The 144,179-nt window shown below is 33.3% G+C and overlaps 3 protein-coding genes and 1 pseudogene across 4 annotated transcripts; 3 read left to right on the top strand and 1 right to left on the bottom strand.

Moving 5' to 3' along the window:
- Positions 1-40,014: 40,014 nt before the first annotated feature.
- Positions 40,015-53,428, top strand: LOC128218091 (galactoside alpha-(1,2)-fucosyltransferase 2-like). Of its 2 annotated transcripts, XR_008258312.1 has the most exons (3): positions 40,015-40,861; positions 52,619-52,741; positions 53,168-53,428. XR_008258312.1 is itself a non-coding variant. In XM_052925631.1 (2 exons), the coding sequence occupies exons 1-2, from the start codon at positions 40,063-40,065 to the stop codon at positions 44,805-44,807; spliced, it is 1,218 nt and encodes a 405-aa protein (XP_052781591.1). In that variant the 5' UTR covers positions 40,015-40,062; the 3' UTR covers positions 44,808-45,715. The 2 variants fall into 2 exon arrangements, 1 of the variants encoding a protein (XP_052781591.1); XM_052925631.1 differs by lacking the exons at positions 52,619-52,741; positions 53,168-53,428 and adding an exon at positions 44,389-45,715.
- An 8,684-nt stretch (positions 53,429-62,112) lies between these two features.
- On the bottom strand, positions 62,113-64,979 carry LOC128218321 (uncharacterized). The gene is made up of 2 exons (XM_052925972.1): positions 63,973-64,979; positions 62,113-63,521 (listed from the first exon to the last, which is right to left on the bottom strand). Exons 1-2 carry the CDS (start codon positions 64,634-64,636, stop codon positions 63,181-63,183), a joined length of 1,005 nt encoding a protein of 334 aa, XP_052781932.1. The 5' UTR covers positions 64,637-64,979; the 3' UTR covers positions 62,113-63,180.
- Positions 64,980-74,305: 9,326 nt separating this feature from the next.
- LOC128218083 (carbohydrate sulfotransferase 11-like) lies at positions 74,306-87,873 on the top strand. The gene is made up of 3 exons (XM_052925619.1): positions 74,306-74,495; positions 85,062-85,153; positions 85,889-87,873. Exons 1-3 carry the CDS (start codon positions 74,375-74,377, stop codon positions 86,987-86,989), a joined length of 1,314 nt encoding a protein of 437 aa, XP_052781579.1. The 5' UTR covers positions 74,306-74,374; the 3' UTR covers positions 86,990-87,873.
- Positions 87,874-130,559: 42,686 nt separating this feature from the next.
- Positions 130,560-135,041, top strand: LOC128216691 (uncharacterized; annotated as a pseudogene).
- The last annotated feature ends 9,138 nt before the right edge of the window (positions 135,042-144,179 follow it).

The following is a 144,179-nucleotide window of genomic DNA, read 5'->3' as shown; positions in this document are numbered from 1 at the left end:
TAAGACCTAAGTTTGCGTAACTATACACTTCACAGTTTTTTTTAACATCGAAATCTTAACGTCTGCAATACATTGAGACCAACCATTATTTAGAGACGTTTCAACGTTGAAGAATGCCTAGCCAACGGTGGTGTGCTTTCTTAGATCAATTATAAAAGTATGAATATGGCCTATGTAATTTATTTTTGTTCGATTCCTATTACCGTGTTTTTTTTACCCGAGACCTCATATATTGCACAAGTTACAGGTTTGAAAACTAAATGCTTTGCAACGTTATCTTTAAATATTTTTTCATAACAGCTTTTAATTTATATTACATTGTTTTATTACAAAATGATTTATGTGATTTATGTGAAGCGGATAAGAAGCCGCCAAAACCACTCAGAGCACCAATATGACATGTACGATCCGGTGCGCCTTGGGACATTGTTGCCCTTGACTTCATGGGCCTATTTTCAGAGACAAGTCGCGGTAATCGCCACATCCTAGTCTTAACCGACGTATTTACCAAATACATAGTGGTCATCCCTGTTCCAACCCAGACCACCAATATCTGTGCATGGCTAGTCGTCGACTACATCGTTAGCTGTTGGGGCACACCACTTGTACTACCCAGGGATCATGGAACAACTTTTAAAAGTCGGCTTTTTAAGGAATTATGTACATTGCTTGAGGTCAGAAAATCTAGGACAAGTGCGCAAAACCCAAGAGGGAATGGTCAGGTGGAAAGAGCTAACCAAACCCTACTTAAAATGATCAAGGCTTACCTCAGCGACAAAAACAAGACGATTGGGATTTGCATCTCCGCACGACGAAGCTGACGCCTAACATACTCGCACTTGGTCGGGAAGTTAGACTACCGGCAGACTTGCAATTTTCGAACGCACGAGAACATGAAGCTGACGAGGGGGGATATGCTACAGGCCTGAGCAGAAAGATGTTATACGCTCATGAGGTTGCAAGGAAACACAAAGAAAAAGAGGAAAAGCGAAGCAAAGAAGTCTATGATGGAAAGCTGAGTTTTAACAATTTTCAGGTAGGAGATGTAGTCTGGTGTCTGCATGACACTCGCAAGGTAGGTGTGGCACCAACACTACAGAGGACGTACGACGGGCCGTTCCTGGTGAAGGAAAAACGGTCATCAATATTTTTTTCATTGCAGCTAGACAAGAGTGGCACCGAGCTTTTGGTTCATCATAATAAGATTAAACGGTAACGTGGTCACTCTATTCCGAAGTGGGTAAAAATCGTACGAACGTAATGCCTAAAACAACAACAACAAAAAAATTGCTGGCCGAAAAGAGCGGTTAAACAAAACGGGCGCAAGTTTGTCGCGGATCGGTCGCGTATATAGGGGAAAAGGCACTGGCACGATGAGCGATAAGTACGTTTTAGAACACCATGACTTATTTCTTTATTACCATTTATATTACAGATGAACAGTAGCGAAGCAGAGAAACAGCAAAAGACGTAGCAATGCGTACGAAGTGGGAAACAGGACAGGAAGGAGCGGGTAGTGGGACATATCCTACAGGACCATGTGCCTTTGGAACGGGTGCCCTTCAGATTCACACTTTGCAAATTTCGATGCCAGGATGGTGTTACACTGAAGAAGCACAATGAGAGGTATGCTCGCCACAAGGAGGCCTAGGAGCGTTCCAGGACAGTGGTCGTCTACTGAAGTATACTTATCCGAGTGGAATGCCCACTCCATGTAACTGAGGACGACTTAGTTCAGGTGAATGAGGTAGCTAAGCCTAGGATGGTTTCGGATGCTGGTCTCCTTGAGGACTTTCAAGACGAGTCGCCATTCCCGGCTTGGCTCGATCAGCCTGGACCGTCCTCAACAGTGAGCAGGCCGCCCACCAACATTTGACCAGTATACATACCAACCAACAAGGCGCTTTTGAGTGATCCGTTTGGTCTGTTCAACTCACTTTCGTGCGAGAATGTGAGTAACTCCAGTAATGGGTCCATAATGCCGGTATTTACCATTAGCAACAACTCGAGCGTGCCAGTCAACCCTGTAGGAAGTCCAGAGGATAGAGAGGAAGGTTCATAACATTTTCGGGGTTTTGGACGAACGCAGACATGCCGATTGCGAGAGTCGGGAGCCACGCGTGAGAAGCGTTGCTGTGAGTAGAAGCGAATCTTTGAGGGACCGAAATGCGAAGAGGAGCAGGAACAACGAAAGTTAGAGAAAAACAAAAACATATCATTATAAAGTTAATTATTCGTAATATGACATGTTTAAGGGATACAGTTTTAATAGAACAATTTTAATTAATTGGCTTTTATTGTTAATGTTCATGTCTTTTAAAATTAATGTATGCAGTTGTTGTATTGTTAAGGCAGCATGAGCTTTGCCTCCTCTACCCGAGGGTAATGATATGCCCCGGCATTTGTCATATTTATTAATGTTCAAGTTTAAAAAAAGTTTATCTTACCCGTTGAAGTCCGATATATGTATATATCCATATTTTAACGTGATTTGTTTTAGTCGGTAGCAAAAACAAAACTGATCTATCTCCGCCCCGAAATTACAGGTGTGCTAGCCCTGATTTAGTTTCGCCCCGACTGTGTACATATTCATTGAAGGCATTTAATGTAATTACTTTGCCTATTTCTAATATAAGTATCTGATTATAGTGAGATTTTATTGTTAATGTTATTGTTTTTGTCATGAATAAGACACGAACTAACACAGTTATAGATCCATGTGTTTCAACCTGTTGTTATAGCGTTATTTCACAGCAAAACAGCGTCTTGTATCCTTAAATATTCACAAATGTTCACTTTAACACTGGTATTTCCTTGTTTTGGAAGCAATTTTTACACAAATTCGTTAGGGGTTCCGGTCTTGCTGATGACCTTTATGCGCTAGTTAACGCACTTTCATTTTTAGAATCATCCTTGAATAGCTATGTTTTCACGCCAGGTTTTCATTTTTCTAAAAGTAATTCCTCATAACTGGAGAAAGATCTCGCCTTTATACTGTTTCACGTGGAAGATATCCAAATACTATATTTTCCAAAGTCATTGGTTCAAAACGCCGCCATCTTGGATTTTTTCATGCCTGACTGCCAATTTCGCCCAACATTTTGGGTCATCCTTGCCCAACATATTGGGCAGACGCCTAACATTGCCCAATATTGTTCATCTTCGCCCAAATACCCAATAATTTGGGCGTGCCCATTTTGGAATCAGTATATAAGAGCCTGATTTTTCTGGTTAAAATAAAAAAAGTCGATTTCCAGAATTTTAACTGTAAGGATTAACCAACTTTCTAAACATCAATTATCCAAACTAAATGATGATTCATAACAGATGATAACAGGTTTCGAAAACGATCGGGGGAAAGCCAACTTATTTGGTGAAACTGACCGTAATAGAGCTTCCGCACGCATTCGTTTTTTTTCCAATTTCATCTTTAACAATTCATGAATAATATCGTCTGAAGTATCAAAATAACGCAATGATTGTAAATAGCCTGTAATGGCCTAGTTCATATTCTCGTCGATATCTTCAATTTCCTTAATATACTTCCCGAAATTGTCTTCCTTTACGTAAGTTTGGAGAATAGGTTTCGAAACCTCAGTTAAAGTTGGCAGGTTAAACCATTCATTTAGTGAAATTGTAGATGGTATAATCGGGATAAAGAGTCAACACCAATGACATATAATAGAGAAGAAAACAGAAACACGGAACAGCAACACACACTCCTCAAATTAAACCCTACATACATACTACGTAAGTCTAGGGTTGTTTATCAGCATAACCAATATTTATATAAAAAAAACTACAGACAATTGCTCAGAAGCCGTAAGTTTAAACATAAACCCCATTTAATGGCACAGAGTAAACGCCAAAGACATAGCACACAAAAGCAGAAAAATCATAAACAAGAAACATGCAACAACAGCACAGAACTCCACAAAGAACACAGTACATATATAATAGAGTCATAAACTAGGTGTGTTTATCAAGGATTGCAAGGAACCGCCTTTGAACGGTCATTAACATGTACATTTACCAAGCCTAACATATCTTATAGTTTGCGTCAGTTATAATTAACACGCCTAACACAATTCATTTTGCTTTGTGTCAGTTCTAAAAATCATACCTTACATATCTAGTTTTGCTTTGTGTCAGATTCAATTAATAGTAAAACAATGAGAACTATACGGACAATCCCAGTAGTCGAACATTTAAAATTAAACCCTGAGACACGCGGCAAGGGCCAAAAACGACAATGAACTAAATACACAGACATATTATCACTACAATCTCTATTTCAAACACAACAGACAGACTAATCAAAAAAGCTTTTCCAAGAATGATGGAATTACCACCATCGAAAGGTCAATTAAATACGAGTTGATTGAAACTCGAGTGTACTCTTGTCCAACCATACATCAATAATTTCTAAACAACAACATACAAGCCAATCGAAGCACGTAACGACTTTAGAAAAAACAATTCAAGAAAATGTTTGTATAATTTGAGCATAATTTTCATTTAAGATTCAGGAATAATAATGAATAGTTTTCAAATACATATACACGTATTTTATTTAAGCCATCCAACTTCTTTTAACGCCGGTAATAACGATGTTTTGGTCCATTTGACAGCACATTAACAGCTTTTAACTAAATAACTATGTTATAAACTGCTATTAGCAATATAGGCATTCGTTTTGGAAACAAAGTCTGAAAATTTGTTGTATTGGTAGGTGCAGCAGGTTATCCAAACAGGTTGTTTATATAATATTATAGTGATTTGTCACCTTGTTAACCGAGAATTTCTTTCGACATACACCTTGGCTTTAACTAAAGTTGTCAATGGTCATGACAGTCTTTGAGTTGCCTTGACTAGAGGTGTAGTGAAGCGTCGAAGAAAATTCAATATGAAAAATGAGCAAGAATTTAAACTAAGGTGTGGCTGACAGTAAATCTTATATATTGTTATTAGTCGGGAACTCAACTTGCCTGATCGAAAACCTTCAACACAACTTTCTTTATTTTTTGTCCATTTGTTTTGTAATTTGAACTGATTTGGTTTAATTTTCAGCATTATTTATTTTCCCAGCATACTCATCAGGCCATTAGTCAATAATTATCATTATTAAGTCAGATTTCAGAGGCATTACATCGATCTGAACAGAATTGGTGATTTGGTTCTTGATATACATATGTGGCGGACTTTACTTTCATTTCATTAAATTTATTCTCGTCGATAATACTTTGAGCTTTTTGTATTAGACTGAAGGTCTTGCCACATTGAGAAACCTAACTTTTTGCAGCAATAAAGAACACATTATACCTTTCTCACTTTTACTATTCAGCATATTGTTAACATTATCTAAATACATACAATAATAATTATCATCAATTCTTAACATCAACATTTAACTAATAGTCCGTTTCGCAATATTATGAAATGTTTATGTAGCCTTACTAACAACTGAACTGAAAACAATCTGAAACACACACTCACGCTTATTGCTAACTCTCATTTATATATACTGCAGCAGACGATGACAAATCGTAAAGCACGGAATATTGTGGGAAAAATATCAGGAGAAAATCAGGAGTCAAAATCAGGCGTCCAAAAATAACTTTTAAGTATAGTTATTAAATAATGAAACTGATAAAATATGACAAAACATTAAGATACCTAAACTTTCGCGACAACATATATCCCTTTATACAGTTGTTTGGATTGTGAAAGTAAACTAACGGGGAAGCGAAGGAGGTGTACATGTATAAGATAATTAGTTTGAGTTCCTGTTCAAAATAAAGAAAAGGCAGTTTTCGTTTCAAGCAGTATCTAGCAAACTGTACACATATTATCAAATGTTGAGCACTTAAATCTTGGTCGGGCCGATTTCTTCGGATAAATTGGGGGCGGGATCGTTATATTGAGGGCTGATCATAAGTTCGATCATCAACTTTGTGCCAGACGAGCCGCACCGAAGCCACGTCTCTTGTTTTGTTAATTTATACATGTATATCAATAGTCTGCTTAAAACGAGATGCATTGGTTAAAGGTTTTGCAGAACAGACTTTGCCATAAATTGAAAGTATAGAACATAATCTACCTGTGTAAACGGGGCAGTCATTTAAAGCTAACACATGTTCCCATTAACCGTGCGATGGAAACATGGACTATACGAATTGTTGTTCCGTGTTTCTGGTTTGTAGATAATTATTTTTCTGTTCTGTGTCATTGGCGTTTACCCTTTATCATCGAACGGAGTTTATAGTTAGATGTTCGACTACTTGAGTTGTTGCATTAGTTTACCCAAATAATAAGTTTTATAAACGTTTCGATTAAGAGGAACTTTTATTTTATTTTAAAAGGCTTCAATCATTCAAAGCATGGTAGCATTCTCTCGTGAAAGCTTACATCTTGATTTAATTCTAAAATAAATAGCTAAATCAATTTAATTTAATTTATTTTGATGAATTATATATTTAAACATCATGATCAACCATACTATAAAAACATATTCCTAATGCAACATAATGGCATGCAAGCACATACGTTTAGGTAGAATGTCGAGATTACTTGATTGTTAATGAAGGAAAACAATAGTTCGACAAACTGAAAAACGTTCATTGTACATTCTTAGAATTAAAATAAATTACTGTTTGCGCTTTACTCAAAACGAATAATTCAATTTAAATGCTGTACATATTATGTTGCTCAGTTTCAAAACATTACTTCAGTTGAACATAAGGTTCACATTCAACGCCTTTAAAAAAGGAACAGGCAAGCTTGTAGTGCCTTGAGATTTCCAGATATCCACTTCTGACACCAGGAATACATTTATTCAAAGATCACTTAATTCAAATACTACTTCATAAACAGTGTTAAAATTTCAAATGATATTAAATTTCAACTTTCATTTATTTATATATTCCAATTAATTTCCAAATTCAATATATGTAAACACGAATGTTTTCAATCAATCCGTGTTGTTGTTTCAAAATGAAAATCAGTTTCTGTAGCAATCTAAATGTAATACGTCCTTTTTGTCTATTCTTCTTTATAGATATCGTTAAAAGGCGCTAATTGAGGGTTCGTTTCATTCTTTTATTAAACAGCCTTTCGCTGTTTCACACGAAAACTCGTGCATTGAAATAACAAGTTAAAAAAATATATTTAGAATCGCAATATAAATCAAAAGCCAATCGCAATAATTGCATAAGGTACACTGCAAAGCGATCGCTCGTTAATAATACATAATCAATCTCATATAACTTAAAACAATACAATCATGTTACAATGGAATATATTACATGACAAACAGTAAACATGACATGACAATTATTAAATTACTCCTGGTACTCCGGTTTCCCCACAACAAATGACTACACTCTCGCGCAACATCGTTCCAACGAGAGTGGTCAGTTGCAATAGCTTGTTGCATAATCGTTGTAAAATAAATAAGTTTATACTAATTTCTTTTTGCATATTTAACAAAATAAATATATTTCTGTTGTGCCTCGCTTACTGTTAGATCGTTATTTGCGTTATCCATTGCATTTGCGAAATCTTTCCTATATTTTAAATGGACAGGAATCAAACTGTGTGGAAAAAAGCAACATATTCTAAGGCATTCAGTTATGATCAACCCATATTTTTTACTACCGTTCTGCATCAATAAATATTCTAATATTTACACATTCCTATCTATGCATTCAAAGAAAATATTATGTTCATGGTAATGATTTCAATTCGATTAATAAGTTTTAACAATGGTCGTACCTTAGCTTAAACACCTACTTATACACAAATATCGTTTTAGTATCGAAAATAACTGATGACTCTAAACCATTCAATGCAATAAAGCTTCATCAGACAAATAGTTAACGTCTAACGGGTAATATATGTTCTTCAAATGCAGCTTTTATCTGTAATATTGAATAACTTGACCGTTATAAGAAAACAATATATATATAAAATAATATACCTTATCTTATCTATACAGACACATGTTAATATGCAGGACTATTACCATAAAAATAATGGTTATATTTATTGTAACGGTATGCACAGGTCAGGTGTTTCCCATCGTATACAAGAATAATTCTTCTTCGGTTCCAACCTGCTTCATAAAAAAACACATGAAGTGTCGGTCCAAACGATAATGACTTAGCAATACTCTATGCTATTGAAATGCTCACAAAAAAAGAAACAGTTCAGAGTGTGTGTTTTTTTCTTGAAATAAACTGTAGTATTTTGAAAGATATTTCACACCAAATTATAAATCAATATACATGTAGCAATATAATTCTAGAATGAAACAAAAATGAATTTATTGTGATAAATTTAAATACATAAGGCTGTTTATGGTGTAGTTAAGGAGGAATTCATGCTTTTATTCCATTATAGATAATATCTGTTTAACAATGTTTTTCATGTTTTATTGAACAGAACATTGTTAAACTTATATATTTTACAACGATTGTGAAACAAGTTATTACAACATTATATTAATCACTCTTCTAGGGCCGATGTCACAAGAGCGTGTTGTCTTTTAAGGGAAACTGGAGTACTTGAATAAAAAGCACAAGTCAGGATTTGTGACAATAAACCAAACTTTCATGTGCCGAAATCGGGAATCAAACCCTGGTCGCCTAGGTGAGAAACGGTGGCGCTAACCACTGTGCTTGCCGCACAACCGGAGATTATAGTTTAAACAGTAAGCATACACAATTCAAGACATATGCATTCGAACGTTCGCGTTGGTATTGTTAACATTAAACATGATTCTTTAAAATCTGTGATCTCAGTCTAACTTCAATTCACCATTTATTTCCTTGCGTTCAAGCTACTAACTTACAAATGACTTTTCACAAGAGGCTCTAATTCTAAGAATGCAAATATTACTTCAGATCGATATATTGCTTAATTCTGAGTAATGCACAATATTTATAGTTGGTAAACTTATAATCATTACATGTACTCAGAGAAAATAACTTCATTAATACCGATTATCTACAGCATAGCAGCGACGTCCATTATGAAGCCACGGCCACCGCCTCGCATTAACTTGGGATGGAACAAGTGTACACATGAACATTTAATGTGCTATGAACAAATCCTAGACAATTAATTGAATTGTATACTTTTATGTGACAGTTCGAAATGATGCCTTGATTTCCTTAACAGGATAAAATACACGCAGTTCAATAAGCAAGTAGTGTACTCCCTGTAAGTCGCTTCAATAAGGAGGCTAAATTCTATTTGTGCGATACAATAAAGGTGGCTCATACCATAAAGCGACACTTACGCCGGAATTGGATAGACGAGAGTCGTCCTAGGGGTAATTTTCATGACTCCTTCTTAACATATTAAGAGGCCAAACGCACATTCCGACGATTCCATCGGACAAAACAATGCGAACAAGAAGAAAAGACAAAAGGATTATAAACTATTCTTGAAACTCCTTTGAAAATCAAAGTGCAATGTAATCATTATTGAAAAGTGAACGTGTGTTAACGAGCATGTTATACAAGGCGTAGGGGCTTTTTCACATGTATTTGCCGATCCCCTTACACAGAACGACAAATATGTAAATGCAGAATTAAAGCAATAATGAATTGAAAGATAATGGCCTAACAAAAGATATAACTACTTAAATACAGCCCAATGAAGTTGAAAGTGCAATAAAGTGTCTTAAACTGAGGAAAAGCCTCGGAATCGATGATATTCGGTACAAACATGTAAAACATAGCTGGAAAGTTATACTTATAACTCTGACTGTTCTATTCAACTCTATATTGTGCAATGAGAGGACGCTAAGCGAATGGAACACTAGTTTGCTAATTTCAATCTACAAAGAAAAGGGAAAGTGAAGACCGATCCTTGCAGTTACAGACCATTATCTCTAAGCCCATGTTTCAACGAAATTTTTGAACAGACTCAATAACTCGATAAAAATAAGCACATCGCTTTTCCATGCGAACAAAAGCAAGGATTTCGCAAAAAACTTAGTTGTGTAACGACGGTTTTTAACCTACAGTAAACTATTTATCAACAAATAGAACATAACAGCAGCGTATTCGTAGGCATGCTCGATGAAAATGCTGCGTTTGACTCTGTATGTCACGAAGGACCTTTTCTCAAGATGGGACGATTAAGCTTAGTTGGAAAAGCATGACGAACACTAATGTCTTCATATCGTGAATTAAGATGTAAATTGAACATGAATGGTAGTACCTCAAAGAACTTTACTATATGGAAATCATTTCGCCAAGGGGACGTTCTTTCCTCGTTTTATTATTTAATATACGTGGACCAACTACTAAATGATCTAGAAAACAGTTACCATGGCTGCACCGTACAATCAACAAACGCCGGCAACCCTTTATACGCAGACGAAATAGCTCTGATAGCGTTGTCACCTCTCAACCTACAGCGAATAATGAATATCGCCAGTCATGGAGAATCGATATCAACGTGAATAATAGGAATAATAGTTTACAACAAGAAACGTGAACCTCCTAATGTTGCGATTATGTTTGGACACAACATTATCACATAGACTAATTTGGCAAATCACCTAGGTGTTAAGCAAACTTCCAACATGAAATGTAAACCTACAAAAGAAACGAGATGTGAGAAAGCTTAAAATGCAATTTACGTAATGACCGTTCAAGGTGTCCACCCATATGGTTTAAATCCACTAGTGTCTGTTGAACTGTATATGAAAAGAATATGCCATTATATAGTTCTATATTGTAGCAAATTGGGGAATATTACAGCTAGTGACATTACTAAAATTAATCGACTCCATCACTTGATTTTTACAAACATCCAAGGATTTCACTTTCCAACTAGATCTGATATGTGTGAGTCCATGCTAGGACTTAACAAGCTATATTTGTCGGTAATATTCAGGAAATTGTTGTTTTTACATTTGCTTCTATGTCTCGACTCTAAATGAACTAGTTAAAATATATTTTAAGACAATACTTCCAGTACGTCAAAGATGAGAACGTTCCTCTGGTTTTAAACCAGACATCTGTAAAATTGTATGTGCCTTTGGACTAACTAACTTTTTTAACTATGCTTAAATACATCCTGAACAAATACCATCAAGACACCAATGGAAAACTACTATGAACTCTCTCGTGCGTTCACAATTAGACAATTAGCCGTGGGCAGATAGACTTTTCAAAAGGTTACACCAAAATGTTTCAAACACAACAGTGTATTATATTTTTGATACGAACTATTTTAAACACATCCGAATGTTAATTTCTAATCTCTGGTACAAAATACAAACGAATTGTCTTCAACGAAGTTACAACTGTGGTTATGATGTTAATAACGTAGAAAAAACACAGCGTTTATGAATGCAGTGTACATGAACGGGATAGGTTGTGTTTCATCGATGACGTCACAGAACTTGACCTCAACCTTGCCCATGAACTAGCAACAATGGGCGGAGAAACATTTTTCCTCTCAATTCTTGGCGCAGACGCATAGTTAAAGACATCCAGCTCACTCGCAAACAGTTCCTGAGGCGGTCGAATATGTTTATATATAAGTGTCTGAATATCTAAGACATAAAGCTATGCTTAAAACCGTTTTTTTGCATAAATATATGATATAAAGCTTTTTGCATGGCAGAATTGTATACATTACCAAAGTGAAACGCTAATCTGCTAATCTTTTACAGTATTGTCTTTTCTATGATTAATTACTAATTGTATATAATATGAATATCCCCATGTGTGATCGAAATAAAGATAAAGTAATTACGTTGAGTAGGGCTGAGTTGAGGATGCCCTCTCTAAATGAGTGATGCACATAATTTATAGTTGTTATACTTATAATCCAATATTGCACTCCGAGAAAATAATTTCATAAATGTATCAGAGATATTATAAAAGATGAATATTTCCTGCTAGACTAAAACATTGCTGTCATCCGGACTGATGCAACATGGAATCCTTGCAAATGTTCGGTGCTTAACTTAAGTGAGTGAAATGTTTTAGGAGAAACGTGACATACCTTCATTGTTAAAATCATCTGGGTTTGAATTTTAAAAATTGAATGGTTGTCATATATATGAAACGCTAGATATGGCATTGTTTTCCAATACTAATTGTTGCCTGTTTGCATTGAAATATATAGGGATTGTAATTAGTAGTGTAGTGTATAACCTAAATGGGCCCAACTGATTTGGTTAAAAAGTATCATTTTTTTGCATGAAACGTATTGTATTCCATTTTTTTCTGGCATACTATCACTATTTAATGCATTTGTCTAGTCCGCTTAATCAAAATATGCCAATGCATGATTTTTTCGACTTCAATATATATGCAAAAAGCTACAGAAACATGCTCAGTAGCAAAAGGTTTAAACATAAACCCGGTATAGACAATTTGTATATTTTTTGTTTTATACTTTAATTTGCTTTTTTTTTTTGATAATTTAGTACTGAAATGGTCATTTATTATGTGTACAAGATTTGGGCTTCTTAAATTAATTAACAAAAATTATACGTAATTTGCGGTCTCCTTAATAATTTGTAAGTATGTTGCAGGTTTTAAGGGGACCGGTATATATGTCGAAGGGTTTATGGAGACCAGTGTATAAATTATATTATTTTTGAGGCATTAAGGGGATCATCCTTATTTTATAGCATTAGGGGGACAAATTATATATATCTTACTTTTGACAGTATAGGATCCAGTAACCTTAAGAGACAACTTTGTAATAGTATTTTTTTATAGAATTGTGTGTAATAAATCCACAAACAATGACCAGTCCAAACGGGAGGACTGCAAATTTCTTAGGATATTCAGCGGAAATCTTTTACAGACCATCTCATTCATTAAATGCAAGTCAGCTTCAGTCACTTGGTATGTGTACGGTTTGATAAACAAAATATATAATGACCAGGGGCTGATGAAGAATTGTCGTTAGAAGGGTGCGTTACTTAGGGGCGTTTGCAGGAGGATTGTGGGTTACTCAATCAAGACCATCCATGTTTTAACAATTTATAGTCGGAAATGATGCATTTTGTGCGTATTTTATTATTTTTTTCTCATATATTGACACAAAAAGTAAACTTGGACGATTTTAAAGGGAGCGCACGCCGACTGCGCCCCCTTCTCAATCCGCTAGTGAATGGTGACATAATATTTGATATATTATTTTAAAATACAACTTTCAGTTGAATAATATAGAAACTGTAAATGCTAAATACAAGTTATGTGCTTGTAAAAACAACAAATGTTTCGTCTGCACACGAATGTATCTGTTAACGCTTGAACAGTTACCTCATGATAAAAAAAACATTGTTCATTGGGTTCATTGTGACCCATAGAAGTTTTTTTTATTAAAATCCCAACTTCCCATTAATTTTACTTGCCTAAAACTTTAACATAAGTCAATCAGGGGCCATAACTTGTATTAAGGATATGGGGTTATGTAACCTCATTGGGTGATGGGTCTGAACAATTCTGTGAAGTATTAAGTCAATTGAATGAAGTGTATAGAACGCCTTAACCAATAGACTACGAAGACGGTTTTAATGCGTGTACTCAATTGCAGATTCAGTGGGGGGTGGGGGGGGATCAGTCCCAGCGCGCGCACCGTCCCCATCCCCTTTGAATCGTCCGTTAATAATACGTTCTCGGTCAATATCGGGAAAAAAAGATACAATATTAAGATTAAAAATGCACTATTTCGGTTATAAATTAGGGGAGTCTAACCCCCACCTCGGTCCAACATTTTAAGCCATTCAATTTCTGTTCTGAGGGAGGGGCGGATGTGGAAAGATTAAGCCCACGAGTTTCACGTACCCCTCCTTAAGTCAATTCCTGGGTCTGCCACTGATATCTGTAATCAGATTTGTTGTTTCATAATGTTATAGTTACTTTAAACAGTTTAAACCTTTTATGACATCGAAATAAACAGACGCATGTTCAGTAAAAACATACTCTGTATACAACGTTCTCGTACTCCAGAGCGATGATGCTATGCATTACATTTATCATCATCTGACTGACTGAGTTACTGTCAAAACTTTTCCGTTTAAAGAGACTCTCTCATGTTTTGGCACCAAATATATTTATTCTCGTAATGCATCTGAAAACACTTACATGTATATTCATTTTACTCCTTGGTACTGAAATTGCAGAAATAATAGTAACCAGGTTGATTTTCTTTTATACTTCAATTGCATTTTTAAAAAACGATTAAAGTATTAAAATTAATCTTGTTAAAGTTGGGAGCAAACACTTGGGGTGCAGATAACACATAGAATAAAAAACGGATCGCTTATCCACTCGCCCACAGGGACTCATACTAAGGTGTTGAATATTTTAACCTTAATGGAATGTATTGGTTTATCACGTGATTATGTCAATCAACTGATTGTGCAACAGCCTTTTGTTGAATCGGGTTAGTAACGCATTTCAATATTTTGGACTTCAAAGACTATATTTTAGCTCATATCAACATTTATTGAAGGCTTTCCGCCATCAATTGCTTAGCTTTAACATTTCGTTTGATTCCCCATTCTTTATTTCGTAATAACAATCTATAAAATCCAAGTAAAAGATACATTTTCAAAACCCTTCGCTTATATTCACTCAAAAACTCATGTTCGAAATATTTATAAAAAGTATGTCATAATCATATCCTCTTTAGCAGCTGAGTTTCTTAATATATAAATCTCTTATAAATTTGCCAAATAAAATTCAACATGGGTAAACAATTATAAAAAATAACGTATTTTATGTATTGCAACATATTTATAAAAAAGATAAAGTCAATTGAATCAAATGAACATTTTCAATATACTTTCTTTCTCGCGGAAAGTGGACATTTCATCTTACTCCAACAAGTGTGGGGCATGGTTGATTCTCATCGTGACTAAAATCAACTGTTTTAAACACTTGGTGCATTTCAAATCTAGACCATATAAACAGCCCCTTCAGATTCTTTGACGATTGCATTTCCATGGGAGATCACTGCGTAGGATAAATATACAAGTGTTGTTTAGCCACACTTTGGTTTCAATGATGTCAGGGGCGTAGCTACTCCTCTATTCATGTGGATTCATAAATGTGCTGGAGGGTTCGGGGGCATGCCCCCTCAGAAATTTTTGAAAACCATGGTGCAATCTAGTGCATTCTGGGCGTTCCGATGTGCATTATTTAGTACTGGAAAATAACCAGTTTTAGATTCATCTAGTCAAGTTCGCATACTGCAACTTTGGTTGATTTTTTTGTCAGAATCATGTGGATTCAGCCGCGTATTCACGTATAGGCGGCTACACGCATGTATGATGTGCATATGAATGTATAATTTGGTTTAAATGATGCATCCTTAATGTAACACCAATGCTTCTACACCAATAGAAACTTCATGGGATGTTAATAGTAAAAGAACTAGCACTGACGTTCCCATTTTTGTCTGGGTCATTTAAATAAAAGAAAACAAATTACAAAATAAATGAATTTGTTTTGACTTCTTTAATGAATTATATAAAAACATTGTACAAAGATATCATGACACTTTAAACAATAAGTATGGTTGTCAATTAAACAGTATGCTAGCTTTAAAGATTTAGGCAAACCATTGGAATTTTACAGCGGCCTTAAAAGGTGTGTTTAAAGCTGCAATCTCACCTATTGATCGTTTTGACTACCGGTACTCTTTTATTGTTTGTCTATATATGGAGTATTTTTTTTGCAGAAATGTCTAGACCCAATTTTAAGTGATATAAGACTGCTGAAAAAAGATCTGATTGCAGTTTATCATATTTATGTTAAAAAATGTTTAATGGCTAAAAGCATTACGAACAATTTAATCTAAATGAAAATGTAAATGAAATTTTCGGCAGTTTTACCAAACATTTTTGATTGGTTTTATTGTGAATTATCAAATATGACTGAATTAAAGGAATGATAACCAAATCAGCCGATTTTGAGACAATTTTGTGTCAAAGCTGACAATCTGTAAGAGTGCAGCTTTAAGTGCTGATCTAAAGCTTCATATACACATTGTTATATTGTCAATAACTGTTTAAAAGGTATCATGTACTAAACAAGATAATATTTTTCATACAATATCTAAAATTGATTAAAATAAATGAAGAACCATTATATATATTTCTTAATAGTGCCGTTTCTCATCCGACAATACCATTCAAAGTCATCATTTCAACTATGAATTTATTTTTAACTTTCAACTTTTCTATAGCATATGCAACAAAATATACCAAAAATACAAGCCATGAACAATATGATTGTTCAACTTGCATTATCTTTGACCTTTTGATATGACCATTTTCCAGTTTTGTCAATTTGTAAGTTGTGCCCTGAGAAATAAAGTATGACTGTATGAATCACAAAAAAAAGCAATAAAAACACTAAAAATATGCCCCAACCCCTGTAATTTCTAATACAGTAGTAAAATCAAGCAATTAAACATTAAGAGTTGGACTCTCACAGATATACCATTTTCACAACTCTGTCTTGGAATGAGCAAGTTTTTGCGTAATTATCTTCAAACCAATGATAAAAGATTGCTGACAAAAGATATGATCGCAGATTTCATATTTCCGTTCGAAAATTAATGTTACTAACGGTTTAAGAAAAGTGCATAAAACATCAATGTTTTAACTTTAATAGAAAAATCTGCGATTTAATTTTTCGCAAAAATTGGATGGTTCCAATCCAAGACATAAAATGAAAAAAAGTTTTCAAAACGTCCAAAGTGTGAGAGTGCAGCTTTAACGTTTGAAAGTAACTCTGTTTGCCTCGTGCCCCTAAACAAGGTTTAATTATATTATTTGCCCAGTGGGCTTTTCCCTGTATATTTGATTGTATGATTGCAGTAATGGATACTGGTCTAATTATCTTCTGACAATTTTTTCAACAATTTTAAAGAAACAGAAAACACATATTAAGCTCATATAACGCTGTACAATTTAATCTAATTCATTAGGTTCAGAAAAATTCCCTAAAAATATTAAATGTGGAAACATATTATACTACTTACAGGATTATCATACCTCTTTTCAACCAAAAACCCAAGGATATTTCATGGATTTGAAACAGTAAAAATCATTTTATTACACTATAAGTATCTTCTATGGCCAAGAGTGCAAGATAGGGTCATCCCGACCCGAGCGTAGGGTGTTTTGCGGAAACGAGGTTTACCGAGTTTCCGCAAAACACCCTGCGCGAGGGTCGGGATGAAACTCGGGATGAACCTATCTTACACGAGCGGCTATGGTAGATGCTTTTTCTCCCACCTGGTGTGAGACCACAGTTATTTTTACTATTTGTTTCATATAGACACTAACCTGGCTTTTCACCTTAAAACTGTCCCAATTGAAACAAAACAAGTAACTGGCTGCTGTAGAACAGTCCAAGACACAAACTTTAATTACAAGAAAACATAGGGTTGACCATTGCGTTGTCTCACAAAATTGAGTAGTCATACATGACCCTGAGGTCAAGACGGACTAAGGCTACAAACAACCAATTTATATAGTTCCACAAGCAATGATTTTTCCTATTTTTACACTGAAAACTATCAGTTTTTGTAATACAGTGTCCAATTATGTTAAGCTCTATGCAAAAAGGCCACCTGTTTTTTCTCTTTTATTCAACTTTAATAAAGTATTGATACTTGAACACAAGCACTTTTTTTCTGTATTCACATCCGGATCTTAAACACTAAATGAATAAGACAAGTATTAGCACCTGTGGTATTTTCACAAAAAGCAGAAACAGCCATTTCCCTCAAATGGTAAGCCGCAAACCTTTGAAGAGCCATTATTTCCTTATGCACTGGAATTATTTGACCAAGTAAAGTTTTCCTTGTAGCTTTCAATGGTGTCTATAGAACAGCATAACAAAATGGCATGCCTACTCTTTTAAGATTTTTTTCTAAGCAAAATAAGGTTTTTCCACTTCATCGGCTTAGTGTTTTATATAAACAAGAGCTGTCACAGAGACAGCGCGCTCGACTATTCCGCCGTTTTTCAGTGTAAGTATTGAAAAGTTTTGGCGAAACATGCATGGATCACTGTTAGGTAAGATTTCAATGCAATACATGGTAAGCTGAGATATTAACATAAATGTGGTAAATTTTACCCACAATTTTTAAGTGAAATGATAAAGGGCCATTATTTGCAAAACACAGTTATCTAACTTGATTATTCAATTAGATTGGGTGGTTGAATACCATTGTATAAAGCTCAATGCAATACATCAAGTAGTTGCTAAGATATTATCCTATGTGTGCTAACATGCAAGACCTTAACCAGAATTTCTAAGTCGCATAATAAAGGGGCAAAAATTATATAATATGAAAGATAGAGTTATCTTACTTGATTAAATAAGAAGGTTAAATGGTTGGGAGCCTGTGTGTAAAGTTTCGATGCAATACATGATGTATTTGCTGAAGAGTTGACTTTAAAGTGGTTACATGCAAAACCTTAACCAGAATTGCTATGTTGAATAAAAAAGGGGCCATTTTTTGAATTTTATGCAAACTAGAGTTATTTTACTTGGTTATTTAAGTAGTTTGGATGGTTGAGTACCATTTTATAAAGTCTCAGTGAAATTCATCCAGTAGTTGCTGAGATATTCATCTATGTGTGTTTACACTCAAAACCTTAACCAGAATTTCTAAGTCAAATAATAAAGGCCTATTATTTGCATTTAATGCAAACTAGAGCTATCTAACTTGGTTAATTAAGTAGGTTGGCTGGTTCAGTACCATTGTATCAAGTCTCAATGCAATACCTCAAGTTGTTGCTGAGATATTAACCTATGTGTGCTTGCATGCAAAACCTTAACCAGAATTTCTAAGTCAAATAATAAAGGCCTATTTTTGGCATTAAATGCAAAGTAGAGTTATCAAACTTGGTTAATTAAGTAGGTTGGATGGTTGAGTACTATTGTATCAAGTCTCAATGCAATACCTCAAGTAGTTGCTGAGATATTAACCTATGTGTACTTGCACGCAAAACCTTGACCAGAATTTCTAAGTCAAATAATAAAGACCTATTATTGGCATTAAATGCAGTAGAGTTATCAAACTTGGTTAATTAAGTAGGTTGGATGGTTCAGTACCATTGTATCAAGTCTCAATGCAATACCTCAAGTAGTTGCTGAGATATTAACCTATGTGTGCTTGCACGCAAAACCTTAACCAGAATTTCTAAGTCAAATAATAAAGGCCTATTTTTGGCATTAAATGCAAAGTAGAGTTATCAAACTTGGTTAATTAAGTAGGTTGGATGGTTGAGTACCATTGTATGAAGTCTCAATGCATTACCTCTAGTAGTTGCTGAGATATTAACCTATCTGTGCTTGCACGCAAAACCTTAACCAAGGGGTGACGCCGACGCTGACGCCGACGCTTGGGTGAGTAGTATAGCTCTCCTTATTCTTCAAATAGTCGAGCTAAAAATGACATAGAGCCAAACTGGAATGCTTCAACTTGTCAAAATTTTGATTTTCTGGTCCACTTATATACAAAGAAAACAGAACTGTTCAGTTTTACAAAATAAATTTAGTGAGCATGTGTTTATAGACAGTCTAAACACCACTATATGCCAAATTGTTTGCTTCCGGGACAAATTGCGCAACAAAGAAAATGGCAAAAAAACACCAAAACTGAAAGATTCATGACAACTGCTAGTGTTTTCATGTATGAGGTGGCTACATGATGTAAAACATGCAGAGATAGTACTTAATGCCCATTTTTTTATTTAAAGTATCTGATTTGAAGGCTAGATTTGGCATTAAATTCAGAGTACAGCACTTCACCATTGTCTATAAGACGCTTATTTACACCTGAAATGCAATAAATCTCACTCTTTGGAATAATTTACACACAAACAAGTACTCCAGAGTTGACTAACGTCTTCATTCTTCTGAAATATTGGATTCAGAGCTGCATCTCCTGGATTCAGATTGCAGGACTACCGCCGGGGGAAAAAGCCGCAGCTAACTTGAGCTTATTAAGACATCATGATATGCAAGCAAGACACAAAAGCAATGTTTTACACTAATAAAACTATCTGCCACTACTGTTGAAGTTTGAAAAAGGCCTGTAAACACTCATTTGAGGCATACACAACCTTTTATGTAGTCATAAATGTGATAAATATGCAGAAAAGTTCATGAATTAACAGATTTTCTGGACAGATTTTATGAAATATATAGTCTTTTGGACATTTTGCAATCAGTTTTTAACAATTCAAAGGTTAATCTAATCTTATTGAGTACCCAGATGCATTTTGAATGCATTAAAACTAGACATGCTTAGAATTTCATCTTACTTGGAGACGGTATTCCTTTCTCGGAAATCCTTGCCGAGAGCCGGTATGGAAAACCACACGAGACCACATTTTGACCAGCCCTGGTTCTTGTCCTTGAAAATTCCTCTGTGGCTACAGCAACCAGGCTGGCTATTGAAATAAGCAATAAATTAGGGTTTTAAAGACATTTATAGTGTATTAAGGTTGTTTTTTTAATACATGAAGGGAAAAGGCTCAAATCTTTTACGAAAGCGGCTCACTTTTTATTTCTTTTGTCTTGAGAAATGTCAAGTTTTTCAATGTATAAACTGAATAAATGAATGAATTAATGAATATATATGAATGATTGATAGAATGAATTAATGAATAAATGAAAGGTGGCATTATTTTTTTAAAATAGGGATCTCATTGTGTTGTTGTGATTGTTGAATTAGATGTTTTCTAGTCCATAAGCTGAAAATCATATGCACACTAAATAAAGCATCATTAGAAGCTTATAGAATCTGCAACTAATGTAATGTTTGCTTAAAAGAGCAAACAAAATCTTACAGTAGTTGAAAATGTAAAGTGATAGTTGGAAATATTGTCCTGGAGTTTTTACTATATGATGAATAAATATCAGGTATAATAATTTTAATTATCTCAATGTGTGCACACAAAATTTTGTTTGCAATCAAAAATGCAAACAAGTTTTTTACCTTTTACTGAACGAGCTGTTATGTTGGCAGGACTGTCTTCCTCAGCAATGTAAAGAACAGCAATGACTGGCTGGCACTCTGTAAAATGGCAATTAAAACATTATGTCAAATTAAAACTGTCCCATTCTAAACAATCCACCTACAAAATATATAAATGAGCTGCGCCATGTGGAAATATGTCTTGGGAAGTTGACATCATTCCATGTAATGATGTCATAAAGATGAGCAGAAGACATTACTTACTATGCAGTAAAAAATTCTTTAACAGTAAAGATATCTTTTTTTTGAGAAAATTAATTAAAGTGAGCTCTTTAATTTCATGTTTATAAAGTAAGTCTTATACACATCTATGTTCCATGTATATATAATAAACAGGAATTATCTGTTCATAAAGTCCGCAATTAACATATGAAAAAAATCAGGAGTTGTCACACTATTTCCTCCTTATGTACTGTGTAACTCAAGAAAAACAATCCATAATTCTCGTAAATTTCTAGAATTCCCTTACTTTTCTCGCTGTACAAAATTGAATGAGGAGTTGCAAACAAGCAGGGCCATAACACTTTTGCTATTTAAAATGTACCGCAAAAGCAATTTAAAGACAGTGATACTCATTGATGGAATAGGCACTTAGACAGTTACATTTTCTGAGAAATGGAGACTAAATTCTCCAGAGACAATTTATAGATTTGTTTGAAATAAAGAAAATGTTACAGTGTTTGTGTTAAACTTGTTACTTATAAATCCCTGATTTAACACAATCATTACCTTCACTGTTTACTATCACATCTGTACCCACCCCCCTTCTTACATACTTAAGCAGCTCTTACCAAAGTAAAGAATGAAAGGTCCACAAGGCCACTTATAAACCTTGAACCATGGGAATCGTGTTTACTTATTTGATTTTAAATCACCCAAAAGGCTTTCTACACATAATGATTCCTTAATTTAAATCAAGTCTCCAAAGGTGTCACAGTTGTGATTTCGTTGAAAGACTTGAGATAAGTATTTAAAAAATGACGAAAAGAAAGCTTAAACGCAAAAGTCTGGCCGGGTATACAAGCCTGGAAATAAATACGCAAAAGCTCACTATGCTGCTAAGGAGTTTTATATAATTCCCGGCCCCAGATCAGCTTGAGATGTTGATTCCACACGGCTGGGAAACCGGCCCGGTGCACCCAAGCTTCACCATCGGCAGTATCTGCAAGAGGAGGGTGTAAATCTGGGAAAACGCATTTATAATCAATTTGCGATAGTTCTTATCCGTCATAAGTAGTGAACATGTATGTGGCTTATAGAACATCTGAAATTAAGTTTAATGAAGGAGACACAGTTCGGTCTGGAGTATAATGCTGGATTTTGATGCTGAAACTTTAAGTTTTGTTCAAATGAAGTATAAACTTAAAGTGAGTACAGAGATATCTTTAAGTCCAGATTTATCGCTTACCTGAAGTTCGTAGGGCTACAAATGAGAGCTTTGCTGTAAATTGCAGGAACTGTCCCCATGAGCCTTTTGTCTGTTAGGGAAATGGTGGCTTAGGTGATTGGTGGTACCACTCTGCATTTCCTATCCACACACAACACAGTGTATCTGAAAATGACAGAGAATGGCCATGCACTTATGAAAGCTATGCTAAAAATACGCCGTTATGAGTGTATCAGATGACATTTCCACACATAAATTGTGAGGCCTCCAATACAGCAGTACTGACATCAATTAAGAAAACATATATATCTGTCATGGAGCTATGCTGGTTCTGTGGCGTCAAAACCACTGCAACTGGGCAATTCACTAGAAACATCTTTTCCGAAAAAAGAAACAACCAATACTGGGTAGCCTTTGTCACCCAGTGAACACCCAGAGCATCTAGTTACTTTGAGCATCTATTTACTTAGAAGTAGCTTCATTATGATCTCAAATTAACAAAAAAGTGTATCCGAAAGCTTTCAAATACTGAACGAAGTGCAACTTTGAGGCGGGCTGCGAGCAAATATTTTCAAACATCAATCTAGTTACACAGGAAAATAAGAAATAGCTTTAAACTCTCTCACATTCATGGCAGAGTGTCTGATGACGGTCCAGTATGCCAACCATGCACATACTCACACACCTTTACAGCCCAACATTTGGTTATGGTTTCACAGTTATTCATTTACACAAACTCACAATCAATCAATCAATCGATCAATCGATGCACACCCAGCTGGTACGACATCCTTTGGAAGAGATGAATCTTGCAGTCTGGCAGACGATTGCAGACTTAACTTTATTGTCCCAAGCAGCAACTGCAATTAGATAATGATGTTGATGTTCGCACTAAAACAAAGCTTAGTATTGAGTAAAATTAAACATTTAGCCTGTTGGCTGGGGTAACATATATAAATCCCCAAATCCCCAAATGGATGATCAGCGAAACACGAATTGTATTGCGTGTCCAGGGGGGGGGGGGGGGGGGGGGGGTCCCAAGGATATTTTGACGCGACTTACCATAGCCGCCTTGCGTTTTTGTTCACAAAGCCGGCACACACAGTTCATTCTCAGTTTGCATGTTGTGTACTGAAAAGTTCCAGCTTTCCATGACACTCGCAATAAACCTATCCATGAATTAAAACAAATTAACAAATAACTACCAGGTAATTATGGAAATATAAATGCCATTTTTTACTTAATTTATTGATAAATACAAAATATATTGCAGTCAAACTGGATAAAATATCAGGAAAATGAGTTCTGTTCCAAAAAGTGTGTTTTGAAGTTGCAGACAATAGTCCAAAGACTAAGAATTTAAGTGTTCAGACAGGGGCAGGCAAATCTTAAAAAAATGTCAAAATTTTAAAACTTCAATAAAACTAAAATTATACAAACCTTGAAAATACAAACAAGAATACAATGTACACATAATCAAATGCTACCTGAGAGAATCATTTTTTTTTCAAGAACTACTTGAAGGGGTACTGCAACCCGCAAGCCTTTCTTTGTGGGCCAACACCTTTAAACCTCTTTCCCGCACATTAATTAAACACGTCTTATGTTTTGTCAGTGACGGTTTTGATGACCAGTATAAATCCAAAAGCAGTTTTTCTGCCAAAATTTACCCAAATGATTTGGATGAATGCTTAACAAGAAAGTGCAGTGTAGACAATCAAATAAAGTATTTAGTGTTCCAGAAATAATGAGCAATCTGAAATCTGACCCCTTACATTCCTTAAATATTCACAAAGTGTTAAGTTATTGTGTTTGTTATCTTTTTATGATTCAAATGGTAAAGAAATTGTGCAAATGTGAGAAGCCCTGAAGAAGAAAACTGATATTTTAATAGAAATAGTGATGAAATCACTGACATTATGTTTACTTAGCAACTAAAGCAACAGACCAACCAGACCTACCAATATGCTAATCTATATTTAACTGCTAAATTTTAAAAACCCAAAACATACAGATAAGATCTGTGGCCCTGTTGTTTACATTCAATGTAAAATGGCACTGCGAAGTTTGTAGAGGTGCTAAGTTGGACAACGCCTACGCCCGTGGACATGACCAACCAGCAAAAACAACCAATCATCAGAGACATGGCTTGTGTAAGTATTTATTAAAACAATAGAAGCATTGCTTAGTCCGCAGATAAATCAATTCAAAGTGGTATTAATTTTAAGGTGTCTGGTTTTATATATTTTAAAACATGTTGTAATACATGCCCAAAATATTTTAAATGACAGCTGAAAATGATGAGATACTGTGAAATATTTTTTTTGAAGAAATATTTTGTGTATTTTCAGCAAATCAGCACAAGGCCGCCTTGGAGAAGATAGTTCTGCGTTCCCAGGAACCCATGAAGAAAATCGTACTGGCCAAACTGTCCAAGGATGACGAGCTTGCGGTCAAGCTCCTTAAGACTGCCTACCACCTCGCCAAGCGGGAGCTCCCCAAGGAGGAATTTCAGTACCACCTCCAGCTTGCCGGGGCCATAGGTGCTGATCTTGGCCATCTCACGAATGGGCCCTCACCCTCTTACACATCAAACAAGAGTGTAACTGAGTTACAAGATGCCATCAGTGATATCATACTTGAGGACAAAATTAAGTGCATTAAGAACTCTGGAGTATTTTCATTGGTGCTTGATGAAAGTACTGACAATAGCAATCGAAATAGACTGATTGTGTATGCACAGTCTATCAGTGATAACGGATTAGATTATACTTTCATTGCAAACAAGCAAATTTCATCTGGCAGTGCGAATGCAATTAACATTGTTAAATTGGTTGTTGAAGAACTCATTTTCAAAGGCATCGACATCAAGAACATGGTTGGAACTAGAGATTGCTTTTTTGAAAAAGCGCTTGTCTCCCCTATTGTGTGGTCGTAGCTGAGAAAAAATAAATGATGGACATGAAATTTGTAACTTTGGACTGGAGACAAACCAACAGTGAAGTTTGGTTTATTCGATTATATTAAATAGTGAAGAGAAGAAAGTGTTGTTGATTAATCATGGAAAATGTAAACGAAGTTTGCATTGTATGAAGTTCCTGGGCGCAAGCGTTATTCAATTATTGATCGGAAACCATTTTTCAGCTCACAGTCATCGTGACCATGACCTTTTACCTACTGATCACAACATCAATAGGGATCATCTACATAACCAACTTGCATACCAAGTATTAAGTTCTTGGGTGCAAGTGTTCTTTAGTTACTGAGCGGTAACCATTTCTTCAACTCAAGGTCATGGCAACCTTGACCTTTGACCTACTGATCTCAAAATCAATAGGGGTCATCTACTAGTCATGACCGACTAGCGTACCAAGAATGAAGTTCCTGGGTACAAGCGTTCTTAAGTTATTGAGCAGAAACAATTTTTAAGCTTAACGTCACCGCCAACGTATCATTTTTTACCTGAATGTAACCTTGACCTTTGACCTTTTGATCTGAAAATCAATAGGGGTCATCTTCTAGTCATGAACAACTAGCTTACCAAGTATGAAGTTCCTGAAACCAAAGGATCTTTAGTTATTGAGCGGAAACTTTTTCTTCAATTCAAGGTCATGGCAACCTTGACCTTTGACCTAGTGATCTGAAAATCAATATGGGTCATCTTCTAGTCATGACCAACTAGCATACCAAGTATGAAATTCCTGGTTGCAAGCGTTCTCTAGTTATTGAGCGGAAACAGTTTCTTCACCTCAAGGTCACGGTGACCTTGACCATTGACCTACTGATCTCAAAATCAATAGGAGTCATCTACTAGTCATGAACAACTATGAAGTTCCTGGGTACAAGCTTTCTTTAGTTATTGAGCAGAAACCATTTTTAAGCTTAAGGTCACTGCCAACATAACATTTTTTACCTGAAGGTAACCTTGACCTTTGACCTTTTGATCTCAAAATCAATAGGAGTCATCTAATAGTCATGAACAACTAGCATACCAAGTATGAAGTTCCTGGACCCAAAGGATCTTTAGTTATTGAGTGGAAACCGTTTCTTCACCTCAAGGTCATGTTGACCCTGATCTTTGACCTAGTGACCCCAAATTCAATAGGGGTCATCTACTAGTCATGATCAACTAGCATACCAAGTATGAAGTTCCTGGGTCTAAGAGTTCTATAGTTATTGGGCGGAAACGAAGTGTGACGTACTGACTGACTGACTGACAGACTGATGGACTGACTGACGGACAGGGCAAAAACAATATGTCTCCCCATGAATGGGGGAGACATAAAGATATTACACGCAAATGATTTTTACATGGAAGGTCACCACGACCTTGACTATTGACCTTGTTACCCCCAAAACAATTGGGATCATCTAGACATCATGACCAACCTCACTTCAAAGTTTGGTGAACCTAGATCAAAGCATTCTCCTGATATTGCACGGAAATATTTTTTTACATTAGAGGTCACAGCGACGTTGACCTTTGACCTTGTGACCCCCCAAAATATAGGAGTTTTCTAAACCTCATGATCAACCTCCCTACCAAGTTTGGTGAACCTAGGTCAAACCATTCTCAAGATATTGAGCGGAAATGTTTTTTACATTGGGGGTCGCCGCGACCTTGACCTTTGACCTAGTGACCCCAAAAACAATAGGGATCTTCTAGACCTCATGACCAACCTCCCTACCAAGTTTGGTGAACCTAGGTCAAACCGTTCTCAAGATTTTGAGCAGAAATGTTTTTTATATTGGGGGTCGCCGCGACCTTGACCTTTGACCTAGTGACCCCAAAAACAATAGGGATCCTCTACACCTCACGACCAACCTCCCTACCAAGTTTGGTGATCCTAGGTCATGCGGTTTTCCAGTTATCGATCGGAAACGAAGTGTGACGTACGGACGGACTGACGGACTACCGGACTGACGGACAGGGCAAAAACAATATGTCTCCCCCAGAGAGGGGGAGACTTATGAGCACTGATGGTGCAAGTGTGATGACGGGGAAAAAGGGTGGTGTCGTTAAACTTCTGAGAGACTATTCACCAGTCCATGTAGGTGTCCACTGTGCTGCCCATAGAGTTGCTCTCGCCACCAGTCAGGCTGCGAAACTCATCCCAGAGATGAATGACTTCTCAAGGACGGTCACCAATGTCTTCAGGTACTTTCACAACTCTGCCCTGCGCTCGAACCGTCTCCGAGACATACAGACAGTACTGAACCTCCCCCAGTTGAAGTTTGCTGAAGTCCACTCGGTTCGCTGGCTGAGTCTTGAGGCAGCTGTGAGGGCAATCTACAGGACCTACCCTGCTCTAGTCATGTGCCTAGAGGCAGATGCCACTACAGAACCTGCAGCGAAAGGCCTTCTTCATGGGGTGTCTCAGTTTAGATTCATCACACTTACTCATCTACTTATGGATGTCCTTCCAGTCCTAACCCGACTGTCATTGAAATTTTAATCAAAGTCCCTAGACTTCGGCACTGTGAACACTGAAGTGAGTTCCACATGTGAAAGCCTAGAGGACTTAATTGAGTGTGATGGTGCTTTCACTGATAAACCTGCAGGCTTTGTGAAGGAAGTCGATGGGAAGACCTTTTACGACAGACCAGTGTGTGAGTCAGAGAGCGGGAATGTGCTGGACACTATACAGTGCAACGTCATCTTTGATGGATTTGATCCTGTCGAGGAGCCTGAGGAGGAACCGGAGGAGAAACTGGAGGGCCAGGATGAGGCAGGATTCAAGCCGGAGCTAAGATACTTCACACAACAGAAAGGACTGGGACCACAGTATATATCCAGGGTTGTCGAGAATGTGCGGGACCGTTTCCAGGACATACCGATTGTGGATAGTATGAGTGTTTTGGTGCAAAGCAATATTGCCAGTTCAGTGTCAATCGCCAAGTATGGATTAGTCCAGTTTAAGCGCCTTGTTGAACACTTTAAACCGTTCATAGGTAGTCCTGAGATGTGCTTGACTGAGTTCTCTGAGTACAAGAGACTAGTGGCCATGGCCTACACTACACTTGGACTGCTGGATATTACGCAAGTGTGTATGTGTAAGTTTGCCAGCAAACTACCTAACATTGTAATCATCCTGAAGTGCTGTGCAGTTGTCCCCATGAGTAGTGTGCAGTGTGAGCGAGGGTTCTCCACGCAGAATTGCATAATGACAAGACCTCGAACCTCGCTCAATAACAAGAACCTGGACACTGATGAGAATCAGGGAGGATGGACCACCCCTAAATCAGGTCGATTTCAATAGAGCCCTACTGAAGTGGAAGAGTGCTAAACAAAGAAAACTATATCATATGTAGACTGTTAGTATATCAAATGGTGCTTCTCTGATGAATCTCACATTGAGACCTACATTGTGTAGACTGATCGCGTGTATAGTGCTTCTTGTTTTGAGAACTATGATTTTTTTTCTTTTCTTCTTTACAATTGATGTCATGTTGTTTGATTTCAGCTAGTTTTGTTTATATTTATAAGCTTATTTTATTTATTCATCATGTATTTAAATTCTGATATATATGTATGTGTGCATGATAGGTTTGCATGTAATAAAATGTTTGAAACTTGACTTTTTTTAAAGGTATTTTTTATATATATACAACAAATTAAATCCAACTAAAAACAACCAGTATGACTATTTAAAAACATTTTAAACACCTATTTATTTTACACCTATTTAAATGCATAGAAAAGTTGTCCAGGACACACCAGAACCCACCATTTGACTTTTAAAATCTCAAAATTTTCCGACCTTCACGAGGGGAACCCCCCTCCCGCACCCTCCACCGTTCTCACTTCTCCCTAAAATTTCTGTCTTGGATGAGCCCTGCATTGTGTGATTTAAATGCTTATATTTTTGTTGGTGATTAGTTTAAATCCAATTGAAGCAATCTCTTATCAATATAAACCTTAGTTCATCCAACAAATTAAATATTTGAATGTTAAAAGATTAGTTTTCAGAAGATCAGCAATAATGTTTTTTCTTTAATTGTCTCAATGAAAAATGTAATGTTCAAGTTTATAGGCGCTGTTTTATCTGAGAATTTCCCTGGGTGTGAACCGCTTACTGTGTCCAAGTTATCCAAGCTGGATCTAAGACATTACTACAATATGGGCAATTTGCTCTGCCATTTTTATAGATAATTGTGTATTCCAAAGGTATTTTTTTGGTACATTGAACTCACAACAAACCGCTGTCAGATTATCTAATCCAACCACTATGGCATTGCATGCTCTTTACTGAACGAAAGATAAATGAATACTCACAATTTTGAACAGTATTTTTTTGGTCACAGATAGCAACCTTTTAACCCCACTTAAACCTGTCTTCCCTATTTGGCAAACAGAGAATTTTTAGAAAATTTGTTATCTGATGAACCTGTAAATTTTGTGTGGATAGACTAAATACTGTTCGAATTTAGCAAATCAAAACTAACATTTTGGGTTTATTCAGTGTAGACCCTAAAATATCAATTTTGATTTTATAAGTATGTAGGTTTGTTCAAAAGCTCAGTACAGTTTACTTTACTTGTTAAGTTATCCAATTTCTGTAAATAAATATTACTAAACTTGACTATAAAATACTGTAGGGGGGCGTGTCGTAAAGTTAAAAAAAAATCAAATAATGCAACAGTCAATTGCAGCATGGGCCCCCAAGGTCCTGCTAATAGCGGCGACTTTGACTTTCGGTCCAGCCAATCCCAGGTAAAATTCCCGCTCTGCACAGACAAACAGCTGGTAAAAGCCCTGTCTAATGAATCATGGTCATTTCGTAACCGCTCATTGTTGGTCATTTCGTGACCATTGTGTTAGTCAATTCGTAACAGTTAAGAAATAGAATGGTCATATCTTAACCGTTGACTCCTATCATTATGAGAAAATAATTTAATACCATTTGAATTTACAAAATAAGTTTACTCTAAGTATAAAACATAAAAATAACAACATAAACAAAGTTAAATCTAGTAGTTGTATCCGTTCTTTATTCATAATAGTGTAGTGCGATTTGCCAATAAACTCTGAAACTATGATAAATAGAAACATTCACACTAGCTATTTTTTATGTTGCGAAGGAAATATTATAAGTAGGCTGAATATTAAATGTTATAATTTTTTGATTCATAGATGTTCTACCATTGAGACCTTAAGCCAATATTTTTTAAATATATAGACCATATGATTTTAGAATTTCATTTTTTTTTTAAATTGCATAGAAGTATTGTAAAATGTAGTGAGTTTACCGAATGAGAGTATGCGCTTTTTATATTCTTATTGTATTACAAATGTGCCGATATGTTTATTTTGCATCTTGTTATTGGAAATTAATACCATAAATAATAATTTTAAGCTGTTTTCTGTCGGTTTCGGATATAAAGTATACAGAATATGGATCAATTGAGAAAAGAACAGAACAAAATTTTGTTTGTTTTAAACAATTCAAACAAATATAGTCAATGAAATAGGTCAAGAATGATCATTTATGTAGACGTAATTTTACTCAAAAATGCATCGCGATCAGTCTTAAATTATTGTTTATAAGTAAGAAAAATGTAAGAAAATAATTAACATATTTTGGTAGTATAACAAATCATTTCTAATTTAGCATGATATATATATATATATATATATATATATAGCAATTGATTTCTTGACGGTTGCGAATTGACTAACAGAATGGCTACGAAATAACCAAGATTCAGCAGTTACGAAATAGTAAGGTTACGAAATGACCAGATCCCCGTCAAATGCCCCCGGGGACATCCTAGGTTAGGCCCATTCCCTGTTTTCAGCGCAAAAACAATAACACCGCATTCACTCAGCACTGCCAGTCCACCTGGAAGGTAAAAACATGGCCCATTTCCCCTGCTATCCCCGGTTTAAACAAGACCTAAGGCCCATGGTTACAATTGACTGGTGAATAACTGTGGCAGAATAAGGGAAATATTTTATTGTTGCATTTATTATCAAATATGAGAATTTAAGACACATGCAAAAAGCCACAATACGAATTGGTGATAGTGTTCGTTCTGTTCTGCTATTCAAAGGTGAGGAGAATGACTAATGACATGACATTGACAAACAAAATGTAAGGCATTTGTATCCTTTCGTTTATTAAAATCTGAGATGTTAAGGGAGCAAATCCCTTTTTAGATTGGAACATACCAAACAATAATAAGTGACGATGTAGTGGTAAACCAAGTTTGCTAGAAATCAATCGAGTTTCTCCAAAATACAAGCAAAAATTACACCAGATGTTGATACTAGTGATTAAGTTTCGGATGAACAAAATCTGGATAAATCATTTGCTTTTCATCCAAAGGGTGGACGATTTATACTACTGTACAAAAGTCATAAAAATAAACAAAAGAAAACGTTGAATATGTATTTTAAACACTTACCAAGTTACCATTTTCTTTCCGTAAGAGATGAACGCCATACTGCATAATTGCACGGAGATGGTACCACGAAGATACCCGAAAATTTCCGTTATATTCTGGAAAGTTAAATTTCTGTATACTTGAAAATTTGGATGCTGATGGTACACGAAATATCGAATTTCCTTATTTCTTTTTTTTATGGAATGAAACTTCGGGATAATAAACAATAGGCTTTAAATAAAGTAAAACAAATAAAAAATGCTTAGTATATAGCTATTTATGACCAAAATTATGATGTTTTCCCTGGTCGCCTTAATAGCTATTTTTATGGATACACAAATATACTCACACAAAAGTTTAAGAATATTTTTTTTTAATATTAAGAGAATAAGATTTAAAACAATGAAATGATCTCGTAAATAAACACTCAAGCTTATCAACTTACTGTCAATGGACATTTTTATTGACATTTGATACATCAAATCTGGACTGAAAATATTAAGGAGACCAATTTTTGTCGCCTTAATCCAGCGGTCCCCATAATGCCTAGATTAATATATATATGGTCACCTTAATATATGTAGTAGATATATATATATATATTTACATAATTGGTATGTTTATCAAGAATTGTTAGGTACCGCCTTGGAACGGTCAGTAAAACGTAAATTTACTGGGGTTTGAATCAGTTTATGTGCACAAACCTCACTCTTATCCAAACAGTTCTTAATAAAGATAAAACGCAAAAGATAATCTTATCAAAGTATGCATTAACTTGAGGAAACTTATCAATAAAACAAATAATAATAAAAAAACGAAAAGGTACTTCAATGATTAGAGATCCCAACTCTATCTGCAGACGGAGGGAAATAATTCAGAGCACCAAATGCAAATACTTTTCAAAGATACGATGCAGTTATCGTTAGAAACCAAAAGCTTCACACACAGTCTGCCGTAAAAGGTTTAAACTGTGTGATCATAGAGTTTCATAATAAAAAGCATCATTGTACTAAAACTTAGAACAAATAAAGAAAAACATTATTAAAAACAAAAGCGACTTGTATATGCTATTCTCTCCTTCCAAATGATTTGAAAACGTAAAATATTTGAAGAAATTTGAGTCACAGCCAAAACACTCGGACTCAGTCAACACGTGTCCGCCAAAAACGGTTTTAAAGATAACATGAATTAGCAAATTCTTCATAAAAATCAGCACTGAAAGTTTATTTATGAAAGGATGCTATATTCAACCCAATATTTTGTTTCATGTATTCATCTTCAAATACAAGAAGACAAGTGCTCTTCAAAATATTGCCTCTATATCCACGGTTTAAATAAAAAACAAGTAATTCATTAAGTCTATCTGCCCAACTACCTGCTGGAAACATTTTAATTTTACGAATTTTCGTTAAAACATCACCATAAAAATCGGGATGAGCAATACTATCAGCAATGAGCGATTAAAGACTACTATTGTACTTTGATATGAGATTATAATGACCATTAACAAATTTAGAGAAAGTTTTCCTTAATTTAAAATATCGGAAACCCTGTTTTAGAAGTTTTTGCGTCATAAAGTCAAACCTTTCAGAAAATATGAGGCGTCTTTATTTCTTCGAGCTCGCAAATGACTGCAAAACTTTCAATTTGTGCAAAGACGTGTAGATCCGCACCATTTGATATTTAAAATTATATTTAAGTCCAGCTTCAGTTGAAAAACCTTGAAGATTAGCATTTTTGGCCAACTCGCCGTAAAATAACAAACACACACGCCCCTGGGTGACAGACATTGAAACTGTTACACCTGTCACAGACTATTTGAGCTTTTTGGGGGTATATTTATGTATTGATAAAAGTGTATTTTATACAATATGCAGGCACTGGTTTTATTCGGAGGTTTTCTTATAATGTCAATATTAAAATAATCACTCGAGCCTGTTTCCACTGAATATACTTCTTTTTCTGAGTTGTTTTGATGTTCAAGGCCAATTCTTTCGTATATTTCTTTGCAAAGTTGTCTTTACGAAAGTTTTCACGGTACTTTCATATGCCGTTCAATTTATCAACTCGTGATTTAGTTCCAATTGATGGTATTTCATTCTCGCTTTGCTTTCTCTCTGTTTGTTGACACACTTCTTTGACTTAACAAATTTAAAAGACATGTCCTACAAAGTTTCTTTCATTGTTTTCACATTACTGTCAGATAATTCCGATACTTTTTAAATACCAAGAGCTTTCTCTAATGTGATGTTTTTTCTTAATAAGTGCATTGGCACCTTTGACGCCGCAGTGCTGAAGCTTTACCAAATCAACTTGAACTGGCTAAAATCCAGTTTGATTAAGAAATCAGAACGATCTAAAACATCACAAGCAGGTCAAACATGTAACATTATTTGATAGTTTTCGTATTTTAGTGAATATCAAAAGTTAATACAAGTTGAATAAGTTAACTGGGCAAATACAGCTTGTTAAACCACAACAATCGGTATCGAAACAACCAGGGCTTTTAATGCAACACGAAAAATGTGAAAAAGCACAAACATAATAAAATTGTCAGCAGATCAAGAATCAACTCAATAATATTAGAATATGAAGTAAAAAACAAATTTTGTTCGTATTATTTATTAGTTAAAGCCATTTTCAAGAACTAAACGAGGAGACATTTAATATATTCAGCCCTGACAACTGCTCTTACTCATCAAAATCACACTTGATATTGCTAAATTAAATCTGTTTCATTGTAGACCTTTATGTAACTTGAAATTATACTACATATTTTCAATATCAAAGTAAAAACTTAAGTTACATGTAATTTGATACTGTATGCAAAACGATTATAATGTGATCTGTGGATTTCTATTATTTTTGTTATATAGAAATGCAACCAGCGAGACGAAGAATGCTTTGAATACTGAATCTGATTTAGCATTACGCTACACAAATATATATGCTTATTAGAAATACTATTGTGTGTTATTTTTAGGCTTATGATATAGAAAGTACTTGTTGGTTTTAGTGTAAGATCGTATTTTTGGGGCTTTATACATTGTTACTTTAATGCAACTGTTTGTTTTTATTCTTATTGTTTATTTAAACGTATCTTCAGGCATAAATTTGGCATATTCCATATATAAGTCAAATATTCTTAGATATGTCATTATGTGTTTTGAAATATTAATGTTATTTTGACCTTTGTGCAAAATGTACAAACATTGTTAATATAATTACTACTTTTTAACTTTTGATTCATGTCGGTTGTTTGACCGATAGAATTGGTAGTCTTTGTCCAATTCATGGTATAATCGAAATTTTAAGAGAATGGAATTAATTTTCAAGTGCATTATCTTATTTTGTAGTGAAATATATATTCCTAATGAAATATTTTAGCTCAGTAAGGGTTAAACAAATTTTACATAAGAAGATTTTATCAGATTTTGGATAAAAAAGCATTCGCATTATTTCGGAAAAGTCTATTTTATTTTGTTTTTTATGTCAAAATGCCCCAGACTACCTATTCAACAATATCTTGAGAGTTCTTGATGATATATTGACAAAAAAGAAAGTTATTCAGAAAAATAATGAAAAATAGTGGATGAAATTTATTTCCGGGTTAAAAAAATGCATTTTTTTTAAAACATAGCTGCAATCAACACAAAGTCCCAAGACATTGTTTATTGGGCTGTTCCGATAAATTTTACTCATAAATATGTTCCTTTTGTATTAAGACATTTCCGGGAAACGTAAATGTCTTTTAATTGGAAATGTGATAAAATATTATTTCGTAAACTCCTAATTACAACTTTTTATGTTACAACTGATATATGAATCATGCTTGTAAAATATTGAACCATAAAGCTAAATTTAAATTGATTTTTTGGAGATTTTAAATTTTGGTCCTTCAATCGACTTTTGCATCACTGCCGGCCCTTATTACAAGCTTATTGATAAATCCGGGTGACCGCGACTTTGCAAAGTTGCTTGTTGATAAGATACATATAAAAACAACAAGTTATGCCATGAACACTAGTTAAATGAAATAAAGAAATAAAGGATGCAAAGTTTTATAACACTTATTACACATTTTATTACCAATCCAACAATAATGATAATATCATATTTAAAGAATGAAAGAAGATCACTAGCACAAAGCATCTACCTGAATGATATTGAAATACACTAATATTATGTGAAAAGACAACTGATTAATAAACAACATAGTAGTATTATATATCTAGAAATATTGAAAACAGTTCGTACTAAAATATATAGTATTTTTTTTACTGATTCAAGGTAAAGTGCGTACGTATAAAAATAAATATAGATTATTAATGTTATGTTTGAAAAGGTTAAAGACTGCAATCGTTATGAACACGTACATAACACTGTTGATTAACTTTTTTTCAGAGGCTAAATTAGATGAATCATTTTATAGGCGCCACGGTACAGGTTGATAATTATCATTTTTGGAGGGCTTACAGAACATCAAGAGCCGGATCTTAGGATTGACATTTTTGGTGACAGGACCACAGATTCAGAAATTAAAGATGATATAATTTTTGATGTGGAATTGCAAATTGACTGTTTAAGGCTTTTCATATGTGAATTGTATAGACCGCCATCGTTATCAAACCAAGAATCTTAAGAAGGTTTACGTAAGTTTATTGACCAATGGACTGTAAAGTATGATCACATTGTGTTACTTAGTGATATAAACTACAACTGTTTTGACAAAGAAAAATGTAAAACATGGATACAATTGTGTGATATAATTGATCTCAGGTATGGTGTAGAAACAGCTACATGCTTTCCAAACATAACTGAACTTAGCCTTGTTGATGTTACTGTTAAGTTTTTTTTAATGATATTTGACTATTAAATTATTTAATGATATTTAACTCCTGTTGTCGCTAATATTGTAGGTTTTCAAATGAAAATGGATGTTCCAGTTAACAAAAATGAATGGGTAAAATACAGGAGTTTTAAGAATTTTAATCATGAACATTTTCTAAGTGATGTCCTTGAATCAGATAGACTTACACTGATTAAGTGGTTTCCGGAGAATCTTATGCAGGCAAACCCGGATAAATTTCAGGCAATATCATTCAGAAAGAAAAAAACAACAACATGATTTAGATTTTCACTTTAGTTTCAATGCTCTTTTTGTTAATTGTAATAATGAATATATATATGCAAAAGGCTACAGAAACATGCGCAGTAGCAAAAAGTTTAAACATAAACCCGGTTTAGTGGCAATGGGCAAACGCCAAAGACATAGACTTGGGGTCACCTTCGACTTTCTTCTAAGTTTTAAAACGTCATGTGGATAAAATCTGTAAGAAGGCCCCAAGACAGCTTAATGTTATGAAGAGAATTGGTGGCAACCTTACTATACTTGGTACACTGACAATGTATCACTCTTTCATACTCTCGAATTTTAGTTGTTGTCCCTTAACTTCGAACGAAATCCTACTTGAAAATTCTGGCTTACCATCACTTGAAGTTCGGAGAATGAGAACTGCTATTATTGCAGTTTTTAAGATTTTGAATACACAAGGACCTATATACCTACATGATATTGTAAATCTAAACATTTCCACTATGAGTTTAGATATACAAAAGTGACTGAACTGCCAAAAGTCTATAGTATTAGGTAAAGTTTGAACTCCTTTTGGTATTCAGCAGCCAGGTTATGGCACACTTTTCCAAATTACATCAACACTCTCTCAATTCAAATCAATGATAAGTCTCTGTGACGGTTAAACATGTTCTTATCCATCTTGTAAAACATAGTCTGGATGCTGAATCATATGTTGGCTAACTGCTTTTGCTGTGAATGTTGGTTATCATATGCATGCTTATACTTTTAATATGCACTATTATATTAACTTTTTACGCATTAATTTTTCATTCATGATTTTTTAACAAAAATCCCTTTTATTAACAAATAACGTTTACTAAGACTGCTTTTATTGATTTATTTATTCTTGCCATGCGCTTCATTTTAAACGCCTTGTGTAATAATGTCTTAACGAATAGTGCGTTATGTACTGTTTTTTTTTTAAATGAATTTGAGAAACAAGGGATATCAAATATTCATGTATTACTTGTCATTGTAATATATGTTTGTGGAGTTTTGTTCTGTTCTTCTATGTTTCTTGTTCTGATTTTGTTTTCTATGTCTTTGGCGTTTGCCCAGTGCCACGAAACCGGGTTTATGTTTAAACTTTTTGCTACTGAGCTTGTGTCTGTAGCTTTTTGCATAAATATTATAAACTATATAACAATTTACTAGAAACGTCACTCACCGACCAGTAGATGGAGCAAGACAAACAACGAGCGGTTATAATTTTACCATGATTGAAAGAAGCTTAAGGTTTAATAGATATAATCGCTACTCAAGTAATCTTTAAAGTAAAATAAATCAGCGGATGGTTCTGGATATAGTGCCGGTGATAATATTCGATTAACTTATGGCAAGGCTACTCTAATTCGTAGATAAAAGTTTAAAAAAAAAATGGAAAACATGATTAGGCAGCCAGCGAAAAGAGTCACAACAAAGGCTTAAAGTACCTAGAATGACCATTCAAGACGACAGTGATGTTTTATACAATTTAACCACCAAACAGATCATTCTTGAAGGACAGGAAACTAAAATGCTACAACCAATTCAATCGCAATTAAGTTTACAGATTACACTGATGATAATTTTATTTTCAGAGATTGTGCTGATACCAGTTGCATTGTTGTGAATATGCTGGAACTGTGGATTTCCAGACTGCTAAATAATATTTCATATGTTATGACAAATATGTTATGACTGTTACAGTGAACATAACTACTCGAAATGTTGCTAGAAGCACAAAGAAGCAGGCAAGTAGAATCATCATTCAGCATTACAGCAGATATTGAAAGTTCTACACAAAGTTTTATTAATCTACAAAGAACAGATAAAAGCTACAACCAAAAGCCAATTATTCAACGATAAATACTAATAAGTCAACCTGGAGCAGACTACAAGGTATTTACACTTATAATATACGAAGAAAAGGTTAGCAATGATACAGTTTGAATTGAACTTGTCATTTGAAAAAAAACAACAAAAAAAACAAACTAATACAACACCTTTTACGGATGACAAAAAGTAATTTTTGACAAAAGAATAAAACACAAAAAAACAATAACTCTTAGATTAAACTTGACAGGAAACGTTCCACTTACATTAAAGTGACACTCTTATTTAAATTTAATACATACACATGTGTAACAAACATCAATTTTGACTGATAAACCTATATAACCGTGTATTTAATTGCAGAAATCGCGATTTTTTTTAATGATTGGTGTATGCCCAAAGACTTACTGTGCTTTACTATAGTTTCATAAGGTAGAAATATTGTGTTTTATGCGCATTTCTTTCAAATTAAACTCGTTTTTCTTCATCAGAATCATTGTTTTTAACATCTATTCATCCTGTGTTTTTTTTTTTTATATTAGAACAATTACATTAATTATGGATAATCTGATTTGGGAGTAAGAGTACATCTTTAACGGATACCAAAATTAATAAACTAAACAAATTTAAGAGGAATCTAACTGTGGTAGGCTTGAAACCTATTTAAAGTCACATAGAAGTGTTTGTTTTGTTCGTAACATATCAACCACGTTACAAGTGCATGTTAAAGATACCTTTTCTCAAAGATGCACTCTTACTCCCAAATTTACCACAGCTAATTTATTTGTTTAAATGTACTGAAAAGGATAAAGATATTGAAAACAGTGGTTCTAATGAAGGATTCTGTGCTAAATTTGAAAAAAGGTGCGTAAGACACGATATGTCAACCTTATGAGACGATAGTTGAACACTATAAATCTTTTAGCACTAACCAGTTAATTAATATTTTCAGCTATTAAAGATGGTAACGATATTGTTATTAGTTAATAATATTTTCTATAAAAGCTTTATATAGTAAGTACATTAGTATGTTTTGATTTTGATAAGAGTGTAAGATTAATGCTTATCGCTAAAGCGCAATTTCTTGTCAATATGTCTAGTTTCTAAAATCGGCGTTCGAGAATGGATAAATGTAATGTAAACTAGTATGTATACTATACAACACTGCGTCATATTCGACTAAACAGGATCTTAATGGAAAGTAATACGATACTTTTCATCGGGTCATCAAATACCTTACTCATGTATGCACTAATTTGAATACATATATAATGCGTTTAACATGAATAACCGAATTTTCTATATGTTTATGGTATTTTGTGCAGCATTTATTGTTGCATACATCTGTTTGAAAGACAGCGCAATAGCGCAATGGGATGTGAGAGGTTTTATGAACACCCAAAGGGACTTGATATTTGGAAAAGTAAGGAATGATACGTCACAAGCTTGCAATCGCGAGTATCAGAACGGTGTCTGTAATATGACATGTTTTGAAATATTCTGGCTGAAGTACGAACAGCAGAGGGAACGGAAATTTACTGAAAAACCACGTAAATCAGTCAATAACGAATCGGACAGTAACGTTGCGTTTCAAAACAGATCTTGCGACACAACCATTCCATTCACTAAACGGAAGAAAGAGAACATAAGTTGTGAATCGCATGCAGTGTGTAACGTTGCTTCTATAAACAGTGCTTGTAACACCTATATTTCCTCAAAAGGCCCTCAAGGTAGAGCTGGAAACATCATGTTTGAAATAGCGGCCTTGATCGGAGTTGCCAAAAGACGAGGTTTCACGCCACAGTCGCGATACAATCATTACATATTTAAATGGTTCGAAATGCCGCGGATTTACGTAAACGTGCCTGCAGTTAACGAAAAGAACGTCGGTGAAGTAAAGTATGGTACTTATCAAAAAGAAGTGGAGTCTTTAGATTGTGGTCAGAATTGGACGCTAGGTGGTTATCGTTGTAGCTGGAAATATTTCGACAATGCGAAGGATGAAGTGCGAAAAGTATTTACTTTGAAAGCGGAGTTCACCGACAAAGCAAACGCATTTCTGCAAAACCTATCATCAACAGGTACAAATTGTTGTATTAAATTAGACTTTTAAAGGGCTTAGACGCCAGATGATACCATTGTAAGAATAAAAATAGACAACGCATTTAATCTTGCTAACTGATGTATCACATTCACGACACATGTATCTTTTGCAGTTTTGCATATTTTACAATGTGAAATTAATTGCGTTAGTCCACAACGTATATCCCAGTAATTTAAAAAAAGCTTTGCTACATATATCTGCACTTATCTCGGGACCTTCACACGCGAAGTATACACATTATAAACTGAGAAACTATTTTGCGCTTTTTGACGTGTAAACTCCGCTGAGCCCGCGATTATTAATTATTTGAATTATGTAAAATAACTTATTATCGGCGTCCTACTACTTCGTATTGATAATTCTAGTGTTGTTCTGAAAACAATTCTGAACATCTGCAGCCTGTTGTATAAACAGGTTTACCCAGGGTAATATTTTACCGGCGGTAATTTTTCTGGTAAATAGTATATAACAAAATTAAGGTTTTGCCAAGCTATTTACCGCGGTAATATTTACCCTTCTCCAAGAGGTGGGTAAATTGATTAACCGTCTCAGTTACCAGAATCAAGATGGCCGACCAGACATAAACAAACGCTCGATTTACAACTCATTTTGTCGATTTTAACGACAAAATGAAACTTCGTGAATAGAAAACTGTTCCATTACATCCATATCAATAGAAGACAGGAATACTGAGGTAAGAAATCGCCAATAACCACTATGTGAATGTATTAAAAATATTCCAACGAACAAATTTCATGAACAAAAACAGTGATAACTTTACAAGAAATATGAAGTTAAAGAATGAATTTACCTTGTTTTGCGTTTAAATAATTCCAAAATCTTTCAAAAACCAATGCAATGATTCGAGACCAACACTTGATTGCAGGTCTCGACCTTACTTTATTGAAATGTATCCCACTCTGCACATATTTTGAATATTTTGCACCTAAATAGTTACAATAAATGACAGGTATGACGTCATTTTCTACGAAAAATACCTCAGTCTATAGTATATTTCTACAGTTTTCTTTTATATAGAGGCACACAATGGGTTGATTGCTAATCAAATACTGTGCCTTGATAGTATAAAAGTTTATTTGATAGAAACAACAGCAGTGGTATGACAACATACCCAAGTATGATTTTTTGAGTTTGTTAAAATGTATATAAATTATACAGTTACATATACAGTTCTGTAATTAACACGTTTATGTTCAATTGTACACAACCATTTCATAATTGTGATAATGAATAGTAATAATCATTTTAGGCTTTTCATCAGCGAAAGCTAGAAGATCCAGTGTGATGTTAGAACATATAACAGGCACATGATTAAAGACACCAAGAGCAGGGAGGTAATAATAAGATGGTTTTTCTTCTTCTATAAATTATCAGTATACTGTCATTTGAGTGAAAGCAAAATATTAATTACTGGTTTGTTTATTGTGAAAGCCATCATCTCTTACCAACGCTCCTGTTAACTTAACATCCCCCAACAAGGCATATTTCCATATCCGCGCCCAATATTCATTATTCAGCCATTTAAGATATGAAGCTGATTTTCACAGACAACATTATAATTTAAATGATTACAAAATAATTTGACTTTTCTTTAGATTGCTACCAGTGGAGGACCAAGGTTCTGAGGTTATATAACTAATGTGCCGTCAAGAAAACATCACAAAATGAACTTCATGGAGCCGCTAGTGTATTATATGGTGTTTAACATTGCTGATTCTGGTTATTGGTATCTACATAAGAATTGATTTTGATTTTGAATTTAAGACCATTTATAGTTTAATGAAAATAGAAAATAAATGTTACACTCCTTGTATATTGACTTTATGCTCATGTAAAATGGAAATATGGTGACCATATGAGTAAGTACTTCTAACACTTAAATTTGACATCCACAATGGGACAGCCTAGTTTTTAAATAGTTAAAAATATTATTAAAAAGTGCTGACAATAACTGAAGAGATCATGTTACATTCTATTTTGAACAGAAACAATAATGACACAAATAAGCAGACACTAAAAATAATTTCATTAAGTTAATTATAATACATGATTGCACTTTTAGTGCCAAGTTGAGGTTACTGCAAGCCTAGGGGTAGGAACATAATTATACAAACATATACATATATATTTGTTACAAACAAGATCAAAGAAAAAGATTCAAGATTGTTTGGTCATTAATATATTTTACAAATGTCGCATGTAGTTTAATAATCTTATGAATTTGCAAAGTGGTTGGATGCAGCATTAAATAAATGGAATTCTTCATGAAATGACATTCCACATAGGAGATATAAAATCAAGTACACTTATAATATGTGTCTGTATTGAATCAGTGGTGTTTGCTTACATATATTCTAAATTTCAGCAATAATTCAGTTTAAAATATAACAATGATCCCCCAGCTTTAATCAACAAATACATGGAATACTGAAACAATGGTACATATTAGATTAAAGATATGAATTATTGATCACTTTAATGAAAATCGATTCTATGAAACTCAGTGCATCATTTCTATGATTCGGGATCATAATGCACCAGTCGATTGTAATCACTGCCCCTAACCCCTCGTCCCGTACCGGGGGTATACCAAGGACAGCGGGTGCAATGAGCCGTGTTTTAACTTCCAGGTTGGCCCCGAAGTGCCTGCAGTGGTTTTGTTATCACTCCGAAAATAGTGGGACATGGGCCTTACATAGGTATCCCGGTGTGCTGGGGCATTTGGCATGGATTTTACCAGCAGTTTTTCCCTGAATGTCCTGTATTTTACACAGGAATGGATGGAATGTAAGTTAAAGTCCCCGCTATTCCGGACTAAGGGGGGAGAGGCATATACAATTGGCTGGTGCATTAAATCACTGACCATAAAAGTTCTCTGCACACACCCTTGTTCTTTTTGTTTTGATAAGCACATGCCATTGCATTTCCTGTGATAAAACAAAACAAAACTTAGTCTAGAAATTCAAAATTAATGTATATGGAGTTTACTGTTTGATGATGCCTGTGTGAAACATAATTTTATACACATCAAAAATCAATAAGTACGTCTACATACAGTTGCAAATGATGTTAAAGTGATTCGGGTAGATTTATAGAAGTCGTTTCTAACTTTTTCCTAAAAAGAGGGTTATTTTTTATTATAAACGATCGTCATATTAAAAGTATTTTTCGCTCTTCGCTCGCTTCGGGTTTAATGAAAACTGGCAATTTTTTTTTCGGTGGCACGCTCGCTCCACTTATTTTGGGCAAAGATCCGTGTAACGAAACATTAATTGGGTGTGGCCTTAAGGTCGACATTGACTAGAAAACAATAACACCTCCTCGGCGAAACAAAATGACATTTCATCTTTATAACGATATTCGTTTTTCCCGATCTCACAAAAGGCATACCATTTCATTGATGCATCCAATTTTGTGTTAACTTCCTAATCATAGCTAATACAACTGTCTAAACTATTTTGAAAACTATTTGCAATATTATAGGCGCAGTTAATGTGTGTGTGCACGTTCGAAGAGGCGATATGGCAAAAGATGCTAACATCAAACTAGGTTATGTTCCGTCGGACGCAACTTACCTAAATAGATCTATGGAATACTTCAGAAATATGTTCCGAAAGAAGACAGTCCACTTTGTTGTCATCAGCAATGGTATGGAATGGTGCCAGAACAATACGTTAGGGCCTGACGTGTTTTACTCTCCTTTTAAAGAAGCTGTCCTAGACTTTGCACTCATGGTTTGTTGTGATCACGTGATTATAACCATCGGGACATTTGGTTGGTGGGGGGCTTGGCTTTCTGGTAGAATAACCGTGTATGACTCCTCGTGGCCATCAAAAGATACATTTGTTGGTAAAGGCTTAAACAGAAGTGATTATTATCCAAAACACTGGATAGGTCTATAAATTTGTAAAAACATCTTTGAGTGCGTTGAATGTGAAGCATAGCAATATAAAGATAATATCTTATGATCGTAAATAAATTACGATCGATAATTCTTTTTGGTACTAAAGGGGACTCAACAACTAGGAAGTGATATTGTTTCAATAGAAAATGTTTTTGAGTGCACTCAACGGGGCGGCCTTGAAATTTTATTCATAACGCCGACACTTGGCTTAAACAATGTGTTGACACAAGTACAGCAATTGCTATTGCATTCCATTGACCAATAGCGTTAATGCATTCACTACGATTTGATCACTTTGATTAATAAGTAAAACCAATTTTACTTAGCGGATGTAAAACGTAGGGATAAGGAAATACTGAAGTCCCAGAAAGGGACTAAATTAATTCATTGAAATAAATGTTCAACCTAAATAAAGATAACATCAAAATACATAGTCTACGGTGGAAAAAAAATCAATCAGTCGACATTAAACAATAATTTTATCTTAATGGGTGATCGATAACAAGGTCAACAGTTAAGTACGGAAGCTGAACTTAAAATTACATTTTATCAAATTAAATTATTTCAGTAATGCGTGTTTTTTTCCTTGGTTCTAAACCGTTAAAATGATTCTTCGCACTAACGGTGATTTTTGTACAGCCGTAGTTATGGCTTTTTAAATTAATTAACCAAAAGCTAATCGAATAATTATTTCAACAAAGGCACTCTGACAATGACAGGAATTAAGCATCAAACCTCGACCTAAATGTAACAATAAAATGTTCACAAAGTTGTAATTTAAAATAGCTATAGGCACATTTATCTATTTAAATCATGTTTGTCTTTAAATATTACCTGGAATAACAAAAATAATTATAAACAAAACGATTTTAAAAAACTCTGCAATTGAAAGAAATAACTTATAGCCAAAACAACTTTTTCCACTTACAACGTATTATTATATTTTAGCATAAAATATCATTACCATATTTCACTGAACAATGGTAATTAGAAACATTTTTCTTATTTACATTTTATTAAATTATCCCAATTTATTCTATGTTCTTAGTTGCATCGCATAATGACCAGGATAAAATTATTTTAAAGCATCCTTAAATAAGTTTGTTTCGTTTTCAACATATTATTACGCCATTTAGTAATAAGTTGATCTTCCTATTTGAAATCATGTATTTCTGATTCGACTTATATAAATTTCTTCCTGCTGAATGATTTACTTTTCAAAATACCAATATACATGTAAACAAATAACTTGCGATGCGTGTATTCAAGGATTTAAGAATAGCATATATAGATAGACTCTCAGCACGCATGTCATGAATTTAATCATATTACTTAATACTCATTCTTGCTAAAATTTGCACTTACAAATATATACATATCTACTTGACTCAACAGTCAGACCGATAACATATATAGATATGCATTAGGCAGGCACGAAACTTAGGCAGACAAAATCGGGTCTGCCTATGTTTTGGCCTTATTTATTCTGAACACGCGGAAAAGATTACTCATTTGTATATCTGATTCATTTCTTTGAATGAGTTGCTTTGTAAACATTTTATTGACATTTTTGTATTTTTTTTACACTTTTTGCCTTTTGAAAACCAGGTAGTATATATCGCTGGAATAATGCGACACCCGCCATAGGCAGATCATTTTAAGGAGTGAATTAAACATACAGGAATGCAGCATGATTATGTTCGTAATGAGTTTTATTATCATATTATTTAATATCTTTAAAAATTTCTGCTTTTATCGGTAAAAATGCAGTAAGTAAAAGTCGATATTTTCTTCCCATGTCGCGATTTAAGTTGGATATATATTTTGTTTGTACCGGAAGTACATAGACGGGAAAAATCAAGATGACGACAGTTGCTTTTGGAAAACACTGTGTAAGTATAAAGAGAAACTCATTCAGTTTAATGGGGGGGGGGGGTTCCAAAACATGTTCTTACGTTATCGTCGATGAGTTTCGACGATAAGATAAACATGATTGATTGGACATTGATCAGTATAGCTTAGAACTAAATTATCATAACAAATGAAGACACGGTACACAATGTAAAAGAATATGCATTTGGAAATATTACACAGTATCTGTGTATAATTTGTATAGCCGGGTCATAAATCAAACTTATTCAGATTTGAGTTTTGCATTATTGGACAATTTGTAATGTTAATTATATTCTACACATATTAAATTGAAAATATTCATTAAGGTTCAAACGTTTTAAACGTCAACATAATTGCATACTGTTGGGTATAAAAACTATTAAAAGGGCCGTATAAAAGACCGGTCGGATGGGATCAATTTTGTACCAACGGAAATCTCCATACTGATCTGATAAAGAAGTGGAGCATAAAACACAGGCGGATCTAGAAGGCGTATTTAAATATGAAAACACGTACTTTTTTGTGAAGTGCATTTAAAATTTACTGTTTGTTTAAACGTTGTGCAGCAATTCAATGTCGTCTGTTTCATGTTCACTCATTTCAAATGATCAAACATCGGTTTCAGATAATAATTACAAATATTTTATAATGTTTTTTTCTCTTTAATTCTCTTTATTTCCTCTGAAGGATGATTTCAACATATACAATATTTGAAACAATCACAATTTAACAATTTAGCTTGGTATACATCAATGCAAATAAGTCATGAGAAGCTATGTTCAAAACTATATACATGCAATTCATTTATAATGAAAATATATTCATATATGGTGGCGTAAGCAAGAACATAGTAAAATATGATAATAAGGAATTTAAAGTACAATTTAACCAGGAAGAAGATATCATTAGCATTACCTTATTTCTCGGACTATAAGGAGCTCTGCTTATATGACGACCCCTAACTTTGCCCATGAAATATGGTGTTTTGTATACACTCGTTTATAACACGGGGTCGACTTTTAGAGCTTATCCAGCACTTCAATTTCTCCAAGTCTGTGCTAAACAGTCACTTATCAACTAAATTTGGTCTTATGCTTGAAGAAAATCGCCGATGTCTTCATGTCGTCAACTGTGAACTCTCTAATGTGGAAGTAAGTTAATAAAGTAACAAAGTTAAGGATTATTCAACGTAGTTTTCGTAAAGCCAAAGGTTCATTTATATTTGTAGTAAACTCAAATATATCGGCCATGAATTCAAAGTTTTGAGACGAGGATTACTGATTATTATTATGTTTCCGGCCGTATGGTTTGTTCTTACCAGCCTAGATGTAATCTCGGGAGTAAAATGGGATCGTATCATAAAGACTAACCGATTTAAATCCAAACCATTGCCACGGCCTTTGATCACGCTCGTACTGTGACGGTACAAATTGTACCGTTTAATCTGCAGCCGACAAACAAAACACATTTCAATACATGTGTAATAAGTGAAATGTTTGTCTAAATAGTTTGTAGTGATTCGTTACGGACAGTGGCAATATATGTCAATGTTATATGAGTTGTACCAGTAAGTGTTTGTGAAACAGTAATCTGCATGTATTATTTGTTCTTATATCCAACGCATCCTTGCCAAAATCGAATATGAGACGACATTTGTTTGGTTTTACTATCAGATTCAATTCCACATTAGGGTTCTTCCAACTAATCCAATATATTCAAAGTTCTTATTGCCAATATCACTACATAGTTCCTTAATATAAAAAAGTAAAGCAAACAAAGTGTTATTTAAAAGAACTTAACTGTAGATTAACCATGATTTAAGTCAAATAGTTTTCCTTTCACTTTCATTAAAATTGACAAAAAGTAAACGTTTTCAACTGTTTACCCCGCTTTTTGGATAGTGTGCATGTTACAAAAAATGTTTATTTTTCTGTCATGCATTTAAAAGTTCCAAGATTACCATTTATGTTTAGCTTATACATAAAATAGAATCGAACTAAATATCATTTCAGTTTTTTGGTATCAAAGCATTGTTGTTCGTACGTATAGGTTAGAGTTTATTAAGTAATTTCTTCGTGAATAAGTAACCTAAGGAAGCAGAGGTTTTTTTTATTAACGAAGAAATTACTAAATAAATTCTAACTGATTTAGTGTTAGCCCCTCCCAAATTTCATCAGCTTTAAAATTAATCTGCGCTGCTGTCAAAAAGACCTGTCAAGTTTAGCGTTGACACTGAAACTACTCGCGTTTGCATATGCAATTAGTAGGCGAAACTATAAGCGCATGCGCAATAAGAGCAATTAACTTAGTCATGAAGAGTCGCCAAAGGTTCATTTATATTTGTAGTAAACTCAAATATATCGGCCATGAATTGGAAGTTCTTAGACGAGGATTATTGATTATTATGTTTCCGGCCGTATGGTTTGTTCTTACCAGCCAAGATGTAATCTCGGGAGTAAAATGGGATCGTATCATAAAGACTGACTGATTTAAATCCAAACCATTGCCATGCGCCTTTGATCACGCTCGTACTGTGACGGTACAAATTGTACCGTTTAATCTGCAGCCGACAAACATAACACATTTCAATACATGTGTTATAAGTGAAAAGTTTGTCTAAATAGTTTGTAGTGATTCGTTACGGACAGTGGCGATATATGTCAATGTTATTTGAGTTGTACCAGTAAGTGTTGAGTGAAACAGTAATCTGCATGTATTATTTGTTCTGAAATCCAACGCATCCTTGTCAAAATCGAATATGAGACGACATTTGTTTGGTTTTACTATCAGATTCAATTTCACATTAGGGTTCTTCCAACTTATCCAATATATTCAAAGTTCTTATTGCTAATATCACTACATAGTTCCTTTATATAAAAAAGGTAAAGCAATCAAAGTGTTATTTAATAGAACTTAACTGTAGATAAACCACGATTTAAGTCGAATAGTTCACCTGTCACTTTCATTAAATTTGACCGTGGATAGTGTGCATGCTACAAAAAAAATGTTTATTTTTTCTGTCATGCATTTAAAAGTTCCAAGATTACCATTTATGTTTAGCTTTTACATAAAATAGAATCGAACTTAATATCATTTCAGTTTTTGGTATCAAAGCATTGTTGTTCGTACGTTTAGGTTAGAGTTTATTAAGTAATTTCTTCGTGAATAAGTAACCTAAGGAAGCAGAGGTTTTTTTTTATTAACGAACAAATTACTTAATTAATTCTGACTTAGTGTTAGCCCCTCCCAAATTTCATCAGCTTTAAAATTAATCTGCGCTGCTGTCAAAAAGACCTGTCAATTACTGCAAGATATTGTGACGTCATTTAATTCAGCGTTGACACTGAAACTACTCGCGTTTGCATATGCAATCAATAGGCGAAACTATATGCGCATGCTCAGTAATAGCAATTTACTTAGTCATGAAGAGTCGTCTTCAGTAATTAGTCACGATTCTTCACAAATAAGAAACTGAACATTTCAAAAATCTAGCGCCCTTGATTGGCAGAAAATGGAGGGCAAACACTAAATGTAGTAAGCTAAAACTGCCGAAGAAACCTGTTAATTTACATATTGGGCGACATCATTCATGACATTGAGTTTGACTGCTGCTAATAGACACAGTTGATCGTTAATCACTTGTCACAAAGGGCGTTTATTGCCATTCAGCCATTTTGATCTTCAGATTCCGGACTACCGACACTGCATTGTCTCCAGGGTCAAATTTGACACTAACTTGCTAATTTCTGGTCATAAATGACTTCTCACTGGAGCTCCGGTCAACTGAAAGCCCTGTTTAGAAAAACATATTTTCTATTTCAAATTCCTTTTTTTTGCAAAGAACTCTGAGGCAAAAAAAAAATATGGTCTGTGGGGTGGGATAAAAAGTATGGTCGGTTGGTTTACCAGCAACAATACCTTTCTTTAGGCCTAATATGTAATGAGCTCTTTATTTGCTGTTTGTTTTTATTACCATGACTTTGTACGGAAACGGTTCGATAAAAGCCAATATTTTATACCCGATCGAAATTCCGAAGACTTCTAAATGATTTTTGGACTGGTACGAAAATTTTCGGTCCGGCCGGTCTTTTATACCCTACCTTACATACATTAGTGTTAGACAATAGACGTTACAACGTGATTCTTTTCATCCCTGAAAGTCTAAAACTGACAAGTTGTTAATATTTGCATGGTTCGGCATGTTTGCCACGGAAGAGCATATCAAAGGGGGCTTTCTGCTGGAATATGTAGTGAAGAGGTTGACTGAGGTGGAAGTAGAGATGCGCGAGATCAAACTTGCAGAGAACAAGACATTCTATTATTCCAACGATAGGCAGAAACTGTGGTATGTTTATTGTCCTTTGCAAGAATAGTACCCTATATTGATAAATGCAGGGCAAATTTTGTATTAAAACCCTCATTATTTCTGATACTTTTATGCACCAGTCAATTGTAACCACGGGTCCAGGGGTATACCGGTGGATATGGGCGGTGTTTTGAAATTCGAGGTAGCCCCTAAGTGCCGAGTGAATGTGGTGGGTTTTTTTCGTGCGGGGAAGGTGCCTTACCTAGGATGCCCCACTGCGGGGGCATTTTAAGGGGGTTTCACCAGCAGTATGGCCACGCTGGGCTTGGATTTTACCCAAAATCCACGGGATTGGCTGTACCGAAAGTCAAAGTCAGCCCTATTCCCCAGACCTGTGGGGGTGAGAGGGAGTACAATTGACTGATGCTTTATATGCAGAGTGTTTCTTAAAAGCTGACATGAAATGTAGGAATGGCTAATGAAAATGATAAAATGAAAGTTGCCATCGCATAAACTGTTTATTAAGTAATATTCTTTATTGGGTTGCTTAAAACGTTTTTACAAATTAAACAGGACTTGAAAAATCGTATTCGGGGCTACTAATCTAGCAGGAAGAAACACCCTTAAATTTACTCTCCCTAAATGATATTACTCTACCTGGGTTTTTTGCATGGACACAACTTAGACTTATTCATGAGATAATTTGCAGTCACTCAATGACCAATCCAAAATTTACAAGCAATGTTTATCCCCTGCCAAACCAGAGCGCCTGTGTCCGGTCTGAATAAAACGACAAAGTGCGAGCGCCTGTGTCCGGTCTGACTATGGTTGAACGTTGGGTGTTTATGTTAGCGGCAAAGACAAACAGAAAGCTGTCTTCCACGAGTTATTGGATGGATCGGGAACAGTATATAAGTGAGCCCATTTTTTACGCAATTGTTCACTTTATTTTACAACTTGCGACGCCTTGCCACTTACACAAAATATTGCATAAATTATAAGTACGTATTTCAGATTTGATGGAGGTGTTACTTTTAAATGTTCAAAATGAACTTCAAATATATATCAAATAAAATGATATCATCAAGTAACCTCACAACCTTGGTAAAATCTTGAAAATTGACTGCTTTTTTGATATTGAAATGACGTAGATTTTGTGACATTTTAGCCAGAGCCTTACCAATATCAAATATGTTTTAGACGCTGTAAATGTTAAATGAATATTATTTACTTACATAGGAAAGGTTTTTGTTTTCTAAAATGTAAGTTTGAACGTTATGTATTGAACAACGATTGTGAAGAAAGCTATGATAGCTTATAGTCACTCTCTCTGGCACGATGTTGCGCGAGAGTGTGTTGTGGGAAAAAACGGAATACCCGAAAAATAACACTTGTCCTGCTTGGTGACCACTAACCAAATAATGACTGATGGTTACGTTCAAAGTTGTCTGTGTGAGTTGATCTATGTTAACAACATTCAATCCGAGATAACTGCAATGTAAACCGCACGCAGTGTAAGTAACCGTTAATTCCCTTTGCTATGTGGACTGTTACATGATCATTTTATCGCGGATGATGATTTTGGGATGGCTTATGCTCTCATATTTCAGCGTGAGAAGTGGAGCATGGAACACAGAAGTAATGCTTGCGCAGGCGGTCCGCGTGGAGGGGGGCCAGGTATGAGGCGGCTCCTTCCACGTCCATTCGAGGTCTGTTTGAGGCCACCAAGGCCGGTACGCTGGATTGATTGCGTTTCATTTATTTAGTTTAAAAATGTATTAGTTGTACCCATTTGCAAGTGGTAAATATACATGAACATATAATGTATATTGGGCGTAGCTAATGCTCACACGTAAATGAATGTAATAAACTCTGAAAGAATCACGACCCCCAGGTCATTAGAAAAATTGCCCCCGCGAATCATAATATAGCAACACCCAGGTCAACTGCTACGACTTTATTCACGAAGTAAAGTGCACGAATTTCGTATGGTGGGGGGACTTTTCAAGTCTAAAGAATAATGACCGGGGATTGTGATTCTATGGAACTAAATATGCTAAACTTGTGTTATTCATTGTTGCAATAGCTGTGCGCCTATTGTTGATGATTTCGGTTCAGCAGTATATAGGCACCTTTCTCAGTATATCAACCAATTTCAGTAGTACCTCCGATACCAGGAACCTATGGCAACCCCGAACATTTTGAGAGCATGGCCGTCAGACCTGCCCTCAACTCCTCAGCGTTATTTAAAAGGTGCCTTTGTTTGGGCCAACACAATGACCACGTTCTTGTGTATGAGCATGTCAAACCAGTCGACGTTACCACTGCCACAAGTATCAATGCCTAAGGTGACGCAGCCATATTCTTCTCCAAATCTGTGACTTCACCGTTTGCATCTGGGTTGTGGTTGCCACACCCTCTATGGCAGCAGTGTCCAATATCAAAATACTTTCATTGTGAAGACTACGCAGTGTGCTGACCTGGACACAGAGTGTACCATGGACTGCGTCTGCGAATTGTTTCATAACTTTATGGCTTGTACACCGTTGTGTTCTTGTATTATTGGATGCATGTCATAACAGGGGACCCATGAGGGCAATTGTAGAAGGGGATGTATGTCATTACAGGGTAATCAAAGGGGGTTGTACTGTGACAGGGGATGTATGTCATAACAGGGGACTCAAGAGGGAGTTTCTTGTGAGAGTGGATGCATCTCATAACAGGGGACTCAAGAGGGAGTTTGTTGTGAGAGTGGATGCATGGCAATTGTAGAAGGGGGTGTATGTCATTTTAGTAGACTCGAGTAGGGTTATACTGTGAGAGGGAATGTATATCATAACAGGGTACTCAAGAGGAAAATTGTAGAGATGTATGTCATAGCAGTAGACTCGATGGAGATTATGCTGAGAGGTGATGTATGTCATAACAGGGGACGCAAGGGGATTATGCTGAGAGGTGATGTATGTCATAACAGGGAAAGCAAGGGGATTATGCTGGGAGATGATGTATGTCATAACAGGGGACGCAAGGGGATTGTGCTGTGAGAGGGGATCATATTCCCGATACCCAAACCCTAAGTATTTCAGATGCAAAAACACGAAATAGAAGCATTACATTAAGTGTGTTTGTACTTTGTATTAATAATAGTTATTATCCAAGTTATTTTCTATAACATTTTGTTGAAAAAATGTTCTTTTGGCCAAAGATTTTCATTTTATTTCTATTAGGTATATCATATATATATATATATATATATATATATGGCGGTTGGTATGAAAAGTTGCCATACAAGAATTCCACAACCAGATCGTCTACTCTCTGGCCACTACGAGTGAATAAAAACAAACAAGATTTCAAAGATTACAGCCGCTTCCGGTGTAAACAATCCCGCTTTTCTGCAGCACCTGAAAAAAATACTTAAAACAACTATCAACACTCTGTTCCCGAAGAAATTTTGAAGCAGCGTTTATCAAATGGGTAAGGGCGTCAAAAAACACCATAAATCTCAACCGAACCTTAATTTTGAAAGAACTCACGGGTCTACGAGGAGAAATAGAATTACACAGAGAAAAAATATTAACCTGGTGTCAAATCCATAGACAAAAAATCTAGACACTCTTCGGGTTCTGATATTGCAAGTGTTTACTGTCGGTGCAGTAACTGGGTTGACAAAAGTATAAATCCCTATCCATCAAAAGGAATGTCAAATACAAACGAGTACAGAAATGCTATAATGGAAACCGAAGCAAAACATTTCAAGAGTTTAGAAACGTATTAAAACAATGGCACCACAAAAAACTGTCACTGATCGGAAAAGTTACGGTAATTAAAACATTTGCTTTACCTAAGCTCATTTATCCATTTACTGTACTAGCTAATCCAACTGAACAAATGATAGATGATATAAAAAAAATACATATTTGATTTTATGTAGGCTGGAAAACCGGATAAAATAAAAAAAAAAAATATCCTTTACCAAGACTATGAACACGGTGGACTTAAGCTTGCAGATATAGAATCATTTTTAAACTCAATTAAAGCATTATGGATGAAAAGATATATAGACCCATCAAAGTGTTACGGATTGGTTTCGTTACTGATGTTGGTGTTCGTACCAACTGGGGAAGCGAAGCTCATATTCATTTTTCAATTTTCATTGAGAGGTACCAGGTTATGTCTCTCAATCCGAAACACGACCAGAAGACAAAACTGTGAGATAACCAGAATAACTTCCTTATTAGAAAAATCACAATAGATAACAATTTGTGATATACACCTTATACAATAAAATAACAAATTTAATTGAAAGCAACACATGAATATCATGATACAATTTTTAACATAGCGAATAGTAATAAAATTCATTATTGTGACTAGAATAAATATAAATGATTTTTTCTAAAACATATCAATACTGTTCAGGAATTCCTAAAATTATATTAGTTCAAGAAATATGAAAGCAAACAGAAATTCAAATAAAATACTAAACATATTGACAAAATAATTCTTTTAATCTTATTCAATAAACAACTCAGTACATTTTTCATAAGAAAGACTTAAAACAATTTATGAAAAAAGAATCTAAATAAAATAATGATATATATTCCTAAAATAATAAATTGTACTCTTACCTGTAAGATAACCAGAATAACTTCTGGAGTGGGCGCGCGAGAGTGGTCATTTTATACTTAACCCGTGTTGGTGTAAATTACTCTCAGAGCGCAGATCTTACAGGTAAGTCATAACCTTCCTTCGTCCTAACCAAAAATGGTTGGACGATAGATGAAATTTGCTTAGTCAGGATAATATTTTGTTCTAGAACTTTTCTTGCGGGCAGAGATTATTAACTTGTACTAGATACTATTGTTCATTGAATATGTTGTGTGTTATGAATATATTTACGGCATTATTTATGAATAGATTGAGGAATAGAATACGATATGATATTCTGGTACAGCAGGATGATAATTTTTCAGCAGTCTTACGAATTTTTACTAAGCTAAGATCTTAGAGAGCTGTTAAATACTTATGCTTTACTATCGGTTCATTGTTATGGTTGCTTTTCCCAGAATAACATTAAGTCGTTCACTAAATAATATTTAAGCTTTAATTTAAAAAAACAACAACATTTTATTGATTTCTTTTAAATTAAATTTTAATTCTATTTTAAGTAAATTTAATTTAATTTAATTTAATTTTAATTTTAATTTTTAATTTAATTTAATTTGATTTAATTTATCTAAAAAGATTTAATTTAATTTGAATCTTAATTTTAATTTATTGTCAATTCAATTTAATTAATTATAATGAACGTTTTGAAAAGTAGTTATATTGTTTTGAAACTTTACTTGGTATTAAAATAATGGATACTGGAAAATATTCTTCCATAGAAAACTAAAGAACTACGGTCATGAGTACCTACTAGAATCAGATTTTGATCAAACAGTTATATATTATATAACACCAGCAGGATCTTTCCTAAATGATGTACTAAAATCCTGGTTAAAAATAAAATCCACATTTTATGAAGAGAAGTCGATAATAAATGTAAAACAATAATTTGGAATAACAAAGAGATAAAACAAAACGGTCATACACTGTATTTTAAAGAATGGTATCAAAAAGGCATACAATTCTTCGAACACATATTCGACTACAGGGTAAATGAGTTTTACAGTTTTGAAGAAATACAACGCTTATACAACAAAAATAAAAACGATTTCTTAAAATATCTGACACTAGTTAATTGTATCCCAATTCATTTGAAAACAAGATTAAATTCGAAAATATCAGTCAAAACAGACCACCAATACAGATAGGATAAAGGAATCGAAACAAACAAATAAATTTCTATATTCGATACACAAAAAAACAAAATAAAGCCATCATCAGAAACTAAATGACAACTTACATTCCCAAATATAGAAATATAGAAAATATCGGAAACCCTAACCCTAACCCATCTTCGGGCGATTATCGCATAATGGTTAGCAGCAACCAATCATTAACCTCTAAATAGTCATTTTCTAGGATTCAAAGAGGCACAATTGTTGTCTCGCACCTTGTGAAGCTATGTTGGCTAACATTACTTAACAACTATCTTCTCCTTTTTTTTACCAATTCATTTCCAAAACAAATGGCCGCTCGATACCTACACCAGAATGAAAAAAAACAAACTAAAAAACACCGCTCAAACCACTAAGATATTTGAAGATCTAACATTGAATGTGTTAGGATGAAAACAACGCCTTCTTGTGAAATATTTCAACATTGGCACCATCAAGACTTGTAAGATTTTAATATATTTCTTTTAAAACAACAGGGTCTCAAAACTTTTCTGCAAAGTTGTCAATTTTCCACTGGTCGTAAAGTAAACATGACATTTTGGTTACTGGTATGTCATTGTTGCCCATAAAAGCCATTAAGTCCGTAGGAGTTCTTGTTTCGGGACCAGAAATCAAGAATGTTGGCGCAGTTCTATTTTGCATTCAACTTACTTGAATAAATCAGGGTAATCGACGAGCTTTCCGAATTGGTACGCTTTGAAGTGTTGCATTGCCGACAAATATATGTGCAACATCCTCACATGGTTTTAAAAGGCACTCTATCAGCAGTTTCTATGGACCATGAAACTTGACCATAGGAAAAGGGCAGCTTTGTTCACAATTAGATTGTAAATGAAATCTTCCATACTTGCCTGGCCCGTAACATGAGCTCAATTTTATCAATTTATGTTTATGTTTGTAAACTGCATTTAAATGAATTTTCACGCTGTATTGAGAAAAAATTAAAAAATATATATTTGATAAACCTTTTTACAATATATGTTGAACAAATACATATGTTTTCATATTATTGTGCTTTAACATTAATTTGATTGCAAATCTATTTGATTTAACTCATTGTATACATGAAACTTAATAATAATATTCAAATCTCTGTCTAAGATACGTAATCATGGTTACGTAGGTTTTATCACTGGTTCAAATTAGAAATGAAACCAGACTTTAAGGTGTGTATAACTAAAGTGATTTATTGTGTAAAGGGTATTCATAGTTTACCAGCATCAATCGTTTTTATGCAAAATATGGCTAAAAGTAACGTAAATTACACTCGCGTTATCTGCACAACCATATTAAAGTTTAGGGATTTATTGATGAAATTGTCTAATACGTATTTAAAATATAGAATACCTCTTTCATCAAGCAAAATATCATGACCTTATTTGTATAAGCACTCTGTGTAACATATTATTTCCATAAAAACGTTGCTTTTTATGTTATGTTTGAACAGTAACGTAATTCACACCGATTCGTGCGGTATGAAATAATTAGAAAACCTTCATAGAACTAAAGAACGATGATTTACCGATTTTAATCTTATAAACAATCAGAATACATGGAAGAAATAGTACAGATAAAACTTAAAAGTGACGCATTAAAATAGTCCGTTACTCACTTATGCTCGCTCCCCCAGAGCGTAAACATATCTCATTGTGTCACGTTTTCCTTAAGCTTTAAGAAATCTCTCTGGATAGAGCAGAATCAATTGGCAGCTTAGGATCTTAATCTTTTTATGATTTATAATAAACTGTTCAACACATTAGTCGCACCGATACTAAACCATGGCGCTGAAATAATTGGATATCACGAACGTAAAGACATCAAACTAATCCATAACAAATACTGCAGAAAACTATTATGTGTAAAAATCGACAAATATAAACGCATTAAATGGAGTTCTAAGGATACTTCCAATGGAAATACAAATGAAAATCATTCTGAATAAATACTCGTCTAAATGACTTAAAAGTGACTAAAACTCTATATTCAATTCGTATAGTATGCTTAAAAGTACAGTGGACAATGGATCGATAAATAAAGCCAACTGGGCATTTCATATCAAAAGCATGCTACAAGAATGCAGAATGAATGACATATAGGTAAACCAAACGAGAACTTAAATTAACACTACAGAATTATTCAAAGAATAACAGATATTTATAAACAATCATGGTACTCAAGAATAACAACTCAAGAAAAAAGTTAATACATACTGTCTATTTAAACACAATTTTGCTCTTGGAATCTAGACCGAATTAAATGTAAAACATACAGAATAGCAGTAACAAAATTTAGAACCAGTTCTCACACACTACAAATAGAAATGGGGAGATATAACAATGTACCAAGAACAAAGAAAATTTGTACAAACTGCAGACAAAACCAAGCAGAATCGGAATACCATTATCTTTTAGTATTCTCAAAATTCTGGGATATACGTAAACAATTTCTTAAATCATACTATTGCCACTGGCCTAATATACACAAGTTTGCAAAATCAATATGTGAAGAAACCATTTACACAATCATGAATATGGCAATATATATATACGATGCAAATAACCTCAGAACTTAACACACATGACATCATTATTCAGTTTCACCAGATTTACAGACCGACATACAGATTGGTGCCCTAGCATTTTGCGACAGTTGATGCTCTTGTTTATTTTATTTTCAAAGTAATCTATGAAATGTCTCGTTTGCTTTTTGAATTGACATACGTGTCATCACAACTAAACGTGACCTTAAACACCATAATGTAACCGCAATGTCAAGTCACATCTAGATAACGGCTGCCATAAACAGCATGATATACAAGCCGATCTGGATGCGATATCCCATCTCTTATCGAATAGACCTTTTTGATTGTAAAGCATATATACACGGAAAACAAGTTTCCGATCGAATTGTTCAGCAAAAAAAAAACTTGACGCCAGTCAATAAAGTACTTTATTCAGTTACGTTCGGTACGACGCGGTCGGTATGACGCAGACGGTATAACGGCGTCGGGGATTTTAAATTTGGTACATTCCGCAACCAAGCAGTGGTCCAAGTCATATTTTAGCTGGGTGAACGGCCGTATACTGATATGTAGTTTTCATATCATCTAATTATTTATATCAGCTGCTTTGCTCTGTAATAAACACACATTTTACATTTCGACCTAACTAGTATTTGTAATGCGCATTGAATTAATACACAGTTGACAACAGGAGTCTGGTAATTTATTTATAATAAAACTTAATTAAAGAACTAGAATATAATGCACGAGCACCCCAACGAGCTATTGGTACTACATCACATTCATATGCACCACAACTTGCCTAAAACCGAACCTTGTGCAGAAGAAAAATTAGACTTATATTAACTATAAGCTTACAGTCCATGAGTTACATATACTATACACATGTACATTATATAAACATTTCCAGTATAACAACTTTCAAAATGAATCACATTGTACGTTCGCTGAAATTTTGGATGTTTGTATTGAGTCCAAAATATCGCAAAGTGTATAAAAGTCTTAATGTATTGTATCATGGACATTCTCAGAAAAAGTGGTATTCAGTTTCAAGTGTATTACAACATTTGGCATTCTCGTTCATTTCTTGTTGTTTAGTGGGGCGTATGTCATCTGCCCTTTACTATCTCTAATCTATGTGAAGCTTATCTTAGTCGTGTTAATGCTGTTGTTAATTTATTGGTTTGTGTAATGTCAAATATGACTGATAATCAAAATTTGCAAATAGGATATATGCCAACGTCTTTCATGATTCTCGTTAATCTTCTTTCCATTCTTGATTGAAACAAGTTGACAAGTTGAAGAACGTATTTTTTTAAGTATTAAATTAGTATTTTGGGCAACAGTTTTGCAACATTTAGTTGTCCAAAAGTGATGAGTTTAGGTTTCATCAAGGGGAAAATAACTACTCTTGATTTAAACAATACCTCCTCATGTTGATATTTCCACTCCAATGTGTGGAATGAAAATATCAAATAAACATTTCAATGTTGTAACTTGTACGCTATTGTCCTGTTGATTTACTTGATAAATTGACTAATATGTTTTAAAAATACAGTAAAAACTACAAAGATAAGATTGCAAAAAAAATTTGAAAAACACAGACCCTCTTTTGATCATTTCGGTATTAAGGACTGTGGTTGTAAAGTTTCCTCAGTAAATAATTTTTCTTCAGATTTAAAATCTTAAGTGATGAAATGACCAACATTATTGTAGAAGTATTGAGAGCTGAAACAGTCGCAGGATGGGGTGTATTTACAGATGTGTTGTTATCTGAAACGACTTTTTTTATAACTGAATGTTGAACTTAGAATTCCATTTTACATTTATAACATATAAGATGCATTCTCTTAACTATACTTTAACTAGTTCTTGTTTACAACTGCAGTCAAAATATTAATGTAACTCTACACATTTGTGTAATAAGGTAAATGGGTGGGAAAAAAACAAGATTGTAGAACGAAATATGTAGAAAAATACAGAAAAAGCGAAACAATGTTTCAAAATTGAACATTTACCGTATCTAGGTCAATACCAAAGTTAGAACAAGTGAAATAGGAAGTATAGTATGATAAGAATGCAACTAATTTCGGCGAAAATTTCCATTTAAGGTACAAGTTACGCTTGCGGTACTCCTGTGTTATTTATGAGTAACTCCTTTATATCAACAGACCTGCGACATAACTACAAATTCGTTTCATGATATAACAAATATAATAATAGCACTAATAAAGCAAAAGTCTTCATTGTTTACTCAAAATATATTTAATAAAGGCATTTCATGAGTTTTCACAGCATGGTTTTGATATGCGTCTCTGTGAAGTTCTAGCGAGATGGTTGATATGGTTGCGTATTCTGCCGGTTCTGGACATAACGCATGAGCTTTGCTTCTATGTTTGCTGTTAATATTTCACCGGGTAAATTGCAATGTCGTTATGAAACCTTTTGGTTGTGCTGATTGCGAATACTGACAACCTTTAGGGGTATACATATATTATTAACATTTGCCAGTTGAGTAGTAGACTATTCAGTCAGCAACTGATACTTGTGTAAATGAGATTTTACACACGATGTGTGGAAACATTACCAAAGAAAACTATATTTAACGCATGGATTTATTTCAATTTTACGAACGATCAAATCATGCTCTATCATAAAAGGAAAAAGACATTGCATTGCAATTAAATAGTGTAGTCAATGACATAGGCACAATAAATACGTGCGGTAGTTCAGAGCTTCCTTTAAAATTCAAACCGAAAATGTACTCAAGAACTGAGTTTTTCAAATCGTCTGATAGTACAATGTCGTGTTTAAAACATCGTGTCTTGTTGCTTTATGGTTTTACTATATTCAGTACATAGTGTCTGTGTTCTGGCAATTTTAAGGATTGTTTTAATGCCGTTTAATGTTTGGTCCACATGTAAGACTATCATCCTCTATACGTAGTTGACGGTCTAGTAATATAAAAATCAGTGTTATTTCGCGTGCACATCGGTCAATTAACTATAGAACACGTTTCTATAGGGAAATTATGTAGTGGACAATAACCTACAAGGAGTAAACATATAATCTTAATGCGATTTACCTCAAACATTGTTCTCAAATGATACATATCAGGGAATAGAAATGACTCAACACATACAAATAATATGAATAACGCATAAACATGATTCAAAATATGCATGCAGGATCGTTGTTATAACAGTTTATCTAAATACAGTGACCTTATGCTTTTACTACAAATTCAAATGTACACATAAAAAAATCGAAATTTAAACACTATTTCAATTGGATATTATTCAATTATCACAGCCTTCTTTACCTACTAATCACGAAACGTATATATCATTCTATCAATTTAAATATATATAAACAACTTCTTTTGCATACAAATATCATGTACGAACATAAACAACTCGTTTGCTTGTCACAGCAAGTTTTTCTGTCCGCATCGAAGAGCTCAAGTTTATGTATTTTAGGCTACCCATAAGCTTCCCGCCATTCTTAGCATAATTGTTTCCCAAGTTCCATCTTAACATGTTGTTTCTTGCCATAAGTAACATTTTAATAAAATGAACGAAGATGACACCAAGTGTAAATATTTGAGAATATTTCGACTTTAACTTTGTCAATATAATTCCTTTATGTGCTTTTTTACCCAGTTACAAAAGCGCTACAAACATATTTGAGCGTAGTTTCACAGTTTTGTGGAAACATAATGATGGATTTCCCATTCAAAGCAAGTGCGTCTTTACATTTAAACAACACATCTCTAAATAACCTGTCTACAGAAATTTACAGCTTATCAAACCTGCATAAGAGGCTTGCCCTTATGTTTACAGTCACAATAGCCGTTTGATTTCACCTCATTATTGCAATATTGTGATCGAATAAGAACCTTTCCAATATATTCAGAGCAAGTAAAAGTGAAAATTACTGTCTGTAACAAACTTGGCAATATGTCCAAGAAGTAACCCGAAGTTGCGTGCGCATACAGAATGTATCCTGGCCGTACTATGAGTAAGACAATAGTAATGTATAAAAGAACGGCAACCATGGCTGAGTTCAATTTAACACAATTGCATTTAAACACTGAAACGTTGCACTCTTTGTTTGAAATAATCTTTAGCTCTGTGATGGTGACATCTGCAAAGAAACAAAACAGAAAAACATTCAGTTACATTCATAAGTATTTCGAGATCCAGCAATACGTGACGGAGTCAGCCTAACATGATAGGATGATTAGGAGACTAAGAAATGTGACCAATGTGTATAGTATTTGGAAGTTAACATCTATTTATATCCAGGTAGACTAATAAAATGTTATTTATGTCTCAACAATGGGGGAACATGTCGATTAAAACACATTCAGTCACTATGTTGGACAAATAATCACCTCAGTAAGGCTTTTACTTTTGAATGTTCTACTAGTTGCATGTCCCTCTAATTGTAAAAATGGCCTAGATTGCATTGTGTCTCTTACAAGCAGTGTGATGTCGAGCTGAGAGTATCCGGCTACGATGGAAGATTCGATATGTTTTTAATTCAAGATGAATAATGAAATTATAATTCAATAAATTTATACAAGTTAGCATACCCGTTTGTTTTGTCCTGTTCATGCAAAGAGCAACCAGCACGGTGAACATGACGGGTACGTATATCACTAAATATTCCACCAGAATAGCCCATCTTTCCTCGTAAACGTTTTTCTGACACACGAACAAGAATACGTTAAAGTGATGACTTCCATATGTCCCAAGCGTCTCAAGCGAATGTTGTGTAACTGGAAGTGGGCTATTTTGCGGCACAATCTTGATTACGGAAAAACTTCCTGTGATGATGCAGCTAAGTGTGCCTGCGTATGCTAGACACGAAGACATCGACCATTTAAAGTTCTGAACAAAAACATTATGCACGATAAACACGAGCACCACCCCGTTTGCAAACGCCGCCGTCATCGAGTAATCCAAGCACGAGCCGACGCTCGGAGGTCCCTGTTTTACGCGTCTTTTCATGTAATTTTCGGCAATTGTCAACATACGCACGCTTGCGATCAGATGCAAAAATCCAGAGAGCACCACTGCGAGCAGCGTCGTGGTATTTCGGCAGTACTTCCGCATTAAGAGTAGATGACCGATACAGATGGCGCCGGCCATGAGGGCCGTGAATATCAAGCCGCTCTGAAAGAGCTGAAAGATGAACATCACATGACTGAGGTCGTCAGTCCTTTGAGATGCATGAAGGGTGGTGTCCTGACCCATGTATACTGTCTGTGATGAAATAACCAACGAACTTTATAGGTATACAACGTATGGTCCAGTTTCAAGTCAAATAATAACTAAGCGCCAAGGAAACTGTAAACACACATCTATATTCGAAACAGTTTGCATGTATCAGTTATTAAAGTTTGTGTGTTAAACTAACCATCCGTTCGTGAGTGTTTATATCCGTTCATATTGTTAATACAATAAATGACTGAAAGATTACAGCCGATTTAATATTTAAAACGGCATAATTATAAACGTTCAAAAACTATTTTCAAAACTTAGTTAAGCACTTTGGTATTTAAATGTAAACATCAATGCATTGTAAACATCAATGCAATTTGAGTGTTATTGAAAGATTTGGAAATAAGATACCTTTAACGGTAACCCAACCTTTTTCAAAGCGAATTTATTTGCGATGCAATTAGGATTCCAGTAGTATATATTATTATCCGGATAGAATATAACACTTTAAAGACACAATTTACCGATTAAAAAGAATTAAATTAATAGATTTTTTTCGTTCAAGTAAACTTTGATAACGTGGATAATTTTTTTCTAATTTAAGCAAGGCAGGACAAGATCTGCACGAAAGTTAATCGTATCAAAACCAAACGAAGCAAAAACGTTTCCAACTTTCTTATTTGATGTTTTATTAAGTCGGATTTTGGACGATTGTTAAAGCATGTAAGTTTCAAATAGATAAACCAACAAACAACTTGATTACGACCTATTATGCAATTCATGTTTTTATTCCTAAAATATCAGCGTGCTGCGCCATAGGGTGAGGTAAAAAGATAACAATAAAGTTATTAATTTTGCATTGTTCCGTAATACATTCATTAACTTTCCTTAAAAGCTTAAACAAGATACTGCAAGAAACAGGTTTATTACTTGCAGTCATACAATTCATAAATTAATCAATTTCAGCGCTCTGCTCCTCGCGGTCGTGAAAAAGAGATATTTGGAACATTATTTCATTGTTATTTTTTATATCTGTCAAACAACGATATATATAGAGAAAATGAAAAATATAGCAAAATATATCAATTCCATATAAGGGCCCAGTAGAGTTCTAGGAAGTTTTATCAACAAAGTGCATAACCAAGTGAAAGACCTTGGCTTCAAACCATATGAGAAGTTGTAGAATTATTGTGTTGTACAGGTCGTGGATTTTTGAAGCTTAGTCTGGGGATTCAAGAAGTTCCATCCCTCAGACAAAGACCACAATTGCGCAATGAGATACGACCTTTTTGTACATAGATTCGCCCCAGTTCCCGCGCTTACTGGCGACACAGGACGGGTCCCAACACGTTACCACCGATGGATCAACATGCAACGCCGCTGGAACTGGCTCGTGCTTAAGGACCGAAACAGACTGTGTGCCCAGATGTTTGAAATGGACTATTACAGGTGTTTATGCAATTGGTCAAGCGAGGTAAATGAGATAATGACACACATAGGGCAAACAGACAGTTTTGATGTCAAATCACCTGTTGAACTCTCAAATTTACAACATCTTGTGCGGAACCATTAAATTAAAATTTGGTCAACGGAGTTAGATCTATTCCGAAATTGAGAACGTAAACAGTGTTCAAGCCGATTGCTATTTGAACTTTGGCACAGTTATGCACTGGTATATTATATTTTAGAATCGAAACCGGACGGTATCCATTTAAACCTGTAGATACAAGACTTTGTAGGCTATGAGATGCCTAAGAAGCTGAGAATGAGTGTCATTAGTATTAAAATGCGCATTGTATACTAAAACAAGAACTTTAGTCTTGTGATTTCTGAAGATCATTTCATTAATCTTACATTAACATTGAAGAATAAGCGTTTCCGAATCGTCGAACCAATCGTTCCAATTGGATTGCTCGTGAACAGTAGCCCTGTGGACCTGCAGGCGTACGTTTACCCTTTTAGCTGCCGTTCAATTACCTTCTACAAAGGAAGCCTTACAATTTTAAGTTATCAACAATGTTTTTGTTTGTGTACCGTACTGGTATATGTGTTTTGTGCATTAAAACTTTCTGTGTGAATATGAATAAAGTGAGATTTTGTTCAAATGGTAATAGAATAATATTATCAGTCATGTGTTCCAGTTCCGGATAGAAAAATCCGACCCGAGGGCATCTGCGTTGCCCGGTAATGAGGCTTGCCGAGTTACCGGCTACGCAACGTGCCCGAGGGTCGAATGTTTCTATCCGGAACGGACATGCATGATATTTATATTTTCTAGCATACCTTAAATAACATTTTTTTGTTAAGAAAATACAAAAAAAACAAAACTTATTTTTGTACATTTCACCAAAAAGCGCGTGGCGATGATGTTTACTGACGTGTTGGTGCGCAGTAATTTGTATTTATTTTTTATTTTATTGTTTTGTTTTTTTAGGTATATTTTTAGTAAAGTTAATGTTAATGAACTCATCTATAGAAATGTTATAATTATGATTGCATAAAATGTATAATAAAAGAAATAGAAAGTATTACATCTGCGTGCCCATCTGGCATGGGAGGATGCCAGATGAGATTTTCAAGCACGGCTAAATTCACAGGAGATTGAACAAACTGCAGTCAAAACAAAAAATCGGAATACCAATTCCGGGATATACGTAAACAATTCCTTAAACCATACTATTGCCACTGGCCTAATATACACAAGTTTGCAAAATTAATATGCGAAGAAACCATTAATACAGCCATGAATATGGCAAAATATACATACCACAAATAACTTCAGAATTTAACACACATGACATCATTATTCAATTTCATTAGATGGAGAGTTTACATATGAATTATATTAGAATATTATAATTAGCTAATGATATTCACGATTGGATAAATACTACATCTGTTAAGAAAACATTCGGACTTTGGTGAATAACTTGTTTAAATTTTAGTTCGAGCAAATATCTTACGACAAAATAATTTTATATACGCATTCTAGATTTACCATTAATTGCAAAATAGTTCACTACTACTGATTAACAATCATTTATGTTTTTGTTCACATTTTATTATTATGTTTTTCGCTAAATTTTACTTGTTTGCTCGTAAACTATTTGTATGCTTTGGGCACAATTACCTGAATGCATTAAAAGTTTTTGTTGATGTTGTTGTTGTTTATAAATAGTTCAATGCTTTGCCTATTGACATCTAAAATGATTATGTAAAATAATAATTTATGAATTATATGTCTTAATTAACATATATGATTATTTCAATCAGCCTTTAAGTGTACTAAGTATTTCCATAAAACTGCTTGCTTATACTTTGTCAGTATGAATCGTTCAAACACGTCAAGATTAATATATAAACTGCAATTTATATTTTTCGTTTCGAAATATGATATTTTAAAACCATGTTGTTATATTAAACATGTTTTAAACTCAAAGTCGCCAACGATTCAATAGCTGTATACGTTGTTGCGATTGCATATAAATTTACTTTTTTTGCATTTATGGGAAACCCTCTATTTACTAGTTTTGGAATTTGTTCGATTGGAACGAAATGGAATTCTTGTTATTGTCATAGGTTGAGAAAAAACATACATTAAACTATCTCCTATTACAACAGCGAACGTTATCAAACATAATATTAATATCGTACCCCGATATAACTTTTAGCATATTTAACAAATTAAATATGTTTCCGGTGTGCCTCGCTATTGCAGAGATCGTTATGTACGTTAATTGTTGCATTTGCAGAATATTTCCTATTTCTAAAATGGACAGGAAATAAACATTTAGCATCGGAAGAGAGCCAAACTGTGTGGAAAAAGCAACATATCCTAAGGCATTGAGTTGTTAATCAACCCATTCCGTTTTTTACTGCCGTTCTACATCAATGACTTTTCTTCTATTCACACATCCCTATTTATGCATTCAAAAAAATATATTCTTGATGATAATGATTAAAATGCAACTGATATGGTTGAGCTATTGTCATACCTATGCTTAAAAAGTTATGTTCAAAGTTATTGCTCTATATTGCTTTATTTCTTGTAACATTCACTTTCAATATTGAATATATTTTCTTTGTAATCGGATCGGTCGCCTAGGTAAAAAACGGCGGCGATAACCACTATACGTACCGGACAACCGGATGTCATAGTTTGAACAGGATGCATACTGTATTTTTTTCTGCTTTTTTAACAATTTAAGATCTCTTAGAACTTTCGCGTTGGTATTGTTAACAGTTAACATGCTTCATTAAAATCTGTGGGCTCTGTCTGACTTCAATGATACAATTTATTATCTGAAGTTATGATAAGATAAGATAATCTTTAATTAAAGTCGGTTATGATAAACATAAATAACACTAGCTGATAGCTATTTTCCGATATAATAGATTCTCCAATAACAGACAAACAAAAGACCTGAAAAGATTCAAGATCATAATATCACTTGTTAAAATATTAATATATAGACTGCAATAAGATTATAGTGTTACGAGCCAGGCGTAACGAGAAAAACAAAGCCAGCAACAATCTTTACAAAATTTATTATGTGAAAGTTACAATGTTGAAATACAATTTGAATACTTGTTTTACACATGAATAATTCCAATCCTGGTTTATATCCTTTTTCCAATTTTAAATATTTATACAAAAAGCTACAGAAACAAGCTCAGTAGCAAAACGTTTAAACATAAACCCGGTTTAACGGCACTGGGCAAACACCAAAGACATAGAACATGAAATCACAAACAAGAAACATATATATATATATATAAATTAGTATGAGTATGCAATGTGCACTGTTAACAATATGGATGCGTAATGTACCAAGTGAAACTATCTATTGATATCTTTTAATCCAGCAACAAGTATTCAAAAGAACATATGCATCAATAACAGGTTTTCAATAACAAAGTTACCCCAGATAACAGTCACTTTTGCACCCTTGTCCTTTCATATATTGTGGTATGAATGTTGTGACTTCTTTAACAGTTTTTAATGAAATTACGTTACAATTGGTAGAAGTGACAAGTAGTGCAAGCAATTGTGAATATAGAGATGTAGGCCTTGGATTTGTCAAACACTACACAATATTGATGCACTTTAGGTGAACGCTTTCTTAGACACGCTGTCGTTTCGTTGAAATCCCGTTTGACACAATTGACAACGAATTTCAAAGTCAGAGTGAGTCTCGCTGTCGCTTGGTTGTCGCCACGTTTGTACACGATGTGCTTCGATATACATCGCTGCTGCAACGCTGCAAATGCACGTTAATTTTTAACAGGTTATTTACTTTCTGACTGTCTAGCCTCATTATAAAATTAATAATTATTGATTTGACCTCCTGGTAAGGTACATTTGTCGCACATGATCGCACATGATCGTGGGACCAGCTCCCCCGTCTTCTTTTATCCTCTTCTCTATTGAGCCGTAACATGTTTTGCAGCATGTCTTGGTCCAGGGCTAAAACAGTATACGCCATATTAACAAGAGGTTCAACACTTAGTCTTAGCAAAAACAAAATGATTTGCGGCCCTGGATAGTGATGATTATATGTGGTCTCTAGTGGATGGCATCAGACATCCTTGTCGCGGCAGATCATATAATATATGATAAAGTATCAAAACGTACCAAAATATAGCAGAAACCTACCGCAAAGTCAAGCAATGTAGAGCTTCGTAGCGTTACGCAGATCATAATGGAGTACCACGTATTACAACGTATCATAACGTGACAAATCGTGGCATAACGCGTAACGAGGAACGAGGCAACAACATCGCATGTTAAGTTTTTGCTAGGTTTTTGCTACATTAAACTTCGATCCCGCCACTTTGTTAATATGTTGTAGTACGTTGTTTGGAAACAGCAGCGAATTTTAAACATGTTTGAAATAACAATTTCTAGAACAGTATATTTGGTTACGTTTTAGCCCTGTTCGTCTACGTTTGCTCTCGTTGTCAAGATTCAAAACATAGCTAAACGTGGCGGCCGGCACCTGTACATTTTGAATTTTCCATTACGTATTGTCGAGAGCCGATCTAATACAATGAGTCGGATTTTAATGCGATTGTCGGTCACTGTTAGCACTGTTAATATCGCGTATGAAGCTCATTTCGTATTAGCTAAATGCGTAAAATAGAAGCCATTTGCGTAACGTGTGAGCACTATTTGTAGCTTTTTACTTGACCAGCTATGCTACATGCGAAAAAAGGCTTAATCGTGGGACATAAACATATGATAGGTGTAAATGTTGAGTTCCTTATATCATAATTTTAATATAATAGTATATTGTAAAAGAACCATAACCCCTAGATCTATTTGTCACCAAATTGTTTCCCTTGATGAGAAAAAAATATTTATGCTAAATATACGTATATCGGAGTAGAAATTAAAAAAACAACAACATTGACCGGCGATAACCCAGGGGTATATTTCTTATCTAAAGTACAATCAATCTGGCTTTATTTGAAACCGGAATGGTGATACTTAAAATAAGTCACATTTGGATGTGTTAAGATAGGGCCATAACACTCCATGAATTTACAATTTCAATACATGTACTTATGTGAAAAACTAAAGAAACAAGCTCAAACGTTTCGTAACGCCGAAGGGTAGTATCTCTCTTCCGCATCCATCGCAAGCAATTGATGTGTTTTGAGGCGGGGGGGGGGAGGGTATTCCGGAGAGGGCCCTGAAATATAATTGATAAAAATGTCAAGCACGATGAGTAGTTTTTCGTTGATCTTAACTTCAGATTAATTCCCTTGGAACTATCATATTAGTGATGCACTTTTGGCGCTCGATGTCAAATTCGAAGCTCAAACTACATCGAAAACATTTTCATTAAATCTTTTGACCTATTTTTCTATCTAACTTATAACTGCAGAAATTTGATATTGACCTTGTGCATATAATTTGCAGAAAACGTATCAATAATGTGCTTGGATTGCCTTGAAAATGACCTTTTGATATACTTTCATATTTGTGACAATTATGCGTAAAAATGATTTGTAAAATAATTATTATTGTTTTTGAATGCATTGACAAACAATAAAGATTGATCTGCGTTTTTTTCAAAGCTACAATTAAAATGAAAATTCCAACCGTGTTATATGGCAGTGCATTCTGTATCAAAAGCTGTAGTCTAAAATATAGCTTGATGATGGTAAGCTCCGGAGCAAATTTAGTTTATTATCTGTTTTTTAAACAAGTGTTGATGCCTTAGCGATTCATGGAAATACATTTATGAAAATGCATAAATCACAACTGGGTGCATTTACAGTTACAATTTCAATTAGGGTCAATTACAGTTTTAATCAAACGATGTATTGTGTGCTTTGACTTTTTATGCATAGTAAACTGAAACTATGTTGATGTTATTTAAAAGTGATTATGTGAAGTAGAAAAAAAGAAAGACATTTACGAATCAAACCAATACAGATATTGCTCTTTTGACCTTAGACATGAAATATTCGGTCATTTTATTGCCTATTTCGGTCGAAATAAGGCAACACACTTTAAACTGCCATACCTTGGTTTGTATTGTAGTTTCGGGCGTTTGTTTTACATACTAGTAATCATGAAGGAAAACCATTTAAATTTTATATCATTGCCATTAGGCCACAACAAATTGATCATTTGTTCTACGGATTTTGCCCAAAAAAAGTAGGAGCGAGCGAGCGAAAAAAAAAAAAAATACTTTTTTTAAATTTAAGGCAATTCAGAGGCGAGCGCAAGGCGAAAAATAAAATAAAAATTAAAAAGTCTATTTCTTACTAAATTTATCATGCAATATGTCAAGAAATGCTTTTTAATTGCAAACATAGGTTCTTAGTTTAAATATAAATGAAAAGGTTTTGATTGTATCACATGAAAATCTGTCTCAATTTTTAACAAATGTCAATAAGATCCAGTGCTTTACTATTACTTAGGACACTGCCGATTAAATTGCGGGACAACACAATTGAAGCAGTATTAAACAAATCTGCAAATGTGGCACCGGTCATTATATTAGAGCAGGTGGTGGAATAAAGATGTTTCCATTTCAAGACCTCGCCTTTACCACGAACCAATGGTTTATAGGTCCGTGCCTTGAAAAAAAAATCATGACACCCTTCATAGCTTCAATGCCCGTAAGAAACAGGCCACTTTAATAACAGGCCACTTTACTACAAATCGATCAAAGAAAACAAGTGGATAAGAACAAAGAATTGAGAAAATTAAAACAGTCATTTTACTTATAAAAGGTTTTATTTTCTGATTTTACTGATGTTATTTTTATACTGTACATGTATGTGTAATGCACTAGTCAATTGTAACCACGACCCCCAAGGTCCGGGGAATAGCGGGGACATTGACTTTCGGTCCAGCCAAACCCGGGTAAAACCAACGGCACTACGGGGCTACCTGGAAGGTGAAAACACGGCCCATTTCACCGGCTATCTCCGGTATACCCCCGGTCCTGGGGGGGGGGGGGGTCATGGTTATAATTGAATGGTGCATAAATACAGACTGTTTCTGAAACATTTACAAGTCCTTCTATTTTTATCAATTACGAGTATAACACTGAGAAATGCATTTTAGAATTTAAAAAATAACTCACGAAAACATGTTCATTTGTTGTAAGTCGAGTGTCCGTGTATTTTAATATAAGTTTTGCACTCAAAATCTGATTTAGTTATTACTTAACACTAAATTTTGAGTACAAAACAATGACTTACTTAAAACACACATAAATAATTATTGCCTTCGACGCTGTGAAACTGTTGTTGTTTACTAAAGACTATAATCCATTGACTATGACACTGATTTTCAATTAAAAATGTGTATTTTACATTAACGAAAACTGAAAGTATCCTGCAAATTAATACCGGAAATAGATAACAACGGTGCGTCCTGCAAAATATTCCCGAAAAAAAGACTGTCAACAAATATCGGCTGTTTTGCGGTTGCCCGGACCTGATTTTGTCCTGACACGGGGAAAGTTTGCTCGCGGAGAATGTAAAGCATGGAAATACCTTCAAAAAAAAGCGAAGTCGACGTTGCAGGTTCAAATTTTAAGTAAAAAAACTTCAGAAAATAGAGGAAATTCAGAAGTAAAAAATATAAATAATTTGCGCGGCCAAATAGTAAGTGCGGGCGCAAAAAAAAAAAAAAAAATTTCTTTTTTCGAATTTTAGGTGCGGCAAATCCGACGAACAAATGATCAATTTGTTGTGGCCTTATGTCTATAAATGACAAGCTTAATTGTAAATAGGATACCTAATACCGTGACAGACGTTTATCTCACATGCATTTAACACAACCTTTGATGATAGAATAGCCATTTGCATGTAGTCACTTCATTTAAAAATACTCGAATATGCTGATTGTTAATCATTAGTAGTTAATTTTGAGTTTGGTACTACGTGTCCTTTTATTCGTGCATTTGCACTGCAGCTATTTTTCGCTTTGATTTGATCGTTTGTTGAATGAAAAACAGTATATGGTCAAAAAAGTGGACGCGACAGCAACTTTATACTATTTGGTCGCTTTTGAATGCCAATTTATATTTTAACCTCATATCCTTCAAAAATAAATACAATACAATCATATTCTTTCATTCGAACATTAGTTCCGTGGTTCGGTTGTCAGCCGATATGAGAAACCCTAACCATATGCGGTTCGGTAGCTAGTGCGTAATTCGATCTTAAACGCAAAGCGGAAGCATATTCATAGCTAACAAACTTTTGGAGAGACGGATGTTTTCCTGCTTTTAAGCAGTAGAAATGTTTTTGAGACGAGCACATTGGCTAGTGCGTCGGCGGAGGAATGCTGTGGTATGGACCCTGATGATGGCAGCCGGAATATTTGTGTTTATTAACCGTCCCAAAAACCCTTTCACTTCAGGTAGGAATCTTCATCTTGTTGTTTGGTTATTAAATATAACACATTCAATATTATTTTGCACAAATATGTCTTCAGAATAGGTGCTTGTATTGTGTATTTTAGTAAATGTACTATTATAAGAAGTGAGTTTTGGATCCAAATGATTAAAATGGCAAGGCATGATTTCACCAAAGTAAATTGATAGGAATTACAAGTTGACAAGAAGCGCATCTTTCTGATAAACCAATGGTCGTTGATTCGAACTCCAAACCGTGAGGGAGTCAATCGGAATAACTCGGCCATCTCCTCCATACGACGAACATTGCATTAGTAAAAGTAGTTTTAACGTGTATTTTTTTAGTACGGAGTTCAAATAGATTCCGAAAGAAGTGTACATATTGTTCCAGAAATAATTAAGACAACTTAAAGTTAAGTCCTTAAGCTAAACTGCTAAATTGAAATAACTACGCAGTGTAGATACATTCTAATAATTGTAACATTTAAATGTCCAAATACATTGCGAAATATTCAAATTCGGAAGTAATTTTATATATAAGTTTACATGTTTTTTCTTTCTTCCTTTTTAATACAGTGAATCAAAGCATAGTTACCACCTCAGAGCATTAGCTATTTTCCATCTGTATAGGTTATGAATCTAAATGGTTTGTGATTTAAAAAAAAAATGAGCTTAACATGCTGAATCTACTTAGTCTATTGTATTTGTTAACATGTTCACCGCATTGTTCGTACTCCTACACCGGATTATATCGAATACATATAAGTAACGTTCATTCTACTTGGCTTGACCTGCATTTGAATTGTTTGGTTTCTGAAAAAGACCAACAAGAAGTACAAACGACTTAAGATGATTAAACTTATTATCAATACTCATTTTACTACCATGACAGTAAAATAAAAGTAAGCCATAATCCGTCTTCTATTTATATATATCCTTTTTTGTTTTATCAGTATGCACAAACAATTACTAACGATCACAATACTCAATAACACGATAAAAGGACTTTCTTGCATTTCTACAGCATTATTTGCAAAGCGGATGATATCATCAGTATAAGTATAAGAACACGATAAACAAAGATTGAATGATAATGATAAAACTGGAATAAGGGTAGGAAGACTCTAGCAAAGCATTGTTTTACAATAATATATCATATTAAAGACGTATTCATGCTCAACGGATACGATAATTGAAGGCATTCGTGTTTTGTACTCATGGTACGATGAATGGGTTACGCAGGCAAATATTCTGGTGTTTATAGTCGCAAACACTTATCAGAATTCATTCAATGAATTCGATTAAACACCTCGTATATTGCTTGCAAATGTTGGCACAGACAATCCTTTTCAGATAAAAGAAATAAAAGCAATATTTTTTATCTATACACAAATCAGATGTTGTATTTTAAGTCCAATCCACTAAGTAAGACATTACAATCCATTTAAATGGAAATACAATGCTTGCATCCACCTATCCTTTAAGTACAGTATGCAACCCTTTTTTAATAAAAAGTGAACTCGCATCTCTGTCGAAACACTTACCATATTATTTTATTGAACTGATCAATCAAATGGATATACTTTCATCTACAAAACTAAACACTTTGATAGTGTTTTTTTCGATCCGAATCACATGTTTATACTTCTAATATTGTCAGATCAGCATTAAATAACTGTCAGACCGTAGCAGTTGATAAATGAAATACTACCCACAAAACTGTCTTTCTATGATAACACAACAATGTCTATAAAACTAAATCCGATTTCTGAGAAAATCGTGCAACAATCTTGAGCAACATATGGGTGCTTGTTCATAGATTAAGCAATTTATGATAATGGTATTATTTTCGGATGAATAATTTGACCTTTCACATATCTTTTTACTGTCTGATGTCCCTTTTCCTGAAGGGTTGCGATCTCATCAGTTACAGATTCTGTTGATTGCTGATTCCGGAGTATCTCATCAGCTACAGATCCTGTAAATTGTTGATTCTCGAGCATAACATCGGTCACATTTTCTGTTGTTTGCTGATTTATAAATATCGAATCAGATACAAGTTCTGTTGATTGTTGATTACATAGTATTTCATCACTTACAAAACCTGTTAGTTGCTGATTCACAAATATATCATTATCCCTAGCCATTGAAAATACCATTGGTGTATCATATGCATAAATGCACTAATTGTATTCCAGATTCTTGTTATACTCTCCTGGTGTCGTTATGTGACTAGACAAACATATTTCCCTACTGCTGAGAGTTATCCAAAGTTATACCAAGTGAACATATAACATCCTGATTTAGGCATCTTTTTTACTCCAAGTATTAAGGATCCATTATCTTCGGTTCCACATATCAAACATGGACCATGTAGTCTGGGTTCCAAGGCAGAAAAATGTGAAAAATAAGGAAATTTACTGCACCCCTCTGCTATACAAAATAATTTGGTATCAAATTGTAGGTTAAAGTCTGTAGATTATGAAAAGTGCGTTTGGCCACTTGGCGGCTCTTGCGAAAAGGAAATATCCAAGATGGCGCCCAAGATGGCCGCCATTAATTGCCATTTCAGTAAAAATACTATGTTCGAATATAGCTATTTTCATTAAATAAATAAGAAAAAATATTCACATGGATATTACTTTTCTCATAATGTACTTCAAATTGACATATAATCTTAAATAAGTCAAGGTCATTGTCAAGGTCATTTTCAAGGTCAAAGTATAAAAAATGCCCTAAATATATCATTATCCCTAGCCATTGAAAATACCATTGGTGTATCAAATGCATAAATGCACTAATTGTATTCCAGATTCTTGTTATACTCTCCTGGTGTCGTTATGTGACTAGACAAACATATTTCCCTACTGCTGAGAGTTATCCAAAGTTATACCAAGTGAACATATAACATCCTGATTTAGGCATCTTTTTTACTCCAAGTATTAAGGATCCATTATCTTCGGTTCCACATATCAAACATGGACCATGTAGTCTGGGTTCCAAGGCAGAAAAATGTGAAAAATAAGGAAATTTACTGCACCCCTCTGCTATACAAAATAATTTGGTATCAAATTGTAGGTTAAAGTCTGTAGATTATGAAAAGTGCGTTTGGCCACTTGGCGGCTCTTGCGAAAAGGAAATATCCAAGATGGCGCCCAAGATGGCCGCCATTAATTGCCATTTCAGTAAAAATACTATGTTCGAATATAGCTATTTTCATTAAATAAATAAGAAAAAATATTCACATGGATATTACTTTTCTCATAATGTACTTCAAATTGACATATAACCTTAAATAAGTCAAGGTCATTGTCAAGGTCATTTTCAAGGTCAAAGTATAAAAAATGCCCTAAAATTATATTTTTCCCGTTCACTTTTCTTCTTTTTTAATTCATTTATGTTAAGCGTGTGTCAAAAAGTGCTGGCAGAATTGTAAATTGTATGTTCCTTCATTTAAAACAATATTTTAGGATATAGCTTCTATACTTTTTGAAATCGCCAAGGGTTCATACTATAACAGAATGCCAAAGGTGGTCGCAAGATTGCTATTGCTGTAAGAGTCTTATAGCAAACTGTGCTAGTGTTACTCTGAAAGTCTAATTGCATGGCTTGTATCTATTAAATTGTATGCTTTATGTTGACATATCCATCTGACCTCTCCCATGTCAAGTTTAAGCTTATTTCAGCCATTTCAAGGTCATGGTCATTTCAAGGTCAAGATATGCAAAATAACTCAAATTTTTTTTTTTTTATATATACTTTTTTCCATTTTCATTTCAATTTACATTTAGTATGTGTCTAAAGGCGTAGACAGAATTGTAAATTATATGTTCCCTCATTTAAAACAATTGTTTAGGGTATAGCTTTTTTATTTTTTGAAACCGCCACCACCAAGGATCATACCGTTAGAGTGTGCCAATTAAAGGTGATCGCAAGATTGTTTTGCTGAACGAGTCTTATGGCAAGTTGTGCTAGTGTAACAGTCAATTAATATGTATATCTTAATTCATGGCATGTATCAATTTCATACTGTGCTTCATGTTGACATACTTATCTGATTGCTTCAAGGTCAAGGTCAGTTCAAGGTCAAAATATATTGAAACACAAACAGTTGAGAATATTGTTATTTTCGCCTTTTTTTAAATTTTGTTAATTAATTCGTGTTTGCAGAAAAGTAATTGATAGTTTTCTCTATTTTGATCTCTGTTCAGTTACTTTAAGTGAAATGTTTTAAAGATGATATGGAGACAACTAGGTGTCGTCCTTGTACATGTTACCCAAGGCAGTTACAACAATTTGTTGATTCCAAGAGATTTCATTATTAGTACATTGTAACTGTTTCATTTTTAAACATATATGCATACGAATAGATGTTAACTATTTTATAAAGTAGTTCACATTGAAATACAAGATTAGGCTTTTCAAAATCAAAGTCAAACTCATTTGAATGTCATTTGAATGTCAAAATGCAAATATGTTCAATTTCGACGTTGTTATTATTTAATTAATGTATATTTTGGTTAAATTTGATCTAAAAACGTCTATACATTACCAAAATCACCAAGCAGTTTTAACCATATAGTTAATATATTTCCCATATTAAAAGTCAGGTCAACCAGAAAATGTCCCTTCTTGAGCCAATTTAAACATGCTACATGACATATATTTTTATGAGTCCCATGTAAGCACATCCAGCCTTTTCAAGTCCATCCAATGTTTTGCCAACTTAATGTATTGATATCATAATCCAAAATCAGTTCATTCTAGGTATAATACCCGCTAAGCAGGCCATAAAGTGTTTATATATATAAGCCTACTGAATGCCCGACACCCCATTATGGCTCATTTTGTGCCCTTCTAAGCGTCAAAAAAAGAATCCACATGACACAAAAGGTCCCCAACAGCCCTCTGAATGATTGTAATAAAGCCCATTTTGTACCTTTCTTACTACAGAAGGGTTTGTCAAGAGCTCAAAAATCACTATTATGGTAACAGACAAACGCTTTCATTATCAAATAAACACATACGGGCTCTACGAAAGCCAAGCCAGTGGTCATTCAACCGCTTTTGGGCTGTAACCTAACCCAATTTTCCAGACCATCATCACACTATGGCTGTTCGCAAGTCCACTTTGTGTCCAATAAACTTTTTTTCATTTCTGATATCTGCCAAATATAGACCGTATGAAGCCAATCGAGTGTCAAGTGATCCATAAAGTTGCCATATTCAAGACCATGTAGGTTCTATACGAGCCGAAACAGTATCAGTACCAGTGTACAGTCAAACATATCAATAGGTTAAAACTCGATAGGTCTATAATTAAGTAGGTTCAATTATCTATCAAGTCAATTGTGACTACAATAATGCTTATTTAGAGCCAAACATACCCATGTGTAGCTCTAATTAAGCCTACTAAGTGTCAAATAGACCACATTTGGCAATCATTAAGCCCGTTTAGATCCAAACAAACCCATGTGAAGCTCTAAATAAGCTTACACAGTACCCATTAGACCACATTTTGGCAAATATGAAGCCAGTTTAGATAAAAACAAACCCATGTGCAGCACTTAGTAAGCTTGCCCAGCGTGAAATAGACTCCATTTTGGAAACCATAAACCCCGTATAGATCCAAGCAAACCCATTTGAAGCTTTAAATAAGCATACACCGTGCTCTTAAGACCACATTTTGGAAACCATTAAGCCCATTTAGATAAAACCAAACCCATGTTCAGCTCTAAGTAAGCCTACTTAGTGTCAAATAGACCACATTTAGAAACCATTAAGCCCATTCAGAACCAATCACACCCATGTGAAGCTCTCATTCAACCTACTCAGTGTCATAAAAATACACATTTGGCAACCATTAAGTCTATTTAGAGCCAAACAAAACCATGTGCAGCTCTAAATAAGCTTACACAGTACCCATTAGACCACATTTTGGCAAATATGTGCAGCACTGAGTAAGTATTCTCAGTGTCAAATAGACCACATTTTGGAAACCATAGAGCCCATTTAGATCCAAACAAACCCATGTGAAGCTCTAAGTAAGCATAAACAATGCCCTTAAGACGACATTTTCGGAACGATATAGTATATTTAGAGCAAAACAAACCCAAGCAAGAAAATAACAGGAGATTCATATTTATATGATATGATATATTTGTCCAATGAAATCCGAAGTTTGTTCTTCGTTTTAAATTAACTTGTATATCCTTTAAGTTTTTTTTCGTATTTGACTAGTTTCCATTCATTCCACATTATTATTCAAAACATTCGACCACCTTTCAATTAAGAACTGCTTTCTCTTTACACATTAGCATAAATTAAATAAAATGAAGTAGAAATACAGAATTTGGCAATATTTTTTAACCAAACTGAACTTGAAATATCTTCAAAACGATAAAACTAGTATATAGATTGGCAATCTCTAAGAGTAAGGTATGTATTAGTGTATCATAAACCTTATATATATTTCAATAATTAGTGTAGATGGTGACCAATTTGTTGTCAAGGAAAAATGTCATTAAATATCATGTATATAAGTGAATTGCTTATTTTATTTACTTGACTCAAGTTACTCTATGGTTAGGATCCGCCTACTGGTTACCGTTCATATTTCGGAGTTATTTTATAGACGAAAACAAAGAAACACTCAAACAAGGTACAATTTTGTGTTATGACCTTATAATAACCATTATTTGTAATTTTAAGCATATTATGAAATAGAAACACTGCTTGTATTTAGATTAAAGACAGAGGTATATAGTAAAAAAAATAACTGGAAAACTTAATGGTAACGCCAATTTCTGCACTTTCATTATGCAACGTGTACTGCTATGGCACCAAAATGTTTTTAGAAACTCTGACACTGTTCTCTGAAAACTGACCTAATATTGATATATATTCATGATATTTTGTTCTGCAATAGTAAACTTTAAAAAGAGAAGAACATAGACAATAGACTTAATATCTTAAAGATACAAAAAAATTGCGTATTTGTATTTTGACCTTGAAATGAACTTGACCTTGACATTGAAGAGATCATTCACGCATGGTAACATGAAACACATTATGAAATAGATGCATTCCATGCATTTAGATATACTATTGACTAAGACTTAGAGTGTAACACTTGCACAATTTGCCTTATTATTAAGACTCTTACAGCAATATCAACACTTTTGGCACTCAGTAATAGTATTAAATCTGCACCTATTCAACAAAATCTAAAACCTTTACGTATTTAATATGTTTAAAATGAATGACCATACAAATTGCAGTTCTGCGGCCTCTTTTTGACACAAACTACACATAAATTTAAAAAAAAATCAACAATATTGCAAGAAAAAAATCAATTTTTCAGGTACATTTTATTATTTGACCTTGAAAAAAATGACCTTGACCTTGAAGTAGTTAAGGCTGTATGTCAATTTGAAGAACATTATGAGAGGAGACATATCCACGAGAATGTTTCTCCATATATTCAAACATTACATTTTTACCGAATTAGCAATTTATAATAGCCATCTGTTTTTATCATTTTTTGCTTATTCTGAATAGTGACTGTTTGTACGCCATTTTATATATCTCCATGGAAACAGCATATAGGGTGCATTCAAAATAAAATATTGAAAGAACATACATAGCAGTTCATTTTGGTATATATATATAAGCTTGATACACATTATCATTTTTAAATAATAAAAGAAAGAAGCCAGTCCGATAGTGTATTTTTCTCAAAATTTACATTTTGACCTCTAAAATGACCTTGACCTTTAAAATATAAAAATGTAAATAAACTTGAATCTGAACAGTAGTGAGTGTATGTATATATTTAAAAGTGATTTGGTTTTAATATTTACTTTCAAAATATCTTATCAACCTATTATTTGATTATTTCTCATATTACAAATTTTGGCGGCCATTTTGAACGCCATCTTGAATTTAGCGAATTAGCAAGAGCCGCCATGTGGCCAAAGGCACTTTTCATAAACAATAGACATTCTCCTAACACGACATATAAAAATAATTTGTATAACATGCCGGACCCTTTTTTTCAAAAATGAGGACTTGGAACCCGGACTAATGTTACAGAACATATACCGAACCTTCTTTTTGTGGATATTTATAATATACATCGATATACTTCTATAATGAATAGTTTGTTATTGAGGCTACAGAGTAACCATCTTCAAGAGGTGTATAATGCAGACGGTCCTGCGCAGGTTGTCTCGACATAGACTGACAGCAAATTGAAGGTCCAGTGTTGGAAGAAATGTTTGCTCATGTATACTTATCAAAATATTCTTTGGAACTTTATTGTTCTTTAGTAGTAGTAGAAGTAGTAATAGTAGTAGAGAATCGTCAATACCATATTCATGCTACAGCTACATGAGGGTACTTTTCCAGATTGCGTTTCAGATTTGGAATCAAAGTTTGAATTCATATCTGCTTTATATTCCTATTCACATGTTTGGTATTGTTGTAAATATAATATCGTGAAGAGTAAAATCCATTCGCTTTACGAAATCCTTGAAAGGAAACACTCGTTACCATTTGTACCTATGAGATCTGAGATGACATTTCCCTTCATTCAGATAAACACACTTCCATTTCATCCTACTGTGCTTATTGATATAACGGTTTGCTCTTCTGCAATAGGATAACTTAACATTTTTGTTCCTCCATCATGCTCATTTTTTCTGTACTTTGATTCAGTCAACTTGAACGAATTTTACATGGTTTGTGGAGGCCACGTTTTTGTCTCAGTAGACTCTGCTGCACTAGCCTATAATAGAGATGCGTTTTTGTGCACACAAACTGGTTTAAACCACAAGTAAATTTACATTTTACTGACCGTTCCAAGGCGGTATCTAACACTCTTTGATAACACACCTATATGTTTATATAGTATATATATATATATATATATATATAGTGTGTGTTCTTTGTGGAGTTTTGTGCTGTTCATCCATGTTACTTGTTTGTGATTGTTTGTTTTTGTGTTCTATGTCATTGGTGTTTACACTGTGGCATAAAACGGGGCTTATCTAACTTTTGGCTACTGAGCTTGTTTCTGTTGTTTTTAATATAAATATTTATCTTACAAAAATAATTTGTTCATCAATGGGCTTCAACTATCAGTAGTAAAATTGCTTAATAAGAACATACATCATCTGTATCGCTGTTGCTGTGGTCTGCCAACGCCGCTGTCTTCTCATGCGTTACAAGTAAGTAATTAAAAATCCATCGTGTTTCTTTATAGGTTTACTAATACAATATAAAGTTGTTTATGAGCTTATTATGCAGCATGTCTACTTATTAAGAAAGTAGCCGTCTTGGCAAACACGAATATCTGAGCAGAACGTTGGCTGGTTCATTTCAATTCTGCAAAAGCTGAGACACTTTTAGTCTCTGGAATGATAAACGGTCCATCAGATCCGACAGTTTTTATCTATAATACAAAGAATAATGAAGTTACTTCACTTACATACTTCAAATGAGGCCAAACAATTATCAAACACAGCAACAAACTCCGACTCATAATTTGAACGGATTTGACTACAACCTACTTTTTGACATGTCATTTCTCCTTTTCAGAATCACTTGTACTCTTCTATTTACTTCCTTTTATATACCTCGTTAAAATTTATTGACTTTTATTTACTTTATCCCATATACCATTACAGTTTCCAATACGAATTATTGTCATTTACACCATCACATATTGTAACTACATAACTAATTAATACACGAACTTTACACCTATAAGAATGGCTGGATCGAAAACAGTGTATAAACTTAAAAAAATCATCTTACTTATGTCAATACATTTCGACCAACATTATGCCTTTTAATCTAATTTAGCTTGCGTTTTCACATATAATTGTTTGATATGCTTAATGTTTATATTCTCCATTATGTATTGATTATCTAAACATACTGTTTAAACAAAACAAAGAACATCAATGACTAGTAATTTAATGTGCGATTTTGGATAACTATTAAGCAAACCCCCTTACGTACTTACGTATCAGAACATAATTAAATACTAGCCACAATAATGCGCGTTATGGCAACGATTTTAACATTTGGACTTTCATTACGTCTCCCTGTGCGTAGTCGCAGAATCAAATGATCGTGAACAAACTGAAGCGGCTATTTCTATGGACAAGGTGGAGTACAAACTTTTTGGGAAAAATATATATGTTTTAATGTTACAGTTGGACCATTTTGACAGGAAACTAAATAGAAGCATGCTTATGGTTGTTGTATGTGTGAAAGTAATTTTCATAATTTTGTTCTATATTAATGGAAAATACATTTTGAAATTAACACGGATATTTCAACCTTTGTTTGGTATATGTAACCTCAAAATTTTGAAAACTAATCTTGACTTAAACAATCTAACTACTCTACCTAATCTAAATTGTTTTTAAAGACATATAAATGTTTTATTTATCTCGTTTGTTTATAAAAGAGAGCTCAAAAAACGTTTGTATGCCAACAGAAGACTAAAGCCGATGTCCTGTCGTCATTGACTATAGCATTGTACTGTTCCCTTGTTCCAGAGCTCCTCCCCAGGTCAGAAGAAAAGATGATATCTCAAGAGCTCGTACCAACAACTCATGCAAAGAAAAGCTATACAATAAAGGATACAAAGGTAGTAGGAGCAAAATGTTAACTCCATTGTTAATGATCCTAACCCACTCTTAAACCACATGATCAAATGTTTTCTTTTGTTTTAACTTTCGGCTACTGAGCTTGTTTCTGATTTTTTTAATATGAATATTGAATTCAAATGGTTAATATTTAAACAAACAATGCTTTATCAAAATTCATTAATTTGAATAGGACGCTTATTATTTTAGCTATCATTATATAATTATTGCAAGCAACAAACCCATTGTCACTATCACTTATGGGTTTTCTCAATTCATTTGAAAAGAGCTCTAATAATACAGATAAAAATAGTGATAAGGTGACATTTCCAATTGAATTAGACAAGTCTTAAATTGATTTTGATATCAATGTAGCTCTATCTCAATTTAAGAGCTCTTCAATGCAATCGATCTCGAATGATCTCAATTGAAATTTAATGTTCTCCAAATGATTTTGGGATATACCTGCTTTAATTCGATTGGAAATCTCTTGAATGGAATCGAAGAGGTGTATAATTATTTGTAGAGCTTTTAAAATATTTTAGTTCGTATTAATTTATCGTTCCATAAAGGTCGGCTTAGTTCTGTTCTTTATGACTGAGAACATTAATGTTTGGTATTTAACACCATTGAGGATGTTTCAAAAAGGCCTTTGGGAATGTTAATGACTCTGACCAGGGGCTTATTTTGTTTATTGTGTTATATGTTTAGCTTAGTCTTTGATTGTTTAAATAAAGAATCTGTCAGCGGAAGATGGGTTTTCGAGAGCCAAGTTTTTACGCCGCGCATGTGAGAACAGCATACATAGATCGGGGAATAAAGGGATCCGAGTGAGTTTCGACCCGCATGCTAACGCCGTGTACTGTCCGCTATGTAAGATTGCTTCCACCTTCTGGGAAAGGATTTTCCGTATGATGGCGCTTAACAACAAAGGTACACGAAATAGGACAGTATTGACCGCTTTTGATGTGCCTATCTCAGATATAAGTCGTTCCAATGATTATTTGGACCTTAAAAACTGGACTGTTGGTAGTAAAGACGCAACAAAAAGTTTTCGATTTATGTTTGTTAGGAACCCGTTTGATATGCTGTTTTCCCTTTACGTTGATAAACTTGTTGGACCTAATCCGTATTTCAGTAGGTTTTCACAAGCTAACAAAAAACAATGTGGATATGCGAATATTTCGTTCCGACAACTGCTTGAACATGTGATTATCACAGATAAGAAGGGGAAACCTCTTGACTGTCATGTTGCGAAGTGGGATGCTTGTTTACCATGTGAAGTTAACTACACATATATAGGCAAAATGGAAACGTTTAAAGATGACACCTCAGTTATATTGTCGGCTCTTGGACAGCTCAAGAGTCTAGATGCAATGAAAGCCAAATTCACTGACCTCCACGCCCATGACGCTATTCAAGATTCGGTATCTGGACCTTTCGAATGGCGTAAGGACATTGTTAAGTGCATGTCATGGCCAGATGCCCTGCGTAGGGTCTGGCGGAAGTTGCAGATTCGAGGAGTTATAGGGACTACGGGATTTTCGCTCTCCGAATTAGAGGCAGAGTCTATCAATAGGACTGATTACATAAAAGTTCTTAAGAAAGTAAGGGAGAAAAGTACAGCAAGCGAAAGACGTATGATTAAGCAGTTATCTTTCATTGAGGCATACAGGAATATTCCTGCGGAAATATTAGACAGTATTAAACAAGTGTATAGACATGAATTTAATCTATTCAATTTTAGCGATGATACTGAAATATTTCGCCAATTGGATCAATACAAAGCAATAGGTTTCTTTAATTACTCCAACATCGATAGTAATATTAGGTTTTAAACTTTGGATTAGGTTTGATTATTTTCCCAATGAAAAACAACAAGGAATAATAGTATGGTACTTTGATTGGCAATTATAAAACAGAACATGGTTTAGATCTATCAGAAACATTCAACATACTCCGCTTGATAAGCGCCAAACAGTTCTGCAACACTCTGAGTAAAGTAAGTCTTGCTAGATGTACCATGCATTTATTAATGGATGGAATATAAAGATAATTGATAAACTGCATTTAGACTTTGTATTACCATACCGTTTTATGTATTTTTATATTGAGGACATTAAAATGATAATTGTTCCATCCGAAGCACATGAGGGTACGCAATTAATGAACTTATTTTATAGATAACGTCGCAACCATATGCTTATTATATAGTGTCATTAAATAGTTGTAATATGTACATATCGATATGACATTTTTTGTGGTCATTTATTATAATCATACGCCGCGCAAGTTGTGAAAATAATAACTTGTCCTTATTCCCTAAAATCAATTTTGCTCTTAAACCGATTTTTTTTTGTTCAACACATTGCATTTATATGTATAGACCATAGTGTAGTAAAGGTGCAGTATGGAATAAATGTCAGGTGACATTAAATCTAAAATATTAAATAGATGTTTATATTGTCCAGCAATATCGGCATAGAATCAAGTAGTTCCTAGGCACTTTGGCTGCTCCTTTAGTTTTGTAATTTTTACACTTCTTGTATTAGCCATTAGGGTTTCTGCTATTTGCATACTTGGATATTTGTTTTGAGAGTAATCAATTCTAACATGGGTATTTCTGTTTGTGTGTTAAGGTTATTTAAACAATATTTATTGTCTGATGTATTCTGCTTCAATTAAGGTTTTTTGTTGACACTTTCTGCTAATGAGCATGGTCCTGTAGTTTTTCATATATATATATATATATATATATATATATATATATATATATATACTGTAAAACAGGTCTGCAAGTAAATTACCATAGTAAGCACACATATGTTAACCTATTGTTTGAAGATAAAACTCCTGTCAACATTTGAATGAATTAAGCATCAAAATTACAAACAATTGGAATACAAACAAAGCACTCCAGAAACGTCAGATCCGGTCCAGTTTATATGTTTGTAAAATGGAGCATAGTCAAAACTGCTTTTGTATCATTTACTGCTAAGAATGTCGTCTTTTTGTGCAATGTTGTTTTTCAATTAGAAATATTAATTGCTTCATAAGCAAATGTAAAGTAATAGATCTATATTATATTTTCCTGTTGTTTTGCTCTTTTTAGTTCAATACATCTTCAAAAGCATCAGTCATTGCAATTCTTCAGGTATAAAACATCATATTATAGGAGTTTTGGTATTTAGGACTATGATTGTATTGTATAGTTTCCTCAGTAAAACTTTTTTCTTATGATTTAAAATCTTAAATGATGATATGACCAACATTATTGTAGCAGTATTGAGAGCTGAGACAGTCGCAGGATGGGGTGTATTTACAGATGTGTCGTTATCTGAAACGACTTTATTTATAATATTGAAATGAGAATTGGCATTTTATCTCTATAACATATAAGATGCATTCTCTTAACTAGACCCTAAAATGTTGTTGTATACAATTGCAGTCGAAATATATCTCAAAACACGAGTATAATAAGTGGTAATCGGGGAAAATAAAAACAAGATTGTAGAACGAAATATGTAGAAAATCCCCCAGAAAAAGCCGGAAAATGTCACGAAATTAAATATGTACCGTATCTAGGTGAATATCAAAGATAACACATGTGCAATTAGAAGTATAGTATGGTAAGAATGAAACTAATTTGGACCCAAATCTCCATTTAAGTTTCAAGATACGTTTGCTTTACTCCTGCGTTATTTATGAGTAACTCTTTCGTATCTACAGACCTGCGACATAACTACGATTCGTTTCATACTATATAAAAAAACGTAATAATAACAATAATAAAGCAAATGTCTATACTTTTTTCAAAATTATTTTAATAAAGGTATTTCATGAGGTTTCAAAGCATAGTTTTGATAAGCATCTTCTTGGACCTGGAAGTTCTAACGAGATGGTTGATGTGGTTGGGTATTTCGCCAGTTGTGGACTTAACGCATGTGTTTTGCTTTTATGTTTGCTGTCAATTGCAATGTTATGGTGAAACCTTTTGTTAGTGCTGATTGCAAAAAGTGACAACCTTTACGGGTATAGATATATAATCAACATTTGTCAGTTGAGAAGTAAACTATTCACCGTAAGAAATTGATACTTGTGTAAACGAAATTTTACATACGATGTATGCAAAAATAACCAAAGAAAAATATATTTAACGCATGGATTTATTTCAATTTAACGACATATGAAAACACACTCAATCTAAAAAGGAAATGGACCTGGTACTGCAATTCAATAGTCTAGTCAATGGTGTGTGCACAATAATTACGTGCGGTTGTTCAGAGCTCCCTTTAAAATGCAAACCGATTATGTACTCAAGATCGGGGGAAACGGCAACGGCAGCACAAGGAACAGCAACAAGACGAGGCAACGATTAGCTCAAACACAAGCTCAAACAGCGGCGTTGGTAGTCGTAACAGAGACGGCAGTGGCAACACTGCCAAAGAGGGTTATTAGAATATTTCGTGTTCCAATTTGAACGATAGAAGTAGTAATGTTAATGGTTGATTTAAAAATAAAAGCCATTGCTGGTCGTTATATGCAGAGGAAATCACATTTAAGTCGAAAAATGTCACGCAATTAAAGATGTTTTCGTATGTACATCAATATCAAAATTGACATGTGTGTAGTAGGTTAAATGGTCCGAAACATTGTGTAAAACAACAACATGCGATGATATAATAACAAATATTCTTATAAAAGGTTAAACAAATCACGAACTAGTCGGAAAATGTCACATAATTAGATTTTTTTTGTATAACAGTTACTTTCATGCTTTTCGATCAAATATGGAGTTTTATCAGTGAAATAACAACATTGAAATTTGATATTTTCACTGTAAAATAAGGAGTGAAAATATTAACTTTCAGAACTACTTTTAAAATCCATAGTAGTTACTTCCCCATGATCAAAACAGAACAATTCAGTTTTGAAACAGAAACTGTTTTGATTAACTTTTTCTTTATCTTTCATACCAAACAAATTACAGACGAAAACAATTGTTCGAATATAAATAGAATGTTATATCATCGTTCAAATGTACTTTTAACTGTTTGTCGTTGTAATATAATGTTATTAATTAGGTGATTTCATATTGGCCTAGTTATTTGTCCGAGGTTAGCTGTATTTGCCTGAGCCCGAAAGGGTGATGCCAAATACAGCCGACTGAGGACAAATAACTGGGCTAACATGAAATCACCTTATTAATAAGTATTTTATTAATTAACTATTACCATTTTGGTTAAAAACATTCGTATAACTTACCTTTAATTCACAGTGAAGCCGTATTTATCCCTCATTCAACTGTAATATCAAACCGCACAAGGTGGTTCAATCATTCAATAGGTTCAATTATTCCAAATAGTTTATACGAAGCACAAATTTTTCAAAACAGTCGGAAAACGAAAAACAAAATGGCTACCTTTAAAAATAATTTCCGGCATATTTCTCATATTAGGCGAGTTTCGACAGCCAATGTAAATGGCCCATTTCTCAAATCCTATATAAGGCGAGTTTTTTAGCCAATCAAAACGGAGGAAACTCATAAAAGACGAGTTTTGTTGATATTGGCCGAGTTTGGTCGATATTTAGCGAGTTCTGGCATATATTGTCTTCAATTGTCTGGTATTGGTACCGCAATTGTCTCTGTATATCGCCAAATACGTAATAGTTGATTAATATTACGTAATACGAACTTCCCGGAAAATTCACACAAAAATTTACAGATTTACTGATTTTTTTACCCCATCTACTCCTCAAAATCTGTCAACAAACCGGCGTGATTCTCATCATTAACTGGAAATCGATCTGTCTTCAAGCAAAACAGACTGGTCTCTGATATTAAGATGACTGACTATCCATGTATCATGAAACACACTCTTAAACTTAGAAAGATGTTTTATATCCAATGAGTATCCGCAATTGTTTTGCCAACACATTCGACCTTGCAAATTTTCATTCAATAAATGGCGGCGTTGTTATTTGGTTTTGTATTCATACCACGCTTAAAATAAAAGTGTTTTCGTTATTTTTAGGAACATGGATATACTTTTAAAACTTCATTGATAACTGTTCATATAATCGTTGCACTGAAAAACGAGCGAATAATAAACTATAAAATAGAATATTAGAGAACTCTTTCTCAGCAAACCGGAAATAGAAACTTGACAGCGCTATAATTTTGCATGAGGGGCGCCCCACCGGTAGCGGCGTAAATAACACCCTTTTCATAAAAGGGGTAATTCAGAAAATAATTTAAAATAATATGCAACTCGGAAAATAAGCATAAAAGAAACAGAAAATTTCTTTATTTTAGGGTAAGATCGTATTTTTTCCACTCGTGAAATCACGAAATAGTAGGAAAACGTCACACAATTTGATTATTTTCGTATCTCCTTAAAGACAAGAAAGACACGTTTTTAGTTGAAAAGATGGTCCCTGAATATGCATACACATTAACCTTTATCATAACCCTAACTCAGCACACAATGATTATATTTTGAAACTAGTCCAGACTTAATTCTCAAACGTCTATAGCATAAATTATATTAAAAAAAAATCTAGTTCGAATTAAACAAAACGCGAATATATCTGAACTGTAAAAACAAACGTGACAAAATTGAGTTTTATAGCTTTATCTAGTTTTAAAATCAAACATATGAGTTTAAAGATAAAATCGATGATGAAACATTTAACAGCTTTATGGCCCTTACCCAAACCCTAGCCTGATAGTACAACCAAGGAAGATGTATTGAAATAAGTAAACTTCATTAAATTCTACACTGTTGGATCAAAATACAAAAACACGATGATTCCAATTCTCATCCACAATTAGACTTAATAAAGAAAACTAAACTGCAGTTATAAATAATTATTGATAAATATTCTATGTGATAAAGCTTAATTAGTACCAGTACAATCAAATTAATGCTTAGTTCATTTCATCTCCCGGAAATTTCGCGTTTCCAACAGTTTTCACTGTACATCCCTTACATTTGAATAATTCCCAAATACTTAAAACATTTGTAGCAAAATAAACTACTACTTTTATGTTATTGTAATAGTGACAATATTTAGAAATGCAATCTGATGAAATTAAATACCATTGTGGTATGATATGTTTGTATTGGTGTTTTTTTTAATATCAATATATCTTTACACAAATTTATAAAATATAAAAACAAACTAAAAAAGTCCATACATATATGATACACTCGTAATATATTGCAGAAAATGTTTTAAATAAAGATGGTGAAAAACAGACATCATGTTTTATAATAATGTGACTACGGTAACAATTTCCACGTATTTAAACCCTTCCGTAGATAGTGAGTGTATGCCATATAGTGTCAGATCACCAAAGGGTTAATAATTAAAGATATTTAATACTTATTATCATTATTAAAACAGAACACAACAGAACAGACCAGATTGTTCATTGTAACTTGAACATATACAGCTTATCGCTGTTATTTTCGTTCTGACCCAGAAACGATCAAAATGATATATTGCGATATTACAAAGACGTAATTAAGACTAAGAACCTTAACAATGACTTCTAACTCATATAATCCAAAAGACTGGGGGAAAGGGAAATATATATATATATATATATAATATGTCGTTCTAGAGATATACAACTTTTATAAAAGTAATGCTACAAATAAAATCTGTTTTAAAACTGCCTGAAAGTTGAACCGTTATGAATACGATTCTTAAAAATGGCAATATTGGTGCTAACAGAATGTTATTATATAGACAGTCACGAAAAATAAAACCTTGCGATTATTAACTTTGTTGTAACATTGATGATATTCTACAGCGTTTATTCAAAGTACAGAAGAAATATCAAATTCCATGTTCTGTAAGACCTGGTATAGAAAACTATATTACAGTGATACATAACAAATGATCACTTTACTTTCTAATACCTGCCAAACCGAATACAAACTTCGTTCATTTCATCTATTGAGAGGTATTGCGTTTTCTTCCATTTCTACTTTCGGGAAATTATATTTTATAGTAATGAGTTATCCTCTTATTAGTAATGCCTTTTGTTTGAAATAAATCCTTTACTTGTGTAAATGTACTTCTAACTATAACTAAACATTCCATCTTGCCTAATACTATTATGGTTTGATGTGTTCGTATTGGTATTGTTCAAATTGAGTATTTTGGTTATTTTAAGAAAACATAATCATCATGTTCTGCTCGGTTAAAGAAGACAATATAAGGCGACGAAACATTTCTGTACATTCTTTATATTGCAGATAGCTTAGACACGATGCGATAAAACTGAAACGATACAAAGACAGAAAAATGCCATTAATAACTCATATTGACTATTTATTAATTATATTGATATTCGAAGAAATTAACATTTGGAATTAAAGACTTAATGTAGTTATTTGTAAGAAACAAAGATGTGCGAATGCATTATAAATTTTGGTACGAACATATCGAGTCCGAAATCTAACATCAAAAATTTACTTTGTTCAACAGTATTACTAATTCTAATATATGTAAGAATAAAGCTTGGAACATCAAACATGTAATACATAGGCTGTGGTTGGCCACAAAACCATCTTAAGACGAACTATTGTACTACAGTTAATTTCACAGCCAACAAAATGGCGACAACTAATAGATTGATAGTCCAGCAAACTATTTTAAAAATATCACTGTAAAAATTAACTGAAAGTATAATTGTTTTTCATTATTTAAAGAAAGAAGGCGTAAGACAAGATTACATTGTAAGATATATAAATAGAAACATTAAAAGGAAACAACGTCGAACATTTTATATGGAGTTCAAAGTTCAATCCTTTATTGTATGATATGGATCAGTGTAATAGAATTATGTTACTAAAAGGAAAATATCGACTTCTTTCTACTTTATGTTCCCTTTTAGGTACGTCTTTACGCTTACTGGATAGGGAAGCGGAAAATATCATTCTGAAAACAGATCCAAAGTATAAATGCGCTTGTATTGTTAATGGTTATACAAAACATTACCTTCATCTACTATTAGGAATGTTGATACACGTAAAAACATATCGTATTAAACTTTCTTTCAGCAAGCAGGGTATATACATCCTCAATTTAAATGGTATTTCAGTAATAAAAATGTAGAATATTGTATTTCGCAATACCTGAAGAATAAAGAAGTGCCAATAATATGCTTAAAAATATAAAAAGCTTATTGGAAATTACATATTTAACTATAATAAAGTAGTAGCAGAAAATGACATTTCTCGTGAGATTGTATTGACTTAGTGTACCACTATGACCCTGTTGGACATATTTTTACATGATATTTTTAGTTAATTTAAAAAAAAACAATCTCCTTAGAAAACTGCTAATGAAATGTCCTTAATACCGAATAGCATCTGAAATTAACTTCCATACATGTCAATTAGAATTGACAAAAACGTTATGTTACTAGTGTAAAAGCTGGTATAAAAGAGAAGGGATTGAATTTCATGCCTCAATGCCGTGGATGATTCACATATCGTCCCTAATAGATAAGAAAATAGAGTTTTGTAACAATATTTCGATATTTATTTAATATCAACTGGCCCTCCCCCAAAGTCTATTTCGATAACTGATCATGGATTTCAAATCCCTACATAAGAAATTGTATCAATACCAGCTAACAAGGCAGCTTATAATGTAATCATAATTTGACGTTTATATTATGTAAACTTTATCATTGAAGAGTTACAATCTTCTAAAGCTTACGCTCCTAGCCAACTCGATGAACAAAGTGTTATTAAAAATCATATTGATTCTAATGTTAAATTTTAAGTTGCGTTGAATGATGATCATAAAAACATTCCAACAATTCTCTGTTTACTTAAAATACATAAAACCCCTAATAAATCAAGATTTATAGTTAATTTCATTTCTTGTTCCACTAAACAGGTTTCGATTTTATTTACATCCTTTTTAACTGCTATTAAGATGCATGTGAAAAAAATAGTAGCAAAGTAAATGAGAAGTCTTGAATTAATCTACTTTGGTCCATCAACAATTCCTTAGCTGTAGTTAACATTTTTAAAAGCAGGCGATATAAAGTGCTCAATACTAATGACTTTTAAACGCGTTATACATCTATTCCACAGTCTTAAGTTACAAACATCTATTCCACAGTATTTAGTTACAAACAAATTGACTCCTCTAAACGAAAAGACATTTGCTAGAGAGAAAACTACTTATATTGCAGTAAATGATAAAAAGCTTTATTTACCAATGATCGCCCAGATGAATATATATCTATTGCACATGCACATTGAAGTATTTACTTTTGTACTGAATATTTCTTTTCTAAAATTCGGTAAATGTTTATATAAACAAACAGCATCCCAATAGGTGCTAACTATGCACCTTTACTTGCAGATTTCTTTTTATACTGTTATAAAAGTGTATATATGTTGAAAATATCTAAGTCTGGAGATCTTACTTGGTTGATAAATTCAATAACACCTTTAAATATATTGACGATATTCTAAGTTTAGATGAAGGTGTCTAGGCCCCAGTCTTTGGTCAAGACCATGATGTACCTCCAACAAATTTCTTCCTATCAACAAAGATATATCAGCCTAACCATCTAGCTCGGTAATGCTGGAGGCAACGTCTTGCAGGTGTTAAATGTCAGCTGCTTTTGTAGAGGTCGGTATCTTATGTATGTTGTTTGAAATGTCCTCACATTCTATGACGGTTGGTAACCTGTAAGAAAGGTTGCCTAAAATGAATTCTACAACGAGATCGTCTACTCTCTGGCCACTACGAGTGAATGAAACCGAACAACTCGAAACTGTGGCGTCTAACCTCAATCAAAAACAAAAGTTCTGGTCTAATTAAATTAAAAGATTTATAATCCAACATGCATAAAGTATAAATATTTTTGTAGACTTAAAAATAATTATACCATTTTGTAGAATTTGTTATAAATGTTTAAATATAAAATAAATAAAATATATCTATAGAATTATTGTTTATTCGGCAATTAAGTTTGAGAAAAACAAATGTTTGAAAATTATGTTTGATGAAGCTAAATCGTCGTTGATAGTAGGAACAATTGAAATTGAATTTGTCACTAAAAAAAACCTTTCCTGAAAAATCATACAACAGATAATTACCAGGGCATGTTTAGAAATAACCGGAAGTGTCGTTTCTGTTTTAACTCATACAGCTTTCATTTGTCTCATGAATCACTTGATTACGTGTATCACTTACACCTGTAATGTTTTGTTGGAAGGAATGTAGTGTAATGCAACAACTATGGAATAAATTAAACAGTTTTATAGCTTTAAATAAAATCAAAGTAATTATAGCTAAACATGAAGCCTTATTAGGGACAGTGAACAAACAAACACAATAACATTTGTAATTTTCTTATAATCTCAATGAATTTTACATAAACTTAACCAAGTATAATAATAAAACACTATCCTTTGATGTATATTTGATGTTTTTGAAATTACACATTAATATAGAAGAACAAAGTAGATTCAACAACGATAAATTCTAAACCAACAATTACAAATAGGATATACTTAAACCAACACAAAAGCTTAATAATAGCTTAATAATAGAAGACACAATTAGCCATATCGAAAAAGAAAAATCGAAATACTGAAATAACATATTGATCAATATGCTTGAATTCCTCTTCTTGAAAACATTAGCTGGTAAAGGTGACATCGATTGTATAAACATCATTCGAACGTGTGTGTACGCATGTGTATGAGTGCGGGTATATATAAATATAAGCGTTAATGGGTTTTTTTGTTTTTCGTGTGTGTTCTTATGCTTGCGCTTGCTTGTGCGAATGTGATGGTAAATGCGGGTGTGTGAGCATTATTGTTTTTGTATGGATATTATTCTAAATATTAAATATAACTGTTTCTAGATTTAAAAACTGTGTGCTAATACAGATTCTATCTGAAACAATAAATGAGAAAAAGAAACGGTTGCTTATGTAACTTCATCTTTAGGCTATTTCGTTGGTAATCAATGTATACCATATAGTTTCAATTTACAGAAGATGTTTGCGACTGGTCGTTGAGTTCTTTAAGTGTATTAGAACGTTTATAAATTGTGACAATTTTCACTTAAATGTTCCCAAGTGTTTTCTTCTGACAATTTAAAACTGTTTGCTATTGTTTATACTTATTTGTGCTGCAACGAAACTCCTTGTTATTTTGTAACCAAATGTTGTCGTAATACAGGTTATACCTTCCTTATAAACCCATTTAACAAATGCTGGCTTTTCGTTTTGACTTTGATTCGATATCTATGCAATGTTATGACGTTATGATGTTATGTTGATGTGTTTTGGATGTTTTAAAATAACTTAGTTCAATGTCTGAGTGTTATTTTTGCCAAAATATCTTTGTTGATTTTTCATCGAATTATGTGATTTTACATACGATATATCACTCATTCCCTTAACTGGACTTTTAATGATTTAGTTTTACAATGTTCGAGCTGAAATTTAGACCTCGTTTGTTTCCTGATATGATCTCACGTTGAGGGCCAAAAAGATATATTACACATGTGTTAACTATAGGTCCTGCATAAGACACCAACAAAATAAATCAGAACGATTCTCTTTATTGGCCATGCTGTCGTTTCTTTTTTTAATAATCGCCCTGTATTCCATAAAATCGTACGCGGAGATCATTAGATTCTATTTTGCTCTGCTGATCATTAATCGATTGATAAAATGTGTTCTCAACTAATGTGAAAAACACTATTAAGATTTAAAATCAGCTATAAAAATAATCAACTGATACTTTATCTACATAGTCCCCCATTTGCCCTGAATATAATAATTGCCATTATTTCTCAGACTCACTTTTTTATTCCTACCACAGTGATATTATTACATCAGCAACCAGATTGACCTGGAACATATCTAACTGACAGTTGCAACCATTCAAAGATATACATGACTCAAATATCTGATCCTATAGGAGACTGGCTAAAACCTGGCGGAGACACAACAGCGGACACCACACCCCCTATGATTTATTATTTTATCATAGCTTGTAGCACGAAGAATAAATCTTCAGAGGGTTTTGACATGATCAAAGCTCTTAGAAATGAGAACAATAAACGTCAGGTGGTAAGGAAGCGTAATATTGACAGCGTATGAGACAAATTCCATCAAACTCGTATGATTGTTGCTGATTAACTAACAGATCTACTCGTAATAGCTGAAACCATTTTGGATGACAGCTGCAGAAAAAAAAAACATTTCTCTGAAGACACATAATATGAACTAAGGCGCTGCCTCTACGGGCTTGAAGTGTTATTGCCGGACACTTTAAGTTTACTTAATGACTAAGTGAAACATACTTGGAGTAAAAGGGAACGTTTTTTTGTATATGTTAATAAAACTTTTAAAATAACAAGCAGTTCTGTTGCTGTTTGCAATTTATTTAGTGTATACGCAACAATCTTCAATAATAGTGTATACATTATATATAATGCATTACTTTATATTTTATATGAAGTTTAGAGTTTTTCTTCTTAATTAACTTAAATAAAGCTACTATGCATTTGAGATCAAGTACACAAACGCATTTGAGGAATATGTTACAAACAGAAAATGAATAAAAAACAAGAGCTGTCACAGAGACAGCGCGCTCGACTATTCCGCCGCTTTTCGGTGTATGGACTGAAAAGTTTTGGCGAAACATGCATTGATCACTGTTATATTACATTTCAATGCAATACATGATGTGCTGAGTTATTTACATAAATTGAATTGGAAAATATTTGAGGTGGTACGCAAATTTTAACATAAACTGCAAGTTGAAAAAGGGGCATAATTTTGTCAAAATGCTTGATAGAGTTCCATCCTCCCCACCCCCGCCAAAAATGTTGCAAAATGTTAATCATGAACAAATGTGTTGTTTAGATTTTAAAGGCAAATACAATTCTGCGTTAATTACAGAATTATCTAAACGATGCTTTCAGTAAACTTTAAAATAATTTGTGTTTGCAATGACATATCTGACAAACATCATGTCTAATGATCAAAATTATTAAAATTTCAATTAATGAATATTGTAAACAGCTTTGCTAAAATCAGGTATAAACCCAAAGACCTGTGACAGTTAAATATGCAGCATCACCAACAGTGACCTTTTTGTCTTGCTTTTTGATAAAAAGGTTGCTGTTTTTACATCTGGTGGGAAATAAAATTGTATGAATAAATTAATGTTGCAATTTTGCAACTTTTAAAGGTCCAATATGTTATGACATCTTATGAGGTTTATTCTAAATGAAGCATGAAAATAGTCAAAACCAATTGTTCATATCATGGGACTTTCAAGACCCAGTATATTAAAGTTTAAACATATCAAGGTGTAATTACAAGCAAATGACTTCTAACCCACACATGATGTTATAACCCACAGGGTGATCATAAAAGAAATGATAAATTGCAATTACAATCAACATTCAGCAGAGCTGAAAATATATTCTAAATTTAGCACCTATATAGAATATACAATGAAAGTAATCAAGTCAGTGATATTGTTGGAACACACCCAAATACGAACTCAGTGAAAAACTGTCAGCTGAGCTTATTAAGCACAATTTCATATATTTTTTTTATATTTGCTGAGTGTACCAGCCAATAGAGCAAGACCAAATTTCAGTTCCAAAACCATTTATATATGAAAACTATTGAAACAATTAAAATAATTATATTATTATACAGAATGATATCATGAAGCTATTAAACTATTCACAAATGTTAATATGCACAAATTTAAGCTACAGTTATCTACTATTAATTTATATAGATTTATCTGAAAAAATGCTTGCAATATGTACAGTGTCAAATTATGTTGATAAAATTCAGTGTTCTCAAAAGCACAATCAATGTTTTCTGTACTAACAGCTGGATCTTAAATGTTTAACATATATATCAGTTCAACAACATACAGTGATCTTGGATTCATTGACAGTTAAAACACCATAACTACTATACACCGATCTGATGTCTTCTTGAAAAAATCATGAATAAAAGAAACCGAACAGACAAGCAAAAACTGAAAGCATTTGGGTTTAAATGCTAAATATGGCACAATATTAACAGAACAGAGTTTTGCAATTGTCTATACGTTGCTCAATTATTACATATTTGCTGTAAATGTCATATTTTGTATTATTTACACACAAACAAGTTTGACAGGGGTGACTAACATCTGCATTCTCTTGAAATATGGGATTCGGTGCTGCATCCAGTTTCAAATGGTTTGACCACTTCAGGCTGCTGGCACATCAGAATCTGCAAATAACATGAATGCAATGTTTTTAACGGAATAAAAGTACTAACTACTACTGTGAAGGTAAACCAGTTAACAATCATTTGAGGCATACACAATTCTTTATGTAGTCATAAATTTAATATAGTCACATATAGTGATAATTAAAGAAGTCCAACTTCAACACAAATTATTTATTTATGAAACAACGTTTCGGCCATTCGGCCTTCATCAGGTTGTATGTATATAATGAACAGGAAATGACGTCAACATCAAATGACGTCAACGTTGATAACGTTGATATAGTCACATAATGATAGTCATAGTAAAATTTGACGGATTCAAAGAACAAGACAAAATAGATGAAATATATTATGTTTTAATATTTTGCAATGAGTATTAAACAACTCCAAGGTAATTGGCAACAAAGAAGCATTTTGGAGGAGTCAGAAATGCACTTGCTTAGAACCTCTTCTTACTTGAAGACATTTTCCATTCTCTGGAGGTGGTATGGAATTCCAGACAAAACTATCTTGAACAGGATTTTTTGTCCATAAAGGTCCTCTCGAGCTTCAGCAACCAGGTGGCTAAAAAAAAAGAATCAATACATTTGTGCTTTTACAGAATGTTGAAATGTATCAAGAAGTATTGAGGGATAAGTCAAAAACCTGAAATTTTAAAACAAAATAGTTTCACAAAATTGACAAACATGCAGTGGTTGTTGTTTCATTAGAAAATGATATAATCTCATGGCCGTGACCGGAAATAATTTACAACCAGCATGGAACAGTGTTATTTAGGAATGAAACAAACATAAAAGATAAACTTAAAAGATTCAAACCCGCTACTGTTTGGATACATTTTCATAAAGTGATTGTGAAATATTAATAAATTACCGCATGATGTCTACTCCAATTTAAGTTCGGCTGGCTGGTCTGTCATCATCCCCATCTCCAACCTGTTGCAAACAATAACAAATTAATAATAAGTTATTAAGGAATTGGATTACTAAAAAATGTCCACTATACCTGGTTGATGTAATTACTAAAAATCGTAGTTTCATAAGGACATTCACTAAAGGCTTTGAGTTGGGTTGTTGAAGCTTGCATTTATGCACCAGTCAATTGAAACCACGCCCCCCCCCCAGGTCCGGGGAATAGCAGGGACTTTGACTTCCGGTCAAGCCAACCCCGGCTAAAATATTCGCCCTGCGGGGACGAAATAATGGTAAAATCCCTGCCAAATGCCCCCGCACCCTAGGGACTCTTGTTAGGCCCATTCCCCGCTATATTTTGCGCAAAGATAAAACCACCGCATTCATCTGGCACTGTGCAGTCAACTATTTGGAAAGCCAACCTTAAAATGACAACTTCATTTTATGGACTATTGTCATTGTAATTTGCTAAAATAGTGTAATGATTCATGTACACTGAACTCCTTCTCATTGTGCTGTACCATATAAGGTTTTATTACATTCCATCCGGTAGATAATTCAAGTTATGCTCCGGACAAGAAAAAAGTAACAAAGGGCAATAACTCTGTAATAGGCTGAAATAGAATTGCGGTTCATATACACTGCACTTCCTCACATAATGATCTATCACTGTATGAAGTTTTATGAAATTCTATCCAATAGTTTACAAGTTATGCTCCGGACAAGAAAAAGTAACAAAGGGCAGCAACTTTGTAATTAGCAGAAAGAGAATTGAGGTTCCAGTACACTGCGCTTCCTCTCATTAAGATCTATCACAGTATGAAGCTTTATTAAATTCCATCCAATAGTTTTCAAGTTATGCTCGGGACAAGAAAAAAGTATTAAAGGCCATAACTCTGTACTTAGCTAAAATATAGTTATGGTTCTTGTGCACTGCACTTCCTCTCATTGTGCCGTGGTTATAATTGACTGGTGCATTATATTAATACTATTGTTCTGGGTGGTGAAAGTTATATTCACAGATTTCCTAAACAAAGACGAAGTGTACAGATGCAACCTCACATTTGACAGTTTAGACATTATTTAGTTTTTGTGTAAGATGAAAGAATCAGCTTATTTTTGTATCATTACAAAAACAGATCTCAAGTGTATGAAAATGTCCCTTGAATTACATTTTTCCTAAAACATTATTAAGTAACAGGGCTTTTTCTGGTTTTTTTTTAATGATTTTATATAAGTTTAATTCCCTTTAATAGAACCAAAATGGCTGAAATATCAATCCATTAGTGTAAATATCTATTGCAATAAATCAATCATGACAGATAATTTTTCATACAGAAATATCTGAATGTGATGAAAATCAATGATTTCCGAGTACAATTATCAAAAAAACTTTACATCAAATAATTTATAAGGATGTTGAAAATGAACCAGTACATTTTAAAAGACTTTCCAAAAAAAAAAGATTTTATTTGTTTTATACTTTTGGTTGTTTTTTTTTTTTGAAGATTGGGACAAACACGTTATATTTTGCTTTGGGAATGGGTCTGAAAGTCGAACCCGTGGGAACTATAGAAAAAGCCCTGAGTAAGTACTACGCTTTTAGCCATGAAACATATTTTTTATACTAAATAAATTCCAATGAAACTGTCCAATATGTATCTAAAACTCACATTAGCAGCTAGATGGTTTATGAAAGGGCTAGACGCCAGATAGTCCACAAATCAGCACATATATTATATCCCAGTTCATATTGTGAATATTTATCATGTAAAAGTGACTTGATAAAAACAGACTCATATGCTGACAATATTTTTAAATCAACAGGTATTTATATGGTACACAAACACAGTTAATTTTGAATTGGTAAAACACAAAAAAAAAACAGCGAAAGAAGCATTGCGCCATTAGCAAAGGTTTTTCACTATTTCTTTTTTCTTGCAACTGTACAATCTGGTGTCCCTTAACGTTGCACTCCCACAGATTTAACGTTTTGACAACTTTCTTATTTTTGTCTTTTAACGGCCATTTTTTGTGTAAATGCATGGAAACAAGTTATATAAGACTGCAGACAAAATATTTGATCGCAAATTTGTATCTTATTTAAAAAAAATAATTTGTTATTCATTTTTCATAAACCGTTAGTAACGGTTTAAAAACATAGAACATTAATGCACCAGTCAATTGTAACCACGCCCCCAAGGTCCGGGGACTAGCGAGGATTTTGACTTTCTGTCCAGCCAACCCTGTGTAAAAGCCCCGCCCTGCGGAAACGAACTGGTGGTAAAACCCCGGCCAAATGCCCCCGCACCCCAGAGACTCAATATTAAGGCCCAATCTCCGCTAAATTAAGCGCTAAGACAAAACCACCACGGTCACCCGGCCCTGCGGGGCCATCTGGAAAGTAAATACACGGCCCATTTCCCCGGATATCCCCCTGGACCTGGGGGGGGGGGGGCGTGGTTACAATTGACTGGTGCATAATTTAAAGGAAATATAAAAATCTGCAATCAGATCTTTTATCAGCAATCTTTTATCATTGGTTTGCAGATATTTACGCAAAAATTGCTCTTTCCAAGGCAAAAAAAATAAATGTAAAAACCGTAAATCTGTGAGAGTGCAGCTTTAAATTCAATCACTGAGAAATGAAAATACATGACATAAATAGAATCATAGCTCCACCTGCTAAATTGTCATTATTTATTGTCAGAATTTGAATTTATCCATTGAAGTACAATTGGGACAGAAAATGTACGACAATTGCAGGGCTGGAACCCGGGACACCTTTGCTAATAGGGCGAGTTCTTCACCAACTGAGCTACTGAAATACATTCACATTTTCTGATAATCTAAATAAAGAGGATGGTAACATGCCATAACCTATGTGCGATAACTTATAGAAAGAATAAATAGTGAATTTGTTTTGTTTTAGTGTAAAAATATTGATGTACATGAATTTCACTGAGTGAGAATCAAAAGCTATATTTTAAGAGTAACGAACTGAAATATTTTGCGATCTATCACAAACATAATAATTTAATTTTAGACCCTAAAAGTGTATAAAATGTCATTGAATTATAATTATTGAAGAAGGGCAACCAATTATACTTTGTATACAAAAGTTACATTATTTTGGTAATAAAGTTGTTCAAATTGTGTCCCAGCCCTCTTAGCACTGGCATTCAATATTTATTTGAGAGCTGGCTGAAATTTCAAACAGTAAAAACATATCAATATGATTGAAACAGTGAGATATTATTTTTATTGTTTATAAATGTCTATAAATCACCACAAAGCATATATAATAAAAATGTTTTGAATTTTGCTATGCCTATGCTTTACTATATTAGAGCTGGCATTGTGAATGTCTTGTTAATTTTACATGAACAATATCGTTTTTTAAGTAATTCATATAGATTGTGTTTAAAGAAAAAATGAGAAGAAAATATTTCTCGACCATATTCTATCTCAAGTCGAAACAGCTGTTAGGAAGAGTAAATTGCACACTGCACGAAGAAAAATCACTGATCTACAAGCATGTTAAAAACTTCTGAAAAATATTGCAAAAACCGCCAGTTTTGTGCTGAACTGATGACCCCGCATTTTCTGATAATATGCAGGAGAAAAAGGGTATTATTAACATTGCTTGTCGAAAGGGGAAACCCCTCCCGAACCCACCCCATTTAAATAATTGATTACTTAAATGTCATTTTTTACTTTGTAGGAAAGAGTTTGTCTGAAACTGTCTTGCATGCTTATACATGCATTCAGCTGAATAATTTTAAAAAGAGGTTAACTTAAAGAAATTCTTTGCGGAAATATGTGCCAGTTTAAGCGAGACATGTCAATACATTTCATCTCGCCTAAAGGTATCCTTCTGAAAACCTTGGTAAAAAATCACCGGTAAGACGCTGTAGCTATAGTTTAATCATGTAATTATGCTAAAAAGAAACGCTGCCTTTAATGCTGAAACCTCCCCCGGGTTCATAATCTATAATACTCACATTATTATGCTTGTTGAAACCAGGTTAAACATGCCAGATTTGATGGTTGTAGGGAGGGAAAACCCCTCCCGAACCCTCCCCTAAAAACATATTATGAATTACTAAACATTTGATTTCATTTTTCGGGCTGAAGTGGTTTTCTGTAATTTTATTCATACATCTTTATCGCTTAAAGTATTCGCGAGTCATCTGCCCCACTCTGCCATGACAAAAATATTAATTCAATAAACATATTTAATTTTTAAATTTGGTCATTATTCATGTGTCAATATATATATGCTGAAATAGTTGAGTGTGTTTGGGTTATGACCAGCCGCCCAGTTAGCTCTGAGTTGCTATAGAGTTCCGTCTGCTGTGGTGTTAAATCCCCTCACTGGGCATAATTACACTCAGGTTACCCACAATCGTGACAGCAGTAAAAGAGCAGAAGTGCCTACATGTCGACCTAAATGGGACTGTGTCAAAGATTAGCACCAAAAAAAGTGTTTTTTCTGTAACGAATCTCAGGACAATTATCAAATAGAATGTGTTACGCTTTGATATCATAATTGTAAAAAAAGTACCAAAATGTAAAAAAAGGGTGTGGGAGACCGATTTCGAACCGGGGTCGCCAAAATTAAAGTCTAGTGTCTTACTCATTGAGCTATTAAGGCTTACTCTAATCGCCGTAATCGGGTGACATAATAAAGCTATACACCTACCTCGGTAATATCACGTGATAACACCGACTAGCCAATCATACCCAGTAATCTTTTTTTAAATTAATGGAAAAATACAAAATAATTGCTGAACTTAAATAAATTGTAAACTATGTGGTACTTCAGCAAGTAAGTTTCAATGCATTGTACACATTGATGCCGAATTTATGATATTTTTCGATAATTTTTTTTTTTAGGCTATTTTATCATCTGTGAGACACACCCTTTAATGGGCGGACGAGTCTAGCCTGTGTGACCAGCTGCCCGTTTAACTCAGTTGGCAAGAGCGCCGTGCTAGTGTTCCTGCGGTCGTGAGTCTGAGCCCCACACCAGGCACACTTTTCTTCTCAGGTTTACCTCAATCATACACAATGTTTAAGTTAAGGGTTTTATGCATTTTAAGTTACCAGTGTATTGTTGCAATGTTTTTATAATCATCATTCAACGCAACTTGAAATTTAACATTAGAATAGATATGATTTTTAATAAAACTTTGTTCATCGATTTAGCTAGGAGCTCAGCTTTAGAAGATTGTAACTCTTAAATGATAGCGTGTACATAATATAAACGTCAAACTATGATTACATTATAAGCTGCTTTGTTAGCTGGAACGGATACCAACTTTTTATGTAGGGATTTGATATCCACGATCAGCTTTGGAGTTATCGAAATAGACTTTGAGGGGAGGGCCAATCGATTATTGTTACAAAACTATATTTTCTTATCTTTTATGGACGATATTTGATTCATCAACGGCATTAAGGCATTAAATTCAACCTCTTCTCTTTTATAACAGTTTTTACAATATTTATTTAAAGCTTCTGTCAATTCTAATTGCCATGTATGGAAATTTATTTTAGATGCTATTCGGTATTAAGGACATTTATTTAGCAGTTTTCTAAGGAGATTGTGTTTAATAAACTAAATTTATCCTGTAGAAATATGCCCTACAGGGTCATAGTGGTACACTGAGTCGATACAATCACACGAGGAAAGTCTATTTGAAATGTCATCTTCTGCTACTTCTTTATTAGTTAGAAATTTCAAATAGGCTTTTTATATTTATAACATTCTTTATTTTTAAAGTATTGCGAAATACAATTTCTACATTTTTATTCCTGAATAAACCGTTTAAATTGAGGATGTATATACCTTTGTTGCTAAAAGAAAGTAACATAATTTTATTACACTGCTCCATATCATACAAAAAAGTTTTGAACTTTGAACTCCACTTTAAATGTTCGACGTTGTTTCCTTTTAATGTTTCTATTAATTATCTTAATTATCTTACCATGTGATCTTCTCTTACGCCTCCTTTCTTAAAATAATGAAAAACAGTTATACTTTCAGTTAATTTATACAGTGATAGTTTCAAAATATCAGATGGGGATTTTGCTCGACAATCATTCTTTTAGTTGTTTAAAACCCAATGTTGTAAAATTAGTGCATTGTAACCTTTAGAAGAGAATCGTGTAGTCGCCATTTTGTGGGCAATGAAATTAACTGTATTCCAATATTTTCGTCTTAAGATGGTTTTATGGCCCACATGTATTACATGTTTGATGTTCCAAGCTTTATTTTTACATATATTGGATAAGTAATATTGTTGAATAAAGTAATTTCTTGATGTAAGTTTTCGAGCTCGATATGTTCGTACCAAAATTTATAATGCATTCGCACATCTTCGTTTCTTACAAATAACTACATTAAGTCTTCAATTCCAAATGTTTATTTTACTTCTAATACATAATTTAAGCAAACATTATGTACTTTTCGAATATCAATGTTATTAATAAATAGTCATTGTGAGTTATAAATGGCATTTTTCTGTCTTTGTATCATTTCGGTTTTTACCGTATCGTGGCTAAGCTATCTGCAATATAAAGAATGTACAGTAATGTTTCGTCGCCTTCTATTGTCTGCTTTAACCGGGCAGAATATGATATATGATCATTTTTTCTTAAAATGACCAAAATACTCAATTTGAACAACATCAATACGAACACATCAAACCATAATAATATTGGGCAAGATGGAATGTTTAGTTATAGTTACAAATTCATTTACAAAAACAAATGGGTTTATTTTAAACAAACGTCATTACTAATAAGAGAACTATTCATTACTATAGAATAGAAAATTCCCAAAATAGAAATGGAGGGAAACGCAATACTTATCAAGAGATAAAATGAGCGAAGCTTGTATTCAGTTTGGCTGGTATTAGAAAGTAAAGTGGTCATTTATTATGTATCACTGTAATATAGTTTTCTATATCACGTCTTACAGAACATGGAATTTGATATTTCTTCTATGCTTTGAATAAACGCTGTAGAATATCATCAATGTTAAAACAAAGTTAATAATCGCAATTTTGTGTTTTTCGTGACTGTCAATATAATAACATTCTGTTAGCATCAATATTACCATTTTTAAGAATCGATTTCATAACGGTTGAACTTTCAGGCAGTCTTAAAACAGATTGTATTTGTAACATCTTTTTTTTTAAGTTGCATAGTCTCTACAACGTCAGTTTATGTATATATTTCATTCTTTTCCCAATCTGTTCAATAATATGAGTTTGCACTAACTGTTAGGGTTCTTAGTGTTAATTACGTCTTTGTAACACATTGCCTTTTTTAAAAGATGAAGCTTTTTTTGGAACACGAAATGCGAAAAAATCAAAAAAAGGTAAAACAAAAACATCACAATATTTTATTTTGATCGTATCTGGGTCAGAACGAAAATTTATTACATCTGAAGTAAGTTTTTTCGGCAGGGAGTGCGTTAAACCACAAGACTTTATAACAACCTAACACGAAAATTCTTGAAACTTATCACAATTATTGTAGAAAATCAAAGAAAAGGGGTTGATGTTCGTGCTGTGGTCAGTAATGAAAATTAGCACGTATAAATTAAGATAATTAGTTTTCATGTTATGTAACAACTCAAGAGCCAATTACAAGTATCTTTATCGAAGCGACAAAACTGGGTAAACATATTATTAAAAGGTATCCAAGCACAACATTCTGAAGGGTTACTCGTATACAGTAGGTGTATTTTAACACACAGGGCGTCTTTGGGCGCTTCGTTCTTCTTGTTTTTCTTTGTCCGATCCTAGATACAATCGCCTTAACGACACGAACAAAGTCCAAGAACATTGTTATCGGGTCAAAATTCCACACCACCTACAAACCGGGAGGACCGAGAACTACACGAGAACAAAATTGCGGAAAGTAAAGTTAATAACGATGCGTGCATGATTTACAGCGAACAACTCTACTACCGGTTCCCGGTATTAGGGCGTTTTACGCGAGTTACACGTTCCGAATCGACTCGATTCTATCCTGGAAACAAGCGCCCAAAGACGCCCACATAGTGTGTAACCTGACATCATTCAAAACAAGGGGCCAATATCGTTGTTGTTTTCCTTCTTTTTGCGTCTATATCAAGACCTATAGTTGACTCGTGTATAATAATTCATCGTTGGCAGAAAAACTTTATTTTATAAAGAAAGAATGGAGGTCTTAAGTGTTACTCGAACATTGTGGAACGCAATTACAAATATGTCGAGTTAAGTTTTTTAGTGATATATAATACGCAATACAAACATCACCAAAGGCATTTTTGCAGAACGTTAAATTTTGAAAAAGTTTTCAACAAAACATGAAAATATGAACACATGATTCGAGGGAGAACTTTTAAAACAGCGGATACATATTGAAATCTGTCGCCATAACAGTTTTCGTATGTATGTCGAAACCAAAAGTCAGCATTTGTTCAATAAGTTTATAACATGCGATACACAACATTTGTCGACATAACAGCAAGTTTTTTGTTGCAGCAACTAACAATGTAAAAACTTTAACAAACAGAATTTAAATTGTCACAAGAATCGACTTGATGACTATAAAGTATAAAAGTAACACTTTATAAACGTTGATATAAACTAAGTATTTAACAACCAGTTAAATTCATTTTCTTTAAATGAATTAATTGAGGCAGGGCTCATAAAAATATACTTGATTACAACGATGAGCAGTATATGTTCAAGTAACAATTAATAATCTGGTTTCTTCTGTTCTGTTTCAATAATGGTAATAATTATTTAATATCTTTAATCGTTAACCCTTTGGTAATCTTACACTACATGGCGTACACTCAAAATTTATGGAAGGGTTTAACTACTTGGCATTTGTGACCGTAGTCATATGATTATAAAATATGATGTCTGTTTTTCACCATCTGTATCTAAAACTAACAGTTTTTGCAATATATTACGAGTGAATCATATATGTTTCAATAAACGGACTATTGTTGTTTGTTTTTATATTTCATAATTTTTTGTAAAGATATATTGATATTGAAAAACACCAATACATACATATCATACCACAATGGTATTTATTTTCATCAGATTGCATTTCTAAATTATTGTCACTATTACAATAACATAAAAATAAGAGTTTATTTCCCTACAATCGTTAATAGTATTTGGAGATTAATTCAAATGTAAGGGATATACAGTGAAAACTGTTGGAAACGAGATATTCCCGGGAGACGAAATGAACTAAGCTTTAATTTTATTGTACTGGTACTCATCAAGCTTTATCACATAGAATATTAGTCAATAATTATTTATAACTGCAGTTTAGTTTTCTTTATTAAGTCTAATTGTGGATGAGAATTGGAATCATTTTTTTTTCTGTATTTTGATCCAACAGTGTAGAATTTAATGAAGGTTACTTATTTCAATACATCTTCCTTGGTTGTACTTTCAGGCTAGGGTTTGGGTAAGGGCCATAAAGATGTTTAATGTTTCATCATCGATTTTATCTTCATACTGATATGTGTGATTTAAAACTAGATGAAGCTTTAAAACACAAAGCCACGTTTGTTTTTACAATTAAGATATATTCCCGTTTTGTTTAATTCGAACTAGAAAAAAAAAAATTATGCTATAGACGTTTTAGAATTAAGTTTGGAATAGTTTTGAAATATAACCCATTTTGTACTGAGTTAGGGTTAGCGTAAAGGTTGTGATGTAATGTGTATGCATATTAAGGGGACATTTTTTTAACTAAAAACGTGTCATTTTTGTCTGTAAGGGGATATAAAAATAATTAAATTTGGTGACATTTTCCTAATAGTTCGTGATTTGTTCAACCTATTATGAGTATATTTGTTATCATACAATTGCATGCTGTTATTGTACGCAATGTTTCGGACCATTTAACTTACTACACACTTTCATGTGACTTTCTCTATATTCTACGACCAGCAATGACGTTTGTTGTTTAAATATACATTTCGCATTTCGCTATATATTAAATATACGTCAAAATAAATCACAAAATTGGATTTTTCATCATCTAGGTAAGTTAACATACCATAATCAAAGTAAAAACCCATCATCACATTTGATGAACAAGCAACATAAGAACATAATATAGTGATAGATGCAAATTTCACAAATACATAGTTAAAAGTTTTGAAGTAAATTAATCGGAGACACAATTAATACATTTAATTGAAGACACATGACTGTAAAATCGCATATCTCTTTGAAGACAGAGCTTGTATTGAGAATGTCGATCTATTTATAAAGGTCAAAAATAATTTATTGACAAATAATGTAAGTTTTGTTTAATGTTTTACATGAAATAATGTCCCAAAATTGCATATTGTCCGAATCTAAGTTAATGCACAAAGCTAATTTTGGATAAACATTTGGATTTCGCAGGTATAGCTTCACAAACCAGAACAATCGGTTACAAAATAAAAAAGGGATATGATTGCAGCAATGAAAGCAAACAAAAACAGTATAATTGTTTTGCGACCTTATTTTTGAAGACTTTGAAGTATACAAAAGTATAATTAAAAATATATATAGGATATTTGTTTATTTCAGTGTAAGATCGTATTTTATTTCACGAGTGTCATAGAAAAACATATTTTCACGAGTGGCGAAGCCACGAGTGAAAATGTAGTTTTTTTATGATCACGAGTGAACTAAAATACGATCTTACACTGAAATAAACAAATTTTCTGTTTCTTTTATGCTTATTTTCAGAGTTTTATTTGTTTTTTTATTTATTTCTGAATTTCCCCCTTTTTTTGAAAAGGTTGGGCTTTACGCCGCTACCCGTTGGTCGCCCCTCATGAATAATTATAGCTGTCAACTTTTCTACTTTCGGTTTGCTGAAAAATAGTTCTCTGCTATTCATTCTCATAGCTTAATATTCGCTCGTTTTTTTATTGCAAAGCGTTATGAACAGTAAACAATGAAGTATTATTAGTGCACATATGTTCCAAAAAATAATGAAAACACTTTTTATTTTAAGATGGGCATGAATATATAACCAAATTACTACGCCGCTATTTTAGAATGAAAATCTGGAAGGTCAAATGTGTTAGCAAAACAAATGTGGATACTCATTGGATTTAACCATTTTTCCATAGTTTAAGACGCGTGTTTTTATAGTTAGTTAATATTCAGTCATCTTATTGTCAGAGACCAGTCTGTTTCGCTTTAAAATGTTTGTTTTCCAGATAAAGAGTAAATGCCACGCTAGTTTGTTGACACATTTTGAGGTGTGGGTGGGGTAAAAAATATCGGATCTATCTGTAAATTGTTGTGTGAATTCTCCAGGAAGCTAATTTTACGTACTACAACGGTTAACAGTTCAAAATACATTTGAACTATGATATAAAATTTTATTTATGTTCGAACAGTTGTTATTGTCTGTAATTTGTTTTGTATGAAAGCAAATGTTCGAACAATCAGCTTCAAAGATCAGTAAAATGTTTGATAAACGGGATAACCGGAAATAAAAGGTAAGTTGTTAATTTCCAATTATATATTTATTTAAATTAATTTTATAAAACTTTTCTTTATTTTTTTTTAAACATTTTTTGACATAATTTACTGAAGTCCAGTGTTCTGTTTTGACCAAGGCAAGTACATGTTACAACAAAGGAATTTAAAAGTAGTTCTGAAAGTTGATATTTTCACTCCTTATTTTGCAGTGAAAATATCAAATTGATATTTTCACTGATTTTATTTCACTGTTAAAATCCCATATTTCATCGTAAAGCATGAAAGAAAATTAAGTTCAGTACCCATTCATCAGTAACAGACATTCTGAAAAATGTAAACTGAGCCCGAGCAACAGATTTTATTCATCCAAAACACCCGTGATAACGATTAGGTAAATAGTTTAAACGACAACCTTTCTGTTACTTGAAACTATAAGGCGTCTATTCAGTATCAAAGAAAGAGCTTGAATTACGTGAAATTTGATACTTTAAGCAAATGTTTATCTCTTTGCTACTGTCACCATGTTTGTAAGAATCAAAATACCTTTAGAACATGTATATGACGATTATAGAATAAAGTGTATATGTTAGGGGCTGTTTATGTTCTCAATATATACACATTTGTAAAATGATGTATTGGTACAGCAGATATGATGGTAAGTGTGACACCATACCGGTACATGTCTGTAAACACAGGTTTCTATATAAATTAAAGGGATAGGTTTGTAGTTGATAAATAGCATGTTGCAGTTGTGAAAACATTGGATTAATTTGACGTCATTCAATAAAATGTTTCTGTTTATTTTATAGCATTTTTTTAATAAAATAATGAACTATTCGTGTATATATAAGTAATGAATTGTGGGATTGATGTCATTATCGGGGATATGAACGGACTCCACACACTTGAACCAGTCCAATTGCGTTCAAACACCGATAATGACACCAAGCCTGCAATTCATTCCTTTATTGAACATTAAGTCACATGGCATATGAAACGTTTAGTACAAATGCAAGTTTCACAAAACACTGCTTGTGCTTTATATTTTCCATGGTAGTATTAACTCGGTCGCATAATTTGTTCCGCTGTCTGGTGATATTAATCCTAATCCAGGTCCCAGTTCAAGACACGAGACTCCCCTTGATAGTTCACTTAGTGATATGTCCAATACGCTATCAAATTTCCTGTGTTGTCCCTACTACCTTTCCATTATGCACTATATAAGTATTCTACCCAAATTGGATTTATTGACACCTAAACTCAGTTCCTTCGATATCCTAACCATTTCTCCTGTTCATAGTTCCCATTGTCATATTTCCATTTTCTACAACGAGTGACCTTGTTTACCGGTTTATTGATTGGGATGATCGAGTTTTGTCGCGAAGGGCATTCCACGAAAAGAAAGTAGCCGGAAGAAAAGAGTTGGACAGCAGCTTAGATCTGCAGTGGATGTTGCAGATATCTCCAACACGGGAGGGCATCATAGACGATACGTAAGGCATGAGCCATTTAATTTAACATCATGTAAAAAGGTGACATTATGCTTGCGTCTTCTGTCCTTTAGTTGTCCTTCTAGGGTAGTTTAGATGTATAAATTGTAAATAATAAATAAGTCTACAATCTCGTGTTGATGTAATCGAATACTTCTTTTTAAATGATTCCAAACACGTTTGTTAACAATGGATTAAATACGATTTGTCGTCGACCTTTCTGTAATTTCTGAAACTGCATGGCATGAATTTAATATGAAAGAAAGAGCTTAAATGACTTGTGTGTTTCTCTTACTATGTTTATTTCCATTTCAGATAAAACAAAGGCAATTATTGTCGGACGAAATGTGTTAAAAAGAACTCTCAATCATTGTCGCAGAATTGCATTATTTTATTTCTTTGTCAAGAACAAAATTCAACTCGTGATTTTTTATTTTAATTGGCATATCATTCCGACTGATTTTACAATCACAAAGTTTATTTGCTATAAGGCCACTGGCTGATTTCAATGTACAGATACACAGTATTAATTTACAATTTTGTGCAACAGTACAAATTTTCAAATCGAACTGTTCTTTTATTAAATGCATGGTACAAATATGTAGAGACACCTTTTACTATAGCAACATTAGATGCTTGCATGAGTATTCTTAACTTGTTAATGTTAGGATTAATATAATATGTCTTTGGGATAAATTGGGGTCGTGGATTCTCTTAGAAATCACAGTTTTAAAATGACATACTTTGCATTATCTTCGTGCCCTTGGGATACTACTATATATTAATTTATAAATTGTGAGAACTACTTCTAAATGGTGCATATATACATCTAAATCGTCGGATATTTTAACAATCTGCCCAACATATCAAAATGGTAAATATTCAACCTAATACCTGAAAAAACTGTCAACAAGGTACATAGCTCCTTCTGTCAGTGATAGTTTGATAAATATTACACAAACAACATCTCAATGAATTAGCTCATTCCGAAAACAGAGGTGTTGAACTTTTACTTTGCACAGTAGGGTTGATATTGCAGCAACTAATAATGCATGAACATGCAAACATCATTGATATAATCTTTTTCAATATACCTTAATAAATTTTAAGTGAATACAAGCTGCCAATAAATTGTATTTGCTAACCCAAAATAAAAAGTATCACTTTGATTAAAATGCAATGGCATCGTCCATTCAACTGTATTTTTTTCTGAAGATGCCATCTAAGGAATGTATAGTCAGTTTCAACTTTGTCCTTGAAAAAATCAAATGAGTTTTGTATGGGGCCAATCCTATTGATACTTATTTGATATAATTTTCATGTTTTTTATGTTGACATCAAAACGTTTAGTTTTATATGTTATTCAAAATGGTAACTTTGACTGTAATAGAATATGGGTATTATTATTTAATTTTAAACTCAGTTATATTATAGTTGCCTTTTGGTATCAGTACAAATTATTAGTTTAAAATTTAACCCTCTCAGCATAATATTCTATCACACTTAACGTATTCACTATATGGCCTTAGATAAACCATTATGTAATTCCATTTCCACCTTCCAGGCCCACAAAATAAACATACATGGAATATAATTTAATGTTTTATTAAGTATTTTAATAAAACTATATAATATGTAAATAAATATAAAGTCAATGAGTAACAACATACACATGTATTTAAGATTACATTAATCAAATCTTTAATGTTATTGTTGAAGTGACATGCAAATTTATCAAAATAACAACAAGTCAACAAAACTACACACAATCTGGTAGTAATTTATTTATTTTATCATATTTATTATAAGAAAACTCTGTTTTTTAACCCACCATTCATCATTTAGGCAAAATGTTCTTTATTTAAACTATTTTACAGTAAATGCAGTGAATTTCAAAAAATATCAATTGCTATTGTTTATATTCCAATCGAGCATTTAACTGTCAATTGAATAGTTTACAGAGAAACTATTAATAGTGAAATTTAAATATAAAATGACTATTTTGGTACATTCCAATTATAAACAATAAACGAACTAAACATTGTTTCAACATGATAAGTGGTATTTATTATTTCTTTAATATTACACTGTTGGTACTACCCATTATTGTGTTAATTTAAATGCAAGAAAAATATAACAAATTAACAAATGTAATGAAAATATAATAATTAACAATACTCATTTTTAATTTATCCCTGTCAATACAAGATAGGACGTTGACAATTAAGCCCTCTTGTAGCAGCAATTTGAAACGTCTCCTATTCCTCTCATGAACTTCTAAGTTCTATTTTGTGGTGTTTCCTAAAACGAGTCTGTCAGATGAACTTGTTCCTCCAGTGGCTGCAATCTGAAGAATACAAAAATGAGTATTTTAAATCATAATAATCATGTATGTGTGTTTAGTCATTTGAACATATTTTAGAGGTAGATGAATGATATTTTTGCCAATGAAGGGAATGCCCCTTTAAAACATCATGAAAACTAACCTATATAAGTTACAAGAAATGGAATGTCAAAACATGCATTATATGCAACAGAATGCAATTTGGTCTCTATAATACTTCAATGTTCAAATACTCCAATGTTCAACTTTAAAATTATTCAATAAGCAATAAAGCAGAAGTATGGAAATCCATGCTTTACATTTGAATGTTCCTGAACAGCTCCATTAAAAATGATCACATTTCCCTTAAGGGGAGAATTCAAGACAGAGTATTTGACATCAGGCAGTCAGACAGACAAACAGACAGATATTCAACATCCTACCCATAACATGTGGTAGGGTAGGCATTCTTAATTATTCCTATAAATTATTGCTCTCCCTTTATTATATGATATCTTTGTTCATTGTCAATAATGAAAGTTGATATATGAAGTAGCCAAATATTATAAATAAATAAATTTGTTTGCTTTTGTTCAAATGACTTCACTGAGTATACTGCTATATGTTTTGGAATATGTTTTCAATTTCACAATATAGTTTTGTTAACAAACTTACCTGATAATGCTATGTATTATCCCACTGCTCTTGATATATTTGATCTGGTGTCGGATCCATTCCCTAGCAGACTTATGTAGATCTTTACAACACTGGTTGTTCTGACTTTGGCTGGTAAAATCACTCAACTGAAACATTATATTATAATATACAATATGTGATAAATCATAAATCATATATCTATCTTTTTATCAATGACATGTTATTCGAAGGATAAGGTCTCAAATCACAATTATGCTTACATTTACTCCTTTAGGTCACACACACACACACACACACACACACACACACACACACACACACACACACACACATTTCATGTGTTTCCAATATAATTACATACTACTGAACAGTAGCAATAATAATCCTGGGTGCTTCGACCAGGGTGTATTAAGAGAAAGTTGAAATAGACTTTAGAATGGGTAAGATTCCTTGAAAATGACGCCATTGCTGTCAATTTTTCTCAATGTTTACACGCGGTTTATTTTGATTGTAAATATGTGCAAATGAAACAAAATATGTTTAAATCGAGGGTATATCTATACATAGTAAGGGCAAGACCTGCAAGCAATTGTTGGTCTCGACCCAGTGTCGTACTTGTGTAAGATTTTGGAATAATATGCACACACTAACAAGGTAAATATTGTTCTCAAAATGCAGCTTGTTGTCACTGGTTTTGTTTCATGGTTGCGTGGAAAAGTTTCACACATAAATAAGGTCACAAATAAGAAATGGACGTTTTCTTACCTCTAAATTCATGACTATCATGGATATCGATGATATACAATTGTTTTCTATTTAGGCAGAGTCCATGTGTCTGTAAAATCGTCGAAAGTAGTTGGGAATCGAGCTTTTAGTTATGTCTGGTCAGCCATCTTTGTTTTGGATAAGTCAGTAAACCAAACTCCCAGAGGTCGGTTAAATTTTGTCCAAAAGTTAGCCGAATCACGCGCTGGTTAGGATACCTTGATTTTTATAAAATCGGTTTTCGGATAAGTTGACCAAACCAAGGAGATAACCAAAAGATAACCGCTGGTTAGGACTTATCCACGTTTATACAATTGGCTGCAGGTGTTTAATGAAACGTGTAACCCCATCTTCCTTTTTGTCTGTATTAAATAAAGTATTCTATCTCATCCGAGTCTTTATCTGTTTTAACACCTATCAAATGTTCATCATTGTCCGCCGCGTTGTTTATTTTTAATAAATTACCTAAGTGCCTTACACATTCTACGGTCGATATGTTGGTATGGTTGTTTCACATTGTGTTAAACCATCAAAGTCGATAACTTAACATTATTATAATATATTATAGTATGAAATATCTTAACAATACATATCCATAAGGAAATGGATATTTTACAGCCTTATGTGAGGATACTGCGTGAACGCCTGTGTATGAAATGAATTGGGAAGACATACTATGTTAACTATCAAATTGTTATTTGAAAGTGTTGAGTATGTGAGTAAAATCACAAAACTAAATAAAAAATAATTAGTTGACTTTACATTTTGAAACAATAATAAGGGTCGAAATTCATCCGAGGTCAAAACATCACAAAGACGTCAAAAAATGTCACAACATTGCAAATATTTCGAACCAAAGTTAAAACCCAAAGTTAACATTGGTTGGGAAATCATAACTTGAAAAAAATATTGGTGTCAGAACAAAAGTGGCTTTTATTTTAGCAATGAAAAAGGTTAACTCAATCACCAGCAGCATAAATATGTAAATAGGACAATTTTAAAGACATTGAAGTATGAAGTAGAACCAATTTTTAAAGGTATAATCAACTTTGAAAACTTTTCAACCAGTCTTACACATCTTCTTCAAATGGATTAATTGATCATGAGCAACTGTTCTAACTCATTCAACACATACATAATGATCAGAAATTAAATACAATTCACCCGTCAATAGCATGAAACTTTATAGTGTACATTCAAAAACAAAGAAATAGATCTTGCGAAGTACTCTTGATAACGATCAATTAAATATTATTCATCAGTGACCCATCTGTAGCATAAAATTATAGAGAGTTCATTCAATAACAAAGAAAGAGATCTTGCATGGTACTCTTGATAACGACCTATGAAATATGTTTCATCGGTGACCCTTCTGGAACATAAAACTAAGTGTACATTAAATATCAAAGAAAGAGCTTGAAATACGTGAAATTTGGTTCTGTAAGCAAGTGTTTAAACAATATAAGATTTGGCGTTTTCAACAATGTTTATATCAGGATCAATGGTCTTGGAATGTGTAGGAAGATTAAAACATAAGCTTTATAAGTGAGAGTTTGTTCAGGTTTTCAGTATTCAAATATTTGTAAAACGATGCATTTACGACACTAATAATGACACATCAAATCATAATGGTACTTGGCCAGATGATGTTTTAGTATTTGATACAAATACATTTTCACAAATCAAGGGTCTATTTCAAATAAACGATATAAATTATGGGATGATAAGTCAACAATATACAGATAGAGAGTAGAAATCAGGGCAAACGCAATAGTTTTCGGGATATATAATGAACGGAGCTTGAAGATGGTTGGGCAGATGTGGTCAAGTTTAAAATGTAAATTTACTGGGGGTTTAAACTAATTTGTGTGCACAACCTCACTCTTATCCCAATAATCTCGAATAAAGTAAAAGGGTGAAGGGTAAATCTCATGAAAGTATGTTAGGGAACTATGATAAAAGCTTTCAAAGATATAATGCAGTTATTGTTTGAAACCATAAAAATCCAACACAGTCTGCCTTAGCAAATTAAAGGTTTTAAACTGTGTGATCATAACGTTTCATAATGAAAATCATGAATGTACTAACTCTGGCAATAATCAAAGAAAACATTATAAGAAATTAAAATACAATATATATTTGCTATTAAAATCAAATGATATTCCTAAGTAAATTTAGAAATAAGTGACGTTATAGTCCTACTTTGAAACTTTTCGAGTGAACCAAACGATTGAAAAAAAAACAGTTTTAATTTGAAACAAATCTGCAATTGTTTAATCAAATGAATGAACGCTTAGTTATGTAAGGATGCGACATTCATCTTTATATTCTTATAAAGAATTCATCCTTGAAAACCAGAAGGCAAGTACTATTCAAAGTAGTGCCATTATATCAACGGCTTCGGTAAGATCGCAACAATTCATTGAGTGTATCTGCCCAAACAGCTGCTAGAGACATTCTTATTTTACCAATTGTTTTAAAAACATCATCATAGAATCGCGATGAGCAATACTGTTAACAATCACTATTGTACTTAGATATAAGACAAGAATGGCCATTTAAAGATTTTGAGACATTTTTTTTGTTATTAACGATATCTGAAACCCTGTTTAAGATGTTTTTTCCGTCATAAGTTTACTGCGAGAGCTGATATTTTTGTGCGTTTTATTTGTAAACATAATGTTTTTTTTGTAGAAACCCTTTTCGATAAGCCATACACTACCCTTGTGATTTTGTTTAGGAAATTTGAGGATTTTCTTTTTTTCTTCACATATGATCATTTTTTTATTTATTCAATTATGAATTTTGCTCACATTTCAGGGATGATCCAGATGATCGAAAATCAGCCTGAGTAGTTCCCATATGTAAAAGGAATGACAAAACGTTTGTAGGTTACTACCGCCCGGTTTCTATTCTAAGTATTGAATCAAAGATTTATAAAAGGCTTGTTTATGACCAAGTTGAAACATACTTCAAGGTTAACAATAAATTGTATAAATTTCAGTCAGTGTTGAGAAGTGGCTTTTCAACAGAAACATTTAAAGTGACACTCTTATTCAAAATTATTTAATACACGTGTATAACAAACATAAATTTTGAGTGATAAACCTTTAACAACTTATTTAATTATGCAATTATTGAAAATACTAATTACTGATAACAATATTGTAACCGTGTAGCTGAATAGCTGAAATGCATAAAAAATATATAATTGGTGAATACTAAAATATTTATTGTGATCTATCTTAGTGTCATAAGGTAGAAATACAGTGTTTTCTGCACATTTATTTCAAATAAAACTCGTTATCCTTCATAAGAACCATCGTTTTCGACCTATATCTATCCGTTAGGTATATTAAAACAATCGTTTTAATTGTGGTCAATCTTATTTGGGAGTAATAGTACATCTACAACATATTCCTTAAGGACGGAGATGGACAAAGGTCACGAAGTAGGTATGATTCTTTATAACCTCCAAAAGACTTTCGACACAATGGACCACTCGATCCTTCTTATGAAGCGTCGAACAGCAGGACTTGTTGATGACATTTAGGATGGTTTTAATCTTATCTTTCAGATAAAAAGCAACTAGTCTCTAGTATACAGTCTGCTACTGCTCCTACTACATGTGGAGTTCCTCAGGGCTCCAAACTAGGCCCACTTTTATTTTTGATTTAAGTTAACGATATATCAGCCGTGGTTTACAAGGTCTTGTTATGTGCTGATAATTCTGGCATAATTATTTCAGGTAAATGTAAGTTTTCTGTGGCCACATCCCTGTAAGATGACCTGCATCTTGTCGGTTAGTTTATAATAAGTTGTCACTTCATTTAGGTAAAACTGAGTTAGTTTTATTTAGGTCTAAACATTAAAAAAGGTTAAACTCAACATTTGATAGTACATGGAATAATACCACTATTGAACAAGTTTGTGCTGATTAATATATTGGCGCAAAATTGATCAGACCCTATTTATTTAATTTAAGGCTCATTCCATATTAAACAAGCTAATGTTAAGTTAAAATATATTTATATCGGAGGAAAGGTTACCTTACAAAACACACCAAGAAACTCCTTGTCATGGCCTTAATTCTGTTTAATTTTGATTATGTCTGTTCTATTTGGTATCATGGTCTGATCAATTTACTTTAAGCCAGGCTCCAAACCCAAAATAAAATAATGAAGTATGTCTTGGATCTTGATGCAAGGTCGCACATTGTCCCCGAACACTTTAACTCACTGAACTAGTTACCTGTCGACAAATTGGCATAGTCCCGGACTACATGGGAGACAATCTCCCAAGACACTGTACATTCACATAGGACAAGATTAAGTCAGAAAGGGGTTTTTGCTATTCCAAAAGTTAAAATCCTTCTACTTTTCTGATATTTCCCTATTTTGATTTAATTCTTCTTTTTCTTCTTCTACTTCTTCTTCTTCGAAGGGGATGATGCTGATACTGATGCTAATGCTGATGATGAAAAAGAAGCTAACGTTGCAACATGGACTGTTACTAGAGCTACTGTTTTATAGTGAAGTATTAATAGTATAATGAGGAAATATTGCACATCGATAGCATGACAGATGCGTGAAATCGTAAACAACCGACTCGTTTAGGCATTTATACCGTAATGTACTGCATCATAAGGAGTTTCCTGTCCATTGTATAAAATGAACAATAACTTTCTTCGCTGATTATGATCTTAAAAGCCTAGTTCACTTAAGCATCAGACCGCCTAATTAATGACAATATTCGTCCATATAATGGAGTTAAAACAAAGTCCTGGGTTATGTTTTTTGTGTATATATATGTTTGGTACAACTGACAACTGGCAATTTGTGACAATAATTATTGATATACATTCCTTACCTTCGTATGGTATGTAAATTATGCAGTTATTCGCAAAAAAAGCTCGACAAACACCCTTGAGGTTTCATATAACTATATCCTAAACGCAAATCAGGACGCAATTAATCCTACACAACATTACTACTTAACGTGTCATTCTATTCACAAGAGATTACTATTTTGTTCGTTTAATGATTAAATTTAAGAACTATTGTCGATGCAGCCAATAAAATCACGACTTGCTTAATCATATTTTACTCTTTTTTTTTCTATTTAGCACAAGGTGACATGAAAGTCATGGTTCCTATTCGTCATCTACATAAACGTGCATAGACTTTATTCAAACGTCACATTGCGTGACGTTTGTTTTCCGACATTTGATTTTGGCATCGTTGTTTGTTCTTTCCCATAAACAGCATGGTGAATATATACAAACCGTCAACCGTCATGCAATATCCACCTTCTATGAAAGAAAAGAGATATCAAAATGATACCTGTTAAACAAATCGTATTGATCAAGTGATTGTGATAACTACGAGGAATTTCTTCTCAAAGACTGAGCGTATGATGTATGCTCGGTATTGAGGTATTTAATTGTAACTCAGTGAAAGGGTTCTAAATTCAGAGATCTGTTTTGACACGACGTAAAATAAAAATTGTAGATCAGTCTGCATCAAGAAAAGAATCATTCTATGTTATTGTTCAGTCTTTCGTCAGGGAATCTTTGACGAAACCTATCTTCACGGCAACCGCCTTAACAATGTCAACATTTTATGATGCAAGAGACTAAAATACTCAAGCACGCCTCGAACATGCTGATTAAGGACACCGTAAGAAGATTTTTGGCTCTTACCATAATCTAGCATAGTAAAGTGCGGCATGAGAAAAAACATTATTCTTCAACAAGTGGAATAAGACTTACCATTCTTAATATCGAGGCAGAATTGTTACTTTAAACAAAACTGATGTGTACATCATTCAAATGGATCATACTCAAATGATCCGTTATACTGCTCTTCGTTGCCAGATTCAAATCTATGATATCTCTGGCATGTTTTTTCTATGTTCAAACCGAAACTCGTCCTGCTTTCTAACTTTCCGTTTAACTAGTTTTTGGAGTGCAAGAACAGAAAAGATAATATTTAGAATACATGTTGAGAATAGCTAACGACAAGCGAAATATTTGCCTTGCACTGTCTTGAAAAAAGAGGGGAACAAGTTAAACTGTAACCATATAAGACAAACGATATAAAGCAATCACAATTGCAACGGTGATATAAGAAATATATATGTTACCATCTGACTCAAATTTAAATAAAACAAATAATCAATTTCCTTTTTTTTATTCTTACACTATTTTGACTTGAATCAGATATATCGATTTAGATATGGAACGAACAAGATTTTTTGAGTTAAGTATAGACTGAGATTAATAGCGAGGTTGCTGGTGTGTTTGTCGTTTTTGTTGTTGCTGCTGTTGTTTTTCTTGTAAAATACTCTTATTTCAAGCAAAAGTGAATGCACAATGATCACCGTATACTTTATTCGGAGATGGAGTATGTATCTTAACCACCATCTCACACCACAATCAATAACATCTGTTTCAATATTATTGAAGAAGGTTGAATACAAATACATGTGTATAGATAAAAAACTTTATTTCAAATTTATAAATAAAATACATTAGATAAATGTTGATACAAGGCATAAACGAAACACACCACATATCAGTCTACACATTAACACAACTACATGTACATACACATTTTTAGTTCACTTTTTAAAGTAGTCCGTATATTAAATAAATGTTGATGCATAGCATTAACAAAACACACCACAGATCAGTCTGCACATTTACACAACTACATGTGCATACACATTTCCCGTAATTTTACTCCGTCTTTTTGCCTTTGGATTTCCATTGCTTTCATATTCCTCCACAATTTCACGCTTACGCTTAAGTAAGAAATTGATTTGAGTCCGTCCACAGTTAAAATCCATGGCAACATTCTTGCATTACGGCCGTTTTCTAATAACTTTACACACTCGACACGTTCTTTTAGAGTCAAACACTTTCGATTAGTCTTTTTTTCAGCCATAATGAAAGTTAAAAAAAATATCAAGAACAATGCATTGTAAAAATCTGTTCGTAGAAATATAAATCCGTGCACTTAGAAAAAATAATATTGAAGTGAATAAAAATCGTAACTCGTTTCACGCCGTCGAATGACAATGCACACTGTGAATTCATAATAAACCGTTGTTTTTGTCTTTATTTAATAATTAACTTCTTATCTTAATTATTTAATTATCGTATTAATTGTGTCATTGATTGTGTCAATTCTGATCAAAACATTCGCCGACGTGTTATAAACATGATTTATCGATGAGTAAACACGCATGGTAATCGTGTGATGCAATATTCATTTTCATTGGATGACGGAGATACCCGAGGCCGTCGTTCTTTTCCGTAAACTTCTATGCGCAATTAAAGCTGTATATTGGAAAAAATTATAAGCGGAAGTGTCAGTGACAAGGGATTAGTGGCCGCTAATTAGTGATTATATGGCTTCATGGGGACAAAAATTAGTGGCCGTGGCCGCGTTAGACAGTTGGCCGCTTAATGCACGTACATTATATAGTAAAAACGTACGGGGGGAATTTGGAGTGGCCCGTTAAGGCAGGTGGCCATTTAAAGCAGGTGACCGTTCAACCAGGTTTGACTGTACATAGAATATAAACATAAATTGTTTTCCATTTTGTTCGTACCGGTATAACGACCAATGTTATGTTGTTGTTTTTACGCACTATGTGAGGCGAATCAACATTCTACACATGTGCTTAATGTTCATATTGATGTGGATACAATAAATATAACGTGCTATTTCATAATTTGTCACATTATGACTTTCTACGCGATGTATCATGAACTTAATTGTTTTGGTCGAGTTTCTGGTCAACAACTTATTAATGTCCAACAACGTAATAGATATGTGTTAATGTTAAATATTGACCGAATATTGACCGAAACTATTAAATGTAGTGGTTTTGTTCGGTTTTAAATGAATTATTCGACTTTAAAATTGCAACAATGAAGAACTATTACTATATAACAAGAATTTAAAAATAAAAAAGGTAGGAAAAATGTGGACATCGATCCTTGATTGTTCTTCACACATAATTTTAAGGTAACTCAATATTATTCACGTACATGCTTTTGACTAGTATTCTTTATTCATTCTTTAAAAATAATATTAGCATTATTGTTGGATTGTTTATAACTTTGGTGATATCGTGTTGGATAGTTTTATAAAACTTTTGTGTTCTTCATTACTTATTTCATTGAATGTGTTATCATTGTATAAATTAATTTATTTTATACATCTGATTAACAAGCACCTATTCAAAGTCACGGACATCCGGATTTATCAATTTGCTTGTTTAATATGTTCTTTTTTATGTTAAGGTCAAAACATAGCTCTTTTAGTTATATACAATTGTTCCAGAATTTATTTAGTTATCACAAAAAATATTTGTTTTATAAATTGCATGATATAGTGTAGCATCCGGTATCGGGGTGCACAACAAATATTTAAAATATTGACGTAGCTTTTGCATCAACAGATTTGGAAATAGTTGCTAAGTATTCTCATTATTTTAAGCATTTCTTAAGACCGACTAGCCTTCAGCTAGATCAGATACCACAATCAACATCTGTGCTATGCGAATATCACAATAATACTTATAATCAATATCAAATGTTGAACTTTGTCAATCATTTATTTTCTATTTAAAATATTTTTTCAGAGGAATTAGACAACGAATGCCATTGAAACTTATTATTAAAAATGATCGAACTCATATTTTTAGATGTATGGATTAATTTAATTGTGTTTTATAAATTTGATATTTTACAATACCAAATTGACGATTACATGATCGATAATTAAATCACTATAATTCTATTTTGAAACTGACGAAATTGTTATATGAAAATTAACCAATTACGGAATCATATTTAAGGCATTTCTGCAACACATTTCTTTGCCAATACACAATAAAACATTACAATTACAATGCTTTGTTAAAACGTCAAGTAAAACCCTTTATTAGAGAAATGAAACACGAAGAGAAAGATACCACAGTGAAATAGTAAAGAAAAGTTGTGTGACGTTTTACGATGTAAAAGAATTGTTTTATTACTCCAAATATAAAAAGGCATTTAAAATAACAAGCTGCGCGAGATTTGTTATAAAATATGTGCTATTTTTTGAGAGGCTGTTTTGCATGTCGTACACACTTCAAAGCTGATCTTTTTCATCAATCACAGTGAAATTTCTTACTATCAATAATAAAATCTAAAGGTAACATGATACAATTTAGAAATAAATATCGAAATAATGATTTCAGGTTGTTATTAGATTGTAACCCTAATTATCTAATATAGAGAATACTTAGCAGAATGTTGTTTGTTGTTACTTTTTACTTTTCTAACGCTTTATTTCGAGTATTTATGTTTGACATGTGTTTGATTTTATATGTGACCGACATTGTTGCCTTTAAATTGAATGTTTAAATTGAATAAATGTGTTTAATTTTTAAAATCTAATATAAAAAGAGGACCTTTTTATTATAGTAGGAGGGAGGTGATACGAAGTTAGAATTTAAGACAATATACTTAATTAATACAATTTATACAAAAACTTGAAATGATTTAAATTCAATTCAAGTTACAGTCAAACTGCGGTCGTTCGAGAACTGGCGGTTGTTCGAGAACTGGCGGTCACTCGGTCCCGAACATTTTTCTTTCTTTTTTCATATAAAGTATACTGACGCTGCATCGAACCTAAATAGGTCGAGGAGTCGAGCCGGTCCCAAATACACAAATCATGCACAAAACCTTATGGCTCCCTTGAGGTCATAATTTCACACTTTATCCCGAATGCGTGTTCCAAAATAAATAAACAATTGCTAGGTGTTTTCGCAAGGTGTAGAAATTGCAATGACAATTAAAAGAAAATTCGATAAGGTGTGAAAAACCGTGTATCACTGTTTACGCATGACCGATGAGAGTTGATAATGAAATTTGAGAAGATAATTATGAGTTTGGACAGTTATGACTGATGCCATAAAAATGAAGTGTCATATTTAAATATTGGCTTGTTTCGAAAATGTGTTTTTTGTACAAGTAAACATAACTCTTATTCATTTATAATTGTATTTTTTCTTTTACATTTCGTATACCACAGCCTTTGAACATATGAGAGATTTATACAACGCAACACATAATCGGTGTCGTAGTAAACAGATGGTGAAATCCATTAAATTTGCTTCATTTATAAATGCCAGTCTTGACATTAAATTTAATTTATATGAATTGGGAAAATGTTTGTATTTGCTCCATTTATATATGCCAGTCTTAACACGTTACACGTTCCTTGTTAGGACACGGATCAACATCAATGTGTTATTTTAATAATATGTCATTATTGATTTACCATTAACTTTTTGTATGTTCATGTTTAATAAAATAGGTTTTTCTTGTTAATCTTGAAGTTGTATCTTCCCGCCAACGGTTACGGATTGTAATACAATTCCGGTACGTCTTAAATGACGTAAACCAACACTAACATCTGGGTAAACCAAGCGTAACAGATATAGCCAATTGAATTAGGAAGGTTTTTTAAATGAAATGGAAATACCGCTAAATTAATTGAAGAGCTTTCTAATATAGTTAATTTTGAGGTATCTTTAATTGAATTGGAGATATCTTTTATCAATTGATGCTATCATTAATTCGATTGGAGCTGTCTGTAATTGAATTGAAGACGTCTACAGGTATTTTAAAAGCTCGTCAATAACTTGTGTTTATGTAGGATTGGCGCACATTCAATATACATGGTTACTTTACTCAACTAAAGCTAGGCGTTCAAGAAAACCGAGATGTTTTGATAATAAGATACGCTGCTTAGCAACGTTTTTCAAGGGGAAATCTATGAATTGTATTGAGCTTACCGGTAATCCTATGTCCGAGTCTGTAGCAAGATTTCTCTTTCTTATCCATGGCCGATTGAAAAGGCATAGTCATCTCACATTCAGTTATAATTCTTACGTGGAGAAGGATCTTTATAATTTCCATCTCAAAGCAAATCACAGATAATGAGCAAAATTGGTATCCGCGATATACAACAGTTGTTTCACTTACACGGCAAAAGAAAAAAAAAATCCAATTATGAGACATTAAAATAAACTTGTAATCTATACCTCCTATTCGGAAAACCTCGGCAATTATCCATCAGAAACAACCTGGGATGTATATGGACGGCTTACAATGTAAGAAATATTTACATTTAACTACGCTGCAAGTAGATCACGTAGTAATTTGAATTTAGCATATACACTCAATGACTTTACTCTATGGAAGCTTAATTATTAATGCAAAAGTTGAAATATGCAAAACGTATGCAAAACTTCACTGACAATTAATTCAATCTTAGTTATCTAAAATAACAGTTAAAACATTACAATAAATCAATATTATTATTAAAAAGTTACGAACTACTACTACTGATGTACCGGCATACATCCGAGTTTGTTTTCGATGGAAAATGGCCGATAAGTTCCAAATGAATACCTCCAACTAACCAGTAATATTCTATTTTCTTTTAGATAATGCGTCAAGAAGTTTGTAATTTTAGGACCCCTTCTTAGTTTCTATTCATATGACCAGTATTGAATGACGGAAGTCCTACATGAGAAAGCCTTAACAGATTCATGCAAAAACTCGATAGGACTTCAGATTTTTCAAATTCTAATGATTTTCATTTAGATGTTCATCAATGGTTATGAGTTTGACATTTACTTAAAACAATACGATGAATACCAATACATTATCAAATATAAATATCTAAATATAATAAATATCATCTCCTTGTAAGAGGAAGGCTGTAAATCTCTTAAAGGGACTGTACACCAGATTGGCACCAATTTTTTTATTTTCTGTAACGAATCTCCGGTCAGTTATTAATAGAATGTTTTAGCCTTTGATATCATAATTGTAAAAAAACATACCAACATTAAAAAAATCGAGTCGGAGATCGGGTTCGACCGGTGTCGCCAAAATTGCAGTTCAGTGCTGTATCCACTGTGCTATGTAGGCTTACTCTAAACACTTGGAATATTTAAGGTATATACCTAACATGGTCATATCACGTGATAACATCGACTAGCCAATTACGCATAAAGAATGAATTCTACAATTTAGACATACCTAGAAATATTTTTAATGGAAAAATACTGCGAAAAATTAATTAATTGTAATTTCATGTATATCAGTTAGTAAGTTCCAATTCATTGTACACATCGATACCAAGTTTATGTCAGTTTTCGAAAATTTTCTCTTTTTTTTCGCTGTTTTATCATACGGAGTACAGACCCTTTAAAACAGGTAACAGGTAAAATATGTGTTATATCTTTAACGCTTCAAATTATCTTAATAAGTTGAATTGTGTCTTTTGTACCTTGCAGTGTATGAATGTCACCCAAGTAATTCAATACTTTTGCAATTTAATACTACAACGGATACGATTCGCGTTTAAAATGTGCATTATGGGATAGCCTCACTGTGTTTTAATGGAGCGATTTAAAATGTCGTTGATTCACACATCAAAGAAAATCATTGCCGTCGGCTTGCTCTTGACCAGTTTAACCTTTGTGATAATGTTTGAATACATTGACCGGGTTCATGTAATACGTTTACACGTACATATGCCGCCTAGCCGACCATTTCGACCCGTCGACAACATTTTGGCAGTCATAAGAACCTTAACAGTAACACCGGAACACCTAAGGACCATATCATCAAATCCGGACCTGATCGACAAAATCAACGCATCATCGGGTGTCCATTATCCAGTGACTTTTAAAAGACCCTATCTGATTGAAAATACAAAATTATGTTCATTTGTGCCTAATTTGGCTGTGTTAATCATTGTTCATACCGCTCCAAACCATTTTGAATTAAGAAATGCAATGAGAAGAACTTGGGCTAATGATACGCATTATGAATCTCTAGGAAAGGTAAGAAAATTGTTCCTTCTTGGTACAGTCAATAACCAAACGCTTCAGACAGAATTGGAAAAGGAATTTAAAGAAAACCAAGACCTCTTACAAGGAGATATCGTCGATGCTGACAGTAATCTTACACATAAAGGTGTTATGGGGTACATTTGGGTTTCTGAGCGGTGCCAGAATGCTAAATACATCCTGAAAGTTGACGATGATATCGTTGTTGATATGTACAGACTATTTACTAAAGTTATACCAAACTTTAAAAACAAAACAAAACAAATCCTTTGCAGTTATATAACACCAGGAACTATGCTTATTACTCGGAAAAAGAAAAACAAGTGGTATGTAAATGAAAACCATTTTCAGGGACAACAATTTTATCCTGAATATTGCAGCGGATTACTGGTCCTCTTTACTAATGACGTCATACCAGCAATATTTAAATCTGCATCGGTGTCGCCATTTTTCTGGGTGGATGACGTAAATTTGTACGGCCTTGTGTCAAACCATCTTCTAAGAAATAATATCAACGGCTTAGTGGAAAAGGACCACCTGCTGGACGGACAGAAGGCCTTAAAGTGTTATAGAAACGAAACAATGAATCGGCAGCATAAATGTAATTATCTTGTTACCGGGTCCCGAAAAATACAAGTTTTAGTAGACATATGGTCGGAAATGACTAAACAGTACGAAAATGAAAAAGTAGAAAAAATTGAAGAAGCCGTGACATCGACAATTACTTCCAAAACGATGATTCGGCCAGCCGGAGACTTGGCAGCCATAGGGACTTTTACAGTAGACACTAAAGACCTAAGGGCCATATCACCAAATCCGGACCTGATCGCCAAAATTAACGCCTCATCGGATGTCAAATATCCAGTGACATTTAAAGGATCATATCTGATTGAGAATCCAGAATTATGTTCATCTGTGCCTAATTTGGCTGTGTTAATCATTGTTCATACCGCTCCAAACCATTTTGAATTAAGAAATGCAATGAGAAGAACTTGGGCTAATGATAGGCATTATGAATCTCTAGGAAAAGTTAGAAAATTGTTCCTTCTTGGTACAGTCAATAACCAAACGGTTCAGACAGAGTTGAAAAAGGAATTTAACGAACACAAAGACCTCTTACAAGGAGATTTTGTCGATGCTTACAGGAATCTTACTCATAAAGGTGTGATGGGGTACCGTTGGGTTTCCGAGCGGTGCCGGAACGCTAAATTCATCCTTAAAGTTGACGATGATATCGTTGTTAATATGTACAGATTATTTACTAAAGTTATACCAAAAATTAGAAACAAAACAAAACAAATTCTCTGCCATTATATACTTCCAGGAACAATGCGTATTTTACGGGAAAAGAAGAGCAAGTGGTATGTAAATGAAAACCATTTTAAGGGACAGAAATTTTATCCTGAATATTGCAGCGGGTTTCTGGTCCTCTTCTCTAATGACGCCATACCGGCAATGTTCAAAGCCGCATCGGTAACACCATTTTTCTGGGTAGATGACGTGTATCTGTACGGCCTTGTTCCAAGCCATGTACCAGGTATTACATACACTAGTTTAGAACAAGAGGCCCACATGCTAAACGGCGATAAAGCCTTAAAGTGTTATAGAAACGAAACAATGAATCGCCTGCACAAATGTAATTATCTAGTAACTGGTTCCCGAACAATGCAAGTTTCAGTGGATATATGGTCGAAAATGACTAAACAGTACGAAAAGGTAAAAGAAAATGAAAAAGCTGTGAGTTCGACAATCAATCATGAAACGATAATTCGCCCAGCCGACAAACTTTTGGCAGTCAAAGGGAACCGTACAGTAGCCCCCGAAGACCTGAGAGCCATATCACCAAATCCGGACCTGATCGCCAAAATCAACGCCTCATCGGATGTCCAATATCCAGTGACTTTAAAAGGATTTTATCTGATTGAAAATCCAGAATTATGTTCATCTGTGCCCGATTTGACCGTCTTAATCATTGTTCATACCGCTCCAATCCATTTTGAAAGGCGCAATGTAATGAGAAAAACTTGGACTAATGATACGCATTATAAATCCTTAGGAAATGTAAGAACATTATTCCTTCTCGGTACCGTAAATGACAAAACGGTTCAGACAGAATTGGAAAAGGAATTCAAAAAACACCAAGACATCTTACAAGGAGATTTCGTCGATGCTTTCAAGAATCTTACACATAAAGGTGTGATGGGGTACCGTTGGGTTTCCGAGTGGTGCCGGAACGCTAAATACATCCTGAAAGATTGACGATAATATCGTTGTTCATATGTTCAGATTATTTACTAAAGTTATACCAAAATATACAAACAAAACGAAACAAATCCTATGCAATCATATTTTTCCAGGAACTATGCTCATCATTCGGGAAAAGAAAAGCCAGTGGTATGTAAATGAAAACCATTTTAAGGGACATAAATTTTATCCTGAATATTGCAGCGGGTGTCTGGTCCTCTTTTCTAATGACGTTATTCCAGCAATATTCAAAGCCGCATCGGTGACGCCCTTTTTCTGGGTGGATAACGTGTATTTGTACGGCCTTGCGCCAAGCCATGTACCAGGAATTACATACAATGGTTTAGATAAAAAAGACCACATGCTTGACGGCGACAAGGCCCTGAAGTGCTATAGAAACAAAACATTGAATAACCAGCATAATTGTAATTTTCTTGTTACTGGTTCCCGAACAGTACAAGTGTCAGTCGAAATATGGTCGGAAATGACTAAACAGTACAAACAAGAGAAAGTAGAACATTTTGAAGTAGCTTTGCCTTCGACAATCAAATACAAAACGACGAAGGATTCGGAATGACGGTTCGTACTTGTGTTATGTGGAATGTTTACTCTTGAGTCTCTAATTCAGTGACGTTTTGGTCCCTTGCATTGTGTCTCTAAACAGGGCTTATATTTGAATTTTTGACTTCTTGCCTTGTTCTTTTAGTTGTCATTGCATCGTAACGTAAGTCATGAACACATTCAGAACATAACTCTTTGATATGATTTCGTTGGATAACCGTTTTATACCATGATGTAAAATGGAAAAGGTGTTAAAATGTTCGTATGTTTTAGATTTTAGGAGATTAAGACTGGTGAAACTATTTTTATGAGAGCACCCAATGCTTTACTTTAATGAAAGATGCATACTTACCCAATTTGAAGGAAAAAATAAAAGAAAATATAAATAAACATGCATGCAGCCTAATGTAATTGCTCGATTTGTCGGTTGCTTTTACTTTTGTACAAAAACTTAAAATCTCAAAACTGTAGTAACAAACACCTTTTTTTACAATTGCCCAGTTATTTTATATATTTATCTGAGATATTTGTATTTTCAGAATTGTTCCATACTTATCTCAGACTGTTTTTTGAACCCAGTTACTGAAGGGATGGACTTTTGTTTCAAAGGGAAATACTTTTCTAAGAAGGGAATATCAAATTTAAAGAATTTTTTCGCAACCCTTACAGTGCAAACATACCATTTTTGAATAAACATGAGTTAACATAACCTTGCTAACTTAAAATATTTAGTGTCTTTTTTAAAAGACTAGCATTCACTTATCGATCATTTTAGGTAGAGGGAATATGAATAAATGTCCATCAATTTAATATCATATTTGACATTAATTGAGCATGCTCAATATATATACCCATCTGTTTCTTATGTCAGTGTTTTTTCCTAAATTAATTTGGTTAAAGCTCTGTATAATTATGTAGACACTTTTTGTTTTAACCTTTCTAATTCAATATTAACTGTATTGTTTGTCTGGCTGTGGTAATGGTATTCAAGATAGCTTACATAACACCGATTAACACATTTTTGATATGCATAAATATAAACTTTTATCTCTCATTTATATACTGAGGCCCTACAATAAATCTAACAATATAGCACATGGCGTTATGTTACCTTTTTGGGGGAGAAAACATTTCTGTATTGAAAAAGTCAGGAGTCAGAAATTACCAAATAGCAATTAACCCCAAAACAGTTATTTACTTAACGAATTTTAATCATTCGGACACTAGTCATCCTGCTGGTTTACCACAGTCTTGTATCTGTTTAACAGTACTTTTTTTTCATTAGTAAACGATATATGCATACTATTAAAAACACATTTGTAGATTAAAATAACCGATTAGTTGTATGCAGTTTTGATTTTGCTAACTTGTCTTAACTTAGTTGTATTTATTGGGTTGTCTAGGAAGTTGCCCCCTCTTTCCATTGGTTTATCTTCTTTTTGGGTTTTGAGTCCCCTTTGGCCTCATTTGGTTTGCCTTGGTTTAAGGTTGTTGAGTCATAAAGTCGCTCAGGTCTTGAAGGTGGCTAATGGGGGTAGTTTTGTTATGACATCAACGTGACCCTTGAAAGTAGAGAGCTGATTGGCTGATGGCAGACCCTTGGCTGGATACCCGGAGGACCCGTAGATCCAGGTATCAGACCAGTTCCTGTACGTAGCTTTAACTTACTAGATTCCAGTCAACATGGACGGTGAGATTTTGGTCACATACCATTGTATTACGCTCAATTGAACTGCTATTCATAACCTCATATGTACATTATTTTTATTAGTGCTATCAAAATATATAGGTCTACATAAAGCAGTTATCACACAGTTTCAAAAAGCTATGTTGTACATGTGATAAAGTATTGCCTAATGTTAAACAAGCCGTTTTGCTTTCATGGAACACTTTCGCTGTAGTGTTAAGGTAGTGTTCAGTAACTTAAAGGTGACATATTCATGCTGGTTTAAGCTGCTCAATATACTTCAATATCAGCTCCTTACCTGAACTTAAATAAGAAAAATAACCATATATCAGTTCTGTTTACCAATTTAAGCCAGTGTTTTCCAGTGGAAAAGCTGGCTGTTTATCGGTACGCATCATATGTATAGTTTATATTTATCGTCCATAAAACTAGTATAATTATATTTACTTACAATATACGAAGGTCATTCAATAAATATGTAGACCTACAAAGTTATTTAGTCTTTAACAATGTATGAACATTTTTGGTTATTAAATTCATCAACACATTCTTTTGAAGAGACCTATATTGACATTTGGTATTTCGATGAGTGTTTAACAATAAATGAGTAATCGACTCTGATGACGTCGGAATGAGTACGGCAAAGCAATCTTTTACAATGTTCATAAAATAGTAATTTCTGTAAAGTTTTCTGTTAAGTAGTGCTAAAAATACATGTAGGTGCAGCAATACTAGTTAATATTATTTAAATATTGCAATTTGAATATTTTTGCAAATGGCATGCACTTTGACATCAACAATGCGAACAAATCTCAATTGCAACATACACAACATAAAGTTACCAGTTTATCCCAGCGTGCTGTGCTTCATATACAAACATACTTTTTTAACGAAAGGAACTGCAATGGTTTTGTTTATAAAGCGACTAGACTTCAGATGATACAATTAGACGAAAAAAGTATATGTATACATCTAAAATATAAATCCGTTTAAGATTCTTTTTATATTTTTCCTGAGAATAAAATGCATATGAACGCAGATGAAAACTTGTACAAACTATAAAAACAAGCAATATCTGAACAAACTTTTCAAGTTGTAGCAGTATTTACATATGTACAAATTTCTATTTCAAGCGGGGTTCCTTTATTATAGATATAAAAATGATAATCAATGATTTTGAAATGCAAATACAATAATAAGCATGATCAAATTAAAAAAGGAATGGAATTTCTTAACAAAAGAATGTTTTTTCTCAGCTTATTTAAGGGTTGTATTTTCATATTTGGGGGATGGGGTCGGGCCCTTCATTAAGTCATTATTTTTTCTAAAAGGCGAATTATACAAGTTGACAGGGATAGCAACACAAAAATGATATTGAAAGCAAATTCATGTAATCAAATTATTTTAAAACAAATTAAATATATTGAAATGCCAATAATAAATGAATAAAATTGTTCTTTTCAATTGACTTGCAGTTGCAATTAGATAAAGCGTGACATTTTGACTACATCTCTAACTTGCATATGGTGCAAATTAAATTGCCCTTTTTAAATTGGACTTTCTGATTAATTCTGATTAAGATTTTGCATGTAATCTAATTTTACAGTGATCCAGGCATGTTTCACCAAAGCTTGCCAAAGGCTGTTCCAGTAAATAACATAAGAGTGGAGTCACTTAGGGGGTGTTACCTTTAAACTGCTACCTAATTTAAAATTTAATTGCTGTTGTTATGGAGTTATATTATGTACACATATATCTTGAAGACATTGAAATATACACTCTCATCGTGTTTAAGTTATAATCTACTTTAGAAACACATCAATCAATCAAACATATTATTATGTAAATAGATACATTGAGCGCGAGTAACTGTTTTCTAACTAGTCCAAAACACTCTTGATAACGATAAAGTTCATATGTTAACCACCAACCCTTCTATAACTTGAAACTGTATGGCTTACATTTGATAAAGAAGAAAGACATCTTATAAAGAATTCTTGGTCACGATCACTTAAATATGCTTCATCGGTGACCCTTCTGTAACTTGAAACTATATGGCATATATGACATATCAAAGTGAGAGCTTGAATAACGTGAAAATTGATACTTTTAGCAAACATTTATACAATATGATCTGTTTGCTTCTCTCACTAATCTGATATATATTAAAACACTTTTGGCACATGTATGACGATTAAAGCATGAACCTTATTAGTTAGAGTCTGGTTCTCATTATTCAAATATGTAGTATGTGTTATATTGGTATTCAATTTAAATAACACTAATATTTACACATCAAGCCATAACGGCACTTGACGATGACATTTTAAGTATATGATACAAATACATTTACATAACACAGGGATTTATTTTAAATAAAATTATATTAATTATTGTATGATAATTCAATACTATACAAAATGACAATAAAGATAAGGTAAATATAACACCTTAGATAAGGTAATCTTGACAATAAAGATATTGTAAGTATTTCATGTTTTTTTTTTAATATATGATCTAATGTCAATACTGAAAAGGAAAGAATTACTTCAAAAGAAACAAAGATCTGCAGCAGAAAAATAAATAATTTGGTAAAAATATAACATTTAATTTAAACAAGGCGCTAGTCTGACATATAGGAAAAGTTAGCGTCTTATCGTCTTAACAGTTTAATCGATCAAAATGTGAAAATTGAATTTTATCAATTGACATTCCTCAATAAGTTAGTCAAAATAAACTTATTGCTAAAATCAAGGTGACCTTCGTATTAAATAAAGGAGTTGATTATAATTTGATTGATTTAAACAAAAAACACACATAATTCATAAGGGATAATGAAATATACATGAATTCCTAAATTTTGGGGCAATTACTGAGGACGAACAGCAAGAGCGTTACATAAATATTTTGATAATAAATAATGAGAGTATAGTGCATCAAAGAAAAAAAAGTGTGTATTTACAAAAAAATAACAGATTGATGGAAAAGTCTGCGTATGCTTTTTGTGGATAACATAAACTAAGTTGGATTAGAATGAATAATAAAGGCGGTCAGAACGGTAATAATAAAGAAGTTAAATAGCCACTCATTTGGCGATGTTGCCATTTCTTCCACAAAAGGGAAACACACTCCCAGGTTCATGTCATGTCAATGACCCAATTATAAATCATTTTGTGATAAAACAATTAATATAAATGAATACTAAGTCAGAAAAATCTTTTAGACAAATCTTTGCAAAGCATTTAATTGCTAAACCTGTAACTTGTGCAGTATATGAGGTTTAGTGTAAAAACCTCTAGTGTGTAGTTACGCAAACTTAAGTCTAAAGCTTAAATTCTTGTCATGTAGGAATTATTGCAAATAAGATTTATACTCTTTCACGATTGTAGTTAAGCGCTCAACAATTGCGAAGATCTCATACTAAAACAATTCAAATATACTTGTACAGTGTTTTGTATAGATTTATAGATACTTTATTTAATAAAAAGGTAACAACAAAATATTGCAAACATATTTAAATGAAAATGTCAAAATGCATATCTCATAAGGAAATTTAGTCACATATTGTTCAGATATTTAAAGCGATAGAAAGATAATACACATTGTCATAATGCAATTTTTGAAACTATTGTTGACATTTTCTCAACGTTCGATGCAGCGAAGTTCGATTTTGATCGTAAAATTTTGTTTGTTGCAACAGTTCCATTTTAATATGACCATCAATACATAGCTTATAAAGGATAGTGCTGCCTGCTTAGGAAATAAGTGGATGCCTAGTTATTTAATGATAGCTATCGTTTATTGTAGAGATATCAAGGCATTGTCTGTTGTTTGTTTCCATTGAGAAACTGGAATTCGACTAATATGGAAGTCAATGGTTGTCAAAGAAGTAATTGCTTGCTGTGGATACAATTTGTCATTAAAGAGATGTAAAAAGTACAGGTATGACTCAAACTTTATCAAATGCCTTTAAAAAATATGCATTTATTTTACTTAGAACAGTTTCGCGGTCAGAATTGACGAAAACATCTCCATTCTGGAAGAAACTGTTCTATATGACATTTTTTTACAGAACGGTTTATTTTGCGTTTCCACTATTTACAGATACTTCATACTTTTATACACAAAATAGTTGTGAATATTTGTCACTTCAAGAAAAAAAGCTAACTACTTTAAGAAATAAAATTTATTGCAAAGCTGTCCTACTTGAAAATTTCAAAATAACCTCCATACGTCAATAAGGGTTTTGAACAGATTAAACGTCTATGATATATATGACTTTAAACTCAAACTATTTTTCAAAATGGAATATTTATATAAAAAAACTCCAGAAACAAGGTCAGAAGCCGAAAGTTTAAAAATAAAACTAGAAAACTGAAGTAAATAGTTGAAATGAAATATCACATAAATTTAGGAAGATTTGTAGGGAAAACATATATATCTTAATAAACATTTTTCCTAAGTCGAATGAACAAATAATATAAAATAATTACTTTCTTGAACCTTCAAAAACCAACTCTGCACTTTATACGGTTCTATTTAAGTTTTCAGGTGACAAGTATTTTGTCCATAATCCACTCCTTCTGGCTACCATGATATTGCACATTGCATGACTATTCCAAATACTAACCGTTTGTATCTTCAAAATCTTATGTTAATTATCAATAATTCTGAGCAGTTTTCTTTCATCTTGGTCTGCCAAACAGGTATCTTATGTTTTCTCCTTGACTCCATGACATAACGCCTTCAACTGTTTTCATCAGAAGTTATTGTATGAGTATTGCGATGGTATGTTTTCTGAATCAAAAAAACATTTCTTTCGAATGTGTCATGTTGACAATGATTGCGTAGCTTATCCATTCTGAGGGCTCAGTTTTACAAACACTGATTCTGTTTAATTCCATACTATACAGACAGTCTTGAAGAACTAATCTTAGTTTTACTGGAACGTTTTACATAACATCAATGCGGGTCATATGTTTCCCGGGCAGACACTAAATGCCCTCAAAACGTCCTTTTTTGTGATGTCACTGTTGTTTTTGTTTATTAATCACTTTTAGACCAGTCAGTCCGATGTTAATACATGTAATTGTTTCAAGAATTGTGGATATTTCAGATTGATCAGTTGAATTATTTTAGTGAGTTTGTGATCTGTTGTTGGTGTTCATTTTTGTTTTGGCCCTTGCCTTGTGTCCATAATCAGAGTGTATATTTAAAAGTACGACTACTGCAGGAATTTATGATTCTGGTAAGCTTATCAATGTTATTGTCCGTCTCCGTGTATGAGCCGCACATGGATTTATTCCATGTTCTTGACTATTTTTGTTGTTATTATGGAATATAATTGATGCTTATAAAAGACGTATATGTTTTCGTCAAGACAAAACATAACAAGCGTGTAAAACGTGATTTGGCAAACAAAATATGTATACCCTAAAATATCGATGGAAAACAACAAAGTTCTATTTAGCAGTGCGAACATTTTCTGAAAACCATAAAATATTTTTTTTCTAAATCTATGTTTATCGTTTCTACATCAATACGAACATTTAGCCAATGCAAATGAAATAAATTAGGCCCTTATACTCCCTAAAACAATACAACCTGATAGAACCACTACAATAATCTATATTGAAGTACTTACAAATGTGAAAACAATTACAAAACTGTTGAGAAAATGACATGAGGTTTGTATTCGAGTTTTGCGTCAAGCCAAACGCTTAAATGTGTTTCAAAAGATAATTGTAATGCGCAGTATGTTATTCCTTACAATTGAATAAAAAGTTTTATTAAAGCGCGTAAAATATGAAATATATCCCTTATTATATGTTTATATACACAAAATAGCATATTAAATGAACAGTAAGGTACATTTGTTAATCCAAATAATTCGATGACCAAAAAATTCAGACATTTTCGCTGTACGAGAAAAGTCACAAATATTTTTGTTTTCGTTATTTTAGTGTCTTAGTCAAAACCTTCACAATTAACACGTGTGCAGGTAAGGTTTTTTTGGCAATCACCGTGAGTACAGCAACAAAAGATGACTGTCAAACAACAGAGGTATGTTTTGCATCTCCAAAAAAGTTTAACACACTTGATTAATTTTATTTGTTATGTATCGATTCAAACACAAAATATTGGAATTGAAATCAACAAATTACTACTAGTTAAAAAAATTAGAACAGAAAATGCAGCTTGTAAAAACACACAAATCTAAAAACAAAAAAGCGAACCGTTCTGTTCCAACTCATACAAAATCCGCTTTAAAGTGATCAGAATAAAACTAGTTCACCGTCAACCCTTCTGTAACTTGAAACTATATGACATATTTTTAATACAAAAGAGAGTGCCTAAATTACGAAAATTTGATACTCTATACAAATGTTAAAACAATAAAAAGTTTGTTTTCCTTACTATTTATATTTAATGAAATTCTTTAGAAATGTGCTGCAAGAGTAAAGTATATATACTACTAGTAAATGAATGTGTTTCATTTGTTTTCATTGTTCGAATATTTGTTTATAGATAGATTGGTTTTGAAGGCACAAATACTAACATATCTAACCTAATGGATTTTGACAATAATGCGTTATAAGCTATTGTCGCTTATTTATAAACAAAACCAAGGATATGTTTTTAATTATTGCTATAAATAATTGGAAAACAAAAATTATGACAAGTATAAATTAAAAATGGACTAAAGTGGAAAAGTTCTCGGAATAAGAAATGGACGTTTCCTATATTCTGTTATGGGGGTATTAGGTAAGTTTGATTTGGAAAAGATGTTCAAGTTTGATAGAAGTAGCAAAAACGCCAGAACATCTGTATGTATTGAAATTGATATTTTTCCAACCACTGTGTATCTGATATCTTATGAACTTTTTTTGTTTTATTGAGATGCTACTATATACTGACGTGATATATTTTGACGACATTTGGCATTTGACATTTGCATTCTCTGTTGGTTTTGGTTAAAATGAAAGTCCTGTTTGTTTACTTATATTAACTGAAATGTTTTAAAGCCATGCGAAGGTCAGGACTAAATAATAAAACGTGTGTAACCAGTTGTTTTGTCATAAATAGTTTGTAAACCGACACACACGCCTACTAAACGCAAACTCCAAGGTGTTCATATTATCGGTGTTGCAAATAAAATGAGCTGGCAATACTTCTATGGTGCAGCTCCGGCTTTTGTTTTTTGCACACACGTGAGTATATCTTATAATTTTATTTATCTTATTTTTTTTTTATCTGGACATAGTTCGAAATTCGGAAAATATTTTTCCTTGTATGATCATTTTTATTTTAGATTTGCTGCGATTTCGTTTCAATATTGTCCGAACTGTGGTGCATTTAAACACGTGTATAATTGGATACCTGTTTGCATTTTAAATACACTTCGGTGCATAAAAACGGCGTAAAACATTCTGAGACAAGGACATAAGCACTTTTATTTATAGTTCTTACGCCAGAACATATACAATCTTAAAGAAAATATGCAAGTATAAAAAGTGATGGTGCTGTTACTTTGGCAAAAGTGCTGTGAAGATGTGATGGCGCTATCGAGTATGATTTGCGCTCAGGGCCCTTTTAAATCCCGAAATACCATAGTTCGTTTTGGAGACTTTGTGTCTGAAAGAAAAGGTATTTTATAGTAAAAGATACCGACACGCAGACGTCTGTTTTCAGAATGGTATTCACGTTACTTAAGGTATTTGAATAGCCTAATGTTTTCGCAACAAAAGCAAACCTTAAGAACGATGCATGTAAAAAAGTAAAAATGCTTTTTGTATTCATAAAAAGGCAACGAATCATAAACTGTTAGTGCAAATCCTAGTTCAAGTTAGAGTTTGTAATGATGATGCTAAACTTGATTCGATTGTTATCGTACCTTCCGTTTACTGTTTAAAACTGTGTGATCATAGAGTTTCATAATAAAAAGCAACATTGAATTAAAACTGGGAACAAATAAAGAAAACATTATTAAAAATAAAAGCGACATGTATTAGAGAATATTTCCTTCCAAATTATTTGAAAATGTAAAATAATTGAAGAAAATTAAGTCACATGCCAAACACTCCGAGTCAGCCAAAAAAGGTTTTAAAGATCTTCATAAAGTCAAAGGACTGAAAGCTTGGTTATGTAAGGATGCTATATATGTAGTTGCATTTTGAAAAAAAAATATAAACGTGTCTAAATGCTTATAGATTTCACATACAATTTATTAATATAACGCTGTTGTTACTTGTCAAGGTGCCGATTAATTCTTGATTTGTGACATCCGCATCACGATATACGTTTTCTTTTTCTGAATTATTTCGATAACGTCAATATTTGTCCTGAACCTTTCTTGACTTTACAAACTGTGAATTAGACCTGAGAAGACTATACTATTGTGCGGCTTGAATGATCAAGTGTTATAAGTGTAGTTACAAATGTGTATACTTACTTCTTGTCGGATTCTACATGTTAGTTTAAACATATTTTATTCATCAACGTATACACACATATTATAAAGACAAAGAGAAAACAAATGTACAATCTAGAAAAGGATTAGAACGAAAGATAAATATATCTTAAAAAGTTCTTCTCCAAACTTTAGCAGAAGTACATATTTAATGACGG

Source organism: Mya arenaria, chromosome 14 (genome assembly GCF_026914265.1).
Source record: "Mya arenaria isolate MELC-2E11 chromosome 14, ASM2691426v1".
NCBI lineage: Eukaryota > Metazoa > Mollusca > Bivalvia > Myida > Myidae > Mya > Mya arenaria.
This window is presented reverse-complemented; position numbering and strand designations above follow the sequence as displayed.

Bases quoted from the DNA above. Each gene is read 5' to 3' on its own strand.
- LOC128218091 (XM_052925631.1), top strand. From the start codon at position 40,063: ATGAATAACCGAATTTTCTATATGTTTATGGTATTTTGTGCAGCATTT. The intron at 40,862-44,388 runs GTACAAATTGTT...GCAATATTATAG, and splicing joins GCAAAACCTATCATCAACAG to GCGCAGTTAATGTGTGTGTG.
- LOC128218083 (XM_052925619.1), top strand. From the start codon at position 74,375: ATGTTTTTGAGACGAGCACATTGGCTAGTGCGTCGGCGGAGGAATGCT. The intron at 74,496-85,061 runs GTAGGAATCTTC...CCCTTGTTCCAG, and splicing joins CAAAAACCCTTTCACTTCAG to AGCTCCTCCCCAGGTCAGAA. The intron at 85,154-85,888 runs GTAGTAGGAGCA...GTTTAAATAAAG, and splicing joins ATACAATAAAGGATACAAAG to AATCTGTCAGCGGAAGATGG.
- LOC128218321 (XM_052925972.1), bottom strand. From the start codon at position 64,636: ATGGGTCAGGACACCACCCTTCATGCATCTCAAAGGACTGACGACCTC. The intron at 63,522-63,972 runs GTATGCTAACTT...GTTTCTTTGCAG, and splicing joins GAACAGGACAAAACAAACGG to ATGTCACCATCACAGAGCTA.